General features: G+C 48.8%; 1 protein-coding gene across 1 annotated transcript; it reads right to left on the bottom strand.

The window, feature by feature from the left end:
- Positions 1-243: 243 nt before the first annotated feature.
- On the bottom strand, positions 244-94,376 carry loxl4 (lysyl oxidase-like 4). The gene is given in 16 exon segments (XM_052027294.1): positions 244-1,093; positions 3,209-3,320; positions 4,489-4,625; positions 7,782-7,897; positions 17,099-17,163; positions 17,166-17,344; positions 18,966-19,131; positions 20,722-20,889; positions 22,157-22,308; positions 39,333-39,516; positions 42,506-42,719; positions 45,754-45,792; positions 72,657-72,865; positions 84,640-84,818; positions 85,750-86,070; positions 94,291-94,376. Coding segments are annotated over 15 exon segments (2,292 nt in total). The 5' UTR covers positions 86,051-86,070; positions 94,291-94,376; the 3' UTR covers positions 244-1,022.
- Between the last annotated feature and the right edge of the window lie 14,833 nt (positions 94,377-109,209).

Here is a 109,209-nt window from a genome sequence, read left to right as displayed (position 1 = left end):
GGGTGGGCACTGGGTGTGGGGGATGGTGGGCACTGGGTGTATGGTGGGCACTGGGTGTGGGGGAGGGTGGGCACTGGGTGTGGGGGAGGGTGAGGGCACTGGGTGTGGGGGAGGGTGGGCACTGGGTGTGGGGGAGGGGGAGGGCACTGGGTGTGGGGGAGGGTGGGCACTGGGTGTGGGGGAGGGGGAGGGCACTGGGTGTGGGGGAGGGTGTGGTGGGCACTGGGTGTGGGGGAGGGGGAGGGCACTGGGTGTGGGGGAGGGTGTGGTGGGCACTGGGTGTGGGGAGGGTGGGCACTGGGTGTGGAGGAGGGTGGGCACTGGGTGTGGGGGAGGGTGGGCACTGGGTGTGGGGGAGGGTGTGGTGGGCACTGGGTGTGGGGAGGGTGGGCACTGGGTGTGGAGGAGGGTGGGCACTGGGTGTGGGGGAGGGTGGGCACTGGGTGTGGGGGAGGGTGGGCACTGGGTGTGGGGGAGGGTGTGATAGACGCACCCGTACCCTGCACAGTTGTAGCAATAGTTCCCGATTTCTAAACTCCAACCCTCCTGGAGTGTGGTATTCTGTACAAACCACTGCAGCTTACCTACATAATAAAGCTAGAAATTGCTGAAAACACTCAGGTAGCACCAATGAAGAGAGTATTGTGGGCACTGGGTGTGGGCGGTGGGAGTGTTGCAGCATTCCAGTTGACTGCAGGATACTATTGGGGTCTGATTCAGACGAGGGATAATTTGGGGGAGGGGAAGGGGCTTGAACCATTGAGGAATTGTCTTTCACACATTTCAGACCCAGTGGTAAAAGTTTGAGTTTCACCCCGCCTCACCCCACTCCACAAAGAATTCTATCAGCTCTATGTGACCACAAGTTCCGAATGCACAAATGGATCGTACTCCCACCGCCGACAGCCCCCCCACCCTCGTCATCTTCCACAGGAGGGCAGGTGAAAGGTGGTGGGACGAGGCAGGGGTCCGGGGTGGGAGGTCAGAGGTATTGTGCGGTATCACAAGTGATGTCCCTCCAGTTAGGATACGTTGTTGGACAAGGCAGCCTGGTGTTCGAATTGGTCCTCGATAGCAGCACTGAAGGCGTCACCTGAGGTAAAACAGGAGCATTTGAATGATGTCGCGAAGCACTCCCTCACAAAAAGGGGGCTGAAAGTCTGAATCATAGAATCATAGAACATACAACATAGAACACTACAGCACAGCACAGGCCCTACGGCCCACAATGTTGTGCCGACGTTTTATCCTGCTCTAAGATCTATCTAACCCCTCCCACATAGCTCCCCACTCTCTCTCATTCATGTGTCTATCTAAGAGTATCTTAAATGTCCCTAATGTATCTGCCCCCACAACCTCTGCCGGCAGTGCGTTCCACGCACCCACCACTCTCTGTGTAAAAAACTTACCCCTGACATCCCCCTTATACCTTCCTCCAATCACCTTAAAATTATGTCCCCTCGTGTTAGCCATTGTCATCCTGGGAAAAAGTCTCTGACTGTCCACTCAATCTATGCCTCTGGAGAGAAATACAGCACAGAAACAGGCCCTTCGGCCCATTAAACCCATGCCTACCATTAACCACCCAATTAAACCAATCCTACACTAATCCCATTTTATCATCAACCACCCCTCCAGATTCTACCACACACCTCTACATTAGGGCAATTTACGGCAACCAATTAACCTACAAATCGTTCCTGTTCTCATGATCATGAATGTTCGATCTCTGGCAAAATATTTCAAAACACACCACAACACTTCTTCATTAGACCTCTGTGCAGTAAGGAGGCAGAAGAGTCGTTGTCCAGTTAACCTGGCCGTAAGTCACCAGGTGCCCCACCTGACTCTGCGTCAGTGAGCTAAGGGTTTGGTGACCTGAGGGAGCTCCCCCTTCCTAAGGACGTTCTGCACTAGAGAATCAGCTGGATTGTGCATGAGACATTACACTCTGGTTACGTTACTGGAGCAGCAGCCAAAGCTGTGGCCAATTGATCAAGAGACATGAGTTCAAATCCCACCATGACCCACAGAAACTTAAATTTAGGTGATTAAACTAATCTGAATTTTTTAAGAGACTGAGTATTAATACCTGGTGACCCTGAAACCACTGATTTTATTTGTTGGAAACCCATCCGATGTTCTTCAAGGAAGGGAATTTGCCCTCCTTACCTGAGCTGTCTTATACCCGACTTCAGAGCCAGCGATGTGGATCAGTGTTCAGGTATAAAACTACTGAAAGCAGCATCACAGGTCACGGACTGGGCTCGATCTTTGGGGTTCGAGTGAAGGTTTGTTAAACCGGAATGGGATCCTGGTGAGCACAGACTCAGTGTTGAGCATGGTTCTGGAGACGTGTGTGAGAGATTTTGAAGGGTGTTACCATAACTGAGCTCGTAGAGTAGAGATCTCGGGGAAGTTTGAACAGACTGGATCTTACCTCTTTAGTCATTGGAAGCATTAAAGGAAACCTGATCCGGCTCTTTAGAAAGGTGGATGTGTTGGACATGGTGAAAGTTTCCACTTGGTGGAGATATATTTATAATTTCCTCATGATATAGGAGGCCATTTAGCCCATTGAGCCCATGCCAGCTCTCAGAAGCCCATTAAACTACCCCCTGATTTTCCCACCACCCACATGGACTGGGAGTAACGTAAATAACCAACTAACATCAGAATCAACATGCCTTTGGGATGTGGGAGGAAACTGGAGACCCAGTGGAGGGAAACGCAGCAAACTCTAAACAGACAGCACTGGAGGTCAGCATGCAGCCGGGGGTCACTGGCGCTGTTACCTGCTGTACCTCTGCTCCACCCGGAAATGAGACCCCAAAACCTGGGGCTGTAAATACGTGATGGCAGGAAGAAGAGGTGTCTTCACTCAGAGAACGCGGAACTCAGTATCACAGGAAGTGGTCGGGACAAGTCACTAATGTGCTTTCAGAAGGAAACTAGACAAGTATATGAGAGAAGAGGAATTAAAAAGTATACAGAGCAGCATAGTCTGTTTCTGTGTTGTGTGCTCCATGTATTTCCCCTTCCTCTGATGTAGTGAAATTATTGTTTTTTATGAGGAAGCCCCAGGTTTGATGTAATGTCTTGTTTTCCTGCTGACCCTGTTCTAGTCTGGAGTGAAAAGATTCCAATGTGGTCACACTCAGTGAGCGCAGCGGTTATGTGAGACCTGGTCTGTGGTGGAGATCCGTACCTGTGTGACATCCGTACATCCAGATACGGAAGCCATCGTACCTACACCGGCACTTCATCAGATTGTTGGAGAAGTCTGACTCTGCCACTTCGTAGTTGGGGTTGATGTGGACCTGAGGGGAGAGAGAGGCAAAAATCCAGGTGTAAAGAGAGTCCGTGGAAAGTGCCAACAGTGGCCGTCTCCAACAAGAGAGAATCTAACCACCCACCCTTAAAGTCATTGCTATCAACCAACGGGATCATGGGGGTCACCAATGACCAGGAGCTCAAATAGACCACAGCTACTAGAGCAGGTGAAAGGCTGGATATCCTGTGGTGAGTGACTCAGCTCCTGACTCTGCAGCATCTTCCCAACATCTACGAGGCACAAGTCAGGAGGGTGACACAACACTCTCCCCTTGCCTGGTGAGTGCAGCCCCAACAACTCTCAAGAAACTCAACACCATCCAGGATAATGTAGCCCACTCGATTGGCACCCCATCCACCATCCTAAGTATTCCCTCCCTCCAGCACACAGTGGCTGCAGTGTACACCATCTACAGAATAAAATGCACTCACTCGCCCAGACTACTCCCACAGCACCTCCCAAACCTGTTCCCCCACCACCAAAGGAGGACTAGGGGCAGTAGGGGCAGGGGACCACCACCACCTGCAGGTTCCCCTCCAAGTCCCACACTTCCCTGACTTGGAAGTAAATCACCGTTACTTCATTGTCATGGGTCTAAATCTTGGGACTCCCTCCCCGACAGCACTGTGGGAGCACCTTCACCATTAGGACTGCAGTAGTTCAGGAAGACAGCTCACCCCCACCTTCTCAGGGGCAATTAGGGACAGGCAATAAATGCTGGTCTTTCCAGCATCACACACCTCCCAAGAAGTGAATAAATGAATAAACATGCATTTCCAAGCAACTTAAAGCCTGCACTTACCTGTCTCCACCTACTGGGACATTTTATATTCTTGAAGTGACGGACTGCGGAGGTATTGAGAGGATTAAAGGGGTGACCATTTCGGGCTGAGGTGGGAAGAAATGTCTTCACTGGAGGGTTGTAACTCTTTGAGATTTTCTATCAGAGGGGAGGCAATGGATGTTGATGGATTTCTGGATATTACAATGACCACGGGACATGAGAAGGAGAGTTGACTGGGGAGTTTAGGGAGGCGACCAACCTTGATCTTAATGAGCTGGGTTGTGGAACGGTCTCATACAAAAGACATGTCCACCACAAGTAGCATGTCCACCAGCTGTTGGAAAGTGAGAGATTGGCAGGGTTTCCCCACCTGAAAGACGTAGTTTCCGGGTTTAACATCTGTGATATCTATCCACTGGCAGTCGATATCGTGACGGTAGAGGTCCCAGCAACCCACGCTGATGCCTTGCTCTCCAAAGTTGGCACACGCATACTCTTTGTAAATACCTGGGGGGGGTTGAAGAGGGAGAGAGACACAGTGAGACGTTTCACAGGTTCACCTGCTGACGTTGAGTGTTTCAGTGGGAATACATTCCCTGTCTTGGAGTAACTGAGACCACACAATGATCCACCCACCCAGGCACATGAACGCGCAGGGAACGGAGGGGTATGAAGTCAAAAGGTTCAATGCCCCTCCACAGATGAGACCATCCTGAGGGAAGGCTCCACTGTTAACCCTTGCAGGCACTATTTCAACAGGGGCAGTTCAGGCCAATACCGAACCATTAACCCCCAACTTAATGTAGAGTTCCTGGCACAGATCATCCTGCTGTTTGTGGGAACTTTAGAACATAGAACACGGAACAGTACAGCACAGGAAGAGGCCCTTCGGCCCACCATGTCTGTGCTGAACACAATGCCGAACTAAACTAAATCCCTTCTGCCTGCACGTGATCCACATCCCTCCATTCCCTGCATGTTCACATGCCTGTCTAAAAGCCCCTGAAGCACCACTGTCATATCTGCCTCCGCCACCACCCCTGGCTGCCACCACTCTCTGTGTAAAAGAACCTGCCCCACACATCTCCTTTAAACTTTCCCCCTCTCACCTTAAATGTGTGTCCTCTAGTACTTGACATTTCTACCCTGGGAAAGAGATCCTGACTGTCTACCCTATCTCTGCCTCTCATGATCTTAAACTTCTATTCTTTCTGTGTACAAATGGACTGTTGCTCTTTCCAATAGAAAAATACTTCAGTTGTTTGTAGAGTGTGTTGAGGGTGGGAGTGGGGTGTGGTATGTCCAAGCCTTTCCTTGCTCAATATGCAGAATCAGTTTAGAAGCAGCATTTCTGCTACTTAAGAAGATTTATTACTGCACTGTCAGTGTTGACCACTCCGTGCTGAAAGATAAAACAGGAGCTGAAAGCATTTAAGCTAAAAGGTCCAGGGAGACAGGAAGAGGATTCCATGAACTGTCAGAAAACTCTGCTGTTTATGGGAACAGTCTGAGATGTGGGTAAATTTATCTCCTAGTTTCCTCCGTCTGAGCAGGAAGCAGCCTCCACACCGTGAGACAATTTTCCAGGAGCCTCTTTGACCCTCCACCGTGATTGGTCTCTGTGCGGTGGCTCCCATTTCCCAACCAACCCCCTCCTCCTAAAGCACACCTGGGCTTACAATTTGCTTTAAACCACAATCCCCCCCAAGACACCGTTGTCATGGTCACAGCCACTCCAATTTTTCCAATATTATTCTTTTCCAAGGACGTAATGATATGAAGGGGGTGTCCATGTGTGACTTGGATTCCTCAGTCTGAGTCAGAGGAGTCTCCACCCTCCTGTGCCTAGTTCAGGAAGCCCTGGTTTGTTTGAGAGGTGAACCAGTGAACAGCAGACACTAGGCTTGGGTTAACTTGCTGCCTTACTTACTTATTACAATGAAAGCGGCCATTTGGCCCACTGACTCCATGCCAGCTCCCAGCAGAACAATCCCATCAGTTGCAGTCCTTATTTCTTTGTACCCCTCCAACCGATCCTCTCTCTTACACCCCAGACTCTCCCCCCACCCCTCTCCAGGAGGGGACACTTACAGTCGCCGTTTAACCTACCAACCCACACGTCTTTGGGATGCACCAGAGGCTAGGACTGAACCTGGAGCTGAAGGCCAACTGCTGGGCCACCATTGTGGTCTAGGGGCTGGACGAATGACCAGGAGACAAAGGTTCGAATCCCACCATGGTAACTGGAGAATTAAAATTTACTAAATTAAAAAATCTGGAATTAAAAAAAAACTGGCCTCAGTAAGGACCGTGTAGGAGTGTTGGAACAACACATCTGGTTACTGATGTTCTCCAGGGAAGGAAATCTGTTGTCCTTACCCAGCCTGGCCAGTTTGTGACCCCAGACCATCCAATGGGGTTGACTTTGAACTGCCCTCTGAAATGCCCCAGCAAGCCCCTCAGTTCAAGGGCAATTAGGGATGGGCAGTATATGTTGCCCTTATCAGGGAGTCCTGTGACTATTCTACAGGGTATCCATGTCACAGAAAGCAGCAATCCTTAAGGCCAGAGGAAAAAGCCTGGTGTAATCCCGACTCAGATCAGCCCGGACTGAGCCTAAGGAGTCTGCAAGGGTGTGTTGCAGTCACCGAGCCACTCATCTCACTGGGCTGTGGGTGAGGAGAAAGGCTGGGTATTCAAGCTGTAAAGAACATTCAAGCATGATGCTGGAGGAACTCAGCAGGTCAGGCAGCTTCTGTGGAGGGGAATGGACAGTCGACGTTTCAAGTCTTGACCCAAATCGTCGACTGTCTATTTCCCTCCACAGAAGCTGCCTGACCTGCTGAGTTCCTCCAGTAGTTTGTTGATTCCAGTATCTGTAGCCTCTTGTGCCTGCATTAAGTAGCGTTCATCTGGAATCAACTTTCTCCCAACATAAACCAGTCATTCTGCCTCTGTACAGGAAGTTGCCTCTGTAAACAAGGGCAGCACAGTGGCGCGGTGGGCAGAGCCACTGCCTCACAGCTCCAGAGACCCGGGTTCAATCCTGACCTCCGGCCCTGTCTGTGTGGAGTTTGCATGTTCTCCCTGTGACCACGTGGGTTTCCCCCGGGTGCTCTGGTTTCCTCCCACATCCCAAATACATGGAGGTTGGTGGGTTAACTGGTCGCTGTAAATTGTCCCCAGTGTGTGGGTGAGGGGTAGAATCTGGCAGGAGTTGATGGGAATGTACGGAGGATAAAATGGGATCAGTGTAAATGGGTGTTGTCGCGGACTCTAGCAGACTAGCGCAAGGGCCAATCACAAAGCCTGGTTGAAATATTTCGGATACCGAAGCAGGACAGTGGTAACCATGGGAATTGGCATTACTCATCCTCTTTCTAAGCCAATGACTAACCCTGATAAGGTCGTACTGAGCCAATCAGAGGCCAATTCAGTCGGGTGAAGATTGGCCTCTGTTTGGCTCATAATGACGCTATCTCTGCAGGTTAATGGATGCACGGTGACTCAGGACCACCGTTCCTTGGGTTACATAGAGGTTTGTCTCCTTCCAATCCACTTGTTCTGCCCACTGATGCACAGCAAGACCAGCATCCCGGTGCCCCTCATCTCTCCCCTCTCCCCCGCATAAACACCCCACGCCATCTCCCCCTCCCAACGTACCTCTCTCACAGTCTGAGTCTTCCAGACAGAAGCTTGCTTTGTGGCCTTCCGCGACCTTACTGCCATTGAGGGTGAGGAGGTCATAGTGTGTGAAGACTTCCATGCTGTGGTAGTGGCTGTGAAGAAAGGAGCAGAGTCAGGCCGTGAGTCCAGGGTTGGACAAACACATCCAGTACAATGTGGCACAGAGCCAGGACCAACCCTGCTCAAAACCACGATTCATTCTGTGATTCTGAACAAAGGTCCCAGAGATTGCACCTCATCCTCTGACTGGGCACAGCACAGCCTTCCTGACTCAACTGTAAATTCAGCAATTTCAGATATTGGTATTGGTTTCTTATTGTCACGTACCCAGATACAACGAAAAGCTTTTGTTTGCGTGCAATCCAGACAAATCATTCCATACAGAAGTACATTGAGGTAGTAAAAAAGAAAACTGAATGCAGAATGTAATGTTACAGTTACAGAGAAAGTGCAGTGCAGGTAGACAAATAAAGTGCAAGGGCCACAACGAGGTAGACTGAGAGAAACAAAGGACTGCAGATGTTGAAATCGAGACGAAAAACACGATGATGCTGGAGGAACTCAGCAGGCCAGGCAGCATCCGTGGAGAAAAGCAGGCGATCAACATTTCAGGTCAGGACCCTCCTTCAGGACCAAGAGATCAGACTGAGAGATCGAGTTCATCTTGTAGCGTAGGAGAGGTCCATTTAAGAGTCTTTTAACAGCGGGATAGAAGCTGTCCTTGAGCCTGGTGGTACGTGCTCTCAGGCTTTTGTATCTTCTGCCCACAGGAGGGGGGAGAAGAGAGAATGTCGGGGGTGGGAGGGGTCCTTGATTATGTTGGCTGCTTTCCCGAGGCAGCGGGAAGTGTAGACGGAGTCAATGAAGGGAGGTTGTTTTGTGTGATGGACTGGGCTGTGACCTTCTGCACCTTCTCATTTTTCCTTACCACAAAGAAGTGAGACATTCGGTCCATCTGTGCCAACCCTCAGAACCTTCCCAAAATTCCTTTTCTGCCCTTTATTTCCCTCTCACAAGCCAATCAACCCCTGATTCTCCTGCCGACCACCGACACACAAGGGGCAATTTCCCATTGCCTCATAGTCTATCAACCCATGTTCTTCTGCCCTGTACCCATCCCCGGGACAGATCCAAGGGTGAATATGACAACTGACCCATTCCCCAGTCCCCAAAGAATCATGTGGTGGTTTTTCAGCCTTGTGGCCATGCTGGCTCCATAAGGTGCAGTTCATCAGCCCCATCACCATCCCCATTACCCCAGAGAGTTAGTCCTCTTCTGGACACAGTGGCTCCAGTGATCCGGGTTTGATCCCGACCTCCGGCGCTGTCTGTGTGGAGTTTGCCTGTCCTCCCTGTGACCGCATGGGTTTCCCCCAGGTGCTCCGGTTTCCTCCCATATACCGAGGACGTGCGGCTTGGTAGGTTAATTGGCCGCTGTTAAATTGCCCCCAGTGTGTGGGTGAGGTGTAGAACCAGGGGTGAGGTGGGGGGGGGGGGGGGTGGAGGATAAAATGGGATCAGAGGCAGATTGGTGTAATTGGGTGGTTGGTGGTTGGCACAGACTTGGTGAAGGGCCTGTTTCTGTGCCGTGTGATTCTATTATTGAGACTGGAACTCAGTTATTATGAAACGGGAGGCCATTCAGCCCATCAGGACTATGGCCTTTCCAGGGCACCATTGGCCCCATTTCCCCTCTCCTTATTTTCTCCAACATACTCCCTCTCTCTCACATTCCCATCAACTCCCTTTTGATTCTCATACCCTTCCTGAAACTAGACAGTGGCCATCCAACCAACCAGCAAGTCTCTGGGATGTGGGAGCATCCAGAGGAAAAGTTTGGTTCCAGATGAAAGCAGGGCTTGGGGCTGTCAGTTCACTAGGGATCCTGAGCAAGAGGTCCCATGAAGCAAACTTCGACAGATGACCAAGGTGTTCTGGACTGGTGTGGAGCAGAGGCAGCATTGACTTTATACATCACACCTAAGGTACATTGTAATTCCAAGAAATGAAATCCTTCTGTAAACACAACCAAGTCACAGTGCTGAGTATGAGTTAGGTGCGATTGACGAACTGGGAACGTTCTCTCTCACAGTGCAGACACCTCACCTCACAGTGTGCTTCACTGGAGCTGCAACTGTCTAAGATTAGCTGATGTCAGAAATAACTGTGGCAGCACTGTGGTATCAGCAGGTCTGTGGACTTAACCTAGCAACAGCCAGAATCTTGATGTCATGTTTAGAAAGACAGACTCAGTTGAGAAGGTGAGTGATCTAAATGCAAGGAGTAATCAGTTATGTTGGGGACATTGTTCTCCTTAGAACAGAGAAGCTTCTGGAACTGTTCACTGGGTTGGAAAAGATGCATTTCACTGTGTGCTTCGATGTACATGTGACTAATAAAGATACGTTGATTATTGTCACATGTACCGAGATACAATGAAAAGCTTTTGCTTGCGTGCCGTCCAGACAGATGATTCCAAAGATAAGTACATCAAGGTAGTACAAAGGGAAACAGAATGCAGAATATAGAGTTACAGAGAAAGTGCAGTGCAGGTAGGCAAATAAAGTGCAAGGGCCATGACAAGGTAGATTGGGAGATCAAGAATTTATCTTTTAGCTTATAAGACGTCTGTTCAAGAGTCTGATAACAGCAGGATAGAAGCTGTCCTTGAGCCTGGTGGTACGTGCTTTCAGGCTTTTGTATCTTCTGCTCGATGGGAGGGGGGAGAAGAGAGAACGTCCGGGGTGGGTGGGGTCTTTGATTATGTTGCGTGGATGTCATGGGCAATGCCAGCATTTATTGTCCATCCCTGACTGCCCCCGAACTGAGGAAGCAGTGAAGAGTCAACCCCATTGGTGTGTCTGGAGTCACCTACAGACCAGAGCGTAGGGCAGACCTCCTCCCTCTCCCGAAGGTCAGCACTGACCCAGAGGAGCATTTACAATGATCCAATGAGATTGGCTTTTTAATTCCGGTTTTATTGAATTAAACTCCCCGGATGCTGTGGTGGGATTTGAACTGACACCTCTGGATCAATGGTCCAGGTCTCGGAATACTGGTTCAGTAACTTAATCACTCTGCCACCACACGTTCGTTTCATAACCAGCTCCAGTCCTCAGTGTGACGAGGCTGATCTGTGACCTGTCTCCATGTACCCCCGAACCTCATCTCCAATAGCTTCTGTTAACACAAGCCTATCGATCTCCAATTTACAATTAACGACTGATCCAGCATCAATGGCTGTTTGTGGCAGAGAATTCCAAACTTCTCCTGCTCCCGTGTGTGGAATTGTTTCCCAACTTCAGTCCCGTTCTAATTCTCGGAGCCTGCCTCCAGTCCCAGACGCACCTGACCAGCGGGAAGTTTCTTGCCTCCCAACCTATCCGTTCCCCTTGAGGTCTACAGTCAGAACCTGAATCCAGTGAAAACAACCCTACTCGTGAAATAAGTAGGGTCATAGCGTGGTACTGCATGGAAACAAGCCCTTCAGCCCATCGAGTCCATGCTGACCATCAATAACCCATTTACACTAATTCTACAGTAATCCCATTTTATATTCCCCACATTCCCATCAACTTCCCCCAGATTTTTCCACAATAGTGACCAAGTAGCCCACCAACCCACATGTCTTTGGAGGAAACCGGAGCACCCGGGGGAAGCTCCCACGGTCACAGGGAGAACGTGCAAACTCCACACAGACAGCGCCCAAGGTCAGGATCGAACCCAGTTCTCTGGTGCTGTGAGGCAGAGGCTCCACCAGCTGTGCCACAGAACTGCCATGCAGAGAATGCTGAAAATAATCAACAGGTCAGACAGCTTCTGTGAAGAGAGGTTGATGATCAGGTGACTGTGTCTCCACAGGGAGAGTTCCTTTTTTGCACTCCACTGGGTAAGTAGTTCTCTGGGTGAAACCAACCAACAATGTTTAGTGTAATCTCTTTTCAAAGCTAAACACTTGAATCTGCACTGCTCTCCCTCCAAGGTCAGAATGTCCTTACACAGAGCTCCTGGTGATGACCTAAGCTGGGCTTTGTACCACTTCAGTGTAAACTGGTAAGTTGGTAAAACTGGTTTATTATTGTCACAGATACAGTGAAAACCTTTGATTTGCATGCCATCCATACAGATCACTTCATCACATCAGTACATCGAGGTGGTACAGTGAAAACAATACCAGAATGCAGAATAAAGTGTCACAGTTACAGAGGAAGTGCAGTGCAGGCAGACAATAAGGTGCAAAGCCATATTGTGGTAGATTGGGAGATCAGAAGTCCATCTACTAGGGGACCTTTCAATAGTCTTATAACAGCGGGGTAGAAGCTGTCCTTGAGCCTGGTGGTACGTGCTTTCAGGCTTTTGTATCTTCTGCCCGATGGGAGGGAGGAGAAGAGAGAATGTCCAGGGTGGGTGAGGTCTTTGATTATGCTGGTGATTTTACCAAGACAGGGAGAAGTGTAGACAGAGTCTTTGGAGGGGAGGCTGGTTTTCAAACCTCCAGCTCTCTGAGATAAGTCTTCCCAAAGAATTTTTAACCAGGCTTCTTTGGATCTATGACTGTTTCACCGTGTTGACAGTGTTCTGCTATTTTCCTTGTCTTAGGTCCAAGTGGATGTTCACATTGGAAGCAAAGCGAATCCAAATGAGAACGTGCTAATGGGAGCGTTTCGGAAGGAACTGTCCCTCTGGCAAGTGGCTCATGGATTTAAAGTGACGGTTTAAGGAACAAGAGGGAAAGGAGGAGGCCACTTGGCCCTTCAAGTCCATGGCAGTCCTTTGCACATCAGCCTCGTTCCCCACAGCCATGCAAATTCTTCTTCCTCGATTCCTCTCTGAGGGCCCTGACTGACCCCAGTTGTGCCCCAACTTCAGGCCATTCCCACTCTCGACATAAAAACAATTTGCCTCAATTCCTCCCGTAGCTTTTCCCAAAGACATTAATCCCGTATCCCTCGATCCTCAATCATCCACTGCTCTTGCTCCCCTCTCTGAACCTATCATTACCTTGTCCACCTCCTATCAAACCTCCCGCCCAGGAAAAGCAATCCCAGCTGCTCTGGTCTAAACTTGTGGTGCAAACCTCTCATCCCTGGACCCATTCCAGAGATGGGGAAAGCCGACAGTGAGAGGGAAGTGGGAATCTGCAGCTCCTTAATGGAAGCTCCTTTTACAGTTCTCCCTGAGAGGGACCTGTCAATCAACCACAGTCCGGGAATTAGCCTCAGTAGGTTATTTACACAGTTGACATGAAGAATGTTTTAAGGATTTTTAACATACTTTTCAGAGAGCAGCTGTCAAGGGAAACAGTCACATGAGTGAGGGGAGTATGTTCCTTGTTTGTCAAGCTGAAGAAATAAAAATATTAGGAAGTGGATGTCCAATCAATTGGGGATTAAAAACTGGCTTGGAGTCTCCATGTATTCCTGGAGGATTTGAGGTTTCCAACCAGTGGAGTGTTCCAAGTTGTCAAGGTACTCTCTGCCAGCGGCCTCTGCTTTCTGGAGCCCTCCTGCTTGTTACTGGCACGGAACCCTGCCTGCTCGGTAGCTACTTCTCTGGCACCAATCCTGGGGCTGAGCTGAACCGCAGAGAGCACCGACAACAATGGTGATCCCTGCTCCGGTCGGCCTGCAGTTGTGGTTTGACCTCCCCAGGCTGGCCAAACCTGCCGGGGATGTGTGGGGCCCGAACACCCTGGGCCTCAGCATAGTGATACCTCAGCAACGTGTGGGCTTCACACAAAGAGCTGGAGGAACTCAGCGGGTCGGGCAGCATCTGTGGAGGGAAATGGACAGTCGACGTTTCAGGTCAAGACCCTTCATCTGGACTGGAGGATAGAGGGGAGATGCCAGTGTAAGGAGGTGGGGGGAAGGGGTGGAGCAAGAGCTGGCAGGTGATGGGGGTGGATCCAGGTGAGGAGGGGTGGTAGGCAGATGGAGGAGGGGAGAGTGGGAACGGCGACAGAGGCCGGGAGGTGATGGGTGGAGGTGACAGAGGGCTGCAGATAATCAGATGATCCCCATCAGATCCCACCATCTGCAGCCCTCTGTCACCTCCAGCTCTCTCACCATTCCCACCCTCCCCTCCTCCATCTGCCTATCACCCCCCCCCCCCACCTGGATCCACCCATCACCCGCCAGCTCTTGCTCCGCCCCTTCCCCTCACATTAAAGTAACGGTGACCATAAAATCCTGGATTGTGGTAACGTCCAGCACCTTCCTACCATGGCCAATCAGAGCCAGAGGGTTGGGTAGAACAGAGGGAAGACCTCTGACAGGGTGAGCCCAGGATTGTCCCGGTGATCCGGAGTGACCACATCCCTCTCCAATCCTCAATTCAACTCAAAACTAACTTGCTTTCTCACTTTCCCAGTTCTGGCGAAGGGTCTTTAACCTGAAACATTCACTCTGTTTCTCTCTCTGCAGATGCTGCCCTACCTGCTGAGTGTTTCCAGTGTGTTCTGTTTTATTTCAGAGTTCCGTGCTGCACGGTTGGAGGTGTTGCCTTTTGAGTGAGATCCCAAGCTAGAGCCTTATCTGTCCTCTCAGGATGGTATAAGGGATCCCAAGGACTTGGCCGATATTTCCTTGGTCATCTGCTGAGAATCGCGTGGCTACCTGTGGGAGCTTGCTGTGCGTGCATTGGCTGCTGTGATTCCCCAGTCACGGCTCTGTCAACACCTCAGCGGCATTTCAATGGCCATAAAGTGCTTTGGAACCTCATGACGTTGTGCAAGAGGTTGTCGGAATCCAGGATTTTCCCTTTGTGAAGGATTCCAACCAGTGACATCATGAGGAATGGAATGTACTGGGCAAAGTCCAGAGGTTGGCCGGGATCCAGTCTCGTAAAGCAGCCCCCAGGAGCTGGATTGTTCACATTCAGGGAGCGTGTGTTCAGCTGCTTTTCCAGAATTGGCTTTAGGAGCATTTTCTAAGAACTTCTAAGTTATTGAGCTGTTCACTGGAGCTCCTGGGTGAATCAACCTCCTCTTGGTAGTTGACCCTGAGCCCTGATTGGATCTCTTCCCGTGACCATGAGCAATTGCACGGACTAGCCTCCTTATATGTAACTCCACTTACTCATACAGCACAGAGCAAGGCCATTCAGCCAACCAGATCCATGCCAGCCCTTGCCAGAACAGTCCCATTAGTTGCACTTGCTTTTCCTCTCTTAACTTAGTCTCCCTCGTGTCCTCCCTCGGGTCCAGATGAAGAGTCTCAACCTGAATTGTGGACTGTCCATCTCTCTCCACAGATGCTGCCCGACCCACTGAGTTTGATTTCTGTCCTCCCTTTTGATTCTTTTGTCACTTACCCGAACTAGGGGTAATTTACAGCGGTCAATTAACCAATCAGCGTGTCTTTGGGATGTGGGAGGAAACTGGAGCACCCAGGGGAAACCCACGTGCAGACTCCACACCGACAGCGCCCGAGATCGGGATTGAGCTCAAGTCACCGGTGCTGTGAGTCAATGGTTCTACTCGCTGCGCCATACACCCTAACTTAGTGAATGTTTGCAATGTGCAGAATATCAGGCATTCAGGAGTGGGTTACAGGCTGGGATCTAATCAAGGGGTTCAGGGTGGGGGGAGGAGATTTATACATAGAGTAACAGATCCCCAGGAGTGAGTCACTGGCTGGAATTTAATCCAGGGGTTCTGATGTTATCAATAAAATAACAGATCTAAAAGGGAGAAAGAGAAAAGGGAGGTGAAAGATTTATAAGGAATCGAAGGGTGGTGGGTATATGGAACGAGCTGCCAGAGAAAGTGGTTGCAGCAGGCACAATAACGACGTTTGAAAGACATATGGACAGGAACATGGATAGGAAAGGTTTAGAGGGATATGGGTCAAATGCAGGCAAATGGAGCTAGCTTAGGTGGGCATCTTGGTCGGCATGGACAAGTTGGGCCAAAGGGCCTGTTTCCATACTGTATGAGATCTGTGGGGGGTGAATTACAGGCTGGAATCCAATCAAAGGGTTCAGGGATTCTTGCATAAGAAATAACAGATCCCCTGGAGTGAGTTACAGGGTGGATTCTATTTCTCTTAAATGGCTGCTGTGATCTTGTTAAGACTAAACTGGTTACCAGTAATGTTGCATTTCCTAGCCAGTGAAATGTTTACTCACTATTGAAGCAGCTCCCAATGAAGCAAAGGAATGACGATTGGCCAATGAAATTTACTGACCAGCGACAGGGTTCTAGTCAATGAAACAGCTCCCGGCCAATGTTGTAAGGCAAGGAATACACTCTGAACAGGAGGCTTCTGAGTGGTGTATTGCAGAGAGGCCTTAAAGGTAGCAGAACAGCCCACAAAGTCTGATACAGTACTTCCCAGAAGCATAGAATATAAGAGCAGGAGGTTACACTGGTAGACAACACCGGTCAGATCACAGCGTGAGAAACAAAGGACTGCAGATGCTGGAATCTAGATGAAAAACACGATGATGCTGGAGGAACTCAGCAGGCCAGGCAGCATCCGTGGAGAAAAGCTACCAGAGAAGTGTCCTGAGGAAGGGTCCTGACCCGAAATGTTAACCGCCTGCTTTTCTCTGCAGATGCTGCCTGGCCTGCTGAGTTCCTCCAGCATTATCGTGAGCACTGCAGACCAGTCTGGTCACCATGTTACAGGGGAGATGTGATCGTACTGGAGGGGGTGCGGAGGAGATTTACAGGGACGTTGCCAGGACTGGGAAATCGTAGCCATGGGGAAAGATTGGAGAAGCTGGGGTTGTTTTCTTTGGAACACTGAGGGAAGATTTAATCGAGGTAGATAAAACAGTGAGGGAAAGGAAAGGGCTTTCAGCTGGGGGTCAAAAAGCAAGGAGCAGAGAAGTAATTGGTAAAAAGATTTAGAGAGAAGATGAGAGACGTTTCCCCCCAGAGGGTGGGGGGTCTGGAACTCACTGCCGGAGAGGGTGGGAGAGGCAGAGACCCTCCCCACAGCGAAACAGATGTGGACTTGGAAAGCTGTGGTCTGCAGGGTGACAGACCCAGTGTGGGAAGGTGGGGGTAGGCTGGGGAACTCATTTTTACCAGTACAGACACAATGGGCCAAATGGCCCCCTCCCATTTCATAAATTCTCTATGATTCTAACAGAAACTGGTGATTTCAAATCTGTCTCGTAAACTTTCTGATTCTAATCAATGCAATATTTACTGGCCAATGAAATGTTGTTACCTGACCAATGAAGTGTTAACTGACCAATGAAATGTTAATTGACCAATGAAATGTTGCCAACCGACGAGTGAAGTGTGGCCCAGCCAATGGAAGGGCCCCCGGCTATGGACTTACGCGTGGCAGCTGTGCCAGATCCAGGCGTGACGACCAGCTCGGGGGCGGAAGCTCGTCCTGCCGATGTGTTGTGTATGCGGGAGGAGAAGCGCAAGAGCCGCCGATGTCCGTAGGGCCAGTTCATCGTGTCGGCGGACTTTGCCAGGCAGCCCTCCTCGTGGGCACAGTAGAGCATGTTCAGCGGACGGTCCTCCAGGTAGGCAGACTCCTGGGCCAGCTCGGCATCCAGGACAAGATCGGGAGTAGCTGGCAACATCGAGGGGAGGGCAGTGAGTGTCGGTGTCTCATCATTGCCACCCAACACCACCCCTCCACACCTTCCCTCCTCCCACTTCCCAAAGAGCTCTGCACACAACCACCTCTGAATTGTCCAGTAGCTGGTTATCTGAGGGGACATCACACTAACAGGGAACAGGCTCCTGGACAATCCAGGTGTGCAGTGAACATGGGTTGGAGCCTGAAGGTCAAAAGTACCACAGATCTTTAGACAGCACCTTCCAAACCCACCACCTCTACCAGCTAGAAGGACAAGGGCAGCAAAATCATGGGGACACCCCCCCTGGAAGTTGCCCTCCAAGCCACACACCATCCTGACTGGGAAATATATCGCCGTTCCTTCACCGTCACTGGGTCAAAATCCTGGAACTCCATCCCTAACCCACTGTGGGTGTCCCCACACCTCAAGGACTGCAGCGGTGCAAGAAGGCAGCTCACCACCACCTTCTCGAGGGCAACTAGGGATGGGCTATTAAATGCTGGCTCAGCCTGCGAAGCCCACACACTTTGAATGAACATAACAAAAATCTAAAACAAGAACAGAAAACGCTGAAAAGACTCAGCAGGTCAGGCAGCATCTGTGGAGAGAGAAACAGTTAATGTTTCAGATAAGGGATCTTCATCAGCCGTGTCTGTCGTGCAATCAATTCCTAGTCCTAACCACCACCCAGAGTGTACACAGGGACCCCCGGCCTACAGGATCTGCTCATTAGCCATCAACCTAACCAGCGTCAACAGCCTGATCACTAACTGTCCGAGCACACAACTTACCAGTAATTAAGAAAATACTGACTAAAGCTGGCCTTCCAGGAACTATCTGTAATCATTAAACAGACTTGCTTCGGACACTAAGCAAACTCTGCCAATAAAATTACATAAACAGTGTAACCCTGTTGCCCTAAAGCTTGAGCAGATCCTGCCAATGTAGCACTGACGTCAACAATTACCAGCTGAAGTGGACGGCTCCTGAATTAGGAGGATCCACTGTCCGATTCAACTTAATGGGATCAGGTCTTGAGGGTTAAAACAGACTAGAGAGTGCTTGTGTATCCTCAGGTGTTGGAGGTTTAAAAAGTGACCAGAGAAAGTCTGCATCACACCTGATGACTCTCTAAGACATTGGACAGCTACACGGGTAGGAAAGGTTTAGAGGGCTATGGGTCAAGTGTGGGCAAATGGGACTAGCTTGGGACTAGTGCCATGGTCGGCATGGACGAGTTGGGCTGAAGGGCCTGTTTCCGTGCTGTATGACTCTATGACGTCGACTTCCTATCTCCCTGCAACACATCTCACACTGCCCGGAGCTTAGGGAGTGTATCTGTTGCTCTCCCTCCATCTGAACCTACATCTCACACCCACTCCAGACCCAGACCCATCTATCTCCAGTGGCTCTCCTCTCACGTGTTGGAAACTGGCAGTCACATCGAAAACAAGGATGGAGTAAGCCAGCAAAGCCCACATCCCTCGAAAGAACATTTTTTTAAAAGAGAGTGCTTGAGAGTTTAAAAGCCTTAAAGTTGGAAACTTGCTTCCCTGAACCTCCCCACGGACACCCTCCACCCCACAGGATCCATGCACGACCGACACTCACACTCTGTGCAGATGACTCCAGCGGCGAATCGGCCCCCACCCCTCGGGCAATCTATTTGGTCGCCGTCGTGTGAGCAACTGCAGGATGGAGAGTTCTGTTCCGGAGCAGGACGTCCACTCAGGACCACCTCCTCGGTGGTCTGCTCGCCCTGCCAGAACCACGTCTCCTTCAAAGCAAATAACAGATCTCCTGGTTACACCCTGGGCCGCCCTGGAAACCCCTTCGCCCACAACAAGGGGAGAGCCGTAACAGAATGCAGAACAAGGTGGTTACAGTTCAGAAGCAGAATCAGGTTTATTATCACTGACTTAGATGACATGAAATTGTGTTGTTTTGCAGCAGCAGTACAGTGCAGGACATAAAAATTACTGTAAATTACAAAATAAATAAATAGTGCAAATAAAAAGGAATAACGAGGTAGTGTTCATGGGTTCACGGACCGTTCAGAAGTCTGATGGCAGAGGGGGAGAAGTTGTTCCTGAATCACCGGTTACAGGAGGGGTGAAGGATGACGGACAGAAGGAGACAGGTAGGGGAGGGAGACGGGTGGGGCTGGGAGACAGAGGAAGCAGACAAGGAAAATAGAAGGCAGAAGGAACTGGGGGGAGGAAGGAAACGATTTGTCGTTTGCTGGCAAAAATCTCAGAGCAGAATGGAAAGGTCTTTCACTGTGCTGGACATCTGAGAGGTCAGTGGAGGCAGAACCCTCCCCACATTTACAAAGGCCCTGGGCCATCTCTCCAAGAGTCGTGAGGTCACAGCTGGGAACGTTGTATCGGCTTGAGTATTCCTTTGGCTGGCACACACCAGATGACTGACTGGCACCCCCTCCCCATCCACTCTTCTGTAAATTTCCTTGAACAGTGGAAATGTGGAAGGAGACCAGTTGGGAAAAGTTTCTGCAGCACGTTACCCCAAGAATGTGGTAGCAGTAGAGAAAGCACAGAAGAGACTCTCCAGAATGGAGGGCAGTGGTTATAAGGGGAGGTTGGACAGACTGGAGACACAAGAGACTGCAGATGCTGGATATCTGGAGCATCACAAAAGCTGGAGGAACTCAGCGGGTCAGGCAGTGTCTGTGGAGGTAAATGGACAGTGGACATTTCATGTCGAGACCCTTCATCTGGTAGTTTTACTCCACAGAGGCTGCCTGACCCACTGAGTTGCTCTGTTTTTTTGTGTGTTCCTTTGGACTGGCTGGGCTTATTCTCCACCGGAATTGAGGAGGCCAGAGGGGTGACCTGATAGAGGTTTATAAAATCATGAGGGGTGTAGATAGGGTAGTCAAGGTCTTTTCCCAGGACAGGGGAGTCTAGAACTAGAGGGTACAGGTTTAAGGTGAGAGGTGAGTAACTTAAAGCAGCTCTGAGGGGTAAGTTTTCACACCCAGACTGATGAATATCTGGAACGAGCTGTCAGAGGAGGTGTGGAGGCAGATTCAATTCCAATGTTTAAAAGGCATTTGGACAGGTACTTGGATAATAAAGGCGTAGAGAGATATGGGCCTAATGCAGGCAAATGGGATTAGCATAGGTTGACATGAGGGGTTGGGCTGACAGGGCCTGTTTCTGTTCTGTATGATTCTTACGATTAATTGGGTGGGTAGAGTGTCACAGGATAGGTGGTACATAAGGTACAGAAGGAGTAGCTTGATGGGCTGAATGGTCTTCCTGCTGTCCACGTGTTTATCTTGGGTTTTGAGAACAGGACAGAGATCAGCCTGGGACTAGAGCCCATCCTGTCCTCCAACACCTACCTGCAGGGCATGGTCAGCGAAGCCTAACCCCAGCTGCCGACACACCACCATGGCCTCGGTCAGTCTCCAGTTCAATGCCACACACGGCGCCCCACTTGGCTGTGCCGTTGACCTCCACCAGGATCTCCACCCGGCCTTCGAGGGGTTACGGCCTCCTCGTAAACGGATCTGCAGTGGGAATAGGTAGAGCAATCAGGTTATGGTCCTCGAGGTAGTTCAAATCCCTCCCTCCTCATCTTCTCCTCCCTCTTCCAATCCTCACCTCTTGCCCATTCCAAAACTTAAATGTCCCACCATGGGCCGCACAGGATCAAGAGGAGATCAGCGGGCACAGGACAGTTGGATGACAAAGAGTCATGGAGTCATACAGCACAGAAACAGGCCCTTCGGCCCACCGAATCTGTGCTGACACATTTACACTAATTCTGCACTGATCCCATTTTGTTCCCTCCACATTCCCATCAGCTCCCCCCAGATTCTACCCCTCACCTACACACTAGGGGTAATTTACAGCGGCCAATTAACCCACCAACCCTTTGGGATGTGGGAGGAAACCGGAGCACCCGGGGGAAACCCACGCGGTCACAGAGAGAACGTGCAAACTCCACACAGACAGCACCGGAGGTCAGGATCGAACGCAGGTCTCTGGACCTGTATTGGCTGAACCACTGTTTCGTCCTCCCCAGTTAACAGCACTGCCTAACTCCAAGCTGACAGCTATCTCCACATCACTGGAGCAAAACTATAATCAAATATGCAATAAAGGATGCTAGGGTTGGATTCAAGTTTACATTCCAGATCTGTGGGTTGCCTGGGAATCTAATGAGTCTTGCAACAACGTGGAGAGATTTTAATTGTACTTTCCAACACATGGAATTTGCCTTTGATTTCAGCCTTTCCCAGCATCCAAATAAACTATTTTTACTGATTGTAAAAGAGGTGACAGAACACAGAGCCTCAGGCCTAAGCCCAGCTTCTGGACTCCTTCACTGGACGTGTGTACTGCAAGTAATTGCACATGCATGCAGAAACTCACTCACGGATGCACGCGCACACACATGCACACACACATGCACGCACACAGACACACACACACACACAGACACACACATGCACGCACACAGACACACACACACATGCACGCACACAGACACATACACACACACATGCACGCACACACACAGACACACACATGCACGCACACAGACACACACACACATGCACGCACACACACAGACACACACATGCATACACGTGGACACACACATGCACGCACACAGACACACACACACATATGCATGCACGCACACAGACATACACATGCACATACACATGCACACGCGCGCACACACACACCCCCCCCAGGTACAGCCGGACAGCTCCCTGCCTGCCCTGCAGGGGTGCGGTGATCCGTGTGACAGATGGGACCAGTTACCTTATTCTGGAAGCCCATGACTGGAATGTTGCATCGAACTGCTGCATCCTCCTCGTGTTTGCAGGTGTTGCTGGCCTCCCGGAAGCTGCAGTCGGTCACGACCGCTCGAAGCCTCTGCACGTGACCTCGTTCATGTGGGATGGGGCCCATCCCTGCCAAAGGCCAAAGGTCACACAGGTCAAGTGGGCTGTGCAGCCCATCTGTGGTTCAGAGGCGTAGGGAAGGGAAGTGCAACTTTCAGGCTCGGGACTGTGCCGTCGGATAAAAAACAATTTATAGGTCTCCATTCTTGACTCCATGATAGGGAATAAGCTGGATAGTTGGGACAAACAGGTTGGGTCAACACCCAAAATGGGAAACGTCAAATTGATGCACAGACTGGGTTCCTTCTCCACTGGGAGATGAAGGCTGAGGGGAGACCCTGTTTGGGGTGGGGGGGGGGGGGTGTAAAGTGCCCGAGGGGAGTTGATGGAGCAGATGCAGAGAGAACGTCTCTGCTTGTGGGGAAGAGGGTGACCAGTATCAGAGAGTCAGCAAGAAATCCAACAGGGAATTCCGGGAAACCCCTTTCCCCAGAGAGCGGTGAGAATGTGGAGCTCCCTCCCACAGGGAGGGGTGCGGGTGGAGAGTGTTGAAGGGGAGGCTGGACACAGAGGAGGCAACAGAGGGTCACGCTGATAGATTGTGATGGGGAACGTTAGGGGATGGAGTCTCCAGAATAAATGCCAGCACAGATTACAGGAAGGATGTGCCTGGATTGTGGAGCATGCCTTATGAAAGCAGGTTGCAGGAACTCGGCCTTGGAGCAACGGAGGATGAGGGGGGACCTGATAGAGGTGTATAAGATGATGAAAGGCATTGATCAGGTAGATAGAGGCTTTTTCCTAGGGCTGAAATGGTTTGCCACAAGAGGACACAGGTTTAAGGTGCTGGGGAGTAGGTACAGAGGAGATGTCAGGGGTAAGTTTTTTTACTCAGAGAGTGGTGAGTGCATGGAATGGGCTCGCCGGCAGTGGTGGTGGAGGCGGGATCGATAGGGTCTTTTAGAAACTGTTGGATAGGTACATGGAGCTGAGAAAAATAGAGGGCTATGGATCTCTAAGGTAGGGACATATTTGGCACGGCTTTATGGGCCAAAGGGCCTGAATTGTGCTGTAGGTTTTCTATGTTTCTAGATGGTTTGGGCTGAGGAGACTTGTTTCTGTGCTAACACACCCTGTGTAATCCTATGATATAATTACACCATTAAACAAATCATGGAATTGTTATAGTCATCGCTGTCCATTACTCTAACAAAAATTAATGCAGACGACCACAGTGAATGACCTCAGTTCAGACTCGTCTCCAATATCTTGTATCTAAATTTCTCCCAAGTCCTGGAAAAACAATTCACTGTGAGGGAGAATGTTCCAGAAGGCTTTGGACACCATCTCTCGCTTGGAATAACCTGAACAACATCCTTCCATCAGGGCAGTAGGAAACCCAGCCCTTCTTTGGATAGTTTGGTTTTCCAGAACAAGTATAGATATTCCCCAGAATGATTATGATTCAATCCTAAAGATTCCCGACCAGTTTTTTTCCCTCCCAGGGTAGCTCTTGCCAAATGTAATTGGACAATTACAAGGTAATGTGGCGTGAATTCTGGAGACAAGTGCAAGGGCAGCCACTGTACGAGGAAGAAGGAAGATTCATATTCTGAACCTGCTCTGATCAAGGATGGACAGGCTAAGACATTAACCGATCCTCCCTCTCTCCACAGACGCTGCCTGACCTGCTGAGTGTTGCAGCGGTTTCCTGTTTTATTTGAACCTCCTCGATGGTTGGTCAGCTTGACGAATTGTGTAGGTTCAAGTCCCACACCAGACCCTTCATACAAAATGCCCACTGGTACTGGGAGTGAATGTCACCTGTCACAGAGCTGCCGATAGGACGAGACGCTAAACCAAGGCTCCATCTGTTCTCTGGGGCAGATGTAACAGTACTGATTCTAAACAAGAGCAGATTATTCTTCACGGTTTCCTAATAATATCTTATCCATCTACAAAACGGTCATTATTCCATTAGTTCATGGGAGCTTGCTGTGCATCTGTTCTTCCCACATTAAACTGTGACTAAACCTCAAAACTATTTATTAGCTCTAAAGGCTTTGCTCATCCTGAGATTGTGAAACATGCTGTAGAAACATGAGACCATTATTCAAATCATTCACAAGCTGTACGCTATAGGATAGACACCACTCTCTGCTCTCTCCCTCTGTCTCACCTTTTGTAGGCTGAAAAGAGTGCAGGAAAGATTAACAAGGGTGTCGCCTGGACACAGGGGACTGAGTTACAGGGAGAGGTTGGGCAGGCTGGGACCTTATTCTAGGAGAATGAGGGGTGATCTTATAGAGGTGTATAAAATCATGAGGGGCATAGATAGGGTGAATGCCCAGTCTTTTTCCCAGGGTTGGGGAATCAAGAACTAGAAGGCGCAGTTTTAAGGTGAGAGGGGAGAGATTTACAAGGGACCTGAGGGCAACTTTTTCACCCAGAGGGTGGTGGGTATATGGAACGAGCTGCCAGAGGAAGTGGTTGAGGCAGGTATAGTAACAACTTTTTAAATGTACATGGATAGGAAAGTTTAGAAGGTTATGGGCCAACGCAGGCAAATGGGATTAGCTTAGACAGGCATCTTGGCTGGCATGGACCAGCTGGGCCGAAGGGGCCTGTTTCTTTGCTGTGATTCTATGACTTCTCTCATCCCAGGCCCCCTGACAAGCATGGTCCACCTACAAATGCATGGAAGGCTCTGTGTGGGTAGAAGTTCATGTGGCAGGGATCTGTGGGACCGGTGCAGATGTATGCAGGAGCTTCTTCAGTGGAGGAAAGACTGGGAAATGTTCCTGAACGTTGCCAGAACACATGACTCAGCCACATAGCAGACCTCTGGGTGACGAGGAGCTCCCACTGAGTGGGCTCCCGCTGGGAAAATCAGACATGACTCTATGTCTAGCACACCGTGAGAGCCCTACATAATTCCAACGTAAGCGGATTCATTTGATTGTGATTAAAGGAAGCAGGCACCATAATTAACAAAAACTCAACTGAGACTAGAGGATCAGAGGGGAATAAAAGTCATGACTCTCTCTCTCTCTCTCTTTGCCTTTCTCTCTCTCTCTACCCATCTTTTTCTCTCTTTCTCTTTCTTTTTTCCCTCTCTTTTAGTCTCACTGTCCTTTCTCTCTCTTCCTGTTCTGTCTCTCTCCCTCTCTCTCCCTCTCTTCCTCTCTCTTTCTGTCTGTCTCTCTTTTCTCTCTCTTCATCAATCCTCTTCAGATTCCTGCTTCGGTGATCTGCATCCCTGCATCTTTGTGATCAATCGACCAGAGGCACGCAGGCTGAATGCGAGGGAGAAAAGAGTGAGGGGAGAGAACGAGAGAGAGAGAGAGAGAGAGAGAGGAGAGAGAGAGAGAGAGTGAGAGAGTGAGAGAGAGAGGAGAGAGAGAGTGAGAGGAGAGAGAGGAGATAGAGAGAGAGAGGAGAGAGGGTGAGAGGAGAGGAAAAGCAAATGCTCAGGAATAGAGATGATGAGGTATCCACCAAAGCATGCGGTTTGCAGGAATAATGAGCCATTGGGGAACCACACTAACTTGCCCAGATGTGCAATACGATGTTAATTTAATTCCCACAGTGTACAAATGTTTTTGTCTCCTGATGCTCACTTTAGACAAGTTCATTAGGAGATTTTGTTTAAGTTGATTAATGTGGAATAACCTCCAATTGTGTGATCTCTGGGTTTTAATTAGTGTGTCCCCCAGACACTTGTAAACTGCTCCAATTAGTTCCAACGATTCTTCCAAACAAAGTCTCAGAGGGCAAAGTTTCATCATTGTTTCTCCCTCTTCCTGCTCCTCTGTTGTTGCTTTAGCCAAATGGCCCTTGCCAACGTCACCGCACAACCACTATCAAGGCAGTAACTCCACTTCTGCCACATTTGATTGGCTCCCTACACATTCACCCCCTCCCACCGCCTGTGCACAGTGTCTAAAAACTGCAGTCACCTGCCCCAGGATACTCCAATATCTCCCAAAACCCACAACCTCTTCTGAAGGAGAACATAAATGAAAGACCATCTTCTGCACAAGTCCACACCATGCTGACTTGGAAATACATCACCGTCCCTTCAACATCACTGGGTCTAAATCCTGGGAGCCTCTCCCCAACAGCACTGCGGGAGCACCTTCACCACCGGTTCTAGGAGGCAGCTCACCCCAGTTTTCCAGCCCCAACATTCAGCTGGCAACCACCAGCCATGGCTGAAACCCCGAGGAACTTCTCGGCCACTCTGTCGCCACATTGGTGATGTGGACAGAGCACAGATGTTAACTTCAGAAGCCTCACATCAGCCACAGCTGTGTGTGGGAAAAAGGATGTGGACCCAAAACTGTTATCTGCTTTAAGATTAATTCAGTTGCAAGGCTGATTGTGAGATGAGTCAAAGATCAAGATGGTTTCACTTAAAGCAGTATTCAACAGCTGACAAACACTATTTTGGTAAAGTACGTCATGTCCTCGCTCAGAATCTGTGGAGCCACTTTTCTTAAACATTGGCAGCTTCTGATTAGTGATGGGAACATTTATCCTTGGGCTGACAAGGTTCATGTTATCTTATGCAGTGATGTGACCTTGGCTAGCAAGGCTAGCATTTATTGACCATCCCTGGTAGCCACTTGAGAAGGTGGGGGGGAGCCTCCTTCTTGGACCCCAGCAGTCCTTCTGGTGAAGGTGCTCCCACAGTGCTGTCAGGGAGGGAGCTCCAGGGTTTAGATCCAGTGACGGTGAAGGAACAATGATGTATTTCCAAATCAGGATGTTGTGGGACTTGGAGGGGAACCTGCAGGTGGTGGTGTTCCCCTGCACCTGCTGCCTTGTCCTTCCTGGTGGTAGAGGTTGCAGGTTTGGGAGGTGCTGTCAGAGCAGCCCAGGCAAGTAACTGCAGTGCATTTTGTAGATCGTACACACTGCAGCCACTGTGTGCGGTGGTGGAGGGAGGGAGTGTTTTTAGGGCAGTGAATGGGGTGCCAGTCATGCACTCTGCTTTGTCCCAGATGGTGTTGAGCTTCTTGAGACCTCGGGTAGTTGCACTCACTAATGTCGACTAAAATAGGGAGACATCTATTAAATATTCATACTATACCAGGAACAGAGTCATAGAGTTATACAGCATGGAAACAGGCCCTTCAGCCCAACTCATCCATGCCAACCAAGGTGTCTTATGGGCTAGTTCCCATTTACCTGCATTTGACCCATATCCCTCTCAACCATTCCTATCCATTAACCTGTTCAAATGTCTCTTAAACATTGTAATTGTACCCGCCTCAACCACTTCCTCTGGCAGCTCGTTCCCTATAACCACCACCCTCTGTGTGAAAAACTTGCCCCTCAGGTCTCCTTTAAATCTTTCCCCTCTCACCTTAACCTGTGCCCTCTAGTTTTAGACCCCCCCACCCAGGAAAAAGACTTTGACTGCCTACCATATCTGTGCCCCTCATGATTTTATAAACCTCTACGCTCCAGGGAAAATAGTCCCGGCATGTCCAGTCCCTCCTCATAACTCAAGGCCTCCAGTCTGCAGTACAAACTATTGAACATCCATGCACACATGTAAATAAACCCCAATGCAGACACTGGCTTCTGCAACTCAACAGAGATTGTATACTGACAGGCGTGTAACCTTGGCAACACCACCCATCATTACAGCAATTATGGTCTTGAAGGCACACAGTCCAATAAACAAACATTAAAGTAAATCACACAGGCAAGCCCTTATTCTGAAAGGGTTCTAATTAACTCCCTACAGATTACAACTTTCAACTGGGAGATTTTATTTCTAAATTCTTAGGTGCTGGAGTACAATTGGCAACTTGTAGCAAAGCAGGAGCTGGTGATAGGAGCATCTCTCCGAGACACAGCCCCTAGCACAGAGAGCTGCCGTAAGCTGGGACTCACTGCCAGAAGGGTGGGGAGAGGAGATTCAACAGGAAGCTCCGAAAGGGAGACACGAGACTGCAGATGCTGGGAGCTGGAGCTACAAACAATCTGCTCAGGAACTCAGGGAGTCGAGCAGCATCTGTGGGGAAAGGTATCTTGTACTAACTCAATACCACTGTTGTAACAGACTGATCTGTATGGATGGTGTAAGACATGTTTTATACCATACCCCAGTACATGTGACAATAATAAACCAATTACCAATTTAAGGGTCAACGATTTGGGGAGAAGCCCTGCATCTGGATCTGATACAGGGTTCCAACCCAAAACATCGACATTTCCTCTCCTCCCCACAGATGCTGCTCGACCGCTGAGTTTCCTCCAGCAGATTGTTTGTTGCTCGAAAGGAATTGGGTAAATACTTGACAGAACACAGAACATAGAACAGTACAGCACAGAACGTTGCATCGAACTAATTAAGCTAATGATACCTATATTAAACTAATCCCTTCTCCCTGCAGATGGTCCATATCCCTCCATTCTCTGCATATTCATGTGCCTATCTTAGAGCCTCTATCGTATCTGCCTCACCACCACCCCTGGCAGCACATTCCAGGCACCACCGTTCTCTGTGTAAAAAAACTTGCCCCGCACATCTCCTTTGAAATTACCCCCTCTCACCCTAATTCATGCCCTCTAGCATTAGACATTTGACCCTGGGAAAAAGATACCAGCTGCATACTCTATCTATGCCTCTCAGATCTTATAAACCTCTACCAGGAAAGACAGTAGGTGTGTTAGGGAAAAGGAGGAACAGTTGGGACAGGTGAACAAATGACCAGTACAGGACACAATGGGCTGAATGGACTTCTGGTATTACCTATGATCTGAATGTTTGCAATCAGAGTCTGTGGCAGGATTCTCTCTCATTTGTTCATCTCTCAGCACATGGGAGTTACTGGCAGTGCAGTGCAGCATGGGCTACAGTATGCAGTGGTTATGTTCCTGGACTAGCAACTGGACGTCTGGACCATTGATCCAGAGGCATGAATTCAAATCCCACCATGGCTCCTGGAGAGTTTAAATTCAGCTGAGTGGGTCAAGTTGCAATTACAACAGGTCTCAGTAATAGAACATAGAACAGTACAGCACAGAACAGGCCCTTCGGCCCACAACGTTTGTGCCGACATAGCTAATACCTCCTACCTAACAGATAAGATCTTATCTTAAGATCTCTTTATTAATCACATGTACATCGAAACACACAGTGAAATGCATCTTTTGCATAGAGTGTTCTGGGGGCAGCCCGCAAATGTCGCCATACTTCCGGCGCCAACACAGCATGCCCACAACCTCCTAACCCATACGTCTTTGGGATGTGGGAGGAAACCCACGCAGACACGGGGAGAACCATACAGACTCCTTACAGACAGTGGCCGGAATTGAACCTGGGTCGCTGGTGCTGTAATAGTGTTACACTAACCGTTACACTACCATGCCTGCCCCTACACTACAGAATGCCCATATCCCTCTATTTTCCTCTCAGTCATGTGCCCACGGTGAGATTGTTGTAAGAACACATCTCAGGGGAGAAAATCTGCCATCCTCAAAGGTTCTGGCCTGTGCATGATTCGTTGACTCTTCAACGGCCTCCTCAGTTCAGGGGCAATCAGTGGGTGGGTAATGAATGCTGGTGTTGCTGGGTGATGTCTATCTCTCATTAAGGGAATCCAAGTACTATGGTAGTTAGTGCAGGAAAGTGGCAACCAAGGTGAAGGATTGGCATGATCTTACTGAATGGTGAAGCAGGAATGAGGGGCCAAATGGCCTCCTCCTGCTTCTATTTCTTATGTCGGGGGGGGGTGGGGGTGGGGGGGGTGAGTCACTAGTGGTTTGAGTTGGAACCCAGGGAAACTGAACAAAAACATGTTGTACCCAAGTAAAAGGCTAGGGTCCCACAACAGAACCTCAGGTCAATAACCCACCACACCAACTAACGAGCCCAGGTAAAAGGCTGAGATAGAAAATAAGAAGAATGTTTTTAGGATTCCCTAGAAGTCACCAGGAAGCACACTGCCCTTAGGAACAGGAGGTTCCACTGTTGAACACAGAATTCACACTGCAGTGTGGAGGCTGTGAAGAACTCTCTCTGGAACAAGGCATTAACCCAGGGGACTTCCAGCTCCCCCATCCCACATCCTGAAACTGAGGAGGTGCCTACCACATTGGGGACCTGGAGTCACATATGAAGGCCCCCTGAACTTCCTCCGAGAACTGTGGGTATAAGGACCATCCCGGGCACCATTGCCAAGGAGTGACATTCTATGACTGCCTCACTCATTTCATTCACCCGATTTTAAATTTTTCCGGACTGCTGCCGTGGGATTTGAGCTTGTGTCGAGGTGCATGGTACCAGGCCTCTGGAACCTAATTCAGTAATGTAAGCACGGTGCTACTTGCAGCTCTGGATCTGTCCAGACTGGCTGGGAGGAGAGGCCGATGGTCCTGGGCCAAGTGGAGCCTAGGGTGGACCTTGTATTGGCTGGAATCACTGAGGCAACTTTATGCCTCAGCAGTTGGATGTGTTTAGGACTCTTGTGCTCAATTACAAACACTGGAAGGAATGTGGGTGAGGTCAGAGCTCATTGAGTCCCATGAGAAAGGACAAATTTATAGTCTGACCCTCAGCACAACGACCTAGGTTTGGAAGGACAGCATTTATTGCCCATCCCTAATTGCCCCTGAGTAGGTAGTGAGGAGTCACCTTCTTGACACTGTAGTCCTTCTTCACCACCTTCTTCTCCTACAGAGCTGTTGGGGAGGGAGTTCCAAGACTTAGACCCAATGGTTATGGGCAGTCAACAGTCAAACACATTGCTATGGGACTGCGGTCACATGTAGACCAGATCAGGTAAGGATGGCTGATTTCTTTCTCTATAGAACACAGAACAGTACAGCACAAGAACAGGCCCTTCAGCCCACAATGTTGTGCTGAACTAATTAAACTAGTAATTAAACATCTGGCTAAAATAGTCCCACCTGCCGACACAAGATTCAGATCCCTCCATTCTCTGCACATTCACAAGCCTATCTAAGAGCCGCTTAAAGCCCTCTATCGTATCTGCCTCCACCCCCACCCCTGGCAGCACATTCCAGGCACCCACCGCTCTCTGTGTAAAAACATTTTCCCCCACATCTCCTTTGAACTTACCCCCTCTCACCTTAAATGCATGTCCTCTAGTATTAGACATTTTAACACTGGGGAGAAAGATACCGGCTGTCTACTCCATCTATGCCTCTCGTAATCTTACAAACTCCTATCAGATCTCCCCTCAGCCTCCACCGTTCCAGAGAAAACAACCCAAGTTTGTCCCAAACTCTCCTTATAGCACCTGCCCTCTAATCCAGGCAGAATCCTGGTGAACCTCCCCTGCACCCACTCCATGGCCTCTACATCCTTCCTATAATGGTATTGGTATTGGTTATTGGTTTATTATTGTCACTTGTACCAAGGTACAGTGAAAAACTTGTCTTGCATACTGATTGTGCAGGTCAATTCATTACACAGTGCAGTTACATTGAGTCAGTACAGAGTGCGTTGATGTAGTACAGGTAAGAACAATAACAGTACAGAGTAAAGTGTCACAGCTACAGAGAAAGTGCAGTGCAATAAGGTGCAAGGTCACAACAAGGTAGATCGTGAGGTCAGAGTCCATCTCATTGTATAAGGGAACCTTTCAATAGTCTTATCACAGTGGGGTAGAAGCTGTCCTTAAGTCTGGTGGTACGTGCCCTCTTGTGACCAGAATTGAATGCCACACTCCAGATGCAGCCGAATCAGAATTTTATAAAGCTGGAACATAACATCCTGACTCTTGAACTCAATGCCTCGACTAATAAAGGCAAGCGTGCCGTACGCCTTCTTCACCACCCTATTGACTTGTGAATTGATGAAATTTTACAACAATCCAATAGTCTTGTTGCTTTTTCATTCCACATTTATTTAATTTACTGAATTAAATCCACAGCTACCTTGATGGGATTTGAACTCATTTCACTGGATCATTATTCCACAGTCCAATAATTAAACAACTTGAGTCACTGTTCTGTGGTACAGGTGAGGTACCAAGAGACTTCCTCCATCAAGAGAAACAACATATTCACATAGATCAGGTGGAAAATCTAACAAAACATTCATCTTAATAATTTTCAATGAATTGGGTGTTCTGTATAAATATTTCATAGGCAAATTATGGACAGTTTTTCTCTCCTTATTGAAGGAAGGGCATACTTGCATTGAGGGCAGTGCAGAGAAGGTTCATTGGGTTGATTCCTGAGGTGAAGGAGTCACCTTATGAGGATTCAGCAGATTGGGTCATTGGAGTTCAGAAGAATGAGAGGTAACCTTATTAAAACATTCTGGGGCAATTGACAGGGTGAATATTTCTCCCGGTGGATTTATAGAATCATACAGCACGGAAACAGGAACATCAGACCAACTGGTCTGTGCTGACCAAGACTCCCATCCAAGCCAGTCCCATTTGCCTGTGTTTGGCCCATATCCCTCTGAACCTTTCCTGTCCAAGTACCTTTTAAATGTTATTAATGTACCTGCCTCAACCACTTCCTCTGGCAGCTCGTTCCATGTACTGACCACCCTCTTGGTAAAAAAGTTGCCCCTTGGGGTCCTATTAAATCTCTCCCCTCTCACCCTAAACCTATGCCCTCTAGTTCTCAATTCCCCAACCCTGGGAAGAAGATGGTGTGCATTCACCCTGTCTATGCCCCTCACGATTTTATATAGATCACTCCTCTATAAGATCACCCCTCATTCTCCTATGCTCCAGTGAATAAAGTCCCAACCTGCTCAACCTCTCTCCATAACTCAGCCCCTCGAGTCCTGGCAACATCCTCGTAAATCTCCTCTGCACTCTTTCCAGCTTAATGGCATCTTTCCTATAACAGGGAGAACAAAGCTAAACACAATATTCCAAATGCAGCCTCACTAATGTCTTATACAACTGTAACATAATGTCTCAACTTCTGTACTCAACGTTATCTAGAATGGGGAGACCTAATTCCAGACTTAGGAGCTGCCCATTTCAGTTGGAGGTGAAGAGGAATTTCCTCTCTCCTAGTGCACTGAATCTTTGGAATTCTATCTCCCACGGAGCTGTGGGGGAGCAGAGTCACTGAGTACATTCAAGGAGGAGATGGACAGATTTTTGGTCTGTGGGGAGTGGAGGGTTCTGGGGAATGGGAGGGAAAGTGGATCTGTGGCCAAGTTCGCAGACGATACCGGGATTGGTGGCATTGTGGATAGTGTAGAGGATTGACGAAGGATAGAGCGGGATATAGATCAGTTGCAGATATGGGCAGAGAAGTGGCAGATGCAGTTTAATCCGGCCAAGTGTGAGGTGTTACACTTTGGGAGATCAAATGTAAAGGGACAGTACACTGTTAGACCGGTACTGTTATGATGGGGCAGGATCGAGGGGCCGAATGGCCAACTCCTGCTCCTATTTCCTGTAATGAAGAATGCTCCCACACCCAACTCCTGCTGAGCTGCCAACCCACAATCCCATCTGAAGCAACTATTACTCCAACACTTCCTGCTACAACACTGAGGTCATTCTCAGTTATCCCAACCTGTTATTTGCCTTTAGAAATAAACTGGCAATGTGTGCACGTGGTGTGTGACAAAGACACGTCCCTGTGGCAAATTCCTGAGGGTGCATCGTCAGGAGGGGTTCAACACTGAATCGGCATGTCCCCCTTGACCCTCACCAATTTTTTATCAATGCACCATAGAAAGAATCCTATCCAGATCCATCACGGTTTTGGTACAGCAACTGCTTTGCCCAGGATGGCAAGAAACTGCAGAGAGTTGTGGACACAGCTCAGCCGATCACAGAAAACCAGCCTCCCCTCCATGGACTCTGTCTACACTTCCTGCTGCCTCGGTAAAGCAGCCGACATAATCACAGACCCTACCCACCCCAGACATTCTCCCTTCTCCCCCCTCCCGTCGGGCAGAAGATACAAAAGCCTGAAAGCACGTACCACCAGGCTCAAGGACAGCTTCTATCCCGCTGTTATAAGACTATTGAACAGTCCCCTAGAATGAAAAGATGGACTCTTGACCTCACAATCTACCTTGTTATGGCCTTCCACCTTATTGTCTGCCTGCACTGCGCTTTCTCTGTAACTGTAACACTTTATTCTGCATTCTGTTATTGTTTTCCCTTGTACTACCTCAATGCACTGTGTAATGAAATGATCTGTGTGGATGACATGCAAATCAAAGTTTTTCACTGTACCTCGGTACATACGACAATAATAAACCAATTTACCAATTTACCATTTTAAATTTAATTTATTAATCAATCCTTGGGACTTGGGAAGTCAAACCAGGGTAGGACTTGTACAGTGAATGGTTGGACCCTGGGCAGTGTTGTGGAACAGAGGGACCCAGCAGTACAAGTACATTGCTCACTGAAAGCAGAGTCACAGGTAGACAGGGTGGTGAAGAAGGCATTTGGCACGCTGACCTTCATCAGTCAGGGCACTGAGTACAGGAGTTGGCACATTATGTTGCAATTGTATACGACATTGGTGAGACCACACTTGGAGTATTATACAGCCTTGGTCACCCTGTTATAGGAAAGGCGTGGCTAAACTGGAAAGAGTGCAGAGAAGATTTATGAGAATGTTGCCAGGACTCGAGGGCCTGAGTTATAGGGAGAGGTTGGGCAGGCTGGGACTTTACTCCTTAGACGGTAGGAGAATGAGGGGTGACCTTACAGAGGTGTGTAAAATCATGAGGGGCATAGATAGGGTGAATGCACTCAGTCTTTTTCCCAGGGAAAGGGAACAAAACACTAGAGGGCACAGGTTTAAGGTGAGAGGAGAAATGTTTAAAAGGGACCTGAGGGGCAACTTCTTCACGCAGAGGGTGGTGGGTATATGGAACGAGCTGCCAGAGGCAGGTACAATAACAACATTCAAAAGACATTTGGATAAGCGTATGGACAGGAGGGATGTAGAGGGATGTGGGCCAGACACGGGCAAATGGGTCTAGCTTGTGAGCGCCATGGTTGGCATGGACAAGTTGGGCCGAATGGCCTGTTTCCATGCTGTATGACTCTATGATTCTATAGCCCGCAAGTCTTTGAGATGTGGGAGGAAACCGGAGTACCCGAGGGAAACCCGTGCAGTCACAGGGAGAATGTGCAAACTCCACACAGACAACACCTGAGGTCAGGATTGAACCCAGGTCTCTGATGCTAAGAGGCAACAACTCTACCAGCTGCACTCTATGAGTGGGCGAGGCACTCTTTGATGGAATAAATTATTAGAATAAGATTGTCCAATCCTGAATTGAAACTAGCCCCAGTAACGGTGGAACCATGAAACTCCTGGATGTTGTAACAATCCACCAGATGTTGTTTGGGGAGGAGCAGTCTGGTCCACACCTGACCCCAGACCACCAGGCTCTGAACTGGCTTCAAATCCAGGAATGGGGAATAAATGCCAGTGTTGCCAGTGGCATCAACATACCATCGGCAAATGGAACTCCAGTGGTTGCACTTCTACTGCTGAGCACCTGAACACAATGCAATAGGAGCAGGAGTAGGCCACTCGGCCCCTCAAACCTGCCCCACCACTCAATGTCCGATCTACCTCAGGCCTCAACTCCCTCCTCTGTGCCAGTTCCCCATGGCCCCCTAATCCTCCAATCTTTCCAAAGATTTATCTCCCTCACTTCCAATGATTCAGCCTCCACAAGTCTGGGCTAGAGTAATCCAGAGATTCACCTCCTTATGTTGAGAAGACATTTCTATACCCTCAGTTTTTTAAATGATTTCCCCCTTATTCTGTAACCATATCCCCTCATTTTAGAATCTCCCACTGATGGAAACATCTACACTGTCATGTCCCTTGGGATCTTATATGGAGTCAGAGTTATACAAACAGGCCCTTCAGCCCAACTCGTCCATGTTTCAATAAGATCACCCCTCGCTTTTCTGAGGGCAGGCGGTGGCAGGTTTGAATCCCACCCTGGGCAGACCCTCCAGAGCTGGATGATCAGAGGTGGTGTTATTGAACAGAGACCATGAGCGCAGCTCTCTCACACCTTGGATGAATGCGGAAGATCCCACAGACAGTATTCCAAATACGAGCAGGGGATCTGTCCTGGTGTCCCTCAACCATTATCCTTGGAAAACAGCTTCAAAGAAAGTGGCTCCCCTATTGAACCTGACTTCCTGCACGCCACCAGTTCAACCAGTGTCACACAGTGGAGTGTAGGGATGGACCTGATAGAGGTGTACAAAGTTATCAGGGGCAGACATAGGGTGGATAGAGAGAAACTTATTCCCCATGACAGAGGTGTCCAACGCAGGGGGCATTGGTTTAAGGTGAGAGTCAGGGGGTTTTGAGGGGTCTGAGGGAGAATTTTCCCACCCAGAGGGGTGTTGGAATCTGGAACGCACCGCCTGAGGGGGTGCTGAAGCAGAGGCTCTCACAGTACTCACAAGGTACCTGTACAACCACTTCAATCATCAGGGTGAGAAGGCTATAGATCACGTGTTAGAACTGGGATTGGTGTCGATTGGCTATTTGTCACTGGGGCCACAGCTGGGCAACACCTGCACATTGATGGTTGGCACCCACATGACGGGCAGAAGGGCCTGTTCTGTGCTGCGGGCCCAATGACTCTGAGACCTAAGGCAGTGCTTGCTGACTCTGAACTGGGCTACCAAGCCCTGAGGTGCCTCATCGATTGTCACTGGGTTTTGGGCAAGAGCTGTATCCTTTAGGATGGAACGGAACGAACAGATGGACCGAGAAGTTCTCTCAGTCCCAAGGTCCACCAACAGGGCATTACACACTCCACAGACACAGGCACGGTAGTGTAGCATGATGGCGTAACGCTATTACAGCCGCCAGCGACCCGGGTTCAATTCCGGCCAATGTCTGTAAGGAGTCTGTATGTTCTCCCCGTGTCTGCGTGGGTTTCCTCCGGGTGCTCCGGTTTCCTCCCACATTCCAAGACATATGGATTAGGAAGTTGTGGGCATGCTATGTTGGCGCCGGAAGCGTGGCGACACTTGTGGGCTTGCCCCCAGAACACTCTACACAGAGGTGCATTTCACTGGTGTGTTTCGATGTACATGTGACCAATCAAGAAATCTTCTTCTTATCACAGGTGTCTCCTAGGACCGAACCTAGGTTTCAGGGCTGGGGTGGTGGGGGATAGAGAGGGCTCTGACAGCAGTGTGGGCCTTCAGCTCCAGGTATCAGTAGTAAGTGGCTGGGTTGCAAGATATTCGGATCAGGAGAGGGGGGGAATGGGACGGATGGGATTTTTCTGCTGGCAGATACAGCAGCCTCAGCAGCAAGAGATGAGCTGCCGACAAGGTTCAAATGTTATCTCGCAAGTGTTGGTCTGTGGGGACTTTGCTGTGCATATTTCTAACATGACACAGGTGACCTCTTCACCCTGCTCCCTCTGATGTGCCTTTGAAGTTTATTCCTTTACAAAGAAGTTAGTACTGTTAAGTTAAAAGCAAACTACCAATTATATTGGGTTTTAAATAGTAAAGATGCAGGTTCTGTCCAATGAGGGGAGATTAAAAAGAATAGGCTGTCCTCTCTAAAGCTGAGGAGATCGTTTTTGAAATGAACAAAGATCCTATGGGTCCAGATTCCAGTCTACAACCTGAAACCCCCAACTGTCCGTTCCCCCCCACAGATGCTGCCCGACCCACTGAGTTCCTCCAGCAGATTGTGTGTTGCTCCAGATTCCAGTGTCTGCAGTCTCTCTTGTGTCTGCAAAGTCCTTTTGGGGCCTGACAGGGAAGATGTGGGGAGGGTGTTTCCCCTGACTTCGGTGGGGCGGTGGGGGGGGGGGGCGGGTGGTGGGGAGGAGTGTAGAACCAGGGGTCAATGTCTCAGAATAAAGGGTTGGCCATTCAGGGCTGAGGCGAGAAGTTGCTTCAGCCAGGGAATGGTGAATCTTTGGAATTCTTTACCCAAGAGGCTGTACCAGTCAGCACGGGATTTTTAGATATTAAGGGAATGGAGGGATATGGGGTTAGTGCAGGGATGTGGTGCTGAGCTAGATGGTCAGTCACGATCTTACTGAATGGTGGAGCAGGCACAGAGGGGCAGAATGGCCTCTTCCTGGCTGTACTTGTGCATTTATACTTTTATGGTATTGGAATTGGTTTATTATTGTCATCTGTACCAAGGTACAAGGAAAAACTTGTCTTGCATACCATTCATACAGATCAATTCAATCCACAGTGCATTGAGGTAGTACAGGGTAAAAACAATAACAGGATGCAGAGTAAAGTGTCACAGCCACAGGGAAGTGCATTGCAGGTAGACAATAAGGCGCAAGGTCATAACAAAGTAGATTGTGAGGTCAAGAGTCCACCTGATCATACTAGGGAACCGCTCAATAGTCTTATAACAGCAGGATAGAAGCGTCCTTGAGCCTGGTGGTGTGTAGCAGAACATCCCAAAATATCCAGCAGAGTGATCGTTAAACCAAGGTCTACATTGAGCCACAGAGATATCAGGGCAGGTCAAATAAAGGAGCATCTTAAGGGAGGTGCGAGAAGTGGAGGGAGGGTCAGGGTAGGAAGTCCAGAGCTCATGTCCTGGGCATCTGAAGGCCTGGTCACCAGTGACTGAGCCATTAGACTCGGAGGTGATCAGATGGAGGAGTGCAGAGGTTGCCAAAGGACGTAGGACTAATGGAGGTCACAACGGGGAAGACCATAAGACATAGGAGCAGAATTAGGCCATTCGGCCCATCAAGTCTGCTCTGCCATTCAATCATGGCTGATTTTTTTGTCTCAACCCCATTCTCCCGCCTTCTCCCCTTAACCCCCTCACCAATCATGATTTGGCCTCCACTGCCCTCTGTGGCAACGAATTCCACAGATTCATCACCACTTGGCTGAAGAAATTCCTCCTCATCTCAGTTCTAAAGGGACGTCTGTTTATCCTGAGGCTGTGCCCTCGGATCCTAGAGTCTCCCACTGATGGAAACATCCTCTCCACATCCACTCTATCCAGGCCTTTCAGGATCCGGTATTTGGGAAGGGGAGAGACCACAGAGGGATTTGGAAGCATGGGTGCAGATAGTAAATCCCAGTCCCCCACACTTCCATGCGCCACGCATCACTGACCTTGTCCCAGCCGGGCTCCTGTTAGTGCCTCCCGGGCACTGCCGTATCCCAGCTCGCGACACACCACGCTGGCGGACAGGAGGTTCCAACGATCGTCACAGATGGTTCCCCATTTACCATTCTTCAGGACTTCCACTCTGCCCTCACCAGTCTGTGCTCCGCCCTTTAACCTCACCAGGGGTTGCTGGGAAAAAGAAACGAATCACATGTTGGCCAGGGCATTGGAGTCATGGAGTTATACAGCAGGGAAACAGGCCCTTCGGCCCAACTCATCCATACTAACCAAGGTGCCTTCCTGAGCTAGTCCCATTTGCCAGTGTTTGGCCCATATCCCGCTAAACCCTTCCTATCCATGGACCTGTCCAACTGCCTTTTATACATTCTAATTATATCCGCCTCTACCACTTCTTCTGGCAGCTCATTCCATCTACCTACCACACTCTGGGTGAAAATGTTGCCCCTCAGGTCCTCTTTAAATCTTTCCCCTCTCACCTTAAACCTGTGCCCTCTAGTTTTAGCTTCCCTATCCTGGGACAAAGACCGTGATCATCCACCTTATCTCTGCCCCTCAGGATTTTATAAGTCTCTAAAAGGTCAAAGGCATTGTTTAGATCAAGCCCATTGTATCACATCACTATGCCAAGCACCAATCATTCCAAGTTGGCACACAGTTTAGCAAGACCATAAATTATGCAAACCAAGGTCTATAGGGTCATAGAGTCACAGCATGGAAACAGGCCATTTGGCCAACATTTCCATGCTGACCAGTGCTCACCCATCCATGTTAATCCAGCTCTTGGCCTGTAGCCTTCTCTGTCTGGGTGATTCAAGTGCTTGTCTGGACACTTCTTAAATGCTATCAGTGACTCTGCTTCCACCACTCTCTAAGGCAGTGTGTTCCAGGTCCTCATTGCTCTCTGGGTGAGAAAGGTCCCCCTCAGATCCCCTCGAAACCTTTTTCCCCTTACCCTAAATCTGTGTCTTGCAGTTTTATCTACCTCTGATACGGGGAAAAGTTTCCTGCAGTCTACCCTATCTATACCCCTCATAATTTTATGTAGCTCAACCATGTCTCCTCGTAACCCCCTCCGCTCCGGGGAGAACAGACCCAGCCTCTCCGCTGTCTCCTCATAACTCAAACTGATGTTATGTTGAAAAGTAGGCAAGTGATGCTAAACTTGTATCAGACCTCAGCCAGACCACACTTGGAGTATTGTGTACAGTTCTGGTCACCCTATCATAGAAAGGGTGTCAAGAGACTGGAGAGGGTGCAGAGAAGGTTCACAATGATGATCCCAGAAATCCAAGGGTGTATGTATCGGGAAACAGGATGAACAAGCTGGAAGCCTGAGGGGAGACCCAGTGGGGGACTGTAAAGTGCCGAGGGATGTTGATGGAGCAGATGCAGAGAGAACGTCTCCGCTTGTGGGGAAGAGGGTAACCAGAGGCTGTCAGTGTCAGAGAGTCAGCAAGAAATCCAACAGGGAGTTCCGGGGAAACTCCTTACCCCAGAGAGCAGTGAGAATGTGGAGCTCCCTTCCACAGGGAGGGGTGGGGGTGGATGTGCTGATGTGTTTAAGGGGAGGCCAAACTCTTCCAGCCCTGGTAACATCCTTATATAATTCCCTCAAAACCTCTCGAGAGCTTTCATGCACTTACTGGAACGTGGTGTTGGAAAACAGATTTAATTGTTGGTTGGGTTTATTTATGGACAGAGCAGCTTCTCATGGCCATTTTTCCCACTTGGTCTCCAACAGAACACACTCCAGATCCTCCGTTCCCCTCGTTCATTCCCCAGACTTCTGTGCCTGCACCTTTGTCCCAGTCAAGAGGAGGACCAGAGGTGGGGGGCTCAGATGTTGAACGTTTCACTGGAACCTGACAGGAAAATCACAGGGTGGGCAGAGGTGGACTGGGGAAGGAAGGGAGAAAGGCAAAGGAAGGAAGGAAGGAGTGAACAATAGAGAGAAGTGAAGAAAAAATGGGACAGAGGAATAGAAAAGAAAAAGCAAAATAGAGTTTGGAAAAAATAGAAAGCAAGAGAGGGTGACAGAGAAAGAAAGTCAGAGAGAGCGTTAGTGGGAGAGGTAAAAGGAGAGAGAAAGAGAGAGTCAGAGAAACGGAGAGAGACATGAAGAAGAAACAGAGACAGATAGAGACAGAGAGAGAGAGAGACAGAGAGAGAGAGAGACAAAAGGAGGGAGAGAGTGAGAAAGAGAAAGAAAGAGAAAGCGACAGAGAGGGAAGAGAGAGAGTCAGAGAGACAGAGAGAATGAGACAGAGATAGTCGGAGAGGTGGGGAGAAGAGACACTGAGACAGATAGAGAGAGCAGACTAGATAAAGAGAGGCAGAGAGAGACACACATACACAGAGAGGCACAGAGCGCAAGTCAGAGGCAGAGGGAGCTGGGTTTCTGGAGCAGCTTCTCAGCTGTGTGTGGACGCAGTCGAATTGATGTGTGCTTCGGAAATGGTCAGATTGCTGGCTCCTGGTATTGTGGGGGTGGATTGAGATGGAGAGTCCGGTCTTTGTGTGGGTGCGGGTCAAATCAGCGGCAATGCAGAGGAGGTGCAAAAACTCAGGATGTGTTTATTTCAATCACTTTCATGCAGAGCCTTAAAGGGATAGTCACGGTTCACAGTTGATCATATAGAGTCATACAGCACAGAAACAGGTCCTTCGGCCCAACTTTTCCAATCTATCCCCTCATGATTTTTACACCTCTGTTAAGGTCACCTCTCAATGTCTTACAGTCTAAGGAATAAAGTCCTCGCCTGCCCAACCTCTCACTCAAGTCCTGGCAACATCCTCGTAAATCTCCTCTGCACTCTTTCCAGCTTAGTGGCATCTTTCCTATAGCAGGGCGACCAAAACTGAACACAGTACTCCAAGCGCGGCCTCACCAACATCCTGTACAACTGCAGCATCACATCCCAACTTCCACACTCAGTACCCTGACTGGTGAAGGCCAGTGTGGCAGACGCTTTCTCCACCACCCTGTCTACCTGTGATGCCGCTTTCAGGGAACTGTCATTGTAACTCTGGTGCTGCAATACAGGGTTATGCAGAGGCACACCATTTTAGGAGTTCAGACCAACCTGCCCTGAGAGAGCCCTGACACACAAGGTCTCCTCACGAAGCCGTGGGAGATCGGACAATACAGTCACCTTACCTCGGCGCGATAAGCCTTCCGGAATCGACTGCCGGTGCCCTGTGTGAATGCAGGTCCTGCCACACAGCTAACCACCGTGTGCATCCCTCTCTCACAGGGGTGCAGCTTCTTCCCAGCTGAGATCTGCACCCTGCACTCTGACAGATGTGGCTCATTGCCACTGCACGACACCTTGTGGATCCAAAAGCTCTTCTTTCTGGTGGCCGAGTACAGCCTATCGGACATGAGAGAGAGAGAGAGTGACAAGTGCAGCCCCGCCTACCCCACTCCCTACGCCCCTCCCCCTCATAGTCTTTTAATTCATTCATGGAATCGTGGCGACACTTCAGTGGTACCAAGATAAGACAAGACATCTTTATTAGTCACATGCACATCGAAAGACACAGTGAAATGCTCCTTTTGCGTAGAGTGCTCTGGGGGCAGCCCACAAGGGTCGCCACACTTCTGGCGCCAACATAGCATGCCCACAACTTCCTAACCCGTACGCCTTTGGAATGTGGGAGGAAACCGGAGCACCCGGAGGAAACCCACGCAGACACGGGGAGAACGTACAAACTCCTTACAGAGAGCTGCTGGAATTTTGCGGGCTGCCCCCAGAACACTCCACGCAAAAACTGCGTGTTTCGATGTACATGTGAGTAATAAAGGTATCTTATCTTATCTAACACAGCAAGGAAACAGGCCCTCCGGCCCAAATTGTCCATGTCGACGAAGACACCCACCTAAGCTAGTCCCATTTGCCCGTGTTTGGCCCAAAAACCCTCTCAACCTTTCCTAATCAAGTACTTATCCAAATGTCTCTTAGCTCATAGATGTGGATGTGCCAGCAATTATTGTACATCCCAAACTGGCCCCAAACTGGAGAGGTAGTTAAGAGTTGACCACATTCCCGTGGGACTGGAGTCACGTGTATTTCAGACCAGGTAATGTCGGCAGATTTCCCTCCCAGAGGACAATAGTGAACCAGCAGGCTTTTACACCAATCTGTCACTGTTACTGGGGCTGTCACTTGCACGGTGTAGTTACTTAATTGCTTGAATTTAAATTCCCCAGCAGTGCCAGGATTTGAACTCTTATCCCTGGGTCAATGGTACAGGCCTCTGGAATCTAGTTCACCACTACACTGTTATATCCAGACCTCACTGGTCCTGACACAGGTGTCTTGACTGGGTAAATGTCACCAACCATTCACCATCACTGAGTTATAGGGAAAGGTTGAATAGGTTAGGACTTTATTCTCTGGAGCGCAGGAGAATGAGGGGAGATCTTATAGAGGTATACAAGATTATGAGGGGGATAGATAGGGTGAATGCATGCAGGCTTTTTCCCCTCAGGTTGGGTGAGACTAGAACCAGAGGTCATACGTGTAGGGTGAAAGGTGAAATATTTCAGGGGAACCTGAGAGGGAACTTCTTCACTCAGAGGGTGGTGCGAGTGTGGAACGAGCTGCCAGCGAAAGTGGTGGATGCAGGTTCAATTGTAACATTTAAGAGAGGGTTGGACAGGTACATGGATGGGAGGGGTTTGGAGGGATATGGTCTGGGTGCAGGTAGATGGGACTGGGCAGAAGGTCAGGTCGGCACGGACGAGATGGGCCGAAGGGCCTGTTTCTGTGCTGTAGTGCTCTGTCACTCTATGGTTCTATCACCAGAGCAGCCAAATGAAAAAATGTTTCTTAACCCCACGCTTTCAGACAGCTCCCTCTCTCCACAAGTGCCAACCGATGCCTGGTCAACTGTTCATTTTAAGTCTGACAGTGACTGACAAAGGATTTACAGGAGAAGGGAAGGGGCAGGTAGATTGACAGATCTGCTGTGATGTCAATGAATGGCCTCCTACTGTTCCCATGCTCCAGAATCGCTCAGGTACAGACTGCTGTCCATGGGTGGGGTCCTGGGTTTGGACAGGTTTAGGGGAGGGGCAGAAGGGGTTGACATCCCTCTGGGTGCAGACCAGTGTACAGTATTCAGTAAATGGCAGAGTTCTTAAGAGCATTGATGTACAGAGGAATCTTAGGGTGCACGTCCACAGCTCCCTGAAAGTGGCAATAGAAGTGAATAAGGTGTTAAAGAAGGCGTACAGCATTCTTGCCTTCATCGGTCAGGGTGCTGAGTATAAAAGTCAGGAAGTTATGTTGCAGCAGTATAAAACTTTGATTAGGCCACTTCTGGAGCATTGTGTACAGTTCTGGTTGCCCCATTACAGGAAGGATGTGGAGGCTTTGGAGAGGGTGCAGAAGAGGTTCACTAGAATGTTGCCTGGATTGGGGAATATTATCTATAAGGAGAGGTTGGACGGACTTGGGTTGTTTTCTCTGGAGCATCGGAGGCTGAGGGAGACCTAATAGAAGGGTATAAAATTATGAGAGGCGTAGATAGGGTGGACAGTCAGAATCTCTGTCCCAGAATAGCTGGCAGCAAAAGCCAGGGGTAAAATGATGGGAGCTTTAAAAAGTATCAGGTGCTTTTATTCTCCTCTGAATTCTTTTAAGGTAAGATAAGTTAAGATATCTTTATTAGTCACATGTACATCGAAGCACACAATGAAATGCGTCTTTTGCATAGAATGTTCAGGGGGCAGCCCGCAAGTGTCGCCGCGCTTCTGGCGCCAACATAGCACACCCACAACTTCCTAACCCGTACGTCTTTGGAGTATGGGAGGAAACCAGAGCACCCGGAGGAAAGAAATGTAGACCTGGGTGCGGGGCTTGAGGAGGATCCTGCCTCCTTTAGGTGGGATGCCTTGAAGATGGTAGCATTGATAGAGCAATGCCCAGACACAGGTGACAGGCCAGTGGCAAGGGAGACGTCATAAAGGAACCTCCAGGAATCCACCTAATGAAGTTGAACACCCCCAAAGAGGTTAGCAACCAAGCTAGAGTATCACCAATGTGTGACCAGGACTCAGAGAAGAAGAAGTCTCCTGAGAAGGTCGAGAGCCAGCCCAGCTTGCAAAATGCTAACAACCTTGGCAGTAAGTAATTTTCATAAATATTTTTTCCATTTGAGGTAAATAGCCCGTCACACTCCAAGCACCATTATGAAGCAGTGAGCTCTGTTCTCCCTCCCTCTCTTTCCCCACATATTTAGATGACTAATACAAACCTTCTGTCTCCTTTATAGCTTCAATAAAAGTGCAACTACTAAATTAGCTCAGTGTGTGAAAGGGTCATGAAAAGGACATGAAAGTCAGTCACGGTTCCAAGGGAGAATGATTGATGCATTACCGAGAGAAAAACTGCTTGATACCTGGCTTTAGGATTCTTCATCTTTTGATCCCATTGCTTCCTGCAACAAAAGAATGCAAGAGATGAATATCTCACTGACACCACTGATGCAACACAGCAGACTAGACGTGAATAAATAGCGGGTGTGTGACGTGGTATTATATATATTTGCATAGGCACAGGATTCAGTTTAATCTCTGATGATTAGAGTCCCTGGTTTCACTCTGCCTGCACATTTTCACTAGGAATGATCTAACAGTCGGGTTTCTCCTCCTCAGGATCCAACAACCCATCCATAACATTGAACAAGTGAAAGTTTTACAGCCAGGTGTGTTTCTAATGCCTGGCCAGAGATGAGGGTGCTGCCTAGCACAGACTGCACCAGGTGGGAAACGTCACTAAAGAGACGGCAGTGTATGACCAGAGAGCCGTGAAGATTCTTTGCAATTCATGGACAGAATGAAAGAACTGATGTCTTCAATGTAGAACAAAATGGGGTGATGCTCACTCCTCTGCTTGACAGCTGCTTCAGACACTGAGTGCTCCAGGTTGGAATAAATAAAAATAATTTGCAACCAAGATGGTGTCAAGTCAAAGAGCACCAGGTACAGGGGAGAGGGGCTGATTATGCAGGTGCAGTATGTATGTGGGAATGGTGGCCTTCATTGGAAGAGGGATGGAGTATAAGAGTAGGGAAGTCTCACTCAACTGTCCAAGGCACTGGTGAGACCACACCAGGAGATGTGCAGCTTTGGTCTTCTTACTTAAGGTGCATCGGAGGCCGTTCAGAGAAGGATCTCTGGGTTGAGTCCTGAGATGAAGTGGTGTCTTGTGAGGAAAAGGTTGTGCAAGTTGGATCCAAACACTTTGCAGTTGAGAAGAATGTGATTTCATTGAAATATAGAAGATCCTGAGGGGGGTTGTCAGGGTAAGTACAGAGAAGACCTTCCCCATGGGGGGGGGGGGGGGGGTGGAATCCAAAACTGTGGGGGCAATGTTTCAGAATAAAGGGTCACCCATTTCAGACGGAGGTGAATCTTTGGAACTCTCTCCCCCAGAGAGTTGTGGAGGCCAAATCGCTGAGTATATTCCTGGCCGGGGAAGATCAGCTTTCGGTCTACAGGGGAGTCAAGAGTCATAGAGTCATAGAAATAGCATGGAAACAGGCCCTTTGGCCCAACTGGTCCATGCCGACCATGATGCCCACCGAGCTAGTCCCATTTGCCCACGTTTGGCCCATATCCCTCTAAACTCCTTCCATCCACATACTTATCCAAATGTTTTTTAAATATTTTTGTTCCTGCCTCAACCACTTCCTCTGGCAGCTCGTTCCATACACCCACCACCCTCTGCGTGAAGAAATTGCCCCTCAGGTCCCTTTTAAATCTCTCCGCTCTCACCTTAAACCTATGCCCTCTAGTTTTTGGTTCCCTCCCTTGAGAAAAAAACTGTGTGCGTTGACCCTATGCCTTTCATGATTTTGTACACTTCTGTAAGGTCACCCCTCACCCTGTCTATGCCCCTCATGATGTTATACACGTAGAATGATGGGGAACAGGCAGCAAAGTGGAGCTGAGGCCAAGATCAGAATAGCTGTGATCTTGTTCAATGGCAGAGAAGGTGAATATATCCTGTCCTTGTGTTCTTATCCCAGCTCCTGCTCTTTGGAAGTAAGATGGTGAACTAATGGATCAGCATTCCAGAAATCTGGACTAATAATCCAGATTGTGTGCGTTCAAATCTGCAGTGTGGGCGCTCATGAGCTCAGGAGGGACACACAGTGCAGAATTTCCAGACCTGTGGAAGAACACACATCTCTCAGAAAACCTGAGTGTTTTTTTTAAAAGCCTCCCTCTTAACATGTGTCACTGACCAACATAAATCAGCTTTCAGCTGGAAAGTGTAAGATGACATAGTCAAGTGCTGCTCAGGTAATACCACTTTAGGTTCCCCTGTCATGCTAATGGTCTGTGTTGCATTAGTAATGTACCTTCTAATACTTATAGAGTTCCAAAATGCAGCCAACAATATGTATTTATTCATGGAACATTTCGAGCTCAATCAAGTATAAATCTGTGCTGTTCAGAATAAACAAAAAACTCTCTTAAAGAAAAAGGAGGAATTGGAGGGACGGGAATATTGGTTTAACTTGCATGGCAAGATGTAAGATTACGAGCACCTCTTGACAGCACCTCAGATTTATCAGAGCAAGTGAGCCCAATAGGAACATCACCATACAAAACTGGAATAAGCTAGATAAGGAGATATTAGGAGAGGTGGTGAGATGGTTTTAAGTTCCCACGAAGGGAATGGAGGGATGTGGATGATACACAGGAGGAGGACATTTAGTACAAATTAGCATCAAGATCGGCCCAACATGGTGGGTGGAATGGCCTGTCCAGTGCTGGACTGTTCTTTGTTCATCTTAAAGGAGAATCAGGGAGAGAATCAACAATTCTCAATGATTCAGGAACAGCTTCTTCTCCTCCACCATCAGATTTCTGACTGGACCGTGAACCCATGAACACTACCTCGTTATTCCTTTCTTTTGCACTATTTATTTATTTCTGTAATTTATAGTAATTTTATGCCTTACACTGTACTGCTGCCACAAAACAACAAATCTCACGTCATTTAAGTCAGTGATAATAAATCTGATTCTGATTCTGAACTCCAGAACTTGGAAGTCAGATAGTTGAAGGCACAATGATCCAGCTAGCAGAGCCACTGCCTCTCAGCTCCAGCGACGTGAGTTCGATTCCAACCTCCGGCGCTGTCTGTGTGGAGTTTGTGCATTCTCCCTGTGACGATTTGTGTTTCCCCCAGGTGCTCCGGTTTCCCCCCACATCCCAAAGATATGTTGGCTGGTGGGTTAATTGGCTGCTGTAAATTACTCCGTGTGTAGGTGGGTAAGAAAAGAATCAAAGAGGTAAAGTAACTTACAGGGTCTACAGGGAAATGAGGAGAGAATGGGATCGATCAGTTTGTTCCATTGAGAGCTGGTATGAACCTGATGGGTTGAATGGCCTCCTTCTGTGTCATGGTAAGGAAGGTGAGACACCAGTGATGATGCAATTAAGATCAGGAATGCTTGATATTTTGGCTACAGAGAGGGGGAGGGCTTGGAGCTGGAGGAATGTGAATACAAGGAAGATCATTTTTAATTGGGCTTTGGTGATCCAAAGTAGGTCAACGAAAGCAGGGACGGTGGGTGAACAGAGCTGGACATGAGTGCCTTGTCTTTGTTCCCTCTCTGTGCTGTAACTGTGTCAGCGTGCAACAGTGACAGTCCCTCGACCAACGCATGCAGTGCTGCATCAGCCGACCTTCTATCAGTTCAAAGACTCAGCCGGAACAATGTTGACGCTTTTCTGTTTCATCTGGGGATACAACCAAAGCTTAACATTAAATTCAGTGGAGGAACTTCATCTGGCTCACACAGGAGCAGTGAATGCTGGAAACTCTCAGTGGGTCAGGCTGCACCTGTGGGAGGAGGAACGGTCAATGTTTCAGGTCGGAGACGCTGTGTCAGAACTGGGAAGTCGACAAGAGAAGCTGGTTCACCTGAGGAGGTGGGAGAGGGTGGGGGAGGGTGAGAGTAGATGGGGGAGGGTGGGGGACGGCGGGAGAGGGCGGGGCAGAGCGGGTGTAGATGGGGGAGGGTGGGAGTGGGCAGGGGAAGGCAGGGAGGGTGGGGGAGGGTGATGGAGGGCGGGAGTGGGTGGGGAATGCTGCATTTCACAACTCCCTCTCTCTCTTGTCAATGCTCGCACCCTCTGACTGCTCCCATCGGGCAGAAGATACAAAGGCCTGAAAGCACGTACCACCAGGCTCAAGGACAGCTTCTATCCCGCTGTTATAAGGCTACTGAACAGTTCCCTAGTATGATAAGATGGACTCTTGACCTCACAATCTACCTCATGGCCTTGCACCTTATTGTCTGCCTGCACTGCACTTTCTCTGTAGCTGTAACACTTCATTCTGCATTCTGTTATTGCTTTCCCTTGTACTGCCTCAATGCTCTGTGTAATGAATTGATCTGTGTGGGTAGCATACAAAACAAAGTTCTTCACTGTACATCAGTACACGTCACAATAGTAAACCAACTTATCACCGATTTATCACCATTCACTCACTGACCAGATAACCCTGTTTACAGATTATCCCCATGGTCACCCTGTTTCTACCCCATCAGGTACATACCTCCTCACCCACCCTAGGCAATTAGGGATGGGCAATTAAATGTCCTCTCAGCCTGCGAAGCCCACATCCCTTGAACGAATAAAACTAAGGAATCCCCTCCTCACCCTGCTCAGAAGGACCCACCCACCCCCCCCCTCCCCGAACCAGTGAAAATCAACAAAAAATCTCAGTGGGTCGAGCAGCATCTGTGGGGGGAATGGAATTGTCAATGTTTCAGGTCGAAACCCTGCATCAGGGAGAGAACTCCAGAGCTGGGAAGCCAGATAGTTGAAGGCAGAGTGATGCAGCTGGTAGAGCCACTGCCTCTCAGCTCCAGCAACCCAGGTTTGACCCAGCGACCCAGCCCTGATGCAGGGTTTCAACCAAAAACGTCGACAATTCCTTTCCCCCCCACAGATGCTGCTCGACCCACTGAGTTCCTCCAGCAGATAGTGTGTTGCTCCTCTGGTGTCTCCAGTGAAGATCACGTCCCCTTCTTGTAGTTACACTTTCCACACATTAAGCTACCTTGACTTAACGTTAAGAAAGCTCCTCAGAACCACGTAATCTTCTGGATTCAGGAGAGAGAATCTGATTTATCTCAATGCAAGTTATAGTTTCCTAATGCAGGAGTCGAGCCGTAAATGAATATCATTGCCAGCTGTATCAGAGTGGATTCTTGCAACGCAATCAAAATCCTTCCTGTTTTTTGTTCAGGCACCAGAATATCTGGGCTCATTTTTTTTACTTAGTGCTTATTGGATACCAATCATTATAATCTCCACTGTCGACAGTAAGAATTACCAGGAATCACCACAATCAGTTCTGATAACGTGTAATGAAACCTCACTTATGGGCAATAACACCCATTGCTCTGATGTATTCTCAGTGAAACACAATCACACTCTGACTGCACTGGGTCACCAGAAACATCCGCTTGCAGAAACCTCCCAACACATACATCCAGGCTGTACAACTGGAGTATTTTGCACAGTTTTGGTCATCCTGTTATAGGAAAAATGTTATTAAACTAGAAAGAGTGCAGAAAAAATTTACCAGGATGTTGCCTGGACTTGGGGGCCTGAGTTACAAGGAGAGGGTGCGTAGACTGAGATTGAGGGGCGACCTGATGTACAAGATCATGAGGGGCATAGACAGGGTAAAAGCACATAGTCTTTTCCCCAGGGAGGGGGTGCTAAAAACAAGAGGGCAGAAGTTTAAGATCAGAGGGGAGAGATTTAAAAGGGACATCAGGAGCAGCTTCTTCACGCAAAGGGTGGTGCATATTTGGCGGGCACATTAGCAACATTTAAAAGCCATTTAGATAAGTATGTGGATAGGAGAGGTTTAGAGGGCTATGGGCCAAACGAGGGCAGATGGGACTAGCTCGCTGGGCAACACAGTCAGCATGGACGAGTTGGGCTGAAGGGCCTGTTTCCACGCTGTGTGACTCTGTGAGTCTTTTGTTTTCTGGACTGACTCCAGCGGAGGTGAGAATGCCGTAAGTGGAGTAATTAAGTCAACTAGGTTTGCGTTCATAGAGTCATACGGCACGGAAACAGGCCCATCGGCCCAACTGGTCTATGCTGACCAAGAGTCCCCCTACGCTGCACTTCACAGCCCCCACATTCTTTTGTCTATGTTCTCACTCTCCAACTGCTCCCATTCACACATTGACCGGATAACCTTGTTTACAGCTTATCCCTGTGGTCACCTTGGTCTCACCCCGTCAGAGACATCCAATAAACAGATAAACTCATTCACTCGAGTTTGGAAGAATGAGAGGGGACCCCACCAAAAGATACAAAACTCTGACAGGGCTCGATAGGCAGGTTTACAGGCAGGATGGTCCCCTTTGCTGGGGGTCACAGACTCAGGTTCCAGGGCAAAGGAATTAAGACAAAAATAATTATAAATTTCTATAGTCAGTGGTTGGTGAGCCTCTGGAATCTTCCATCACAGAGCGGTGTGTGGGCCAAGTATATTTAAGAAGGAGTTGGATAGATTTCTAGACACTAAGGGCATCAGTGGGGATATGGTATTGAAATAGAGGGTCAACCATTATGGGACTGACTAGCAGGGCAGGCTCGAAGGACCGAATGGCCTCTCCTGGTCCTCTCCTCTGTTTCAATGTTTCCCTGGATGATGCATTAAATTAACAGCCCATCTGACCTCCTGCTTGGATACAAGAAGCTATTTGAAGAAGAGCACAGGAGTTCACCTGAAGCAACAACTAACCTGCTGGAGGAACTCAGCGGGTCAAGCAGCAGCTGTGGGGGGAGAGGAACTGTCAACGTTTTGGGTTGAGACCCTGTTTTGAGTCAGTCAACCGTTCTCTGGTACCACTCTCCAACTCTTTCTCTATAACATTGACTACAATTCCATAATTCCTCTTCCCTCCACAGATGCTGCTCGATCTGCTGAGTTTCTCCAGATTGTTGCTCCAGATTCCAGCGTCTGCAGTCTCCGGTGTCTCCGGAGGTCACCTGAGGTCAGGTCACGCGGTCATTTTTACCTAGTCTCTGTGACAGCTTGCTCCACCTACATTTGGAATAGGAGAGGTTGGACAGATTTGGGCTGTTCTCTCTGGGGCATCGGGAGGCTGAGGGGAGACCTGATAGAAGTTTACAGAATGATGAGACACATAGATAGGGTAGATAATCTTTCTCCTGGGGGTGAAAGGTGCTGGAGGGCACATGTTTCAGGTGAGAGGGGGAAAGTTTAAAGAAGATTATGGGGCAGGTTATCTTACACAGAGAATGGTGGGTGCCTGGAACAGGCTGCCTGAGGAAGTGGTGGAGGCAGATACCATAGTGGTGTTTAAAAGATATTTAGTCAGACACATGAATATGCAGGGAATGGTGTGATATAGATCAAGACATTGTGGGCCGAAGGGCCTGTTCCTGTACTGTTCTATGTTCTATGCCACCTGAAAGTTGGGCGGACATCAAGGGAATTGAGAAATGTGGGGATAGAAGATCGTGATCTTGGTGAATGTTGTTAGATCCATATGTACTCAATAGGAACTAAAGGACACACTCATTGTATGATCCCTCCAATGAGCCAGCACAGGCATAATCCCTGGCACAACAAACAATCTTCTGGAGGAATCCAGCAGGTCGAGCAGCATCTGTGGGGGGAGAGGAACTGTCAACGTTTTGGGTCGCGACCCTGCAACGGTCCTGATGCAGGGTTTCAACCCGAAACGTCAACAATTCCTTCCCCTCCACAGACGCTGCTCGACCCGCTGGGATCCTCCATCGGACTGCTCCAGATTCCAGCATCTGCTGACTCTTGTGTCTCCAGACATAATCTCTGACCCTCCCCATGAATGAAAAAATCTCAGCTCCAAATACACTTATTGGAACCTGATCTTTTTTCCAGCTGGAGTGGGATGATTTTTCCATGGCGACTGACTCGTGGTTTTGAATGGAAAAGGTAGGAGTTTGTAACTGGTTAAAAAAAGACTTTCATTTATTCTGCAGTTCATATCCTGAGTCTCAATCCACTGTCTACAAGGCACAAGTTAGGAGTGTGACAGAATACTTTCCACATGCCGGTGTGAGTGAAGCTACAACAACTCTCAGGAAACTCAACACCATCCAGGACAAAGGAGCCCATTTGAGTAGCACCTCCCTCGACACTCTCTCCCTCCACCACCGACACACAGTGTCTGCAGAGTACGTCTTTGGAATGTGGGAAGAAACCGGAGCACCCCGAGGAAACCCACGCAGACACCGTCTACAAAATGCACTGCAGTTACTCACCCAGGTTACTCCCACAGCACCTCCCAAGCTCGGGAGCTCTACCTTCGAGAAGGACAATGGCCGCAGGGGCAGGGGAGCACCACCACCTGCAGGTTCTCCTCCAAGTCACACACTATCCTGACTTGAAAATATATTGCAAAAAAACTGACTGCTGGAGGAACTCAGTGGGTCAGGCAGCATCTACGGAGGAAAATGGACAGTCGACATTTTTATCCTCCAGATTCCAGCACCTGCAGTCTCGTGTCTCTGGGAATATATCGCTATTCCTTACAGCACGTCGTGTAGCGGTTAGCATAACACTATTACAGTGCCAGTGACCCGGGTTCAATTCCCGGCCACTGTCTGGAAGGAGTTTGTACGTTCTCCCCTTGTCAGCGTGGGTGTTCCTCCCGGGTGCTCCGGTTTCCTCCCACATTCCAAAGACGTACAGGTTAGGAAGTTGTGGGTGTGCTATGTTGGCGCCGGAAGCGCGGCGACACTTGCGGGCTCTGCCCCAGAACACTCTACGCAAAAGATGCATTTCACTGTGTGTTCGATGTTGCATGTGACTAATAAAGAGATCTTGTCTTATCATCGCTGGGTCTAAATCCTGAACTCCCTCCACCAACAGCACCCTATTTGCATTCTTTTGTACCTGTCCAGTTGGCACACAGGGTTTCCTTTGACTCACTGCACCAACCCTCCCAGGCATGTCATCCATTACAACATCCACTCTGTCCTCAACCAAGCCCGTGACCCTTAACCAACCTCCTTGGCAGCTGTTTGCAGCTACAGGCAGTCCCTGACATGGATCCCCTTCTGCCTGGTCTGTGTTTGTTCTGGACCATTGCCTGATGTCTCCTCAAACTGCAGAGAGCTTTAAACGCACACACACATGCTGAGCTCTCTGCACATGGGCACTGGGGGTTACATCCAAACAAGGTTTCCACCAGAACTGGGAGGTTTACTCGTCAGGGAGGGTTGGGAGAATCTCTTGGAGGATGGGGTGTTCAGTGTGAAACTTGTTTTACTTGCGAGGGTTTCAAATACCACAGAGCATAAATTTTAGGGTAAGAGGGCTGAAAGATGAGAGGGAGAGACAGAGACAGAGGAACAAGAGGGTGAGAGAGGCTGAAAGAGGAAAGAGGGGCAAAAGTGGGACAAGGGTCAAGGGAGAACGATGGAGCGATGGAGATAAGAGGGGAAGAGGGGGAGAGGTGGGTGACTAGTGGGAAAGAGAAGTGGATGAGCTAGGGCAGAGTGATGTGAAGAGGGGCAAGGATGAGGACGAAGGGGTAAAGAGGACGAAGGGGTAAGGATGAGGGCGAAGGGGTGAGAGGGGAATAAGGGGGCAAGGTGAAGTTCTCGGGCTGATTTTGATGCTGTCACCTCCCAGCCTGACCACTCAGATCAACATCACCCAGGACGACAGTCCAGAGCTGAGAGCGCACAGCAGGAGTCCACAAGCAGGGGCCTGTGGGAAGGCTCCTCTACTGCCTAATGTGTGGTGGGGCGTCTGTGGGCATTTGAGGTGGGACAGAAGAGGGTGTTGGGAGGGTCCTTCCACTGAGGTATCTGAACAGGGGGCGTGACAGGGAAGCTGGCGGTAGGGAGGGAGGCTTTGGCCTGAGGGAGACAGGCAATCTGGTCAGCTGGGCAGACACATGGCAAATGCAGTTTAATCCAGGATACGAGATACAAGATATTTATTTATTAGTCACATGTACATCGAAACACATAGTGAAATGCATCTTTTGCGTAGAGTGTTCTGGAGGCAGCCCGCAAGTGTCGCCACGCTTCCGGTGCCAACATAGCACGCCCACAACTTCCTAACCTGTACGCCTTTGGAATGTGGGAGGAAACCGGAGCACCCGGAGGAAACCCATGCAGACACAGGGAGAACGTACAAACTCTTTACAGACAGCGGATAGAATCGAACCCGGGTCGCCGGTGCTGTAATAGTGTTACGCTAACCGCTACACTACCGTGCCTGGAAATAGATAGGGTAGATGGTCAGCCTTTTCTCTGGGGTCGGGGAGTCATAGGTTTAAGGTGAGAGGGGAAAGATTCAAAGGAGTTCTGAGGGGCAGGTCAGGTGATGCACTGGGTGGGTGTACAATAAACGGGAGGGCACTGGGTCGTGTGAAGGAGCAGAGGGTCCCAGGACTGCACATTCACGGATCCTTCAAGTGCTTTAAAAGGCACACAGATGCTTTCCTTTGTAGCTGAGTCACAGGCCATTAGAGCAGGGAGGTTATGCTTGAACTGTAAATAACACCGGTCAGACCACAGCATGAGCAATGCTTACAGGTCTGGTCACCACATTACAGGAGAGATGCGATCACACTGGAGAGGGAGCAGAGGAGATTTACGGGAATCCCGCCAGGACTGGAAAATTGTAGTTATGGAGAAAGGTTGGAGAGGCTGGGGTTGTTTTCTTTGGAACAGAGGGGAGACCTAACAGAGGTGCATACAACTACAATGTGTCTGGATGTAGTGAATGGGAACGACCCATTTCTCTAAGCAGAGGGAACATAGACTGTGTATAAATGGATTAGACGGGAGATGAGGGGCAACAACTTCTGCCAGAGGTGGTGGGGTCTGGAACTCAGTCCCTGAGAGGGTGGGAGAGGGAGAGGGAGAGATCCTCCCCACAGTTAAACAGTGCTAGGGTGTGGGACTTGAAGAGCTGTGAGTTGCAGAACTAAGAGCCCAGTGTGGGAAGGTGGGGTTAGGCTGGGGGAGCTCTTTATTGTCCAGCACAGACAGGATGGGCCAAATATCCTCTTGACCAGGCAAACCTGCCGAAATAGCACAAGAGGGTTGTAGACTCAGCCAGCTCCATCACAGGCACAACCCTCCCCACCATCGAGGACATCTTCAAGAGGCGGTGCCTCAAGAAGGCGGCATCCATCACTAAGGACCCTCACCATCCGGAACATGTTCTCTTCTCGTTACTACCATCGGGGAGGAGGTACAGGAGTCTGAAGACCCACACTCAGGAACAGCTTCTTACCCTCCACCGAGAGATTTCTGAACGGTCCATGAACCCATGAACACTACCTTGTTATTCCTTTTTTTGTAGTATTTATTTATTTTTGTAATATATAGTAATTTTATATCTTTGCACTGAACTGCTGCCACAAAACAACACATTTCACTTCATCTACGTCAGTGATAATAAACCTGATTCTGAGCAGAAGGCCTTTAAAGATGGTCTGAATAGGATACCACGAACATACTAACCTCAGCAACACGTGTCCCTTTCACACCCAGCGCTGTTATTTAGTTGGTGTAATCCAAATTATGATAAATATAACCTCTGGCCAGAAGTCAATGCTTCCCTTTAGTTACTGCAGTCATTACAAAATGTCCGAGTTACTTGTGCACACAGCGGTGGTGGGGAAAGAGTGCAAAACCACCAGCAAAAATATCGAGAGGTGTTTACATCTTCGGGACAGGGAGTGTGTAGGGGAAGGAACTGACCAACAGTGGAGGAGGTCTAAAATGCACAGTTATTTACTACTGCAGCTCGGCATGATATTTCTGGACTGTTTCTTGGACCATTAAAAAAACATCCCCATGAGGCGCATGTTTTCTAATACTTTGCACACAACACACTTGCCTGCATTTAGATAGCACCACCAGCAGGGTTAAACATCCCCAGGAACTTCAGAGAAGCAGAGAGGTGAAATCTGGGCACAGACCAGTGACCAACGATTCTGCCACAGACGGTGTCCTTTCTCGGGACCTGGTTATCGCTGGCAGGACCAGTTGTTATTGCCCATCCCTTGCCCACTGTGTGGCAGTTCTGGTCGCCCCATTACAGGAAGGATGTGGAGGCTTTGGAGAGGATGCAGAAGAGGTTCACCAGGATGCTGCCTAGATTAGAGGGTATGAGCTACAAGGAGAGGTTGGACAAACTTGGGTTGTTTTCTCTAGAGGGGAGACCTGATAAAAGTTTACAAAATTATGAGAGCATAGATACAGTAGACAATCAGAATTCTTTTCCAGGATAGAAATGTCTAATACTGGAGGACATGCTTTCAAAGGTGGGAGGGGGAAAGTTTAAAGCAGATGTGAGGGGCAGGCTCTTTTACACAGAGAGTGGTGGGTGCCTGGAATGGGGCGCCAGGGGTGGTGTGGAGGCAGATAAGATAGTGGTGCTTAATAGTCTTTTAGACAGACCCATGAATATACAGGGAGTGGAGGAATATGGATCATGTGCAGGCAGAAGAGATTTAGTTTAATTTGGCATCATGTTCTGCGCAGACACTGTGGGCTGAAGGGCCTGTTCCTGTGCTGTCCTGTTCTATGTTCTATGTTCCATGGACAATGTTTTATGTTCCATGGTCTACGTTCTATGTTCTATGGTCTACGTTCCTTGTTCTATGTTCATCAGAGGCCCTTGAGAGGGTGGACAATCCAATTTCTGTGCAGATACCAGAGCTGGCCACATTACATGAAGGTACCACCCTGGATCTATGTAAACCAGCACTTGCGTTAGTCATCCTGATTCCAGTGGTTCCCCAGAATATTCCGGATAGAGTTATCCAGCTTTAACTATATAGAAGGTTGCACCAATAATACTCACAACTTCCAACAAGGACAATGTTGTTGTATATACTGGATGGACATTTCAGGATTGTCTTCTCAATGACCTAAGGCCATGGTGCCATACAGTCATAGCTCCAGCAGTGAAACAGGCCCTTCGGCCCACTGCCCATGCTAACCATTAGCCGCCCATTTACAACAATCCCACTATTTTTTTTAATTCTCCCACATTCTCATCAACCCCTCACCCACACACTAGGGGCAATTTACACTGGCCAACAAACCTACCAACCTGCACGTCTTTGGGTGGCTAACATGAGGGGACATAATTTTAAGGTGATTGGAGGAAGGTATAAGGGGGATGTCAGGGGTAGTTTTTTTTTACACAGAGAGTGGTAGGTGCGTGGAACGCACTGCCGGCAGAGGTTGTGGGGGCAGATACATTAGGGGCACTTAAGAGACTCTTAGATAGACACATGCATGATAGAGAAATTGGGTGTTATGTAGGAGGAAAGAGTTAGATAGATCTTAGAGAAGGATAAAATGTTGGCACAACATTGTGGGCCGAAGGGCCTGTTCTGTGCTGTAGTGTTCTATGTTCTATGAAACCCACCTGGTCACAGGGAGAACATGCAAACTCCACACAGACAGCGCCCGGGGTCAGGATCGAACCTGGGTCACTGGAGCTGTGAGGCAGCAGCTCTACCTGCTGTGCCATTGGGCCACATTTCACAAGTTGCTGAATAATGCAGGAACAAATCATGGATAAGGTGTTCACCGTTTTGTACTGAGGCCAGCTGTAGAGGTTGGAACACTACCATTCAGTTGCCCAGGTTTGCCCTGCCCACTATAGGCAGGGTGAATGTCCAGCTAACCACTGACCCATCGCTCCACTCTCAATGCTGTTTTAGCTGTTCACACACTGGATGTAGATGTCAGTGGCAACACCAGCATTTATTGCCTATCTGTTGTTGCCCTGTACAGTGGAGGCAGGAAAGAGCCAACCACGTTGTTGGGTTTGAAGTCGGAACTGGTAAGGACAGCAGATTCTCATCCCTGAAGAACAAGAATGGTTTTTACAACCATCTGCCAGTTTGATGGTCATTGTATTTATTCGCAGGATGTGGGTGCATCATCTATTGTCCCTCCCGAACTGCCCCTAAGAAGGTCGGGGTGACCTTCCTTCTCAGACCACTGCAGTCCTGGTGAAGGTGCCCTCATGGTGCTGTTGGGGAGGGAGTTCTAGGGCTTAGACCCAGTGACAATGAAGGAAGGATATATTTCCAAGTTAGGATGGTGTGTGACTTGGAGGAGTCTGTAGGAGGCAATGTTCCCCTGCACCCGCTCCCGTCGCCCTTCTTAATACTGGCGGTTTTGAGTTTGGTAGCTCCACAACAGTTCCACGGCTATTGTGACTCGACACTAAATCAATCCTAATTCCAGATTTTATAGAATTGAGCTTCCCCCATTGCCATCATTTCCCACCGTTGCAAATGATCGACTTCTCTGCTGAGAGTGCTGTCAAGTAGCACTTCCTCACCAGTAACCTGCTCACCACTCTCCAGTTTGGATTCAGCTGGGACCATATCGTTCCAAGCCTCCAACATGGACCAGATATCACAGAGGGGAGGTGAATGTAACTGGCCTTGACAACAAGGCTGTATTGGATTGAGTTATCAAAGCCATGACCTGCAACACCAAGGAAGGTCAAGGGCAGCAGGGGTATGAGACCACCACCCACAATTTCCCTCCAGGTCACACACCACCCTAACTTGGAAAAATATCACTTGTCCTTTATCACTGTTGGGTCTAAGCCCTGGAACTCCCTCCCCGACAACACTGTGGGAGCACCTGCACCAGAAGGACTGCAGTGGTTCAAGAAGGAGGCTCACTTCCCACCTTCTCAAGGGGTAATTAGGGATGGGCAATAAATGTCAGCCTTGCCAGCAATGGTCACAGCCTGTGAATGAATAAAGTATAAAAAACACCAGCCAACATTAGCTAATCCTGGGGCAAAAAACAATCCTGGAGGAACTCAATTGATCAGGCAGCATCTGTAGAGGGAAATGGACAGTTGACGTTTCATGTCGAGACCCTTCACCTGGACTGAGCTAATCCTGCACAGCCTGAAGTTTAAACCTGCATCCTGGCCGTAGTAGCAAAGAGAAGAAAGCTTGTCACTGCAAAGTTCAGGAACAGCTACGACCCTGCAACCATCAGGTTCTTGAACCAACCTGCGCAACCCTAACCCTACCTCAGCAACAGAACACTACGCACCACCTCTTGTACAGTCATGGATTTTTTTGCACTAATCTCTTGTTTTGCACAGTCTTTCTATTCACTGCCTTATATAATTTATATTCCGTGTGTTGTCTGTACCTATGTGTCTGTGAGGCTGCTGAAAGCAGGTTTTTCATTGTACCTGTATCTCACTGCACTTGTGCACATGACAATAAACTTGACTCAACTTTTATTGCACCCTTTGGACATTCCAAAGCCTTGCTCAGCCGGCAACATTGGCAGCAAAGCAGTTAGTGTGGCAGCTAATTCAGCAAAGTGACGAGACCAATGCAGTAATGACTAAAATATCCCCTTTCACGATGCGGGTCATGGGGAAGGTCCCTCCTCCCTTAACCACCAGAAGACAGGATCAATTCCCACCTCCCACCCATCTAATTCCCGCCACAACCTTTGCCCAGAAAAAAATGTTTCCCTGAACAGTGAGATGCCCAAGTTACTTGTCCACATTGCTATGAGAGAAAACACCAGGAGCTATAAAAAGTGAGGGAGAAACCACAGCTAACCACGCCCCCAGGAGCAGAGCTCAAAATATCACAAGTGTTTATATCTTAAATATAAGGAGCGCAAATAAGGGAGGGAATGGAGGAAGACTCTAAAATACGCTGTTTGCTTCTGAATGGGAGATCGGAAGCTGGTGTTTCTGGACTGCTTGTTGACTCTTTAAAAATTATCAAAACATTCTGCTGAGCAAGAGATGCATGTTTTCAACAGAACTGCACACAATGCGGTGGATGTAAACCCGGTCAGAACTGCAATGTTAAATTGTTGTTGAGCCTGAGTGCCTGAGGGCAGGCACGGTAGTGTAGCGGTGAGCGTAACGCTTTACAGCGCCAGCGACCCGAGTTCAATTCCCGCCGCTGTCTGTAAGGAGTTTGTACGTCCTCCCCGTGTCTGCGTGGGTTTCCTCCGGGTGCTCCGGTTTCCTCCCACATTCCAAAGACGTACGGGTTAGGAAGTTCTGGGTGTGCTATGTTGGCGCCGGAAGCGTGGCGACACTTGCGGGCTGCCCCCCAAATCACTACACAAAAAGATGTACTTCACTGTGTGTTTTGATGTACATGCGACTAATAAAGATCTTATCTCAGCTGTTCTGTTAACTGCATCAAAGTGGAGAACTCATATTTTGCCACTTCATCTTCCATCCACCATGTTCTTGCCCACTCAGCTTGTCCACATCCCCCCAAAACCTCGTTACATCCTCCTCCCTACTCACAGTCCCACTTCAATTTTGTCAGCAAATTTGGTGCCACCACCAAATTATAGGTAAAGTTCTGGGATAGGAGCAATGCCTCATCAGTCACAACCTGGCCACATGAGAACGAGCTGTTCATTCCCACACTTTGCTTTCCATCCAATAACCAATTCTCAATCCCATGTCAGTACATTACACCCCACCCTGCATGCTCAAGCCTTCTTGACTGATCTCCAGTGTAGGAGCCTATTAAAAGCCTAAAAAAAAATCCAAATACACCACATCCACTAGTTGCCCTGTTCTATCCTCAATGATTAGTCAAACATGACCTTCCCTTCATAAATCCATGCTGACTCTGCTCAAGCCTATTATTCTTTACCATGTTCTGTCGTAGATTCCACCATTGTCCTCACAACTGGACGCAGGCTGAGAGGTCAGCAGTTCCCTTCCTTTTCTCTCTCCCTCCCATCTTAAACTGTGGGGGAGTTACCCTCCGGTCCACGGGAACAATTCCAGAGTCTATTGTATCCTAGAAGATGACATCAAGAGAATCCATTATCTCTAAAGCCAGCTCATTCAAAACTCTGGAATAGAGATCATCAGATCTTTAGGATTTAATTTTTCTTGTACAATTTTTTGACCATTGCTTATTTCCATCAGTTTGTCATTTTCACAAAACCTTTGTTTCTTGAATATACCTGGCAGGTTTTACAGTCATAGAGCAATACAGCACAGATACAGGCCCTTCGGCCCAACAAGTCCATGCCAACCACTGTGCCCACCCAGCCAGTCCCAATTTCCTGCATTCGGCCCCTATCCCTCCAAGCCCTGCCCCTCCATGTACCTATCCAAGTGCTTCTTAAATGATACATTGTACCTGCTTCGTTCCATACACCCACCACCCTCTGTGTGAAAAATTTGCCCCTCAGGTCCCTTTTAAATCTTTCCCTTCTCACCCTAAACCTATGCCCCCTAGTTTTGGACTCTCTACCCTGGGGAAAAGGCTGTTACTGTCCACCTTATCTATACTTCTATAATCTTAAACACTTCTATAAGGTCGTCCCTCATTCTCCTACGTTCCAAGGAATAAAGACCTCTGCCTATAAACCAGGCCTTCTAGTCCTGGCAACATCCTCATAAATCTTTCTGCACTCTTTCCAGTTTAGCCATGACTTTTCTATAACAGGGTGACCAAAACTGCACACAGTGCTCCAAGTGCAGCCTCACCAACGTCTTATACAACTGTAACATAATCTCCCAAGTCCTATACTCAGTGCCCTGACTGATGAAGGCCAGCATGCCAAAAGCCTTTTTCACCACCCTGTCTACCTGTGATGCTGATTTCAATGAACTATGCAGTTGTACTCCTAGGTCCCTCTGTTCCATTACACTCCCTAGCACCCTACCATTCATAGAATTTTTGTGAAGACACAATCAGATAGTGTTGTGATCATCATTACTGATACTGGCTTTTTATTCCAGATTTATTTCACCAGGCCAGTTTAAATTCTGCCACTAGATTATTACTCTAAGCCACCGGGTTACGAGCACAGCAATTGAACCACCATGTTCCCACATCCAATAATAATCCAATACCGTTCTCCCACAGGGATAAACAGGTTTTAAAAATAGCACAGAATGTGTTGTCCCAACTGGAATTAAAGAATAACACCCAGAACTATCTGAAGAACATTCCACAGAAAGTAAGATCCCTTCCTGTTTTTCTCTCTCCTCGGGCACAGACTGACCTGCAGGGCATGTCCCACAGCCCTGTTGTCTTACACATAATCGCCTTCCTTTTCCTGTACTATCACTCTTTACCTGCTTTTAGTTCACAGCTTTTGTCCCAATTGTTTGTCCTCTAATCTGATGCCTTTAGAACTTATCCCCACAGCAACCCTGTTCTCACCCTATCAGAAATATTTCCTTTATCTTATACATCCCTCACTATCTCTGTAATTTTAACTTATTTTCTCTCTTTACCAGTCTGATGACCTGAAATGTTAACTCTGTTTCTCTCTCCACAGACGCTGCCTGACCTGCTGAGTGTTTCCAGCATTTTCTGATTTTATTTCAGATTTCCAGCTTCTGCATTTTCTTTTTAATCTCCCTTCCTGTTGATTTGGCTCCCACATTGCTGCTTCACCCCGTGGCTTTGAAGGTCACACTTCCCTGGGCAGGCGCCGAACTTCTCACGCCACATTCAATGAACCAACTCTATGAGCTTCCTTGACCCAGTTGTCTGCACTCATTGGTTGCCTGGTCAGTAAGAGCACTGTCTGCCAAGAAGACAAATAGTAAATGCTGTTAAGATGCACACTGTCCCCATGTACACCATGGAACATGCAGAAAATGGGAGCAGGAGGAGGCCACTCAGCCCCTCAAGCCTTCCCTAGCATTCAATATGATCACAGATGATCTATGCTGGTCTCAACTCCTCTTCTGTGCTAGTTCTCCTTAACTCTCAATTCCATGATCGTTCACACATTTTTCTATCTTTACTTTAAATACTTCTCATGATCTAGCTCCATTTGTTATATTAAACGTTCATTAAATCACAGCTTAGGCCTCTATTGGATAATTGTGTCCAATTCAACAAAATACTCTTACAGTAGGAAGTTAAAGCTGTAGTAACGGTGGTGATGGAGCCACCAGAGTGGTCTCGGGATGAGGGACTGTGGAGAGACGGGGAAACTAGCAGAGTTCTCCTTAGCATGGAGGAGGTTAAGGGGAGATGGGTATTGGTGTTGGTTTATTATTGTCACGTGTTCCGAGATATAGTGAAAAGTTTTTGTTCGCGTGTCATCCAGACAGGTCATTCCGTACAGAAGAACATCGAAGTAGAACAAAAGGAAAACAGAATGCAGAATACAGTGTTACAGTTACAGAGAAAGTGCAATGCAGGCAGACAAATAAAGTGCAAGGGCCATGATGAGGCAGATTGCGAGATCAAGAGGTCAAAGTCAAAGTCGAGTTTATTGTCATCTGCACAAGTACATGTGTGCACTGGTGCAATGAAAAGCTTACTTGCAGCAGCATCGCAGACCATAAGACATAGGAGCAGAATGAGGCCATACGGCCCATCAAGTCTGCTCCGCCATTCGATCATGGCTGATTTATTTTTCCCTCTCAATCCTATTCTCCTGCCTTCTCCCCGTAACCTTTGACACCTTTACCAATCAAGAACCTATCAACCTCCAATTTAAATACACCCAATGACTTGGCCTCCACAGCCATCTGTGGCAATGAATTCCACAGATTCACCACCCTCTGGCTGAAGAAATTCCTCCTTATCTCCGTTCTAAAGGGACGTCCTTCTATTCTGAGGCTGTGCCCTCTGATCCTAGACTCTCCCACTGATGGAAACATCCTCTCCACGTCCACTCTGTCCAGGCCTTTCAATATTCAGTAGGTTTCAATGAGATCCCCCCCTCACCTTTCTAAACTCCATCGAGTACAGGCCCAGAGACAGCAAACGCTCCTCATACATTAACCCTTTCATTCTTGGGATCATTCATGTAAACCTCCTCTGGACCCTCTCCAACGCCAGTACATTCTTCCTTAGATATGAGGCCCAAAACTACTCACAATACTCCAAATGTGGTCTGACATAGCATCATATAAGCAGCATTCACAAGAAAAACATAAATTAAACATAAAGTATGCACAATTTTTTCAACTAAAAAGCACAAATAGAACAAAAAAAAAGTCCATTTTAGTGCAAAGTGATCAGAGTGGTCACCTTTAGTGTATGAGAGGTCTGTTCAAGAGTTGGTAAGAGCAGGATAGAGGCTGTCCTTGAGTCTAGTGGTATGTATTCTCAAGCTTTTGTATCTTGTGATTGAACTGACGTGCTCACAATTATACTGATGGATTAGATAGGGAGCAACGAGTAGGAGGCTGGGAACCAAACAGGAGACGGAGAGCGCTTTTCTCTCAGGGAGATCTGGAAGGGCAGCAGTTCCACAGGGACCTTCTAAAGTTAATTGGTAAATATCCAAGAAGGAAGTAATTTGCAGGGTTACCCTCATTTGCTGACCAAACAGCCAACACATGCAGACTACTGGGTTTAAATGGAGACCTTATTCAAAGAGCAGGCATAATATGAAGGACCGAATGTCATAGAGTCATAGAGCAATACAGCATAGATACAGGCCCTTCAGCCCAACTAGTCCATGTCGACCACAGTGCCCACCCAGCTAGTCCCAATTTCCTGTGTTCGGCCCCTAGCCCTCCAAGCCCCGCCCCTCCATGTACTTACATGATACTATAGTACCTGCCTCAACCACTTCCTCTGGCAGCTCGTTCCATGTACCCACCACCCTCTGAATAAAAGAGTTGCCCCTCAGGTCCCTTTTAAATCTTTCCCCTCTCACCCTAAACCTACGCCCCCTAGTTTTGGACTCCCCTACCCTGGGGAAAAGACTGTTACCATCCACTTTATCTATGACCTTCATTTTTTTAAACATTTCTATGAGGTCACCCCTCATTCCCCTATGTTCCAAGGAATAAAGACCTTGCTTAAGAAAGGACATAATATCAAAAGAGCACAAGAACTTAAGAAATTAACAGGAATAGGCCCCTGAAGCCTGCCCCACTATTCAATATGATTCTGGCTGCTAGGGTCTTGGCTTACAGGGTTATCAAGAAACACGTGAGAAATTGCCCAACCAACCTGGAGTCTGTCCTGCAGAGTATGTGCATAACAGGCAGTCCAGCATGAAACCTGTTTCCTAATAGATGGCAGAGTCTTCTGGATTGCAACAGTGAATGACATCATGCCTAAGGAAGGTTATACCTCAGGGACATTGAAATGTTACACGTCTGTTGATTTGATCAAAGCACCGGATACCTTAAAAAGACCAGAATGTTCTGCCCCAGTCGAGATTCTTCTCCCTTTTCCCATTTCCTCATTGAATGGTTGGGTCACGGTCTGATGTTCTGGGATGGAAGCCAAGCCTGCAGTCCAGGGATATAAAAACCTTTCCTTTCATACAGGCAGCTGGTCACTGGAACCTACTGGGTACAAAATGTTTCTCCTATCCCCACAGTAAACAAGTTGGAGCATCCAATAGCTGGGAAAAGATTCCATGCATTCCCAAGTTACTACATTGAGTAAATAAGCTCCATATTTCTTGTTTCGGGAATGCTACTGCTCATCCTTGAGTGCAGGAATAGTTTCTAGAGCTGGGCATATGTGGGGGTATCAGAGACCAGTGGGACCCACAAGAACACAGGAAAATAGGAGCAGGAGTAGACCACACGGTCCTTCAAGCCAATGTGAAAATGGCTGATCTATGACATCGATCACGAAGGATCCTCACCACCCAGGACATGCCCTCTTCTCGTTACCACCATCGGGGAGGAGGTACAGGAGCCTGGGGACCCACACTCAATGATTCAGGAACAGCTTCTTCCCCTCCGCCATCAGATTTCTGAACGGTCCCTGAACACTACCTCATATTGCACTATTTATTTATTTTGTAATTTATAGTAATTTTATGCCTTTGCACTGTGCTGCTGCTGCAACACAACAAATTTCACCTCATCTAAGTCAGCAATAACAAATCTGATTCTGAATCTGATTCTTAGAACATAGAACATGGAACGGTACAGCACAGGAACAGGCCCTTCGGCCCACCATGTTGTGCCAAACTAATTAAACTAGTAATTAAACACCTATCCAAATTAATCCCTCCTGCCTACACAATGTCCAGATCCCTCCATTCTCTGCACATTCATGTGCCTATCTAAGAGCCTCTTAAACCCCTCTATTGTACCTGCCTCCACCACCGCCCCTGGCAGCCCGTTCCAGGAACCCACCACTCTCTGTATAAAGACTTGCCCCTCTTCTGTGCCAATTCCCTGATCTTACAAAAATTTATCAACCCCCCCCCCCAATGATCCAAGGTCCACAACTGTCCCAGGCAGAGAATTCCAGAGATTCACCACCTTCTTGTAAGAAGAAATTCCTGCACACTTCAGTTTAAATGATTACCCCTTTCTCTTGTAGCTATGTCCCCTTGACTGTAACTCCCCCCTATACTTGTGGAAACATCTCGGCATCTACCCACAGCCCCTCAGGATTCAATAAGATCACCCCTCATTCTGTTAAACTCCAAAGAACACAGATCTCGGGTTGACAGGCACCTCACATGAAATGGAAGAGTTAAGTGTCCTTGCTCTCAGGCTAAGCAGTCCCCTGTTGCTTCCACTTCATCCTGACCTCAGTGAGGAAGCAAAGACGTGGAGATAATTGTGGGTGTGAAGACGTTATCACCAGGATAAGCCAATTTGTGGTCATACCACAGGCATTCACTCAAACCCCTGCCCTCAGTTACACGGCCACACCGTTAGACTAACTTACAAGAGCTTCAGCCTGTCGAGAGAACCCAGCAGGAGGTGATCCCCTGCGGCCGGAGATATCTCATTACAGCAGCCTTGCCAAATTGCCCACAATCAGAGGATGGGCTCTGCTTTGTCAGAAATAGAACACTAGAACATTAGAAGTAGAAGCAGGGGTCTGTCGTTCGGCCTCTCTCATAACAGGAGGCCACTCGGCCCATTAAGCCCAATGCCAGCTCCCATCAGTCCCATTGATCCTCTCCTTATTTCCCTTCTAGTTATTCCCTTGCCTGCCCATCCCCTGAGTTCTAGTGCCCACCCATTGGTGACCATGCCTTCAGCTGTCCAGAGCCCACACCCTGGGATCTGGGCCCTCAGACTCTCTGCCTCTCTCTCCTTCAAACCCACCTCTTTGTCCAAGTTCCTAGTCACCGGCCCAATGTCTGCATATCTGGCTCGCTGTCATATATTAGAGTCATGGTGGAAATAGACCCTCCAGCCCACTGGGTCCCTGCTGACCACCAACCACCCATCGACACAATGTTTACTCCATTCCCCCCACATTCCCATCAACATTGCCGGAGATCCTGCCCTTCACCTACACAACAGGGATAACCTACATCAGCCAATTAACTCACCGACCCTGCACATCTTTGGGGATGTGGGAGGAAACCGGAGCACCCGGGGGAAACCCACGTGGTCACAGGGAGAAGATGTAAACTCCACACGGACAGCGCCCAAGTTTGGGATTGATTTTGAACTAGTCTCCGTGAAGATGAAAGACCAGTTAATCTTTTTCAATGATTAAAAGGTCCACTTTTCAAAGCTCCGAGTCAATACTTCTGGTAGGTGGCGGCTGTTGTTATTGATGAAGCTTAAATTGTACACAACAAAATCCCATATACAGCAAAGACTGCATTGTCAGTTTGGCCCCACACACTGTGAGAACACCCCTGTTCCTTTTCTCAATATCTTTGTGGGATCTCTTACACAATCTCAGTTTCTGGCATTTATTCACAAGGTGACACCATAGAAAGCATCCTATCTGGATGCATCACAGCTTGGTACGGCAACTGCTCTGCCTGAGACCACAAGAAATTGCAGAGCATTGTGGACACAGCCCAGCGCATCACGGAAACCTGCCTCCCCTCCATGGACTCTGTCTACACTTCCCACTGCCTCGGTAAAGTAGCCAGCATAATCAAAGACCCCTCCCACCCCGGTCATTCTCTCTCCTACCCCCTCCCATTGGGCAGAAGATACAAAAGCTTGAGAACACGCACCACCAGGCTCAAGGACAGCTTGTATCCTGCTGTTGTCAGACTCTGAACAGACCTCTCATACACTAAAAGATGAACTCTTGATCTCCCAATCTACCTCATCGTGGCCCTTGCACCTTATTGTCTGCCTGCACTGCACTTTCTCTGTAACTGTAACACTATATTCTGCATTTTGTTCTTGTTTACCTTTTGTATTACCTTGACGTACTTATGTACAGAATGATCTGTCTGGACGGCACGCAAACAAAAGCTTTTCACTGTATCTCGGTACGTGTGACAATAATAAACCAATTACCAACTACGTGAGTCAGTGCTGCACACCCTCAGTGCTGCACTGGGAGAGGTAACCCAGACTAAGTGCATCAAATAACCTGCTGGAGGAACTCAGCAGGTTAAGCAGCATCTGTGGGAGGAAAGGAACTGTGGAAGTTTCAGGTCAAAACCCTGCATCAGGACCTGATGAGTTCTTCCAGCAGATTGTTTGTTGCTTCAGATTCCAGCATCAGCAGTCTCTCGTGTCTCCAAACTAAGTGCTCAGGTTTTCACACGTGAAATTCTCTACTTCATTCTTCTGCATTCGACATTATTTCTGGTCCAGAATGAGACACTCACCTCAGAAGGCACAGTCAAGAATTTCTGTAGTTCAACATATACAAACCACATTACCCAAAGCTGGTTCATTTGTGGAGGGGGGGCAGGGAGGGAAGGTGACCATCACTGTTGTCTCACACACAGGAAAATAAACACCTCCAGAAATGCTGAAGTGTGGCTGGACCGTACCAGTGGAAACAGAACCATCCTTGTGTTTAATTAAGGATTTCTCGGAGCTTGCCAAGAGACTGGATGAATCTGTAACACCACATTCTCGGAATCGCATTCCAGTAGGAATTGGCTGCTGAGAACATAAGGAGCCACTGTTTAACAAATAAAAAAATATCTGTGCAATGACTCAGGGCTTGAAACGTGATGGTCTTCATGTAAGGATACACTTGGTGTGTGTGAACTATTAGTCGGGAGTTGCTACAGATGTCAGACCTGAACTAACAGAAGACTCAAGAAACTCAGGAGTATTTGTTCAGCAGACAAAGGCTCACTCCTTGCTTAAACGCCATACGTCAATCAGGCATCAGGACACAGGGTCCTGACCCCTACTGAGCTGGGGGACAGGAATGGAGGGATACAGCTGGTGGGTTGGGGTAGGCAGCATCTGCGAGTTTGTTCAGGTGTTGGTTGTGACAGGTAATTCATTCATTAGCGGGATCTTTTGCAATGGGGCTTGTGTGGGAAAATGTTTTCTTGACCTTCTCTCAGCCAGGGCAAGTCTGTACATTAGTCTGTGATTCAGAACATCCAGCAGTGACCAGAGTAGTGCAGTGTGAACTTAGATCAGTACAGCACAGGAACAGGCCCTTTGGCCCACAATGTTGTGCTGAACTAATTAAACTAGTAATTAAATGCCTAACTAAACTAATCCCTCCTGCCTACCCAATGTTCATATCCCTCATTCCCTGCACATCCATGTGCGTATCTAAGATCCTGTTAAGCACCTCCATCGTATCTGCCTCCACCACCACCCCTGGCAGCACAGTCCAGGCACCCACCATTCTGTGTATAAAAAACTAGCCCCACACATCTCCTTTAAACTTTCTGCTCTCACCTTAAATTCATGACCTCTAGTATAAGACGTTTTGACTCTGGGAAAAAGATACTGGCTGTCTACTCTATCTGTGCCTCTCATAATCTTATAAACTTCTATCAGGTCTCCCCTCTGCATTCGAAAACGATCAGAAAGTTGAAAAGTGACTGTAACATAGAATGCACAACTCGGTAAGAAGGTACCAGCTCCATGTTCCTCTCCTCTCACCCCTCCCTCTGGGTAGAGTCAGGTTGTGATTCGCTGTGATTGTGCTGGGTTTGAATTGGCTGCGGATGGTTCAGGCTGCGTTCAGATTGGCCGTGGCCAGTAAGGGTTTAGGTTTTAACTTGATACCCAAGCCAGTCTCCTAATTTGGATTAATATGTGCGGGGGAAAGGAATAGAAGGGAAATAAAAACAGAAAATGTTGCAAACGCTCAGCAGGTCAGGCAGCATCTGTGGTGGGAGAAACAAGGGTCAATGCTTCAGACTGATAAACTTCCATCAGTTCCAATAAAGGATCATTAACCTGAGACATGAACTCTTGTACCTCTCTCCACAGATGCTGCCTGACCTGCTGAGTGTCTCGATGTGTACACCAGACTGCTGGTATCTGCAGTAATTTGTTTTTTGGTTAAGGAATGGAAGTGTTTCGCCACAGTGACTCAAAATGGATGGGGGAGGCTGATGCAGAACTTGGGTTTCTCTAGAAATTGGGGGGGGAGGTGGGGGTGTGGGGGGGGAGTTGGGGAGGTGGGTGTGTGTGTGGGGGGGAGGTGGGGGTGTGTGGGGGGGAGTTGGGGAGGTGGGTGTGTGTGTGTGGGGGAGGTGAGGGTGTGTGTGTGGGGGGAGGTGGGCGTGTGTGTGTGGGGGAAGGTGTGGGGTGTGTGTGTGGGGGAGGTGGGGGTGTTTTGGGGGGTTGGGGGTGCGGGGTGTGTGTGTGGGGGGAGTAGGGGAGATGGGTGTGTGTGTGTGGGGGAGGTGGGAGTGTGTTGGGGGGAGGTGGAGGTGTGTGGGGGGGAGGTGGAGGTGTGTGGGGGGGGGGGGGGGGTGGGGGGGGAGGTGGTCACAGTCTCAGAATAAAGGGTTGGCTATTCAGATCAGAGATGAGGAGGTGCCTTCACTCAAAGTAATAAACCTTTGGAATTCTTTACCCAGAGGCTGTCGACGTGGAGTCACTGAGTTCATTCGAAACAGAGGTCGAGAGATTTCTGAATATTACAGGGAATATGCAAGAAAAATGGATTTACAGGGAAAATGGTGCTGAGGGCAGGCACAGTAGTATAGCGGTTAGTGTAACGCTATTACAGCGCCAGCAACCCGGGTTCAATTCCCGCCGCTTTCTGTAAGGAGTTTGTACGTTCTCCCCGTCTCTCCGTGGGTTTCCTCCGGGTGCTCCGGTTTCCTCCCACATTCCAAAGACGTACAGGTTAGGAAGTTGTGGGCGTGCTATGTTGGCGCCGGAAGTGTGGCGACACTTGCAGGGCTGCCCCCAGAACACTCTACGCATAAGATGCATTTCACTGTGTGTTTCAATGTACAGTTGACTAATAAAGAAATCTCATCTATGATCGATGTACAGCAGAGCTTCAGAGGGCCAAATGGCCTGCTCCTGCTCTTAGTTGGATCAGAAGCACCCGTTGGGCTGTCTCTGTGCTGGAGATACCGGAAACCAATGCCACCTGCCTACCTGTAGATCCTCATGTTGACTGGGATCTCTCCCGGGAATCCGAGCATTCCGCACACCACCCTGCTGTTGTTGAGGTTCCAGCCCATGTCGCACACCTGCTTCCACTTCCCCTGGTACTTCACTTCGATCACCCCCTCCGTCACCGGGTTGCGCCTCCTGGCGGAAGCCAGGACTGGCCGCAGACGGATCTCGTCCACCTTGTTGCGTTGCTGAAGGAAGGCAGAGGGACTGTGAGTGCAGAGACAAGTTCCAGTGCTCCAAGGACAGACAGTCTGGATGCAGGGGCACCGCTGTTGCTGCTGGCCACCAGAGCTTAGGAGCAGCAGAAGGCCATTCAGCCCCTCGAGTCCATCCACCATTCATGGCTCAGCTGGAGAGTAGGAGCTAGAAGGAAGGTTGGACAAACTTGGGTCGCTTACTCGGGATCGGAGGCTGAGGGGAGACCTGATAGAAGTTTGTAAAATTATGAGGGACATAGACAGGGCAGGCAGTCTTTTTCCCCAGGGTGGAAATGTCTAATACTAGAGGGCGTGCATTTAAGGTGAGGGGGGGGGGGGAGTTCAAAGGGGATGTGTGGGGCAAGTTTTTTTTACACAGCGGTTGGTTCCTAGAACGGGCTGTAGAGGAGGTGGCAGAGGCAGATATGATAGTGGTGTTTTGGAGGCTGTTAGACAGGGAATGGAAGGACATGGACCACGTGCAGGCAGAAGAGATTTAGTTTAATTCGGCATTGTGTTCGGCACAGATATCGTGGGCTGAAGGGCCTCTTCCTGTGCAGAACTGTTCTGTGTCCTATGTCCTAATCTAACTGATGGGTCCTTTTCCCCACATCCATCAATTCATATGATTATCAAACCCCTCAGATGTAACGTGGAGAGTTGTTCAGCATAGTAAGGCCCTTCAGCCCACCATATCCATGCCGTCCATCGTACCTATCTACACCAATCCCATTTATCCACTACGTCCATAGCCTTCTGTGTCCTAGAGAGGTTGGGTGTGTCTTCCTCGGAGAGGAGGAGGCTGAGGGCGGACCCGATAAAGGTGTTCAAACTCATGAGGGCCGTAGGTAGGGTGGATCATGACACAGAGGTCTAAAACCAGAGGGCATTGGTTCAAGGTGAAGGGATCTGAGGTGGGAATGTGGAACGCACTGCCTGAGGGTGTGGTGAAGGCAGAGACTCTCACAACATTTAATAAATATCTGGATGAGAATCACAGAATCATGGAATCATACAGCACAGAGACAGGCCCTTCAGCCCACCTGGTCCATACCGTCCGTGATGCCTGTCTATGCTAATCCCATTTGCCTGCAGTAGGCCTGATTGCCTCTGCACCTTTCCTATCCAACGACCTGTCCAAATGCCTTTTATACCCTGTAATTGTGCCTGCCTCCGTCACCACCTCTGGCAGCTCGTTCCAGACACCCACCACCCTCTGTGTGAAAAACTTCCCCCTCAGCTCTCCTTTAAATTCCTTCCCTCTTACCTTAAACCTGTGCCCTCTAGTTCCAGACTCCCCTGCCCTGGGAAAAAGATTCAGTCTATCTACCCTATCTATGCCCCTTATAGTTTTATATACCTCTGTCAGGTCACCCCTCCAGTGAGAACAAACCCAGCCTGTGCAATCCCTCCTTATAACCACAGCCCTCCGTTCCAGGCAACATCCTGGTGAATCTCTTCTGCACTCTCTCTATTGCTACCACGTCCTCCCTGTTGTATCGCCAAGACGTAAAAGGCTATATGGACCAGGTGCTGGTTAACGGGATTAGTGTGGATAGGTATTTGATGTTGGCACAGACTCTATGACTCCATGACACCAGTGTCATTGGCTGATGAAGTTCCAAATTTCTCCCATCGTGTAGCAACATTTCTCACAACCAATTCAAACCCAGCACAATCACAGCCAATCACAACCTGACTCAACCCATCCACAGCCAATCCGAACACAACCAACGTGACCACAGCCAATCTTAACCTGACCTGATCCAACCATGGCCAATCCAAACTCAAGGTGGCTACAACCAATCCCATCTTGACCCAACCCAACAACAGCCAATCAGAAACCAGGCTCTAATTTTCAGCCAAAACCCCTGACCAGTGGGAATAATTTCCCTTTTCCCCACCTCATCAGTTCCCTTTAATGTCCTCAATCAACTCTTCAATCACGTCACTGAACACTCTAACAAACTTCTACAGCTGTGCTGTTGAAAGTATCGTCACTGGTTGCATCACGGTCTGGGATGGCAATTCGAATGTACAGGAATGTAAGAAGCTGCAGGGAGTCGTAGACTCTGCCCAATACATCACAGACACATCCCTCCCCACCATCAGGAGTATCTACAAGAGGGTCTGCCTCAAGAAGGTAACATCCATCATCAGAGATCCCCGCCATCCGGGCCGTGCCGTCTTCTCACAGCTCCCGTCGAGCAGGAGGTACAGAAGCCTGAAGTCCCACACCACCAGGTTCAGGAACAGCTACTTCCCTTCAACCATTCAGTTCTTGAACGAACTGGCACACCCCTAATCACTACCTCAATATAGCAACACTGTGACCACTTTGCACTACAATGGACATTTTTTGTTCTAATTGTGTTCTTTCTTGGATAATTATGTACAATTTATGTTTAATTTATGTTTTTCTTGAGAATGTTGTGTCTCTAATGCTCTGTGCCTGTGATGCTGCTGCAAGTAAGTTTTTCATTGCACCTGTGCACACATGTACTTGTGCATACGAATTCACTCAGTTCACACTTTTACCTGTGAAATTCTAGTGAACACAAGCCCAGTTGGTGCAGTCTCCTCCCACTGGGTTTGCACTGCCTGTGGCCTGTACACGGTTCACCTCCCACTCCATCTCGCTCACCACCCGGCAGGGAGATGGGAGCCATGTGGCCGCAGGCCGTAAGGGGAGAAATGAAATGTCCAGTCCGGCACAATCCGGCCCAATATCATGTTACTGTTTGTGGGATCTTGCTGTGCACAGATGTGCATTTCTTCCATTACAACAGAGGCAATGCTTCAAAGGTACCCATTGGCTGTAAAATGCTTTGGGATGTCAGAAGGTAACAAGAGATGCTGTGGAAAGGCGAGTGTATTTTGTTTTACTTTCCTTTAATGTGGTGAGATGCTTTTATGTATTATTTATTTCAAAAATTTACAAAATAATAATTGAATTGAAAATCTGGGCAGTGATTCAAACTCAAACTCTTTCTTGTGGGCCAATAAAGCAGCCAATTACAGAGGCATGAGGTGATCTACCGGTGAACCCTGGATAACGTCAGTGATGGGAGTTGACCACCTTACCACACTGTGTAGATGACAAACGATGAACCATTCCTCTCAGAGGTGGGGAGCACAAAGGAAGGGAAACTGCAAATGTTTTTGAAAAAGTGTATAGGCAACAGAAGTGAATCAAGGTTCCCTCTAATCCTGTCAGCAACTGCACCAAGGCAGCTGTTTCATCATGAGTGTAACCACCAAAGAGTTAGTTCCATTAGTTATTAATTTAGATTATAGACCAGAACTTCAAAGATTATGTCAACATTGTGATCAAACCGTCAGAAGAAATCGTCAAGGAAACAACCAAATGGAGCACTAAGAACATCACCAGATTGCTGACTGACTGTTTGCCCCTGCTTTACCCTTGAATTCCCAGTGGAGTTTCTCTGCAACCCTTCCAAATGCAACACACCCCTTTTCTTTCTGATATATTGATGGTTTAGATCAAAGGCTTCTTTGATTGTTTCTTTTGAGTGTGCTGGCTCTATCAGCCAATCTTGTGGAGATATATCACCAAGAGGGCTGAAGGAGAGAGGGAAGAGGAGGGGTTAAGACAAGAGACAGGTTGCCCAAACCGTGTGGTTGACAGGAGGGAGCCAGGCGACTGCTCCACTGAGAGCAGATGAATGCAAAAATCTCCCATTTGTTTTAGGTCTACCTCTCATTAAACTCTAGCTGAAGATACCCGTAAACAACTACATAAAACTTCTGATCTGACTGCCTTGGCAAGGCAGCTTCCAAGATGGTAGCCATACACCTTTGGAGATATGAAGTCAGACAGAAATGAGGAGGAATATAGAGACAAGAGAGACTGCAGACGCTGGAATCTGGAGCAACACACAGTGTGCTGGAGGAACTCAGCGGGTCAGGCAGCACCTACAGGGGGAAATGGCAGTTGATGTTTTGGGTCGAGGCTCTTCATCTGGATTGATGAAGGATGTGTAAAGTGCAGCAGAATGGGGCAGTAAGGATTGATGGGCTGAATGGTCTACTATAAGGGTAGGCCCAAGGAGAGGGAATCAAAAACTAGAGGGCATAGGTTTAAGGTGAGAGGGGAAAGATTTAAAAGGGACCTGAGGGGCAACTTCTTCACGCAGAGGGTGGTGAGTTTATGGAATAAGCTGCCAGAGGAAGTTGTTGACGCAGGTACAATAACAACATTTAAAAGGTACTTGGATGGGAAATGCTTAGAGGGATATGGGCCAAATGCGGGCAAATAGAACTGGCTTAGATGGGCATCTTGGTCAGCATGGATGAGTTGAGCCAAAGGACCTGTTTTCGAATTTGAAGGCAGAATACAAGGTTAATGGCAGGACTCTTAGCAGTGTGGAGGAACAGAGGAATCTTGGGGTCCACATCCATAGATCCCTCAAGGTTGCCGCTCAGGTTGATAGGGTTGTTAAGAAGGTGTATGGTGTGGTGGCCTTCATTAGTCAGGGTATTGAGCTCAAGAGCACTAGGTGATGTTGCAGCTCTATAAAACTCTGGTTAGACCACACTTGGAGTATTGTGTTCAGTTCTGGTCATCTCATTATAGGAAGGATGTGGAAGCTTTAGAGACGGTGCAGAGGAGATTTACCAGGCTGCTGCCTGGATTGGAGAGCATGTCTTATGAGGATAGGTTGAGTGAGCTCGGGCTTTTCCCTTTGGAGAGAAGGAGGATGAGAGGAGACTTGATAGAGGTGTACAAGATGATAAGAGGCATAGATTGAGTGGACAGTCAGAGACTTTTTCCCAGGGTGACAATGGCTAATATGAAGGGGCATAATTTTAAGGCGATTGGAGGAAGGTATAAGGGGGATGTCAGAGGTAAGTTCTTTTTTTTTACACAAAGAGTGGTGGATGTGTGGAATGCACTGCTGGCAGAGGTTGTGGGGGCAGATATGTTAGGGACATTTAAGAGACTCTTAGATAGACACATGAATGATAAAGAAATGGAGGGCTATGTGGGAGGGAAGGGTTAGATAGATCTTAGAGCAGGAGAAAATGTCGGCGCAACATTGTGGGCCGAAGGGCCTGTTCTGTGCTGTATGACTCTATGACTCTAAGGGTACTAGATTCTATCATCCAACATTCTGTCTCTAAGTACTTGGGGCCACTTAAACGTCCAGCTGTTTTAATCTCTCCTGGGTAAGCTCCTGCCACATGAAGCCCTGAGGAAGTCCTATCAAATGCTGAGGATGGGGTTTGTGTCCAAAGGACACAGCTGGCTGACAACTGTACGCTGGCCTCCAAAGGCGTCAGCACCAATCACTCTGCACATTCTGTGTACGGGGTCAGAACCACACTGTCTCCATGGCAACAGGTCAGAGACAACAATTCCAAAACATAGAATGCATTTCCACAGTATCCGATGTGACCCTTTCAGACGGTGCTTGTGGAGTGCCCTGGTTACAGAGCAAAGAACACAGCAGCCAAGTTGCCTAAGGCAAGCTTCTACAGGCAAAGTATTTGAGTGATGGATAAATAATGGCCTGGACTTTATCATATCATTATTTCTCATGACAAAAGGAGGCTATTCAGCCCATCGAGTCTATGGCGGCTAACCCATCAGTTCCATGCCCCACTTTTTCCCTGTAACCTATTCTCCCCATGTTCCCAGATTCTACCCCTCACCCACACACTAGGGGGGCAATTTACAGCGGCTGATTAACCCACCAACTCTGTATGTCACTGGGATGTGGAACGTAACTGGAGCACCCGGGGGAAACCCATGCAGTCACAGGGGGAAAGTGCAGACACCATACAGACAGTGCCAGAGGTCAGGATCGAACCCGGGTCTCTGGAGCTGGGAGGCAGCAGCTCTACCCACTGTAACACAGTGTCACCCATTAATTCCTCTCCTTTTCCATAAACCAGTTGTGTGTGTTTAAGAGAGCAGCAGTACCTCAGTATAATGTCTAATCCAAAGGACAGCACTCTAATAGAGCAGCATTCCCTCTGGAGCATCAGCCTGGATTTTTGTGTTTAAGGACCTGGAGCGGGACTTGAACCCACGATCTTCTGAGTCAGAGGTGAGACAGCTGCCCACTGAGCCACAACTGACACCATTTGTGGGATGTCAGGCACTGCCGCCTTACCAGTGCGGATGATGTGATCCAGTCTGGAGAGCCGAGGTTTAGGAGCTCAAATCCCTGCACAGGGTAGGGTAAGGGTCAGGGAGAGGTCTGGGGAAGCTGTATCCCATCAGCTGCCCTCTGGGGAGGTTCCTGATGTGGTCTCAGTCAGCCTCCCCTCCACTGACTCTTGTCTACACTTTCGACTCTCTCAGGAAAGCAGCCAACATAATCAAGGACCTCTCCCACCCTGGTCACGCTCTCTTCTCCCCCTCCCATCGGGCAGAAGATACAAAAGGTCAAGAACACGTACCACCAGGCTCAAGGACAGCTTCTACCCCGCTGCTATGTCTCTCAAATGGACCTCTCATATGTTAAAGATGAACTCTCGATCTCGAATCTACCTCGTCATGACCCTTGCACCTTATTGTCTGCCTGCACTGCACTTTCTCTGTAACTGTGACACTATATTCTGCATTCTGTTTCCTATCTATTACCTCATTGTAATTATGTATGGAATGATCTGTCTGAACAGCACGCAAACAAAAGCTTTCCACTGTATCTCGGTACATGTGACAATAATAAACCAATGTTCCAATGGGAATACACAGGGAGTCTCAATTCAAGCCCAAGCTGGGCAACACAGATTGACAGCTCCTCATGATGGACACAGGCAGCTGGAACTGTGCCATCATGTGGTGGGAGGGGAATCAAATCCTCAAGGATTGGCCTCCTGCTGGAGGCCCTGTAGGGTGTCTTCAGTCTGTACCCTACCCATAGCATTCCATGCCTGAACCCCATCCCAAAACTGGACCCCTGGGTGAGTGAAATGGGATTAGTGTAGGATTGGTACAAATGGTCACCACGATGAGAGGATCAAAGGGTCTGATTCCATACTGTCCATCCCTAGGAACGCCAGTGAAAACAAGGAACAGGATATCTGGCCATCATCAAGTGTGAGGTGCTGCACTTTGGGAGGTCAGATGTAAGGAGGAAGTACACAGTTAATGGCAGGACCCTTAGCGGCATTGCTATACGCAGGGAGCTTGGAGTAAAAGTCCACAGCTCACTGAAAGCGGCCACGCAAGTAGACAGGGTGGTAAAGAAGGCGTATGGCATGCTTACCTTCATTGGTCAGGGCATTGAGTACAAGAGTCAGGAAGTCACGTTGCAGCTATATAAAACTTTGGTTAGACCACACTTGGAGTATTGTGCTGTGCAGTTCTGGTCGCCCCATTACAGGAAGGATGTGGAGGCTTTGGAGAGGGTGCAGAAGAGGTTCACCAGGATGCCACCTGCATTAGGGGGTATAAGCTATAAGGAGAACTTGGACAAACTTGAGTTGTTTTCTCCGGAGCAGCGAAGGCTGAGGGGAGATCTGATAGATGTTTATAAAATTATGGGAGGCACAGATAGAGTAGACAATTGGAGTTTTTTTCCTAAGGAGGAACTGTTTAATTCTAGAGGACGTGCATTTAAGGTGAGAGGGGAGAAAGGTTAAAGGGGATGTGCGGGGCAGGGTTTTTTTTTACACAGAGAGTGGTGGGTGCCTGGAACGGGCTGAGAGGGAGGAGTGGTGGAGGCAGATATGATAGTGGTGTTTAAGAAGCTGTTAGATAGTCAGATGAATATGCTGGGAATGGAGGGATATGGATCACGTACAGTCAGAAGAGACTTAGTTTAATTTGGCACGGTGCTCAGTACAGACATGGTGGGCCGAAGGTCCTGTTCCTGTGCTGTACTGTTATATGTTCCATCACATTGCTGCTTGTGGAAGTTGATGCCACAAGCTGCCGGCCAGATTTCCTTCATTGCAATAGTGCCCACACGGCATTCAATTGGCTCTGAGTATCCTGAGATGGTGAAAGGCGCTACAGAAATGTTAGACTTTCTACTTTAAGGCAAAGCTCGATTTCCTGCCTCTCACAGTGGCCTGAGATTAATGCTGCTTACTGAAGGCATGTCCCTCGCCTCTCCGCATACATGGAGTGCAGGAATGTGCAGACATTGGACTGAACTGGGCGTGTTGTTGCCCTTATCTGGGAGCACTATTACCGCTCAGACGTCAGCCGATGTTTTTTCCAACCAAATGACTTCAGCTGCCCTGCACACATTCCGTTCCACTTCCCATCGGTATCCTGAATGAATGGAGCTGTTATTCCCCAAGCTCGGCCCGATTAATCACACATTGTGCCGTTATTCCTTGCCGCTCGTGTCCTCCCTCGGTACATGCAGATAGGATTTATCCTGCCAGTTCACAACGTTGCTTGCCTGCTGTGTGTTCCCAGATGATCACGAGGAAGCCTGTCTCAACAAGCACTTGTGTTTACACAGTGACTTTAACACAAGGCATTTCCCAGGAGGGAGCATCAGGCAATGTTTAACACTGAGTCACATAGGAGATGTTACATCTGGAATTCTTACTGTACAGAAGGAGGCCATCCAGTCATAGACTCATACAGCACAGAAACAGGCCCTTTGGCCCATCAGGTACATGCTGACCTTTTGCCCATATACACTAGTCCCATTTGCCCACATTTGGACCATTTCCTTCTATGCCTTGCCAATTCAAGCGCTTACCTAAATGCCTCTTAAGCAGTGGGCAATTCTGGTCGCCCCATTACAAGAAGGATGTGGAGGCTTTGGAGAGGGCGCAGAAGAGGTTCACCAGGATGCTGCCTGGATTAGAGGGTACGAGCTATAAGGAGAGGTTGGACAAACTTGGGTTGTTTTCTCTGGAGCGGAGGCTGAGGGGAGACCTGATAGAAGTTGATAAGATTTTAGGAGACATAGATAGGGTAGACAGTCAGTCTTTTTCCCCCAAGGTAGAAATGTCAAGTACTAGAGGACATGCATTTAAGGTGAGAGGGGGAAAGTTTAAAGATGTGCAGGGCAAGTTTTTTTTTTACACAGAGAGCGGTGGGTGCCTGGAACAGGCTGCCAGGGGTGGTGGTGGAGGCAGATACGATTGAGGTGTTTAAGAGGCTGTTAGACACGTGAATATGCAGGGAATGGAGGGATATGGAGCATGTGCAGGCAGAAGGGATTTAATTTGGCATCGTGATCGGCACAGACATTGTGGGCCGAAGGGCCTGTTCCTGTGCTGCACTGTTCTCCGTCCTGTAGTGAGTGTATCTGATTCCGGCACCTCCTCTGGCAGCCAGTTCCAGACATCAACCCCTCCCTGCGTACAAAACCTTCCCATCAGATCTTGTTTAAATCACCTTCCCCTCATCCTAAACCTTGTTTTTTGACACCCCTATCATGGGATAAAGCCTCTATCTACCCTATCTATGCCCTTCATAATTTTATAAACCTCTATCAGGTGACCCCCAAGGAAATCAAGCCCAGCCTGTCCAATCTCTCCCCATAGATTGTTCCCATAACTAAAGTCCTCCAATCCAGGCACCATCCTGGTGAACCTCCTCTGCACTCTCTCCAGCACAACTACATCCTTTCTACAGTGTGGTGACCAGAACTGCACACAGTGTCCAGTGTGCGGTCTAACCAGTGATTTGTAAAGTTGCAACACCTCCCAACTCTTGTATTCTCAGCCCCGACCTATGAAGGCAAACGTGCCGTACGCCGCCTCCACCACCCTGTCTGCCTGGGTCCCCACTTTCTAAGGACCCCAAGATCCCTCTGTTCACCAACATTCCTTAACACCCTACCATTTACAATATACGTTGCATCTCTATTTAACTTCCTAAAATGCATCACCTCGTAGGGATTAAATTCAGTATGTCAATGTTCTGACCAACTTTCCATCCAACCTTACTCAACCTTCCTCACTACCCACGTCATCAGTTTTCAGCTTATCCACAAATTTACACCCTTGTTGTTAGTAAACACCAGAAACAACAAAGATGCCAGCACCGATCCCTGCAGTCCCCCATGGTCACAGACTTCCAAGCAGAATAGTGTCCTTCCAGCACTACCTTCTACCTCCTATCACCAAACCAGTTTTGGATCCAATTAGCCAACTCGCTTTGGATCACAGGTGCCTTCCGGAGCAACTTACCAAACAGGACCTTTTCAAATGCCTTACTAAAATCCGTTTAGACAATGTCTACTTTCATCATTCTCCTTAGTTACATCCTCAAAAAGCTCAGTCAAGTTAGTGAGTCAGGATTTCCCTCACAAAGTCATGCTGAATATCCCTGATCAACCCCTGCCTTTCCATAAGTATATAAATCCTACCCCTTAGAATTTTATCCAATAGTTTCCCCACCACCCACAAAGGCTCGCTGGCTGTAGTTACTGGCTTATCCCTGCTGCCCTTCTTAAATAGAGGAAAATTACCAATGCTCCAGCCTTCTACTACCTCCCATGTGGCTAACGAAGGTGCAAAGATCTCCAGCAGGGCCCCAGCTATCTCTTCCCCAAAGCATCCAGGGACATATCCCATCCAGCCTCGGGAATTTGTCCACCCTTATGGATCTTATGACGTTCTAACATTCCTCCTTAATACTGAGTGTGCCTACTCCCAGCAGAGCATTTCTGTTAATCCAAGTCCGCGGCAGATTATTCCCCTTGGTGACTATCCAATTCCCTTGGGAAGGCCCTGATTGACTCTTGTTTGCAACCCCATGGGTTGCTCGGTGGGATTGATCCCTCGCCCCTCACTATCGCCAATGAACCAATGGGCAATGACTTCCACTGGGGTACAGGTCAGACCAGGTGAGGATACAGGACTTCCTCACCGAAGGCCAGATGAGTTTTTACAACAATCCTGTAGTTAGACCATTACTCACGGTAGTGTAGCGGTTAGCATAACGCTATTACAGTGCCAGCGACCTGGGTTCAACTCCGGCCACTGTCTGTAAGGAGTTTGTACGTTCTCCCCGTGTCTGCGTGGGTTTCCTCCGGGTGCTCCGGTCTCCTCCCACATTCCAAGAAGACGTACAGGTTAGGAAGTTGTGGGCATGCTATGTTGGCACCGGAAGCGTGGCGACACTTGAGGGCTGCCCCCAGAACACTCTACTCAAAGGTGCATTTCCCTGTGTGTTGTGATGTACGTGTGACTAATAAAAAAATCTTATCTTATAATCACCTGAATTTTCATTCTCCAGAGTCCTTGGTGGGATTTGAACTCACATTCCTGGATTAATGAACTCTAGTTGCTAGTCCTGTAACTTTTTTCTTTTAAGAAACTTTTTTCTTTAGATTTCAGATTTATTTAATTCATTGAATTTAAATTCCACAGCTGTGGGAACGAGGACTCACATGAGTGGATCGACAGGCCAGGTACAATAAATGTCCACCAGCATTCAACGAGATCTCTGCTCCTCTCGTTCCCCAAGCCTGGTCTCTCAGCCCAGGTCCCGGAGGGAGAGAGCCCCAGACATTTGGAGCCCTCTGCAGAAAGAAATTGCTCTGATTCTCTGTCCTGACATCCCATGGGTGACAACCCATTCTACATCCTGCGGTGGGGGAAATCAGCCAATCAGCGGCTCAGGGCAGAGGTCATATGACAAAGCCACCCAGTCAGAATATCTGACTCCAAGCACAGCATGCCAAACCTGATGGGACCAATCACATCATCCATGGAGTGGTCAGGTCAACCAATCGCCGTTGGACTAGCTGAGGGTGAGGGGCCAACCTGAAGCAGCCCAGCGAAGGAGGAGAGAGGGTAGGGAGGGAGCCTACCTGAAGGTCTGAATCCTGGAAGGCCTCTTTGTTCTCAAAGCCAGCTCGCCTCTTGTCTGAGCAAATCACCCCCACGTCCTCGGAGTGTTTACAGTCATGGACGCCCCAACCATTGGAGCCACACCCAGCCACTGTTGTCTCCTCACCCCGGCAGTTGACATTATCGAGCCAGATGGGACCTGTGGGCAGACGGGGGGGGTCACCAGTGATCAAACCATCGAGGACAACAACCTGACTCAGCCCCTCACACGGACGCAGCGGTGGGATAGACCGGAGAATGATCTGGATCAGATCCAGGCCACTTCACTGTGAAGCAGTGACGGTCACCGGAGAGTAACAGTGCCCCATACACAGGGCAGTACAACATCCTGTAAGCCAGAGCCCTGTACAACAGAGGCCTGTGAACAGTGTACTGTGTTGTACAGGGTGCTATTGTACAGGGCGCTGTTGTTACAGGCGATATGAGAACTGGTGCAAACCACGTTCTTACCCCAATCTTTCTCCAGCAACACTGAGCAACAGTGGGGTCATCTGTGGTGCTGTCACAGTCAAACCGGTCAGCAATGCTCACAGTGCATAAAAACTGAGGTGCAGAACCCAGCCCACAGCCCAGTGCAACACCTACACTGGTTCAATACTTGCTGGAATTCAGAAGAATGAGAGGGGATCTTATAGAAACATATAAAATTATGAAAGGGATAGATAAGATAGAGGCAGGAAGGTTGTTTCCACTGGTAGGTGAGACTAGAACTAGGGGATATAGCCTCAAGATTCGGGGGAATAGATTTAGGACGGAGATGAGGAGAAACTGCTTTTCCCAGAGAGTAGTGAATCTGTGGAATTCTCTGCCCAGGGAAGCAGTAGAGGCTACCTCATTAAATATATTTAAGACACAGTTAGATAGATTTTTGCACAGTAGGGGAATTAAGGGTTATGGGGAAAAGGCAGGTAGGTAGCCATGATCTTACTGAATGGCGGAGCAGGCTCGATGGGCCAGATGGCCTCCTCCTGCTCCTAGTTCTTATGTTCTTATGTTCCTATGTTGTTACAGAATGAAGGGGCTGTCTGGAGTGGGTACTCCCACACTGGCGAGATGATCGGGGGAGTTACCTGTCCCTTGTCCGTACTTTGCACTGTGGGCCCAGTTCAGTGCCCCCTCGTAGCCCAGTTGCTTGCAAATCACCCCGGCAGCATGGATGTTGAAATCGTCGTCGCACACCGTGCCCCACTGCCCCTGGTAGAAGATCTCCACCCGCCCCTCGTGGTGCGTGCGCTTCTCTCCCGCCAGACGGACCATGATCTGCTCCTGCTCCGCCGCAGGTCCTGAGGCAGTCCTGCTGCTACAGGGGGTGGGAGGGCTGCAGAGGAGGAGCAGTGCAGCCACAAGCAGGCTCTGGGGAGCACCCTCCATCTCAGGGAAACACTTCCGACCTGCAACACCAGAACAGGGAAAAGGTGATTGATTACAGGACCGTCAACTGAGGCCACTCCAACTTACTTCCAAATGGAAAACGTTGCACGGTACTGGCTCAGCTTCCATGCAGGAACACACCAGGTCTTCCCGGGAAAAGCAAGACCTCAGGAGCTGAGTTCAGAGCACTGACAGCTTTGCTAATGCTTGGTAATTGGAATTGGTTTATTATTGTCACATGTACCGAGATACAGTGAAAAGCTGTTGTTTTGCATGCCATCCGGACAGATCATTCCATACATAAGGACATCGAGGTAGTAAAAAGAAAGCAGAATGCAGAATATAGTGTTACAGTTACAGAGAAAGTGCAGTGCAGGCAGACAAATAAAGTGCAAGGGCCACAACGAGGTAGATTGTGAGATCAAGAATTCAGCTTTAGCTTATAAAAGGTCTGTTCAAGAGTCTGATAACAGCAGGATAGAAGCTGTCCTTGAGCCTGGTGGTACGTGTTCACAGGCTTTTGTATCTTCTGCTCAATGGGAGGCGGGAGAAGAGAGAGTGACCGGGGTGGGAGGGGTCCTTGATTATGTCGGCTGCTTTCCCGAGGCAGCGGGAAGTGTAGACAGAGTCAGTGGAGGGGAGGCTGGTTTGTGTGACGTGCTGAGCTGTGTCCACAACTCTCTGCAGTTTCTTGAGGTCTTGGGCAGAGCAGTTGCCACACCAAGCCATGATGCCTCTGGATAGGATGCTTCTATGGTGCATCTGTAAAAACTGGGGAGGATCAGCAGGGACAAGCTGAACTTCCTTCACCTTCTGAGGAAGTAGAGGTGCTGGTGAGCTTTCTTGGCCATGACATCGATATGCTGGACAGTTGTCAGTGATACTTACACCTCGGAACCTGAAGCTCTCTAACACCTCCACCTCGGCACCATTGATACAGACAGGGATGTGTACTCACCCCACTTCCTAAAGTCAATGACCAGCTCTCTTGGGAAGGGAGGGAGTTTCCTTGAGCTTTTCCCAACACCAAAGTAACCGTGGATGGAACTCCAGTTCCTCTCACGGAATATCAGGTGAATATTGGAAATATTGAAAAATGAACTATTTCTTGTCATCTATTCAACACTTTTGTGCATAGTTTGAATAAAACCCTTCAGACCAAGTGTTTCTTGGCCTCAGTCTGTTTACTAGTACCAACCCAGGCATGAAGTCTCACTCACACGACTTAATCTACGGAATGCCAGGTTTACCACTTGCTTGGGAACCTCCAACTGATTCCAGGGATGAGAGTCATCAGCCGTGTGGACACTCTGGAGAAGCTGGGGTTGCTCTCCTTGGAACAGAGGCGTGGGATCTGAGGGAGGTGTGAGAAACCATGACGGGTTTGGACAGAAACTCCCCTCATGGGCGGCGGGATCCAGAGCCAGCGGATCCAGAGGGAAGGTGATCAGCAAAAGGACCAAAGGGAAGAGCGTGCACATGTGGTGAGTGGCCGAGGTCAGGGATTCAACAAGGAGCCGGATAAATCACTGAAAGGAAAAGATCTGCTGGGCAGTGGGGAGAGGGCTGAGAGAGGGACTAAAGGGATTACTCTTACTGAGAGCCCAACAGCTCCCACAGCTGGCACCAGAGACCCACAGCTGGCCCACCAGAGACCCACAGCTGGCCCACCAGATGTCCACAGCTGGCACCAGGCACCCACAGCTGGCACACCAGAGGCTCTACACACAGTGGAGAACAAGGATGTGGTCAAACTGAGCAACAATGCATGTTACAGCTGAATAACCAACCAACCAACAATAATTCACAGGTCCTGGGGAAAGACGGGAGAGGGGGTGGAATGTGACTGACAAAATTCTCTACCAGGAGCTGTCAGATGCTTGATGGGTTGAATGGCCTCCCACTGTAACATCTGAATGATTCACCCCATTTCTCATCATGTTGGAGCACGGTTAATGTTGTCCCAGACCTCTCCAGACCTGGGAGAGGCCAGCAATGGAAGCATCAGGAGCAGCTGTTAGTGCACACATGGGAATGGAACTCAGTGCAGGAAGGACATGGGTGCACTGGAGAGGGTACAGGGGGATTTACGCAGACCTGCGCAGCTGGTAGAGCCACTGCCTCACAGCTCCAGAGACCCGGGTTCAATCCTGACCTCCGGCACTGTATGTGTGGAGTTTGCACGTTCTCCCTGTCAGTTTCCCCCGGGTGCTCCGGTTTCCTCCCACATCCCAAAAACATGCAGGTCAGTAGGTTAACGGAGCACTGTAAGTGGCTGTTAATATGTAGGTAAGATCTAGGGGGGAATTGATGGGAATTAGGAGAGGATAAAATGGGATTCGTGCAGGATTAGTGTGAGTGGTCAGCACTGACCCGCTGGGCTGAAGGGCCTGTTTCCATGCTGTATCTATGACTCTCTGAGTGGAGACTATCTGGGCTGGGATTGTTTTCTTTGAAGCAGGGAAGACTGAGGGGAGATTTAAATCCTGAGAATCCTGCATAGAGTGACCAAAACAAAAATACTGCCGCTGTTGGAATTCTGAAACAAAAACAGAAGACGCTGGAGATATCCAGCAGTTCAGGAGAAGAGATCCTCATGTTCCCCTATCCACGGATGCTGCCTGACCTGCTGAGCATTTCCAACATTCTACAGCTGGGCAGGAAGGACCCATTTCCCTTGTCAGGGAGAACTAGAACCAGAGAAGGCCAGAGCAAAGTTAAGAGCTGGCTTCACAGGGAGGAGAGGAAACAAATACACTCCATGAGAAACCCTTCCCACAGTTAAGTTCTCATCCTCATTGCATTATGAGGAGAGACTAAGGGAGCTAAGGCTTTACTCTTTGGAGAGGAGGAGGATGAGAGGAGACATGACAGAGGTATACAAAATATTAAGAGGAATAGATAGCGTAGACAGCCAGCGCCTCTTTCCCAGGGCACCCATGCTCAGTACAAGAGGGCATGGCTTTAAAGTAATGGGTGGGAAGTTCAGGGGAAGGTTTTTACCCAGAGACTGGTTGGGGCGTGGAATACGCTGCCTGGGGCGGTGGTGGAGGCAGGTACATTGGTCAAATTCAAGAGATTACTAGATAAGCAAATGGAGGAATTTAAAATAGGGGGATATGTGGGAGGAAGGGGTTAGATAGTCTTAGGCGAGGTTAAAAGGTCAGCACAACATTGTGGGCCGAAGGGCCTGTATTGTGCTGTACTGTTCTATGTTCCATATTATTCAAGTTCAAGTGTATTAGTCAAAGGCATAAACACACAGGGAATAAATGCCATAAAAATTTGCTTTTCACAACAGCAGCTCAGAACATTACAAGACGAGGATAAACATGTTAACATAAACTTAAATTAACATAAATTATACAAAACCTACATGACAAAATAAAATAAACATAACAACGTTACTGCAAGTTGAGAGAAAGAGAAAGAAGTATTGTCCGAGGTAGAATTAGGGTTTTTCAGATCAGTTCAAGAACCTGACAGCAGTGGGGAAGAAGCTGTTGTTGAACCCTGAGGTGTGGGTCTTCAGGCTCCCGTACCTCCTGCCTGATGGCAGCATTGAGAAGAGGGCACGGCCCAGATGGTGGGATCTGCATTCCCTGGATGAGACTTTGAAGAGCCGGAACATTGCAGGGCTTTGGACTGAGAGATGGAATGCGACAATATTCTTGATGGTTCTTCGTGCTTGGTGTGGAGACAATGGGTGAACAGCCTCCCGATATGCTCCACAGGTCTGACTGTGTGATTCCATAAGTCAGCTGGAGTCAGTATTCTTGAGACAATTAATCAGTGTTGACTGAGTATGTCATCTCTTCATAATACACTAAGACTCAACAAGTCTTTTCCCCAAGGTTGGGGGATTGAGAACTAGAGGACATAGGTTTAAGATGGGAGGGGAAAGGTTTAATAGGAGCCTGAGGGGCAACTTTTTTCATCCTGAGGGTGGTATTGGTATTGGAATTGGTTTATTATTGTCACTTGTACCGAGGTACAGTGAAAAACTTGTCTTGCATACCGATCATACAGATCAATTCATTACACAGTGCAGTTACATTGAGTTAGTACAGAATGCATTGATGTAGTACAGGTAAAAACAATAACAGTACAGAGTAAAGTGTCACAGCTACAGAGGAAGTGCATTGCAGGTAGACAGTAAGGTGCAAGGTCACAACAAGGTAGATCGTGAGGTCAGAGTCCGTATATGGAACGAGCTGCCAGAGGAAGTGGGTGAGGCAGGTACATTAACAACATTTAAAAGGCACTTGGACAGGTACACAGATAGGAAAGGTTTAGAGGGATATGGGCTGAATGCAGGCAAATGGGACTAACAGATGGCCATCTCGGTCGGCATGGACCGGTTGGGCCAAAGGGCTTGTTTCCGTGTTGTATGACTCTATGGTTCTAAGTATCAACCCAAAAGGCAGTGTTTATTTCCAACACAGCGGAGCATATGCACAGCAGTGAATCAGTTACGATCGGGCGATAATTCCTGAGACTATTAATCAATTTCTCCAGAAGAGATTCTTTTAGGAATGCCTCATGTAAATGCTTGGATGCTCAAATCCTTTCACAGTCTGACTGGCGCCTTGCCAACACTCGAAGGAAGTTCTTCAAAGGCAGGGCAATAAAACGGACACTGGTGCCCAACCGCATGGCATGACTCTAACAGGCTCCATGTGTCTGAGGATTCCTTCAGACCAGTCTGGGCAGCTTGCCCCTGCCTGGTGTAATGGCTCACTTGTTTAGTCTGATGGCAGTGAGTGGAAGTGTCCACCCTGACCAATCACTGGCATTCAGGAGCAGCTCTGATCTTTAACCCCATCATTGCCAAACCCTCCTCTACAGATTCCCCTCTCGCTGCTAGCCCAACTCCTCCAAGAATTTGCCCCAACATCTCTTCCCAAGGGTGCTGCCTCCCATGGTGGTGTGCTCCCTTGGAACCACTCTGGGACACCAGCCCGGACCTCAGAAGCCGAGATTGTGGAGGCAGCGCCAACAAATGGCCCACAATGGAGGAAGACAGCAGGCTGGACACTTAATACTTGCGACAGAGGGAGTGAAGCAAAAGTTCACCAGACTCGTTCCTGGGATGTCAGGACAGTCACATGAGCAGAGATTGAGTAGGCGAGGGCTGTATTCTCCCGAGTTTAGAGGAATGAGAGGTGATCTCATTTAAGCAGACGAAGCTCTTCCAAGACTTGGCAGGCTGGATGCAGGGAGGATGTTTTCCCCTGGGTGGGGAGCCTGGAACCAGGGGTCACAGTCTCGGAGTAAAGCGCGGTAGTGTAGCAGTTAGCGTAACGCTATTACAGCGCCAGCGACCTGGGTTCAATTCCGGCCGCTGTCTGTAAGGAGTTTGTACGTTCTCCTTGTGTCCGCGTGGGTTTCCTCCGCATGCTCCGGTTTCCTCCCACATTCCAAAGACGTACGGGTTAGGAAGTTGTGGGCGTGCTATGTTGGCGCTGGAAGTGTGGCGACACTTGTGGGCTGCCCCCAGAACACTGTACACAAAAGATGTACTTCACTGTGTGTTTTGATGTACATGTGACTAATAAAGAAATCTTATCTTAAATTTGTTCAGGGGGAGAGTGTTGAACCTTTGAACTCTCTACACAGGAGGGAATTCAAAATAGAGATCGATAGATTTGCAGATATTAGGGAATCAAAGGATCTGGGGTTGACCCTCACCAATTTTTATCAATGCACCATAGAAAGCATCCTATCTGGATGCATCAGGGCTTGGTACAGCAACTGCTCTGCCAGGACCACAAGAAACTGCAGAGAGTTGTGGACACAGCCCAGCGCATCACGGAAACCAGCCTCCCCTCCATGGACTCTGTCTATACTTCTCACTGCCTTGGTAAAACAGCCAGCATAATCAAAGACCCGACACACACACTGGACATTCTCTCTTCTCCCCTCTCCCGTTGGGCAAAAGATACAAAAGCTTGAGAACACGCACAGTCAGTCTCATGGACACCTTCTATCCTGCTGTTATCAGACTCTTGGACATTTCATACCTAAAAGATGAACCTAAAAGACGCATGGGGGTGTAGCGGTTAGTGTAACGCTATTACAGCGCCAGCAACCCAGGTTCAATTCCAGCCGCTGTCTGTAAGGAGTCTGTACGTTCTCCCCGTGTCTGCGTGGGTTTCCTCCGGGTGCTCCGGTTTCCTCCCACATTCCAAAGACGTACGGGTTAGGAAGTTGTGGGCGTGCTATGTTGGCGCTGGAAGCGTGGCGACACTTGAGGGGCTGCCCCCAGAACACTCTACGCAAAAGATGCATTTCACTGTGTGTTTCGATGTACATGCAACTAATAAAGAAATCTTATCTTCGTCTGTCAATCTACCTGGTCATGGTCCTTGCACTTTACTTCCTCTGCCTGCATTGCACTCCCTCTGTAACTGTAACATTATATTCTGCGTTCATTTCACTACCTCCGTGTACTTATATGGAATGATCTGTCTGGATGGCAGGCAAAGATTTTCGAACATGTGACATTAATAAACCAATGACCAACGAGGGCAGGAAGAGTGCTGAGGGGGAAGAACAGCCTGTTGCATGAAAGAGCAGATTTGAGGGGCCGAATGGTCTCGTACGTCCTTGTAGAGGTCGGTGCCTCAGGGAATGGTAGAAAATGCAGGGCACAGAAGGAGCCCATTTAGCCCAGTGATAGGATGGGTTTAAATTCAAGCTGCCAAACCCTTGAGATTCCCTCCCTAAAACCGTCCCACTCTCTCCCAACATCCCAACCACCTGATGGGACAAGAGGACGCGCTGGTAACCGGGTAACGTCTGAGGGCGGGCAGTGGACAGTGGGCAGGGGGTCCGGGCCGCCTCCTGCTCGGGCAGTGGTGTGGGAGGGAGCCCAGACCCCCTGCCCACTGCCCACAGCAGAGACATGGGCCATGGGGTGGGATCCAGGGGTTGACTGTGTGGGGCTGGGCTGTGGCGCCGGCGGATACAGAGGGAGAGGACTCCCGAGCTCCCAGTAGGGCAGCCGGGACAAAGGGAGGAATGTGGAAGGAGAGAAATAGAAGGAAAGAAAAAGGAGAGAGAGAGAGAGAGAGTGGAGAGAGAGAGAGAGATGGGGTGAATGTGAAAAGCGGAGGAGAAAAAGGGGGGAGACGGAAGAAGTGAATGTGGGGAGGGAGGAGGTGTTAAAAGGGGAGATAAAGGATGGGATGTTTGTGAAGGGGAAAGTGGGGGGAAGAAAGAAGGAGGTGGAGACAGAATGTGAGAGAGAAAAGAGGAGAAAGTGTGTGAAAGGAGAGAGGGGCAGCGAGGTGGGGGGGGGGATTGGAAGGGGGGGTGGTGGGCAGTGAGGGACGGGGAACATTTCATGTGAAGGGGTTACCAGTTGCGGCGGTTCGCCGCAGGAAGGCGAGGCCCCCGGCCGGGCGGACAGGGCTTCCTAGAAATCAAACTGCCCGAAAAGTTTCAATACACCGATTGCAAACGAGACTGAGTTTAAAACTTCTCCCGGGAGAGCGGAGAGAGACCGGGACAAACACACACACACTCACAGACACACACACACTCTCACACACATACACTCACAGACACACACACACTCTCACAGACACACACATTCACACACACACTGATACACACACACTCACACTCTCACACACACACTCACAGACACACACACTCACAGACACACACAGATACACACACTCACACTCTCACACACACACATTCACACACACTGATACACACACTCTCTCACACACACACTCACACTCTCTCACACACACAGACACACACATTCACACACACACACTGATACACACACTCACACTCTCACACACACACATTCACACACACTGATACACACACTCTCTCACACACACACTCACACTCTCTCACACACACAGACACACACATTCACACACACACACTGATACACACACACTCTCTCACACACACTCACAGACACACACAGATACACACACTCTCTCTCACACACACTCCCACAGACACACACATTCACACACACACACTGATACACTCTCTCTCTCTCACACACACTCACACTCTCACACACACTCACACTCTCTCTCTCTCACACACACACTCACACACACATTCACACACAGACACAAAGAGATTTCTCTCAAGTATTCCTGCTCCGCTGCACAGAACTGTTGCAGGTCTGCGCTGATGCAGAGTGTGGGGGTATAAAGAGAGAGATCAGTTTAAAAGCGAGCTGGGGAGTTGGTGGTACTTACTTGAAGCTGACCCGAGCGAATTTGAGTTCGGAATCCGAGCAGCGGCTTCAGTCAGAGGGGGAATCGGCGACAGACACGGGACTCTCCCTCAGTCAGTAGAACAGCTGAGTGCCCCGCGACTGATTTGCCTTTATATTCCCACCACGTGATTTTACATCCTGCCCTCTCCCTCTGCATCCTCCACCTCCCTTTCCCTTATTCCTGGAATGACGAACCGGAGAGCAAAATATTCGGTCCGTGTGTGAGAGAGAGAGAGTGTGAGTGTTCAGTGGGAGAGTGTGAACACCCAGTGTAAGTGAGAGTGTAAACACTCAGAGTGTGTGTGTAAATATTCACTGTGAGAGTGTGGACAGTCAGTGTGTGAGAGAACACAATGTAAGAGGGAGGACAGTGTGAGAGAGAGAGAGACTGTAACATCCAGCAATGTAGGAACCACCAGACATTTCCACACCCACTGTATGTACAGCTTGCAGGGGAACCTGCAGGTGGTGGTGTTCCCCTGCCCCTGTCCTTCTTGGTGAGACAGGTGACAGTTTGGGAGACGCTGTCAGAGTAGGCTGGGTCAGTAACTGGAGTGCTGGTGGTGGAAGAAGGGGGTGTTTAGGGGGGGTGGATGGGGAGCCGAACAAGCGGGCTGGATAGTGTTAGAGCCACACTCACCCAGGCAAGGTGAGAGTGTTCCTTCACACTCCCGACTTGTGCCCTGTAGATGGTGGAAAGAGTGTGAGTTGCTATGGGATATCCACCCCGTGATCTGGCCCTGCGGCTGCGGTATTTATTTGGCTGGTCCAGTTGAGTTTCTGGTCAGTGGTGAGCGCAGGATGCCGATGGTGGGGAATTAGGTGATAGTGGGCAGGCACGGTAATGTAGCGGTTAGCGTAACGCTATTACAGCACCAGCAACCCAGGTTCAATTCCGGCCGCTGTCTGTAAGGAGTTTGTACGTTCTCCCCGTGTCTGTGTGGGTTTCCTCCTGGTGCTCCGGTTTCCTCCCACATTCCAAAGACGTACGGGTTAGGAAGTTGTGGGCATGCTATGTTGGCGCCGGAAGTGTGGCGACACTTGTGGGCTGCACCCAGAACACTCTACGCAAAAGATGCATTTCACTGTGTGTTTCAATGTACATGTGACTAATAAAGACATCTCATCTTATCTTAATGCCACTGAACGGCAAGGGTAAGTAGCCGGACTACCTCCCACTGATGATCATGGCACTGCTGCATCATGAATGGGACTCACTGCTTAGAGTGTCTCCATCTCGGTGCATGTGGGCATGGGCTGCTTCATCTGCTGAGGAGCTGTGAATGGAATTGAACATGGTGAAGTCATCCTCACTACCTCAGACCCCAGAATTCAGCCTATCCCACTCACACCAGCTCATACCAAGAGACCGCAGAGACCCCTGGATACAGAAAAGGCTCTCGGATCAGACAACGTCCCAGCTGCAGGATCGATATCACAGAATCCTGGACTCATGCAGCATGGAGACAGGCCCTTCAGCCCACCAGGTCAATACTAACTCATTTACAACCACCCACTTACACTAGTCCTACAAACTAATCCCATTTTATTCTCCCCACACTCCCATCAACTCCCCCCAGATTCTACCCCTCCAGGAGCAATTACAGTGGCCAATTAACCTAACAGCGAGCATAAGTTTGGGAGGTGGGGGTACTGGGACCCTTACTATTTGCGATTTTTATGAACAACCTGGATGAAGAAGTGGAGGGGTGGGTTAGTAAGTTTGCGGGTGACACGAAGGTTGGGGGTGTTGTGGATAGTTTGGAGGACTGTCAGAGGTTACAGAGGGACATTGATAGGATGCAGAGTTGGGCTGAGAAGTGGCAGATGCAGTTCAACCCAGATAAGTGTGAAGTGGTTCATTTTGGTAGGTCATATATGTTGGCGGAATATAGTATTAATGGTAGGACTCTTGGCAGTGTGGAGGATCAGAGGGATCTTGGGGTCCGAGTCCATAGGATGCTCAAAGTGGCTGTGCAGGTTGACTGTGGTTAAGAAGGCATATGGTGTATTGTCCTTCATCAATCAGGGAATTGAATTTAGGAGCCGAGAGGTATTGTTGCAGCTATATAGGTCCCTGGTCAGACACCACTTGGAGTACTGTGCTCAGTTCTGGTCACCTCACTACAGGAAAGATGTGGAAGCCATAGAGAGGGTGAAGAGGAGATTTACAAGGATGCTGCCTGGGATGCGGAGCATGCCTTATGAAAGCAGGTTGAGAGAACTCGGCCTTTTCTCCTTGGAGAGACGGAGGATGAGGGGGGACCTGATAGATGTGCATAAGATGATGAGAGGTATTGATCGGGTAGATAGTCAGAGGCTTTTCCCCAGGGCTGAATTGGTGGCCAGAAGAGGACATAGGTTTAAGGTGCTGGGGAGTAGATATAGAGGAGACGTCAGGGGTAAGTTTTTTACTCAAAGAGAGTGGTGAGTGTGTGGAATGGGCTGCCGGCAACAGTGTTGGAGGCGGATACGATAGGGTCTTTCAAGAGACTTAGATAGGTACATGGAGCTGAGAAAAATAGAGGGCTATGGGTAAGCCTAGTAATTTCTAGGGTAGGAGCATGTTCGGCACAGTTTTGTGGGCCGAAGGCCCTGAATTGTGCTGTGATTGTTCTATGTTCTATGTAAAATGGGAGCACCCGGGGTAAACCCACACAGTCTCAGGGAGAACGTGGAAACTCCACATGGACAGCACCCGAGGTCAGGATTGAACCCAGGCCACGGGAGCTGTGAGGCAGTGGCTCTACCCGCTGTGGCACTCAGAGACTGACCTTGTAGTGGAAAGAAAGTCATTGATGAAGCAGCTGAAGATGTTGGACAGAGGTCACTGCCCTGAGGAACTCCTGTGGTGATGTCCTGGGACAGGGATGTCCAGCCTCCAACAACCACCACCATCTTCCTTTGCGACTGGTACATCTCCAACCTTTGGAGTTCCTTCCGCGTGATGCCCATTGACTCTGGATTTACCTGGGCTCCTTGATGCCACACTTGATCAAAAGTTGCCTAGATGTCAAGGGCAGTTGAGAGTCACCTCACCTCCGGGATTCACCTCCAAGGCTGTGATGAGATCTGGAGCGGTGATCCTTGTGAAACCCAAACCGGATGAGCAAGTGCTGATTGCACCTTCCAGCACATTGTCACATCGATGCCAACGTTGTAACTGAAGACTTGATCTTATGATAGGAGACCATGGCTCAATGTCCAGCCAGTTCTGGAGTGGAGGTCTTCAGTACTGCAGCTGGGTGGTTGACTGTTCCTGTCACCTCTGCTGCATCCAGTGCTCTCAACTGTATCTTGATGTCCAATTGACTGAATCCAACTGGATTCAGACTGGCTTTGTGATGTTAGAGGAAGCCCAGATAGGTCACCAACTTAGTGCATCTGGTTGATTATTGTTGTCACTGGATGGGGATCTGGAGTTCTGCATTGTTGAACTGGAGACATAGGTTCAAATCTCACCAAGGCTGCTGGGCAAATTAAATTCCAGTAGATAAATAATCTAAAATTTAAAAAAGCTGGTCTGGTCATGATTACCATGACATACCAGATAGTCCTTGAAAACCCAACCAGTTCCTTACTGTCTGTGAAGTGTGAGCAGGACGTCCTGATGCTGGAGATACACAAACTCTGGGCTGCCACCAGGTCCAACAATGGCTGTGCCCTTTTTTACCTCATCTTTGATACCGGGCATGCTCAGAACCATTCACAGCCTTAAAGTAAAAATACACAGTTCCTAAAAAGGAAAGATATTAACATCACATGACAATAATACTACAACCATCCTATTATTAACTAAGAGAACCATCCTGACCCCCTTTGTCACTCGATCATTTTATTACAAAGTCTCTCAGATGTTTGGGCGGGTCCCTCTCACATAATGGATGGGGTGGTGATTTCCACCAACAGAAGTTACTCAGTTCCCTCATTAACCTAAAGATGATCCATTTCAGAGTCCCCGCTGTTGGATGGTGCTTGAGTGCTTTGAAGAATACTGTGCTTAATGCAAAACCGTGCTAGACTCTGATCAGGGAGCCTTTGGTGATGGTAACTTGAAAATGCTGCATTTTATATGCAGCGGTCACTGTGATTCACAGGCCACCATGGCACAGAAGCAGACTTCTGTCTCTGCTTTATCATGATGTCCTTCTTGGTTTAGTCCCAGTCACACAGATGTTGACCATTTATTTCATGGGATACCTCTGGTCTTTGGAAGACTTGTATACATAGACAAGACAAGACATCTTTATTAGTCACATGTACATCGAAACACACAGTGAAATGCATCTTTTTGCGTAGAGTGTTCTGGGGGCAGCCCGCAAGTGTCGCCACGCTTCCGGCGCCAACATAGCATGCCCACAACTTCCTAACCCGTACGTCTTTGGAATGTGGGAGGAAACCAGAGAACTCAGAGGAAACCCATGCAGACACGGGGAGAACGTACAAACTCCTTACAGACAGCGGCGGGAATTGAACCCGGGTCGCAGGCGCTGTAATAGCGTTACACTAACTGCTACGCTACCCGTGCCTGCCCTTAGGAATAGTAAAGGGAAAAAATAACTGGTGGGGGTTGTCTATAGGCCACCAAATAATAACATTACAGTGGCACAGGCAATAAACCAAGAAATAGATGTAGCAGAGGATGCGGAGAGTCTACAGAGAGATATCGATAGGTTAAGCGAGTGGGCAAGGGTCTGGCAGATGGAGTACAATGTTGGTAAATGCGAGGTCATCCACTTTGGAAGGAAAAATAGAAGATCAGATTACTATTTAAATGGTCAAAGATTGCAGCATGCTGTTGTTGTGCAGAGGGACTCAGGGTGGGTTACAGCAGGGCAGCTGACAGGAGTCCTCTCATTGACTTGGCTCTGCAGTTCCATTAAATCCTATAACACTCTTGGTTGCATGGTTTCCCAGTGACACAAGCAGTACAGATGATTCTCTTTAGTATTAATTATCTTCACTTCAGCACTGGTGTGTGGTCAGTGAGCTGTGACCTTGTAAATGTGTGAAGCCCATGTAGTTTGCTAACGTCCTGGATCAGTCACTGTTGAATGATGTTCTGTTACCTGGCCTCACTATATATGGTATTACAAACAGTAAATTGGTAAGTTGGTTTATTATTGTCACTTGTACCGAGGTACAGTGAAAAAGTTGTCTTGCATACCGATCGTACAGATCAATTCATTACATAGTGTATTGAGGTAGTACAAGGGAAAACAATAACAGAATACAGAATGAAGTGTAACAGTTACAGAGAAAGTGCAGCGCAGGTAGACAATAAAGTGCAAGGTCATAATGAGGTAGATTGCGAGGTCAAGAGTCCATCTTATCGTACTAGGGTACCGTTCAATAATATCTTGTAACAGTGAGATAGAAGCTGTCCTTGAGCCTGGTGGTATGTGCCCTCAGGCTTTTGTATCTTCTGCCCAATGGGAGGGGGGAGAAGAGAGAATGACCCGGGTGGGTGGGGTCTTTGATTATGCTGGCTGCTTCACCAAGGCAGCGAGAGGTATATACAGAGTCCATGGAGGGGAGGCTGGTTTCCGTGATGTGCTGAGCTGTGTCCACAACTCTCTGCAGTTTCTTGCGGTCCCGGGCAGAGCAGTTGCCGTACCAAGCTATGATGCATCCGGATAGGATGCTTTCTGTGGTGCATCAGTAAACGTTGGTGAGGGTCAAGAGCTGGCAAAAGACATCAGTGCCTGAGATTACATAAACTGTCACACTAACTCTCTCAGTTTGACTGGGACATCGGTGAACACTGTTCTTTCACCATGTCGACTGTTGCTCCCCCTTCAACCACAACATTGATTCATTAGTTGCAAATGTTCAATCATACCCTTAGAGTCACAGAGTCATACAGCACGGAAACAGGCCCTTCGGCCCAACTCATCCACGTCGTCCAAGATGCCCATCTAAGCCAGTCCCGTTTGCCTGCGTTTGGCCCATATCCCTCTAAACCTTTCCTATCCGTGTACCTGTCCAAGTGTCTTTCAAACATTCTTAATGTACCTGCCTCACCCACTTCCTCTGGCAGCTTGTTCCATATACTGACCACTCTCTGGGTGAAAAAGTTGCCCCTCAGGTTCCTATTAAATCTCTCCCCTCTCACCTTAAACCTATGCCCTCTAGTTCTTGATTCCACAACCCTGGGAAACAGACGGAGTGCACTCATGGCTGAGTGAGGGGAATAACCCGAAAATTCAGGATTATTGAAGTGGTTGAAATAAAAGCAGGGAATGCTGGAAACACTCAGCAGGTCAGGCAGCGTCTGTGGGGAGAGAAATCATCAACGTTTCAGACCAAAGAACCTCCATCAGAACAGTTCTGATTTTGCCCTCACACACTCTCGACACACCCTGTGGGGAGAAGGTTGGGGAGTGGGGCGTTAACAGTCACTCTGGGGATCATCGTCCTGCATAGATAATTACACAAGAGATTTCAAGGTCCACGGAGAGGGGAGCTACTCCATCATTGAGCACCATTGGCTTCTTTCACAGCGATCCCTTCCGTCCCCCTCCCACTGTGCAGTCCTACTAATCATTCTCCTCCGGTGCCAAACCAATTCCCTTCTGAAGGCCCTGTTACTGCCCCCCCCACCCCCAACAGGCAGCGACTGTTACCGCCCCCCACTCCCAATAGGCAGAGTAACAGAGACAATGCCAGCTACCGCAGTGATCAGGCATCCCCCCTCTCTCAGCTCACTGTCCCATGTTTGCCTCTCCGTCAGACGGTTAAGAGTTCAAGCCTTGCTCCCCACAAAAAAAAAATCATCTGGTTGTTAAACCAAAGCTCTGTTTCCCCAGAGCCACAGCAATGAAGTTCAACGCACGTCACTCAGATTAGTCTTTAACTCGTTGCCTTGTTAACTCATTGGTGGGATCTTGCTGTGTATAACTGACTGTTGCGTCTCCCCCTCAGTACAACAATGATCACGGGTTTGGAGGCAGTTCGTTGATTTTACATGGGTGCAGTGACACAGCGGAGACGCCAGAGACGGCAGCTGCTGGAGTCTGGAGCAACACACAAAGTACTGGAGGAACTCAGCGGGTCAGGCAGCGTCTGTGGGGGGAGAGGAATTGTCGACGTTTCGAGTCAAAACCCTGCCTCAGGGCTGAGTTCCTCCAGCAAATTGTTTGTTGCAATGACACAGAGGTTATGTTACTGGAGTAACAGCCAGTGGTCTGACCACCAATCCAGATGTGAGTTCCAATAACACCTCTGGGAATTTTCAATTTCAATCGAATTTTCAAGCAGTTCAATAAATCTCAAATTAAGCATTTTTTCTCAGAAACAGGACCATGAAGCTTTGGGATTGTTGTGAAACCCCAGTCTGGTTCACTGATGTCCTCCAGGGAGGTACCCTACCGTCCTAACCTGGTCTGGTCTGTGTGTGACCCCTGAGCCCCCACTCCCCCCGTGTGTGACCCCAGACCCACCCCTGTGTGTGACCCCTGACCCACCCCTGTGTGTGACCCAGACCCACCCATCCCGGACCCACCCCTGTGTGTGACCCCTGACCCACCCCTGTGTGTGACCCAGACCCACCCATCCCAGACCCACCCCTGTGTGTGACCCAGACCCACCCATCCCGGACCCACCCCTGTGTGTGATCCTGACACTGCCACATTCCTTTGGCACTTTGCCGGGGGATTCCAAGCAGAAGATGGACCCACAGACTTCTGACTCAGTGCAGGCTGAGACACACTGACACAACAACGTAATGTAACTGGAATCTAAACAGGATTCCACAGATTTTTTTAAGGGGATTTGGACGTCACTGGCAGTGCCAGAGTTTAATGGCTACATTTGGAGTATTGTGTGCTGTTTTGGTCACCACACTGTAGGAAGGATGTGGAGGCTTTGGAAAGGTTCACCAGGATATTGCGTGGAATGGAGAGTATTGGTCTTGGAATTGGTTTGTTATTGTCACATCTACCGAGATACAGTGAAAAACTTGCTTTGCATACCGTTTGTACAGATCAATTCATTACACGGTGCATTGAAGTAGTACAGGGTAAAACAATAACAGAATGCAGAATAAAGTGTCACAGCTACAGAGAAAGTGCAGTGCAGGTAGACAATAAGGTCAAGGTCATAATGAGGTAGACTGTGAGGTCCAAAGTCCCCCTTAGTATTAGCTATAGAGTTGGACAAACTTGGGTTGTTTTCTCTGGAGTGTCAGAGGCTGAGGGGAGACCTGATCGAGGTTTATAAAATGATGAGAGGCACAGATAGAGTAGATAGTCCCAGGGTAGAAATGTCAAATACTAGAGGGCACAGATTTGTGAGAGGGGGGAAAGTTTAAAGGAGATGTGGGGGATAAGTTTTTTACACAGAGAGTGGTGGGTGCCTGGAGTGGTTAAGAGGCATTTAGCCAGACACATGAACAGGCAGGGAATGGAGGGATACGGACCATGTGCAGGCAGATGGGTTTAGTTTCAATTGGCATCATGGTTGGCACAGACATGGTGGGCCGAAGGGCCTGTTCCTGTGCTGTACTGTTCTGCGTTCAATGTTTGTTGTCCATCCCTAAAAGCCCCTGAACAAGGAGGCTGTTAAGAGTCACCCATGTTGGTGGGTCTAGGGTCATGTACAGACAATTCCCTCCCTTCTGTGAACCAAGTAGGTTTTTACAACATTCTGGTAGTTTCATAGTTACTGTTCCTGAGGCTGGCTTTTCTTTAAAAATCTGGACTTTTATTTAACTACTTGAATTTAAGTTTAAATTGGATTTAAACTCGGGATCACTGATTCTGAACCCTGCTTGTTGGTCACGTGATATAACCACGACATCACCAGGGGAACAGGATAGAAAACAAATGTTTATTTTCTATTTAAAGGTTCCTTGTGGTTGTACAACAAACAGGACAGTCTGCTGAAGCGCCTCGGTGTGGCCAGTGAAAGATCCCATGGCTCCTGGAGAGAGAACTTCTAAATACCTGGAGAACAAACAGAACCAATGGGAGATCCGTCCATGCGGTGAGGGAGGTGGCCGTCTCACTGAGTGCCGGCTCCCTCCCACTGGACGTGGCTGGGGAGGGGCGAGTGTTGGTCAGTTCTGTGGGCCAGTGAAACCAATTCCAATTCCAATTCCAGTACTTCAGCTCACTTTGGAATTGGAATTGGTTTATTATTGTCACATGTGAAAAACTTGTCTTGCATACCATCCATAGAGATCAATTCATCACAACGGTGCATTGAGGTAGTACAGAGTAAAACAATAACAGAATGCAGAGTAAAGTGTTACAGTTACAAAGAAAGTGCAGTGCAGGCAGACAATAAGGTGCAAGGTCATGACGAGGTAGATTGTGAGGTCAAGAGTCCATCTCATCGTACTAGGGGACCGTTCAATAGTTATAACAGTGGGATAGAAGCTGTCCCTGAGCTGGTGGTATGTGCTTTCAGGCTTTTGCATCTTCTGCCCGACGGGAGGGGGGAGAAGAGAGAATGTCCAGGGTGGGTGGGGTCTTTGGTTATGTTGGCTGCTTTACTGAGGCAGTGAGAAATGTAGACAGAGTCCATGGAGGGGAGGCTGGTTTCTGTGACATGCTGAGCTGTGTCCACAACTCTCTGCAGTAACAGAAGAGCAGAAAGGTTGTCAGGTGAGAGCTCAAGAGAAGCCCATGAGGACTGACCCACACAGAGGGTTTTAGAACGAGCTGCCAGAGTGAGCAGTAGAGGTGGGTACAATGACAACATTTAAAAGACACTTGGACAGGTACATGGATAGGAAAGGTTTAGAGGGATATGGGCCAAATGCAGGCAAATCGGACTATGTAGATGGGCACCTTGGTCAGCATGGATGTGTTGGGCCGAAGGGCCTGTTTCTGTGCTCTATAGCTCTATGACTCGATATGAAATAGGAGTAGGAATAGGCCATTCAGCCCTTCTACCTGATCTGATCTCCGTTTCAGCCCCAGGGTCCTCTCTACTTCCCATAACCCTCGATTCTGCCCTAGTCCTGGAACCTGTCCACCTCGACCTTGAATAACTCGGCCCTCACAGCTCTCTGACGGGAGAGAGTTCCAAAGATTCACCTCCCACTGAGAGAATAAATTCCTCTTCATCTCCGCCTGAAATAAGCAACCCCTTGTTCTGAAATTCTGGCCCCAGTTTTCGATGTCCCCACTCGGGGCAGCTTCCTCTCGACATCCATCCTGTCAGCCCCCTCAGCATCTCATCTGTTGCCATAAAGTTGCCTCATCTAATCTCCCACGACGCTGCGCCCAATCAGCTCCATCCCCAGGGAATCAGTAGACCCAGGACGCACAACAGACACCAGATGTTGGCATCTGGAGCAAAACACGATCTGCTGGAGGAACTCAGCGGGTCGGCAGCATCTGTTCACTGCACAACCACAAGAAGCCTTCAAATAAATGCTGCTTGACCTTCTGAGTTCCTCCAGTAGATTGTTTGTGGAGTCAGTGAACCCACATCTAATGATTCTACTGACGCACAGTGGTGCAGTGGTTAGAGCCACTTCCTCACAGCTCCAGAGACCCGGGTTCAATCCTGACCTCCGGCCCTGTCTGTGTGGAGTTTGCACGTTCTCCCTGTGACCGTGTGAGTTTCCCCGGGTGCTCCGGTTTCCTCCCACATCCCAAAGATACAGGTTTTAAGACAACACCATAGAATCCAGATCAATCACGCCTTGGTACGGCAACTGCTCTGCCAGGGACCGCCAGATACTGCAGAGAGTTGTGGACACAGCTCAGCGCATCACGGAAACCAGCTTCCCCTCCATGGACTCCATGGTCTACACTTCTCGCTGCCTCGGTAAAGCAGCCAACATAATCAAAGACCCCACCCACCCTGGACATTCTCTCTTCTCCCCCCTCCCATCAGGCAGAAGATACAAAAGCCTGAAAGCACGTACCACTTTTGCCTTGCACCTTATTGTCTGCCTGCACTGCACTTTCTCTGTAACTGTCACACTTTATTCTACATTCTGTTATTGTTTTCGCTTGTACTACCTTGATGCACTGATGTAATGAAATAATCTGTGAGGATGACGTGCAAAACAAAGTTTTTCACTGTACCTCGGTACCTGTGACAATAATAAACAAATTTATTTTATATTTAGGCCGGTGGGTTAACTGGCCGCTGTAAGTTGCCCTTAGTGTGTGGGTGAGGGGTAGACCCTGGGGGAAGTTGATGGGAATGTGGCGAGAATAAAATGGAATCAGTGTAGGATTAGTGTAAATCCGTGATTGATGGCCAGAAGGGACTCAGTGGGCCGAAGGGCCTGTTTCCACATTGTGTGACTCTGTGGAACATCTGACATTAAGGTTTAGCCCAGGCAGAGTTAACCTTCAGTGATTTGTTTTACCAGTTCGGTCAGTCAGGTGAAGGCTGCTGTGACCAACTAGCTCTTGACTGCAAGCCGGCTGATCCCACAGACCCACTCACTCTGTCTTTCACTTACCTTCAGGGGTCCAGGGCTGTCACCTGCTGAGACCAAACACGTGCGTGCATGCACACACTCACACACATGTACGCGCACACACTCACACACGCGCATGGGCACACACACACGCATGGGCACACACACACACACGTACGGGCACACGCACGGGCACACACACACACACACACACACACACACACACACACACACACAATTTGTCTCAACAGAAAGGCTTGTGTTCCCAAAGCAACTGACACAACCCCAACTGTTGTGGGAAGAGCGGTCGCTGTCAGGGGGGAGGCCAGTCTGTGTGCACAGCAAGCTCCCACCAATAGCAACATGATAACGAGCAGGCAAGCTGCATCAGTGCTGTTAGTTGAGGGGTAAATATTGGCCCCAGGAGGCTGGTTTTCTTTCCTTCAAGACAGGATCCACCCAAGGGAACAGACAGGGCCTCAATTAACGTCTCATCGGAAAGTTTCTACTCTGTCTGGCCTCAGCCTGGATATCTGTGTGGTAGCCTGAGTCTGTCACTGAACCACAGCTGATTGATCCATTTGTAACTGGATGCTCACATCTGCCAGCCAGAAGATGTGATGACTCACTGCAGGTTTGTGTGTCTGAACTACGGTCTTCCTTGTTCAAACAGGGTGGCAGCCAGAGCAGTGAGATCAGGAGAGAGGGAGGAAGTCGTGGAGTCATACAGCACGGAGGCTGGCCCTTCGGCCCAACTCGTCCATGCCGACCAAGATACCCACCTAAGCCAGTCTCACGGTAGTGTAGCAGTTAGTGTAATGTTATTACAGCGCCAGCGACCCGGGTTCAATTCCAGCCACTGTCTGTAAGGAGTTTGTACGTTCTCCCCGTGTCTGTGTGGGTTTCCTCCGGGTGCTCCGGTTTCCTCCCACTTTCCAAAGACGTACGGGTTAGGAAGTTGTGGGCATGCTATGTTGGCGCCGAAAGCGTGGCGACACTTGCGGGCTGCCCCCAGAACACTCTACGCAGACACTGGAATCTGGAGCAACACAGAAACCACTGGAGGGAATCAATGCGTCAGGCAGCCTCTGTGGGGGGAAATGGACGGTCGACGTTTCGGGTCGAGACCCTTCACCTGGGCTGGAAAGAAAGAGGGGAGATAGAATAAAAAGGTGGGGGGAAGGGGTGGGGCCAGAGCTGGCAGGTAACAGGTGGATCCAGGTGAGAGGGGGGTGATAGGTAGGTGGGGGGGGAGGGGATGGTGTCTGAAGCTGGGAGGTGATAGGTGGAAGTGACAAAGGGCTAAAGAAGATGGAATCTGATCGGGGAGGAGGGTGGACCATGGAATAGAGGGAGGGAGGTGGGAGGGGAACCAGAAGGGGGAATGATGGAGATAACAGGGATGATTGGGGACTTACCCCAGGGGCTTCTTCATTCATCCACAGGATATGCCAGCATTTGTTGCCCATCACTAATTACTCCTGACCTGGGGTGGTTGTTAAAAGTCAATCACTCTATTGGGCCTAAAGCTAAGTACAGGCCGAACCACTGGAGACACCGGAGGCTGCAGACACTGGAACCTGGAGCAACACACCAAGTGCTGGAGGAACTCAACGGGTCAGGCAGCGTGTGTGGGGGGGAAACGGGTAAGGAGAGCAGATTTGCTTCCCCGAGAGACATTGTTATCCAAATGGGTTTCACAACAAAAAGCTTCTTCCTGCTTTCTCCAGCTCCAGATTTATTTGATTGTACGTTCCACAGGTGCCGAGCTGGGATTTGAACTCGTATCTCTGGATCAGTTGTCTGGGAGTCTGGCTCCTGCTCCAGTGCCTTACCCACTACACTACTGTAGCCTAATAAATGTGTCACAGGAATGTCAATGTTCAGAAGGGGATTGATTGAATTGAGTTTGGGTTCACTAGTGGGCTATAGAACTACCATAGCTCCAGAGACCTGGGTTCAATCCTGGTGGGAGTTTGCATGTTCTCCCTGTGCCCTGTGGCTGTCGGTTTCACCTCCAACATATAACAACTTGAAAACAACATGTACTCTCCATAACAACATTTAAGAGACATTTGGACGGGTACCTGGACAGGAAAGGTTTAGCGGGATATGGGCCAAATGCAAGCAAATGGGACTAGCTTAGATGGGAATCTAAGTCGGCACGGACCAGTTGGGCCAAAGGGCCTGTTTCCATGCTGTATGACTCTGTGACTCCAGGGAGAAGCTCAGAGGACGGAGGGAAGGAACTCCCCAGGACACGAACACAGTGGTCGATCTGCTCTGCTATAAGGCACTTTGGAACATGCTGAGGATGAGATAGTTGCTAGAGGAATGTAGGTCTTTGCAAATTCACCAGCAATATTGGAAAGGAATTGCATGAATATTTGGGAATTGGGATAATCTGATGGGCATTTCAGAGGAAGAGGGGGTTGGGGCTTTCTATTGCAGAATGACTGTATTGAAACATTAAGTTGTGAGGGGATGTGACAGAGTGGAGGCTGAGAGAAGGTTCCCCCTCATGGAGCATGTGGAAACAGTTTCAGAATGAGGGGTTGCCCATTTCAGGCAGAGCAGAGGAGGACGTTTTCTCTCTCAAAGGATAATAAACCTTTGGAATTCTTTCCACCGGAGAGCTATAGGGATAAAGCCACTGAATGTGTCCAAGGTGAGGTGTATTTGTTGTCCATAGGGAAGTTGAGGGTCACAGAGTCACAGAGTCATACAGCATGGAAACAGGCCCTTTGGCCCAACTGGTCCATGCTGACCAAGATTCCCATCTAAGCTAGTCCCATTTGCCTGCATTTGGCCCGTATCCCTCTGAACCTTTGCTATCCAGATGCTATCCAGGTGCCTTTTAAAAGTTGGTGGAGGACAGAGAGAAAAGTGGAGCGGGGGTCAAGATCAGATCACAAGAACTTGTAATTAGGAGCAGGTGTAGGACACCCGGCCCACACAACCTGCCCGCTGTTTAACATGATGATGACAGATCTGTACTGGCCTCAACTCTGAAACTGTTCAATCGGGACCAGCCAAGGTCTCATTGAATGGGGAAGCAGGTGAGAGGGTCCCGACAGCTGATACCTGCTCCTGTCCCCGTTCTGCCGAGGAGAGGCTGGGCAGGGACAGGAGATCCTGGTGGGATTGCCTCCAGATGGAGAATTTGGGATTGTTCAGGGAAGTGGGGCTGGGAAGGGGAAGGGGAGGGGTGAGGAATCTCCATGAGGAATTCAGGAGTCACACTCCAAAATAGAAATAATTGGAATCCAAGATAACCCAATACCCCAGGTTCTCAAAACCTGGTCCCTTCCCATCATCAGCAGGTCACCAGGTAGAGTATCCCAAATCCAGCAAAATGAGTGCGAGATCACTGAACTGAGCCACAGGAGTGGTGTGTCTGACGCACAATAAAACACCAGGAAACTTGGAGCGTCTTTCATCAGATGGCGATGAGGAGGCGTACAGGAGTGAGACAGATCGGCTGGTTGAGTGGTGTCGCAACAACAACCT

The sequence above is a fragment of the Pristis pectinata genome, chromosome 12, assembly GCF_009764475.1.
Source record: "Pristis pectinata isolate sPriPec2 chromosome 12, sPriPec2.1.pri, whole genome shotgun sequence".
Lineage (NCBI taxonomy): Eukaryota > Metazoa > Chordata > Chondrichthyes > Rhinopristiformes > Pristidae > Pristis > Pristis pectinata.
Note: the sequence above shows the minus strand (reverse complement) of the source record. Positions and strands in the feature narration are given on the sequence as shown.